Raw genomic sequence first — 144,179 nt, 5'->3', positions numbered from 1 at the left:
GGTTTCCTCAAAAAATTACAAATTAAAACTACCATATGACACAGCTTTTCCTCTTCTGGGTGCTGATCTGATGAATATAAAACACTAATTCAAAAAGATATATGCGCCTCTTATGTTGGTTGCAGCATTATTTATAATAGCAAAGACATGGAAACAACCTAAAAGTCCACCAGCAGAGGAATGGATAAGGATGTGGCCTATTTATACAATGCACTATTACTCAGCCATAAAAAATGAAACTATAGCATTTGCAACAACATGGATGCACCTTGAGGATATTATGGTAAGCAAAATATGTCAGACCGTGAAAGACAAATACCATATGATTTCACTCATATGTGAAATCAAATAAATAAATAAGTTAATTTTTTTTAAAACCCCTAGATATAGAGAGCAGACTCTCTTAGAGAGAGAGTCTTAGAGATATAGAGAGCAGTAGTTACCAGAGGGGAAGGGAGCTGATGGGTGTGGGAAATAAGTGAATGAGATTGAAAGTATGGTGATGGACAGTAACTAGTCTTGTGATGATTATCTCTTTGGAGTGTATACAGATGTTAAATTATAAAGCCGTACACCTGAAACTCACATAATAAAAAAAATTACAAATAGAACTACCATATGACCCACTAGTCCCACACCTGGGCATATATCCAAAGGAAATGAAATCTCAAAAAGAGATTTTTGAGGGGTGTCTCAAAAAGATACCCGCTTTCCCACATTCATTGCAACATTTACAATAGCCAAGATATGGAAACAACCTAACTGTCCACCGATGGATGAATGAAGAAAGAAGATGTGGTACATATGCACACTGGAATATTATTAAGCCTTAAAGAAAAGGAAATCTTGTTATTTGTGACAACATGGTTCAACCTGGAGGTGAGATGAGCCAGAAACAGAAAGTCAAATAGTGTGTGGTAACACTTACACATAGAATCTAAAAAAGTCAGTCTCTGAGAAGTGGACAGTAGAATGGTGGTTACCATGGCTGGAGGGTTGGGGGAAAGGGGGAAATGTTGATCAATGTGTACAAAGTTTAATATATGCAGGATGAGTGAGTTCTGGATATCTAGTGCACAGGAGGTTGAGTCCAGTTAACAGTACGGTACTGTATACATACTTGAGATTTGCTAAGAGAGTGGATATTGTTATTAACACAAAAACAAAAAAGGTAACTATGTGAGGTGATGAATATGTCAATTAGCTTGATTGTGGTAAACATTTCTCACTAACCATATATCAAAACATCGGGTTGTACATTTTAAATATATATAATTTTTGTCATTTATACCCCCAATAAAACTGGGAAAAAATATCAGTAGAGATAGATCCTACTCACCAAAGGACAGATTTTTATACCAACAAATTGAATTATTCAAGCCAGATTGTGGCAGGCAAACTCTCAGATGGCTCTCACAGATCCCCTACTCCTGATATTCATGTGCTGTGTTTTATCCTCCCTTTGAGTGGATGTGGGATCTGTGACTTGCCTCTAACCAATAGAATATTACCAAGATGATTGGATGTTATTTCTTGATTAAGTTATTAGAACTAATTTACATCTTGCTGGAAGACTTTCTATGTTGCCCTCTTGGCTTGTACACTTTGATGAAGCAATATATACCAGTCTAAAGTATTTGCATTTGGATCAGTTTACCAATATTCAGAGGTGTTCCAAGTACCTGAACTTTTATCTTCTTATCAAGGATCCTCCCCAAAATAATTTGTCCAAAATAAGGTGTTTAGAGATAAATAACCTATTTTACCCTCAGAGTGACTTCTCAATCTCCACTGCATTACCATCATCATATGAAAGGTATTTTATTTTGCTTTTTTATTTGATTGGTTTTGTTTTTAAATGCCATGATGCTAGAACCCCATTCAGGTACAACAGAGGGTGGGTTGGGGGTGGCATCCTTTTATTTACATTGTTTCCAAGGACTGCGGGGGTCGAGAGTCACCAGTTTAGAGTCACATTATATAACTGGCACTTTTAGAATTGCAGTTTTTTTTCTGTTTCCAGCATTCAAAGAGTTAGAAATGTTGAGGTTCACTTTCAAAGTACCCAAGCTACCCAATTAAGAAATGTTTTTAATAAAAGAAAAGAACATTTCAGTGTCTGGTTTGAATTTTCTCATTTTACTGGACAGGAAGAAATGAAATGCCAGGCCATCCAGTTCATGCCCAGCCATCTGGCAAGTGGGGACTCATCTCAGAGGGACATAGCGATGCAGCCAACTCATGATCCTTTAATGGGAAGCAGGATTAATTGGAAAAATCCAGATCATCAAAGTTTCATTTTAGTTCTTTTGTGAGCCTTCAGCAAAAGCTGAAGAAAAGCAGCAAAATTATAGTTTTACCCCTTCCCTCTGTACAGCTCTTAGTGTCAAAGACAACAAGCTCTGTAGACACTAAGGGGGTGGCAGCCAGGAATGAAGAGGGAGGAGAGGAACAAGGGGCTTTTTAATTTCCTCCCTGGAGAGATCATGTCTAAATAACCAGAGTGATTTTGCCACATGGTTATTTTCTTGCATGTTGGTCGTATAAGATGACAAGCAGCTGGGACCACTTGAGGAGGCTTCCTATGGTCCTATAGTCCAGAGAGATGAAAACTAGAAAGGGGATAAATATTTATACACACAACAGCTTTGTATAATGGCAGTTCACCTGCTCTAGGACATTAGCCATGGAAGAAATTGCTTCAGAGGCAGGATTTTCCTTGAGGCTAGCCACTGACAGGATGCTGGAACCCATGGAGTAATCCCCATGGCCCCTGTGGTTGGCCAAGGCTGAGGCAAGACATCAGGCCTAGACAGAGCAAGAGGAGGAAGCCTCAATGATAAAGTCATTTTTGCTTCTCTCCCTTCATGTCCCCAGTTGTCAGACTTCTGGGAAGCTCAGTTTCTGATGGAAGGCATCCTTCACCCCTTTATTTTTAGTTCGATGGGCATTCGGTTAGTGTTGCTCAGTTGTGCTCTCCTCTGATAATTCAGAGCAGAATTTGCCACAAGCCCTGCCCTGAAGAAGCCCACAAATTAGTTAGGGAAACAGAAACACAATGAGCCAGAAAGAATCTAGTCAAGACTAGAATGGAAATATGCCCCCAAATGCTATGGGATCACAGAGGAGGGAGTAATTGATTCCAATTAGGGGGATGGGAAAAGCTTCACAAATAGGGTTTAAATGGGTCTCGGTTGTTGTGCAATGTAATGTAACTAACACTACTGAACTGGACTCTTAAAAATGGCTACGACAAGAAATTTTACATTAGGTTTTTTTATTGAATTAAAAAGAATAATCTTTAGTAAAACTTCACAACATAGATTAGCTAATCACCCAAGGCTTCTCAGTAGATACCCGCTTGTGAACTTTAAAGTGTTAAAGAAGTAAACGTGTTGCTATGGGGAAAGAGAATCATGGTAGACTTGGAGCAGATTTGACTTGAATAAGCTTTTCTGAGATGGGACAAAGAGCAAGACAAAAGGCAGGGCAATGGTATAAACAGAGACATTGGGGGCAGATTGAGTTTCATACAGTGTGACTTAGGTTGGGAGGATATAATAAGGGGGGGCAGGAAGAACTGAAACCATGCCCTTTTTACTGAGATAAAGTTTGTATAACAAAAAAATCATAAGGTGTATAATTAAGCAATATATTCACAACATTGCTCAAACATCATTAATTCCAGATCATTTTTGTCATTCCAGAAGAAACCCTGTACCGACTCTCCATTCACCTCAGTGCCTGGCAACCACTAATCTATTTTCTGCTTCCCTTTTTCTTCCCCTCTTTTCTTGCTGGGATTCCCATTATTGCATGTTGGCAAGCTTGGTGCTATCCTACAGGCTCCTTAGTCCCTGCTCATTTTTCTTCATTCGTTTTTATTTCTGTTCATCCAACTGGATAATCTCAACCTACCCTTAAGTTCACTGATTATATATTCTGTTTGTCCAAATCGGCTGTCGAGTCCCTCTAGTGAACTTTTTATTTTAGCTATTGTGTTTTTCCAATTCCAGGATTTCTATTTCATTCCTTTTTATAATTTCTATCTCTAACGGATAGTTCCTATTTTGTAAGATGGTGTTCTCACTGACTCTGTTTTGTTCACTATTTATATACTGTAACCTTGCTGAAGAGGAGATGCTTCAGGGTTTTCCCCTGACCTTCCCTGCCATAATAGCCTTAACCCCATAGTTCAGGGATCCAATATGGACATCTACTAGACACTAGGAATACCTATTCTAATCACATACTCAGAAGCTGGGGTAAATAACCACAGCATGGGTTCACAAACCCATAAGATTTACTGTAAGATGGACTTGGGCTAAGACACCATTTACTATATGACCCTCTTTTTTTTTTTTAATTAATTTTTATTGGTGTTCAATTTACCAACATACAGAAAAACACCCAGTGCTCATCCCGTCAAGTGTCCACCTCAGTGCCCGTCACCCATTCCCCTCCAAACCTCCCGAGACACAAGACTCCAGGGCCAGATGGCTTCCCAGGGGAATTCTATCAAACGTTTAAAGAAGAAATCATACCTATATGACCCTCTTAAACATCCCCTCTGATGGTTGGCCCAGGAATAGCTCAGCACCATTATCTAGTCCCATAAAGGTTTTAGGATTTCCTTTTCTCTGGTGCATGTCTATTCTGGTGAGCATCTGCAGGTCCTTGGTAGACAACTAGGAAGGTGTGTGGCATCCTGTAATGTTACTACAGGGTCTTCAAGGGTTTCTGATCTTCCATTTTATCAAAGGACTATCTCAGGTCTTAGAATTCATTGAAGACCTATGACTAACCCATAAGTAGAGACTCAAGGTGAGCTCCTTTTTGAGATATATATCAAATATAAATATTTTATATATCAAATATAAATATCAAATATAAATGAAAATCATGATCAATCCTTTGGATGGCCTCCTTGGTCATGCTTTCCATTAACTAAACACCCACTCTGTCTCTGCAGGGTAAGCATGGCTGCAGGGTTTCTGTATGCTAGGATCCCATTCTACATTGAAATTAGGGACCCATTTCAAAGACAGCATCCCCCACATTCATCTCTGATCCTCAAGACAGCCACCTCCACTTTCAAGGATAGTAACACTCAATACTTTTATTTTTCATCATTTTTGACTTTGCTGAGATTGTTATGCTATATGTTGGCAAATTGAACTCCAATAAAAAAATTTTTTAAAAGATATAATTGACATACAACATTAATTTGAAGGAGTACAATGTGTTGACGTGATCATTTATATATTGCAAAAATGATTACCACCATAGTGTTACTTAACAGCTCCATCATCTCACATATATACCATTACTTTTTTTGTGGTGAAAGCATGTAAGATTTACTCTGCTAGGATATGATGCCGAGTGAAATAAGTCGAACAGAGAATAGCATATAGCATATGATTTCACTTAGTATAGAATCTAAAAACAGACACAAAAAAGCAGAATCAGACCTATAAATAGAACAAACTGATGGTTGCCAGAGAAAAGGGGGATGGGGAATGAGCTAAATGAGGGAATTGGGGTTGGAGATTCAGGCTTCCAGTTATAGAATGAATAAGTCACAGGGATGAAAGGTACAGTACAGGCAATATAGTAAGTGGTATCATAATAGTGTCATATGGTGACAAATGGTAGCTACACCTAGGGTGAACATAGCATAGCATAGAGTTGTCAAATCAATATGCTGTACACCTGAAACTTATGTAACATTGTGTGTCAACTACACTTCAATTAAAAAAGGAAAATGTGGTAAATGTTATATTGATAAGTCTAGATAAAGGGTATATGGATGCTCATTGTAAAAAAAAAAAACGTACTCTTAGCAACTGTAATGTATATAATACAATAATATTATCTGTAATCACTGTGCCAAATATCAGAATGCCAAGTTAGTCATTTTATAACTGTAAGTTTGTGATCTTTGACAAACATTTCCCCATTTTCACCTTCTTTTTATGTCTGAATAACCATCCATTGTATATATATACACCATATCTTCTTTATTCATTCATTCATTGACAGACACTTAGGTTGTTTCCATATCTTGGCTATTTGTGAATATTGCTACAACAAACATGGGAGTGCAGATATCTCTCTGAATCCTATTTACTTTTTTCCTTTAAATATATACCCAGAAATGGGATTGCTAGATCATATGGTAGTTCTATTTTTAATTTTTTGAGGAACCTTCATACTGTTTTCCATAGTGCCTTGCACCAATTTACCTTTCTGTCAACAAATATACAAAGGTAGCCTTCTCTTCCACCTCTTTGCCAAGCCTTTTTATCTCTTGTTTTGTTTTTGTTTTTGTTTTTTGTTTTTGATGATAGCCATTCTAACAGGTGTAAGGTAATATCTTGTTGCAGTTTTGGTTTGTATTTCCTGATGGTTGCTGATGTTCAGCATCTTTTCATATATCTGTTGGTCATTTGTGCGTCTTCATTGGAGAAATTTCTATTCAGATCCTTTGCCCATTTTTAAATCATATTTTTAAACTATTGAATTGTGTGAGTTACTTACATATTTTGAACATTAGCTCCTCATCAGAGGTATGATTTGCAAATGTTTTCTCCCAACTAGTAGATTGTCCCCTCATTCTATTGATTGTAATATATTTTGAAATCAGACAATGTGATCCTTCTATGCTTTGTGTTCTTGCTCTAGATTGCTTTGGCTGCTTGGGTCTCTGTGAGTCCATATAAATTCTAGTATTGTTTGTTCTATTTCTGTTGGGTAAAAAAGGCTATTGGAATTTTTTTTTAATTAATTTTTATTGGTGTTCAATTTACCAACATATAGCTATTGGAATTTTTATGGGAATTGCATTGAATCTGTAGATCACTTTGGGTAGTGCAGACATTTAAACAATATTCTTCCAGTACAAGAGCATGGAATATCATCCCATTTATTTGTTTGTTCTTCACTTCCTTTTATCAGTGTCATAGTTTTCAACATACAGATCTTTCACCTCTTTGGTTAAACCTATTCCAAGTATTTCACTGTTTTGACACAAATGTAAATGCGATTGTTTTTCTATCTCTTTTTGACAGTTCATTATCAGTGTGTAGAAAGGCAACTTATTTTTAGGAGATATACTTGACATATAGTACTGTATTAGGTTTCGGTTACAACATAAAAATAATTTGATAGGTGTATTTATTGCAAAATGATTACCACAATAAGTTTAGTTAACACCCAACATAGCTAAAATTTTTGCGTGTATAAAGACTTTTAAGAACTACTCTCTTAGCAACTTAAAAAAGAAAAAAAACAATACAGTATTGTTAACCATACAGTACAGGCACCATGCTGTACATTACATCCCCAGGATTTATTTATCTTAGTAACTGGAAGCTTGAGTCTTTTTATGACCTTCACTCATTTAACCAACCTCCCACCTCTGCTAGCCACCAATCTTCTCTGTGTGAGTTTGTTTGTTGTTAGATGCTGCATATAAGTGATATCATATGGTAGTTGTCTTTTTTCTGTCTGACTTATTTCATTTAGCATTATGCCTGCAAGGTACATCTATGTTGTCCCAGATGGCAAGATTTCCTTCTTTTTTTATAGCTGAAAAATATTCCATTGTACATATATACACAGTATATTTCCTTTCTCTTTCTCTCTTTGAATGAACTTTGGTTGTTTCCATGTCTTTGCTATTATCAATAATGCCAAAATGAACATGGAGATGTAGATATCTTTTTGAGATAGTGATTTTGTTTTTGGATAAATAGCCAGTGGTGAAATGGCTGAATTATGTGGTAGTTCTATTTTTAATTTTTTTAATAATTATTTTTTTTAATTTTTATTTATTTATGATAGTCACAGAGAGAGAGAGAGAGGCAGAGACATAGGCAGAGGGAGAAGCAGGCTCCATGTACCGGGAGCCCGATGTGGGATTCGATCCCGGGTCTCCAGGATCGTGCCCTGGGCCAAAGGCAAGCGCTAAACCACTGCGCCACCCAGGGATCCCTATTTTTAATTTTTTGAGGAACCTCCATACTGTTTTCTACAGTGGCTGTATCAATTTACATTCCAACCAACAGTGTATAAGAGTTCCTCTTTCTCCACATCCTTGCAGCACTTATTTCTTGTCTTTTTGTTTCTAGTCATTCTGACATGTATAGAGTGATATCTCATCATGGTTTTGATTTGCGTTTCCCTGATGATTAGTGATGCTGGATATCTTTTCATGTGTCTATTGGCCATCTGTATGTCTTCTTTGGGAAAATGTATATTCAGGTTCTCTGTACATTTTTAATCAGATTGTTTGGGGGGGATTCTTTTAGAGCATTGAGTTGTATAAGTTCTTTATATATTTTAGATATTAACCCTAATTGGATATATCAGTTGCCAATATCTTCTCCCATTCACAAAATTTCATTTTGTTTTAGTTTTTCTTTGCTGTGCAAAAGCTTTTCATTCTGATATCATCCCAATAGTTTATCATTTGCTTTTGTTTCCCTTGCCTGAGGAGACATTGCTAGAAAAACATTGGTACAGCCAAACTTGAATGCTGCCTATGTTTTCTGTTTAGAGTTCTATGATTTCAGATCTTACATTAGGTCTTTAATCCACTTTGAGTTTATTTTTGTGTATGGTGTGAGAAAGTGGTCCAGTTTCATTCTTTTGTATGTAGCTAACCAGTTTTCCCAGCACCATTTATTGAGGAGACTATCTTTTCTCCCATTGTATATTTTCCCCTCCTATGTCATAGACTGACTATTTAAGTGTGGGTTTATTTCTGGGCTCTCTATTCTGTTTCACTGATAAGTGTCTATTTTTGTGCCAGAAGATACTGTTTAGATTACTGCAATTTTGTGGTATATCTTGAAATCTGGAATTGCAATGCCTCAGCTTTGTTCTTTCTCAAAATTGCTTTGGCTATTCAAGGTTGCATGTGCTTATATACAAATTTTAGTTTTATTTATTACAGATTTGTGAAAAATACTGTTGGCATTTTGATAGGGATTGCACTGAGTGTAGATTGCTTTGGGTATTATGGACATTTGCAATATAAATTATTTCAATCCATGAGCATGAAATATCTTTCCATCTGTGTCATTTTCAAGTTCTTTCATCAATGTCTTATAGTGTTTAGAGTACAAGTCTTTCACCTCCTTGGTTAAGTTTATTCCTAGGTATTTTATTCTTTTTGATGCCATCATAAATGGTGGGTTTTTAAAAATTTATTTTGCTGTGTCTTTATTGTTAGCACTGAGAAACTCCACTAATTTCTGGGTATTAATTTTGTATCCTGTGACTTTGCTAAATTCATTTATTATTTCTAATAGTTTTCTTTGTGGAATCTTCGGGATTTTCTGTGTATAATAACATCCCATCTGCAAATAGAGACAGTTTAACTTCTTCTTTACCAATATGGATGCCTCATTTTTTTTTCTTGTCTGAATCTTGCAGCTAGAATTTCCAGTATTATGTTGAATGAAAGTAGTAAGACTGGACATCCTTGTTTTATTCCTGACCTTAGAGGGAAAGTTACCCATTTTCACTATTGAGTGTGCTGTTAGCTATAAGTTTGTCACATGTGACCTATATTATGTTGACGTACGTTCCCTCTAATCCCATTTTCTTGAGAATTTTTATCAAGAATGGATGATGAATTTTGCCAAATGCTTTTTCTGCATCTATTGAAATCTATGATTTTTAAAATTTTGTTGATGTGGTGTATGAAGTTTATTGATTTATCAATATTTGGCCATTCTTTCATCCCAGGAATAAATAAATAAATTACACAGCCATTTAATTTTTCATAGTATTCTCTTGTAATCCTTTAGATTTGTGTGGTGTCAGGTGTTATTTTTCTCATTTCTGATTTTATATATTTGGATCCTTTCTTTTTTTTCTTAATGAGTCTGGATAAGAGTTTGTTGATTTTGTTTACTTTTTCAAAGAACCAGCTCTTGTTTTAATTTTTTTCCTATTATTTCTTTAGTCTCTATGTCATTTATTTCTGCTCTGATATTTATTACTTCCTTTCTTCTACTCACCTTGGGCTTTGTTTGTTCTTCTTTTTCTAGTTCCTTTTGGTATAAAGTTAAATTGTTTGAGGTTTTTCTTGCCTCTTGAGGTAAGCCTGAGTTGCTATATGTTTTCCTTTTAGAACTGCTTTCACTGTGCCCCAAACATTTTGGACCATTGTGTTTTCATTTTAATTTGTGTACCCCTTTATTTATTTTTTGATTGTTTCATTGACCCATTGGTCGTTTTGTATCATGTTGTTTAGTCTCCATATGTTTATGCTTTTTTCAGTTTGTGTGTGTGTGTGTGTGTGACTTATTTCTAGTTTCATACTATTGATATCAGAAAAGATGCATGGTATGATTTCAATCTTCTTAAATAAATTTATTGAGGTTTATTTTATGGCCTGATATGTGATCTATTCTGGAGAATGTGGCATGTGACACTTGAAAATATATGTATTCAGTTGATTTCAGATAGTATGTTCCATACATATCTCTTGTGTCTATTTGGTCCAATGTGTCATTCAAAGACATTGTTTCCTTGTTGATTTTCTGTCTGGATAATTGATCCATTGATGTGATTGGAGGGTTAAAGTCCCCTACTCTTATTGTATTACCATCAACCTCTCTCTTTTTTATATTTTCTTTATGTATTTAGGTGCATGTGTTGGGTGGGTAGATGTTTACAAGTGTAACAGCTTCTTGTTGGACTGATCTCTTTATCATTATGTAATGCTTTTCTTTGTCTCTTGCTACAGTCTGTTTCTGAGTCTGTTTTGTCTAATATAAGTGCCGGTACCTGGCTTTTTTTTTTCCACTTGCATTTGCATGAAGAATCTTTTTCCATCTCTTCACTTTCAGTTCAATCTGTATTTGTCACCTTAGGTCTAAGGTGAGTCCCTTGAATGCAGTATACTGGTCCAGGAAGCTAGGGTCCATCTGCTTCTCTTCTATTTTTAGAAGAGTTTCAGAAAGATTGGTATTCTTCTTAAATTCTTTGAAAAAATAAATCAGCAAAACTGTCTAATCCTGGGGTTTTTTTAAATAACAAACTCAGGTTTATTGCTCTGGGTTAAACCAGTTGAGACAGGACCTAACAAGCATGAGGGGAATGCAGGGAGTTGGTGAACATTTCCTCCCCCAGTGAAGCTCTCAGCATCTTAGAAAGCTGGCTAGCATACTCCAGATAGACCCAGACATTTTGGGAAGGTTTTTGATTACTGATGGAATCTCCTTACTATTACTTGGCCTCTTCAGATTTTCTATTTTATTCATAATTCAGTCCTCGTAGGTGTTATGTTTCTAGCATTTTCACAATTTATTTTACCTTATCCAATTTGTTGAAATATAATGTGCATAGTAGTCTCTTATGACCCTTTATATTTCTGTGGTATCAGTTGTAATGTCCCATCCTTCATTTCAGATTTGTGACTTTTTTTTTGATAACTCAAGCTAAAGGATTGTCTATTTTGTTTATCTTTTAAAAAAAAAACAGTTCTTGGTTTCATTGACCTTTTGTATTGTCACTTTGGACTCTATTTCATTTATTTCTGCTCTGATCTTTATCATCTGCTTCCTTCTACAAACTTTGTGATTAGCTTTGTCCTTTTTTCTAGTCCCTTGAGGCAGAAAGATAGGTTGTTTATTTGAGATATTTCTTGTTTTTCAATGTGGGCATTTGCCATTTGAACTTCCTTTTAGAATAAGTCAATCGGAGAAGGACAAACGTTATATGGTCTCATTCATTTGGGTAATATAAAAAAATAGTGAAAGGGAATAAAGGTGAAAGGAGAAAAAATGAGTGGGAAATATCAGAAAGGGAGACAGAACATGAGAGACTCCTAACTCTGGGAAACGAACTAGGGGTGTAGAAAGGGAGGTGGACGGGGGTGGGGGTGACTGGGTAGCAGGCACTGAGGGGGGCACTTGACAGGATGAGCACTGGGTGTTATTCTGTATGTTGGCAAATTGAACACCAATAAAAAATAAATTTATTTAAAAAAATAAAATAAAAAAATAAAAGTACTTTTGCTACATCTCATAATTTTTGTGGGGTTTTTTTGTTTTTGTTTTATAAAATTATTTTTAATCAAATTAACCCACCACTAAAATACCATTAAACTATTCTGAATTTATATATTTATCTTTATCAGTCCCATTTATCCTTTCAAATGTGTTTCCTGTTACTAATTCGTGCCCCTATGTTTCAGCTTAAAGTCTTTTTAATATTTCTTATAAGGTCAGTCTAGTGTTGCTGAACTCCTTCAGTTTTTGCTTGTATGGAAAACTCTCTCTTGAAATTATGGAGGACAACTTAAACTTAACTAATTTTTATATATAGATTTTATATCTTACAATTTTACTGAATTTTTCTATATCTGTGTGTGTGTGTGTGTGTGTGTGTGTGTGTGTGTGGTCTTCAGGGTTTTTTTATACATAGTATTATGCTCTCCTTCAATTATAAAAGACAACTTTGCTAGGTATTCTTGGCTAGTATTTTTTTTTTCTTTGAGCACTTTGAATATATATCCTCCCAGCCCCTTCTGACCTGTGAAGTTTCTGCTAACAAATCTGCTGCAAGTTTTATGTGGGCTCCCTTGTACATAACAAGTTGTTTTCTCTTGGTGCTTTTAAGATTCTCTCCTTGTCTTTAACTTTTGACAATTTAATGTGTTTTTCTCTGTATTCGTCCTTTTTTTTCAAATCTGCATCTCTAAAAAAAAATCTGCCTAGTGCAAAAAAAAAAAAAAAAAACCAATCTGCATCTCTTGAATCTACACGTCTGTTTCTTTCTCCAGGTTAAGGAAGTGTTCAGTCATTATATCTTTGAATTAATTTTCTGCCCTTTCTTTCTCTCTTTGCCCTCCAGGGCCCTTATAAATATGTATATTGGTCTGTTTGTTGAGGTCCTATAAATCCTTTAAGCTATCTTTAATAATTTGTCTTTTGCTCCTATAATTGGATGAATTCTACTTCCCTGTCTCAAGTTCATTGATTTTTTTTTCTTGTGATTTATCTAGTCTACTGTTCAATGCCTCTATTGAATTTTTCAGTTCAGTAATTGTATTTTTCAGCCTTGTAATCTGTTAGGTGCTTTATTATATTTCCTTTCTCTATGTTGAAATTCTCACTTTGTTTATGAATTGCTCTCCTGATTTCAATGAGCATCTTTGTCTGTTAATTGAACTCTCTATCAGGTAATTAACTTATCTGTTTCATTAAGATCTGTTTCTGGAGATTCATTTTGTTCTTTAGTTGGGAATATAGTCTGTTTCTTCATCTTTCTTGACTCTCTGTGTTTGTGTCTGTGCATTCGATAAAACAGCCACCTAAACCAGTTTTACCAGTGGTCTCATTGTGGGAGATGAAACTCATCTGTCATCCTAGCCCATGTTCCTGATTGTCTCTTTAACCTTTGTGATTGTCCAACCCACTACCTCTGTTCCTACTGGCTCCCAGGAGTTGAGGGTTGCCAATACTTGTTGGGAGTCCCAAAGGGGAAGACTACAGTCAGCACCTACCTACATGCAAGGTGGACTAGATCCTTAGGCAGTACCTGGGAAAGTATGTACTTAGGTGCCATTTAGGAAGAAATGAAAGGTGGCTGTTTTTGCTTCCTCCCTCTGCATTGGGCCCAGGAAGTATAGCTGTGTGTGTAGGCACACCTTCAGATGCTTTTTTAAAAAATGGGAGTGTAATTGACATACAACAATGAATTACTTTTATATGTATGTCATAGCAAGAGATATTTTTATATACTACAAAATCCCCACAATAAGTCTAATTACCATCTGTCACCATAAGTGTATCACAATATTATTGACTATGTTTCCTAGGCTGTATATTACATTCCCATGACTCATTTATTCTATAACTGGACATTTGGATGTATTAATCCACGTCACCTCTTTCTCTCAACTTCCTCCTTTTCCCCCTTTATTTTTTTTTTAAGATTTTATTTATTTAATCATGAGACACACACACACACACACACACACACACACACACACGAGGCAGAGACACAGACAGAGGGAAAAGCAGGCTTCATGCAGGGAGCCTGATGTGGGCCTCAATCCTGAGACTCCTGGATCGTGTCCTGGGCATGAAGGCGCTAAACCGCTGAGCCACCCAAGGATTCCCCTTTTCCCCCTTTCATAACAACAGTTTATTTCCTGTATCCTTGGGTCTGTTTCTGTTTTATTCATTTATTCATTATATTATATTATATTGTTTTATTCATTTATTCAATATATCATTCATTATTCATTTATTCTATTTATCCATTATTATTGTGTGTATTTTTTAGATTATACATATAAGTAAAATCATATGCTATTTGTCTTTTCTGTCTGCCTTATTTCTTAGCATAAAACATTCATCTTCGATTTCTTTCACTAATGTTTTACAGTGTCAGCATACAGATCCTTTCATCTCTGGTTAAATATATTTCTAGATATTTTATTCTTTTCATGCAAATTAATGGCATTGTTTTTTAATTTTTCTCCTACTTCCATATTATATAAAAATAAAAGAGATTTTTGTATATTGATTCTGTAACCTGCTATTTGATTTGTTTATTCCAACATTTTTTGGTGGCATCTTTAGGGTTTTCTATATATAATGTCATCTGCAAATACTGACAGTTTTCACATCTTTCAATCTGATTTGGATGCCTTTCATTTCATTTTCTTGTCTAAATGCTGCAGCTAGGACTTCCAATACTATGTTGGACGAAGGTGGTGAGAATAGTCTTATTATTGATCTTAGAGAAAAGCTCTCCAGTTTTCACCAGTTTGATGTTACCTTTGGGTTTTTCATACATGGCCTTCATTGTGTTGAGGAACATTCCCTCCAGACCCACTTTGTTGTAGTTTTTATCATAAATGGATGTTTATTTTGCCAAATGCTTTTTAAGTATCTATTGAGAGGACCAAATAGTTTTCTTCCCCTTCTTGCTGTCAGTTTGATTATTACACTGATTGCCTTGGAAATATTAAATCATCCTTGCATACCTGGAATGAATCACACTTGACTGTAGTGAATGATCCTTTTAATGTATTGTTGAAATTGGTTTGCTAGTTGAGAATTTTTACATCTATGTTATTCAGAGATACTGATCCTGTAGTTTTCTTTTGTTGTGGTGTTTTTGTCTGGTTCTGCTATTGGGGTAAGCTGGCCTCATAGAAAGAATGAATTTGAAAGCTTTTCTTCTTCTATTTTTTGGAATAGTTTGAAAAGAGTATTTACTCTTGTTTAAATATTTGGTCAAAATCGCCTGTGAATCCAGCTGGTCCTGGACTTTTGTTTGTTGAATTTTTTTTTAATTACTGATTCAGTTTTGTTATTAGTAATTTGTTCAAGTATTTTAGGTCTTCCGGACTAAAGCATTGAGAGGTTGTATGTTTCTAGAAATGTATGCATTTCTTCTAGGTTGTCCAATTTGTTGGCAAATAACTTTTTGTAGTAGTCTCATAATCTTTTGTATTTCTGTGGTGTCAGATTTTAATTCTCCTCTTTCATTTTTTATTTTATTTATTTGGGCTCTGCCTTTTTTTTTTTTCTTGATGACTCTGGCTAAAGGTTTATCTATTCTGTTAATGTTTTCAAAGAACCAACTCTTGGTTTCACTGATTTTTTCTATTCTTAATCTTCATGTCATTTATCTTTGTTCTAATCATTATTATTTTCTTTCTCCTATTAATTTGGGGATTAGTTTGTTCTTTTCTATCTGGCTCCTAAGGTTAGATTGTTTGAGATTCTTCTCATTTCTTGAGGTAATACTGTATCACTAAATTTCCCTCTTAAGACTACTTTTGCTGAGTCCCAAAGACTCTGGATTATTGTGTTTTCATTTGTCTCCATGAATTTTTTAAAGTTTCCTCTTCAATTTCTTCATTGACTCACTGATTAATTGAATGTTGTGTAGACCCCATGTGTTAGTCCGTTTTATTTCTAGTTTCATACTGCTGTGGTTGGAAAAGATGCTTAATATGATTTCAGTCTTCTTAAATTTATAGAGATTTGTTTTGTGGCCTAACACATAATCTGTCCTTGAGAATGGCCTGTGTGTACTTGAAAAAATGTATATTTTGCTGTTTGGGGATGTATGTTCTTTTTAAGATTTTATTTATTTATTCATGAGAGACACAGAAAGAGAGGCAGAGACATAGGCTCCCTGTGGGGAGGCTGATTTAGGACTCCAGGACCACAACCTGAGCCAGAGGCTGATGCTCAACCGTTGAGCCATCCAGGTGCCTGGGGATGTTTGTTCTGTACATATGTTAGGTCCATCTGAACTAAAATGTCATTCAAAGTCATTAATTCCTTATCAATTTTCTGTCTGGATGATTTATCCATTGATAATATAAGTTGGGTGTTAAAGTCTCCTATGAGTATTGTATAACTTTCATTACCTCCCTTTATGTCTGTTAAAATTTGCTTTATGTATTTAGGTGCTCCTATGCTGGGTACAAAAATAGTTAGAATTGTTACACACTCTTGTTGGATTGATTCCTTTATCGTTATTTAATGCTCTATTCTGTCTCTTGCTACACTCTGTTTCACAGTCTATTTTATCTGAAAGAAATATTATTACCTCAGCTTTTTTTGGAATCCATTAGCATGAAATGTCTTGTTCTATCCCTTCACTTTCAATCTGTATGTGTCTTAAGGTCTTAAATGAATCTCTTCCAGGCAGCATATAGATGAGTCTTGGCTTTTGATCTATTCAGTTACCACTTTTTTTTTTTTATTGGAGCATTTAGTGCATTTACACTTAAAGCAATTATTAATGGATATGTATTTACTTCCACTTTGTTGTTTTTCTAGTTATTCTCTGTTCCTTCTTTGGCTCTCTTCCCATGAGGTTTGATAGCTTTCTTCAGTGTTATGATTGGATTCTTTTCCATTTATTTTTTATCTATTACAGGTTTTTGATTTGTGATTACCATTGGATTCACATATAACATCTTATGTGTTTGGCAGTGTATATTAAATTGATGGATGTTTCAAACATATCCTAAAGGAACTAAATTTTTACACTTCTCACCACTTTTATGTATATAATGTCATATTTTACGTTATTTTGTGTATACCTTGACTAATTTTTGTAGATATAATTGATTTCATTATTTTTGTGTTGAATAAAACTAAAAAGATTGGGTATCCTTATCCTAGTACTAATTTTTTAAGATTTTATTTATTTATTCATGAGACAGAGAGAGAGAGAGAGAGAGAGAGAGAGGCAGAGACACAGGTAAGGGAGAAGCAGGCTCCATGCAGGGAGCCTGATGTGGGACTCGATCCTGGTTCTCCAGGATCACGCCCTGGGCTGAAGGCAGAGCTAAACCACTGAGCCCCCCCGGGGCTGCCCCCACTTTGTTGAGCTTTTATCATAAACAGAGATCAAAACTGGTCAAATGCTTTTTCTGCACCTTTTGAAATGATCACAGGATTTATAGCCTTCATTTTGTTAGTATAATAGATCACATTGACCCATCCTTACATCCCTGAAATAAATCCCAGTTGATTGTAATGTTATGAACCTTTTAAGATATTGTTGAATTAAGTTTGCTAACGTTTTGTTGAGGATTTTTGCATGTACATTCATCAGCAATATTATTCTATCACTTTCTTTATGCCTTTGCCAGGTTTTGGTATCAGGTAATGCTGGCCTCAAAGAATGAATGAGTTTGAAGCATTCCTTCCTCTTCCATTTTTTGTTATAGTTTGAGTAGCATAGTTATTAAGTCCTCTTTAAATGTTTGGTGGAATTCACCTGTGAAGCTATCTGGTCTGGAATTTGCTGGGAGGGTCTTGTTTTGTTTTGTTCTTTACCAATTCAGTTTCATTGCTAGTAATTAGTCTGTTCAGATTTTTCTGATTCTTCCCCATTCAGTCTTGGAAGATTTTGTATTTATAGGAATGTATCCATTTCTTCTAGGATTTCCAATATATTTGTGTATAATTGTTCATAGTAGTCTCTTATAAACTTTGTATTTTTGTGACATCAGTTGTAACTTCTGTTTTACTTCTGATTTTATTTTTTTAGGCCCTATTCCTTTTTTACTCAATGAGTCTGCCCAAAGATTTATCAGTTTTACCTTTTCAAAGAACTCACTCTTAGTTTTATTGATCTTTTCTACTTTTCTTAGTTTCTATTTTATTTATCTCCACTCTTCTAATTATTTAATCTCTTCTATTAACTTTGGGTATTGTTTGTTCTTCTTTTTCTAGTTTCTTTAGGTGTGAGGTCAGAAACTTTATTTGGGATTTTTCTTGTTTCTTGAGGCTATATCACTAAAAAGAAGTCTTTTAACTGCCTTTGCCATGCGCCAGAGATTTGGAACATTGTGTTTTCATTTTCATTTGTCTGAAGGCATTTTTTTCATTTCCCTTGTGATATTTTTCATTGACCCATTGGTTGTTCAATAGCATGTTGTTTAGCCTCCACGTGTTTGTGTTTTCCAGGTTTCTTCCTGGAATTGATTTCTACTTTCATGCCATTGAGGTTGGAAAAGATGTTTGATATGATTTCAGTCTTCTTAAATTTGTTGAGACTTGTTTTGTAGCCTAACATAGGAGAATGTCCCAGGGGCACTTGAGCAGAATGTGTATTCTGCTGATTTGGAGGGAATGTTTTCTATGTCTATAAAGCCATCTGGTCTAATGTGTCATTTAAGGTCACTATTTCCTTAATAGTTCCTTAATAACTTTCTGTCTAGATGTATCTATCTGTAAGTGGGGGTTAAAGTTCTCTACTATTGGGACACCTTGGTGGCTCAGTGGTTGAGTGTTTGATCTTTGGCTTAGGACATGATCCCAGGGTCCGGGATCGAGTTTCACATTGGGCTCTTCCTGGGGAGCCTGCCTCTCTCTCTCTGTCTCTTATGAATAAATAAAATCTTTTTTTAAAGTCCCCTACTATTACTGTCAATTTCTCCTCTTCTGTATGATAATATTTGTGTTACGTGTTTACATGCTACTATGTTGGGTGTATAAGTATTATAAATATTATATCTTGTTGGATTGATCCCATTTTCACCATATAATGCCCTCTTTGTCTCTTACAATAGCCTTTGTTTTAAAGTCAATTTTGTCTTTTGTAAGTATTGCTACTCCTGGTTTTCTTTTAGTCTCCATTTGATGAAGTATTTTTTCAATCCTTTGACTTTCTATGTAGGTCTTTAGATCTGAAGTGAGTCTCTTGTAGGCATCATATAGATAACTCTTTTTTTTTTAATCTATTCAGCCACCATTTTGTCTTTTGATTGGAGCATTTAGCCCATTTACATTTAAAGTAACTATTGATAGATATGTATTTGTTGCCATTTAAAAATTTTTTGTCAGGACGCCTGGGTGGCTCAGTGGTTGAGTGTCTGCCTTTGGCTCAGGGTGTGATCCCACTGTCCCAGGATCGAGTCCCACATCAGGCTCCTGCATGGAGCCTGCTTTTCCCTCTGCCTCTGTCTCTGCCTCTCTCTGTGTGTCTATCATGAATAAATAAAATCTTAAAAATTTTTTTTGTCTGTTTTGTAATTCTGTTTCATTCTTCTTTTTCTTTTCTCTTATGCCTTGATGACTTTCTTTAGTGTTATGTTTGCATTATGTTCTTTATTTTTTGTGTATCCCTTATAGGCTATAGGTTGGGGAAATTTTCAGCTGTTATTTCTTTAAATAAATTTTCTGCTTTTCTTTCTCTTCTTCTTCTGGGACTTATATAAGGCTAACATTAGTATGCTTGCTGTTGTCTCAGAGGTCCCATTAACCTCATTCAAAAAAATTTTTTCCCATTTTGCTGTTCAGTTTGGGTTATCAACCTTGTCTTCCAGAAAGCTGATCTGTTTTCCTTATTGTATAGTCTACTCTTTATTCCCTCTAGTATTTTTCCTTTCTTTATTCTTCAGTGCTGATTGGTACTTTTTCTTTCCAAGTTTTTATTTAAATTCCAGTTAGTTAACATACAGTGTAATGTTAGTTTCAGAAATAGAATTTAGTGATTCAACACTTACATACAACACTGGATGCTCATCATAACAAGTGCCTTCCTTAATCTCCATCACTTACTTCACCCATCTCCCTCATCTCTCCCCCGCCCCCCGCCATTTGTTTCTTAAATTCCATATATGAGTGAAATCATATGGTATTTGTCTTTCTCTGATGGACTTATTTTTCTTAGCAAAATACTCTCTAGTTCCACATTATTGCAAATGGCAGGATTCCATTCTTTTTATGGCTGAGTAATATTCCAGTGTATGTATGTATATACATATACATGTGCGTGTGTGTATATATGCATATTCACATACCATATCTTTTTTTATGATAGTCACACAGAGAGAGAGAGAGAGGCAGAGACACAGGCAGAGGGAGAAGCAGGCTCCATGCACCAGGAGCCCGACGTGGGATTCGATCCCCGGTCTCCAGGATCGCGCCCTGGGCCAAAGGCAGGCGCCAAACCGCTGCGCCACCCAGGGATCCCTACCATATCTTTTTTATCCATTTAGCAGGCAGTGGACATTTGGGCTCTTTCCATAACTTGGCTATTGCTGATAATGCTGCTATAAACACTGGGGTGCATGTATTCCTTAAAATTACTATTTTTGTATCCTTTAGGTAAATACCTAGTACTGCAATTTCTGGATTATAGAGTAGTTCTAGTTTTAATTTTTTGAGGAATCTCCATACTGTTTTCCAAAGTGTCTGCACCAGTTTGCATTTCCATGATTGGTAACTTTTTATATTTTCTCTTTGTTGAAGCTTTCATTGTGTTCATCCATTCTTCTCCTAAATACAGTAAGTATCTTTAGGACCATTATTTTGAAGTCTTTATTAAGTAGGTTGCTTATCACTGTTTTATTTAGTTCTTTTCTGGGCTTTTTATTGTTTTATCATTTGGAACATTTTCCTATTTCCTCATTTTGCCCAGCTCTCTATTTCCATTTATTAGGTAGTTTATTATTTTTTTTTATTAGGTAGTTTAGCTATGTATCCCCATGGAAAAAAATAGCTTGGTACAGGAGATGTCCTACAGGACTCAGAAGTGCAATCACCCTTGGCCACTAGATCCAGGCATTGAAGAGGTGTTTCCTGCATGTGCTACCTGTACTCTCCTGGTGGGTGGGAGGTGGCCTCAGGCCTAGCTGGTTGCCATGCCTGATTGAATCTTTGGGGGCACACTTGTGGGTGGGAGGGGGGTGGCTCCCAGTTATAGCTACTTTTGGGACTTTGATGGGCAAAGCTGTCAACCTGTTGACTTTGAGGCCCAGACAAGGTGTAGGGGTATGTAGAACTCTCAGTAGAGCATGCTTCTAGCATTAACAGTCTAGAGGGAGAACTAAAAATGGTGACCACCAGCAACTGGGATCAGCATGGTAGTATTAGATAGCAAAAACTGTTGCTATCAACACCTCAGTCCCTGGTATTAGGTCCAGGCTCCTCTTGGGTCTCTGGCAGGCATTTGAAGATTAATGACTCTCCTTAACCTATGCTCTACACACTCTCTGATCTGGTGTTTTTGCACAGGCTTTTTAAGAGTGGATTTTCCTTTCCTTACAGTTCTGTAGTTTGCCTAGTCCAACCCCCCATTCATTTTCAAAGCCTGTGTTTTAGGGGCTCATCTCTCCTATACAGGACCTAAGGGCTACGGTACCTAAAGTGGAGCATGAATTTTTGCTCCTCAGGGAAAAGTTCTGTACCTTTGAGATTCTTCCCAACCATGTAACTCCAATCCTGGGGTATTTTGTGCTGTTTTTTAAACTTGGTGAAAACATCTCTCCCTTTTGTCTTTCTTTTTTTTAATTTAAATTCAATCTGCCAACATATAGTATAACATCTCTCCCTCTTCTACCTATCTGCATTATCCTTTGTTGTGGAGGTTCTGTTCATCCAGTTTCCAGGTCCCCTTCAGAGGGAGTTTTTCCACATTTAAGTGTGGACCTAATGGGTCAATGGGATGATGTGAGATCAGGATCTCCCTACACCACCATCTTGAACCCCCTCCTCTGGGCAATTTTTAAAGTATCAAAATGGACCCCATTCTGGGAAATACTAGATGTTCATTTTCTCTGCTGATCCTGATGTGACAGCTGGATTAAGTAGGTCTGTGCTCATTAGCAAGTGCCTTTTTGTTACAGTCTTGTAGGACTTGTAAACACAAATCCCACTGACTTTCAGAGCTAGGTGTTTTGAGGGCTAGTCCTGAAGTAGAAGTCTTAAAATTTGGGGCTGTAGATGTCACATCCCAAGCCTTCTCTCAAGGAAAAGCCAGTATTTGGAGATTTCCTTCTGATTGTATAGCGCTGTGTGTGAGTGGGCACCATTTATGGCAAGGGCATGTCTAAGCCTTTTCTACTCATTTTGATATAGGTCCTTTTAGTTGTCTCAGCATGGAAGATTTGCGTGGCTAATTTCAGGGTTTCTTTCAGAGGGAATTATTCCATGTGTCACTGTGTCTGTGGGAACAGGGGGGTTCAGAAGCCTTCTATGTTACCATTTTTTTTTAAGATTTTATTTATTCATGAGAGACAGAGAGAGAGAGAGAGAGAGGCAGAAGCAGGCTCCATGCAGAGAGCCTGACGTGTGACTCGATCCCGGGTCTCCAGGGTCACACCCTTGGGGCTGAAGGCAGCACTAAACCGCTGAGCCACCTGGGCTGCCCTATGTTACCATCTTTAAAGCTGCCTCAATACTTTCTTTTTCTAAACTTTTTTTAAAGAATTTATTTATTTATTCATGAGAGACACAGAGAGAGAGGCAGAGACCTAGGCAGAGGCAGAAGCAGGCTCCATGCAGGGAGCCTGATGTGGGTCTTGATCTCGGAACCCCAGGATCACATCCTGGGCCGAAGGCAGGTGCTAAACCACCGAGCCACCCAGGGATCCCAATACTTTCTAAACTATGTGTGTTTGAGGGGTTTTCCCCCCTTATGATGGGGAGAGTGGAACATGGCTGGATTATGGGAGCAGGAGTCCTCACTGAGGAAAATATTTATGATAAAAAAAAATATTGTGGGGAGCTAGGTTTTAAGAGGTGCAATATGAACTCAAGAACCTATTGACCCTGGATGTGGTCAATAGGGATGTGCCTGCCTTGAAGGTGGAAGAGAGGAGAGGATGACAGAACCACACAGCGTCAGGGATATTCAAGGAAGTTGAGAAAACATTTCTGAGTGCACTGTGTTTTCTTGGTAAATTTGGAGGAACAACTACTAATTGTGAGAAAAAGGGAGGTGGCTCAGTGTTAAGGAACATGAAAAAGAACTGGAGATGTCGTGACTGGAAAGAGGGATAGAATTTAAGATAAAGATTGGTAGGAAAATTATATGGAATCCCACCAATACACTCTCATTTCTCACATGCATTGGGCCTTTGTGGTGAGTATTAGAAACAAAAATTATTCTTGTAATAGCTATTGAAGACAGAGGGTCAGGAACCAAGCTAAGCATTTAAATGAACTATTTTATTCAATCTTCTGGATAGCCTTTGAGGTAGAAGTATTTATTATCCTCCTTGTACAGGAGCCAGTATAAAGAGAGAAATCAAGATGGCGCTGAATCCTTGATTGGCCACCTCTACTACTTGTATACTACTTGTGTCCACTGGGCAATTTATTTAATCTCTTGAAATTCCAGATTCCTCAAGCATGGGGAACAGGGTCACTATTAGAAATAGTAAATGAGAATATGGATAAAAGAGCTTAATACATGCTGGGTACTTGATTCTTTAAAACCATTTTAGAATATGGACTGTTACTGAACTAACAATTTGATTTAAAGTCACTGATTTGAGTTTATGTTCTCTCTCCCCTAAGAGAGATGGAGTGTTGCACCACAGATGTGAGAATACCTGTTAACTTCTGTTATCAGGCAGGTACCAGGAAAAGTGTGACATAGGCTGGCCTCAAAAAATATTCTTGCAACAGTGGTCTGGAGTCCAAGAAGGGCATTCACATTCAACAACACTGTGGAGGCCTAAGGAACTACCCCACAAAAAAAAAAAAAAAAAAAAAAAAAAAAAAAGGAACTACCCCACACTAGCTGTGGCTCTGTGGCTTCTGTAGTTGAAGGCTTCTAGATGCTGTCTGCCTCTCTTTTGTGATTTGGTGTCTGATGAGGCCAATTGACTTTTCCAAAGTAGAACTCTTGGTCTGCATCTCAGAGATAATGCTACAACAGGTTGGTTAAGCATAACAATTTTGGAGTACTTCTTGGGTTCTTTTCACATAAAAAATTCCTACTAGTATAATAAACAAGTTGCAAGGGCTACAGTGAGATGACAGAGCAGCAGACAACAGGGACCTGGGGACTTCTCTTTGGCAATAGATTCAAATGTATTTTTGTAGACATTGATAAATGAAGCTTCTTGGTCCCCCATGAGGAACAGGCCTGGATACCATTGCTTTTCTGCAGGTGTGTGGAGAGGTGGGAACCCTGGGAAAGAGAGGGTCAAACCATATCCTCAGGGGAACATCAAAGGAGCTCTGATCTCAGTCTCCTATAGGCCTCAGGTGTGACTCACAGATGCTTCCCCAAACGGTTTTTAAAGTGCTTTTCCAGGCCAAAGCTGGAATCTCCCTGACCCAAAAGAAATACACATGCCTTACCATTGTGGCTGAAATACTGCTCGTATTTATTAAAAAGGTAGAACATAATGCATCTGTAGGGATCCAGGTTCCACAGTTCTCAAAGCACTAGCCGTAAATCACCTTTAGGTTTGTCATTCCCTTGGGTGGAAGCAAAAGTGCTTTAATGAAATGGCCCCAGAAAGAATAAACTATTGTACCATACTATGAAGGATGCTGCTAATAAAGGAGCAGGATAATGTTGGAAAATGAAGCAAAAGCTGCCATTCTATCTAGTTCAGAGTGCAGACATCTCCCGTTACATCTCCCCCTAGCGGCAGCCCCAAGTGACACAGATCCACCCTCCCAACCAGCTGCCAGAGCAAGAATGTGGTTTTCCTAAAGGCAGTGGAAGGGAAATTCCACAGTATGATAGCCATTTCCAATGGAGAGGACAACACTGTCAGGTGCTGCAGTGCCTGGGGTGGTCTAGGGGGAGACTTCCCGATGAGGAACCTGCAGGTTCCATCTGGAACAGCACAGAAGAGAGACTTGTAGATTTGGAGGTCCATCAGAAGACAATTGTGGGAGGATCAGCTGCCTTCTTAATGACAACTGGGACTGGATCAAATGTACCTAAATTAAGGGCTCAGATGTTCTATATAGTGGATACTCTTTGTACTTATAGTACCGTCTTTAAAGGTTTCTTTCCAAACAGGGTGAAGTGCTCTGAGGTCATGTACAAAATCTGACACACTGACAAGTGGACTCTTGTGCAAACATTATTCCCAGGATTGGAAAGTGTTTGCATTCAGAAGCAAGAGTTTGGAATGCCTGGAACCGTGTCTGGCATTCCCACCATAGGCATCTTTGCCACAAGTATTTTCACTGCATAACTCATTGGCCAGAAGGCAATTTGGCCATTGAGGGGCCAAATAAAATAACAAAATATAAAAGAGGGACCTTAATATTATTTCTTCATTTTGTCCTTTTTAAGAGAAGTATCAATTTTCCAATACTGGGATGCATATTTTAACTGGGTTTTGTATTTCATTATGAAAGCCTTCTACATTGTTGTTCCATCTTTAGCATAATGATGTCTGTCCATAGACATTCAAAAGTTCTATGGGACATGCAAAAGAAAAACTATAATGCATTTCTGAGTTATTACAATTGATAAACTACTACTCTGTATTACAGTATGATATGCAATCTGGCCTTTATACTCTTATTTCACACTTCTAGTTAGTTACTGTATTTTCTATCAAGTCGATATGTGGAGTTATTATCCACTATTTTAAGACCACCCTGTATACTGGTCATAAACTATTAAGAGGCCTAAGATTCATGTAATGTAAAAATGGGAACTTAGTTTGGTTTCATTTCTCTGTTGACAGTTATTTTATCTCTGAAAACAACATTGCCTTTCACCCAATTAAGTGGTGAAAAATGCTTGCATCAAGACTCTGTAGAACTGTGTGAAACAAGATCTTCGGATGCCTGGATGGGAATGAGGCAACATCACTTGATTCCAATAGGTAAGAAGGTGTCTTTGTGGAACAGAAGTTAATAGTGTACTGGGTCAACTCACCTCGAATTCAGAGCAGTTGAGTTAATGAGCAAACCGTAAATTTGCATTTAGCAATGGCAGAGATATTGCACAGGCTCCTTCCAGCTCAGGAACATGGTTTGATAAACCACGACCAGTCCCCAACGCAGTTCCCCTATATATTAAAGTGGCCCACAGATATCCACTTTAACTCTGGGTAACTGGTGCTGGGAATCAGGAATAATTCATCTTATTCAATTATCTGCTGCTGCTCCCCACCCCCAACTCAAAGCGCTACGTGTTATGAGCTATGCTTCAGCTGTGAAGAAATGCTGGTTAGAGTAGGGACACCATGCATGTGTTTATTTACAGACATCCTTGGGTGCTTTGCAAGGCCTCCATCCTCCTTCCGAAAAATGTGACAAATGAGGCACCAGAAGGTTCCAAGACTTGCTGCTCAAAACTAATGGTAGTCCTGGAGCTCAGAGCTGGAGATCACACTGCCTCTCTTCTGAAATAAGGCTCAACCCCTTGATTCTTATACATCTAGAGATTCTAAAATATTCTTTCCACAGTAAGTACACTTTCCTGTGTGCTCCTGAAAGCTGAGGACAGGCCCTCAGCAAGCACATGATATTCCAGGATCCTGCCTCTGGATTTGCAAGCAGGGAAGGGAAGGAGCTGAGCAACTAAGAAAATAGCAAGACGTGCCCCCTTAAAGTAGCTTGACACTACCAAATGCATATTAAAAATATCATCCACAAGATTTTTTGACCTAAGTGCACATTAAAACCTATCATCACTTTACATTCCCTGGCAAGAGGCAACATGTTTTAGCAGAGCCAGGCAAGGCCACTACTCAGTCTCTGCTACCCCCGCAGGTAGGTGGCACCTGGTGGCTCCTGCCCCAGGGCATTAATGTGTGGGATGGCACCTGCTGCAGCTGCTAACTTCTCGCTGAGCTTCTGGTTCACCAGCTCCAGGTGGCGACCATTCTTCCGTGCCTGCCTCAAGGACCTCTTGACCTTCTTCACCCGATCCCGAAGCTGCTTGTTACGCTTCTCCAGGGTGGCTACCTTCTGCTGCAGTTTCTTGACATGGTCCTCCTCCTCAAACAGAGCCTTCTGTACTGACGAACACATGAGCTGGGGAAAGAAATGCCATGGGAGAGGCAGGTGAGTTGCTCTAGGGAGGTTTTGTGAAATTTCCCTGGGTGCTGCCAAGCATCCAACACCACAGACTCTGACTTAGCCAATGGCTCCAACCCCAGGATGAGGACAACCCTCAAGGCCTTTTCTTGGTTTCACCCTGTGAACCTGCCCTAATAGCAAATATAAAGTATCCTCTTTGGGGTACCTTTGATAATTTAATTTTTTAAAGCTGTTGCATGGTTTGTCTTTTTACATGCTTACCAACTTATATACTATTAATTCCCTGAAGGGGTTGGTGACTTTCCACTTTTTGATTCAGCAATTTTTTGCCTGTTAAATTCTAATCTGGGTTTAAAACATTTTCCATAAAAGCCAAAATTTGAGGATCGGCCACAAAGGGCCTTCAGGGTATTTCTACTTAACAGGCTTTGCCTGGATTATGCATCAAATACATAATGGAAATTATTCTGGTCATGGCAGGATGGACTTCAAGTACAGGGCATTTTTTAAAACAATTTTTCTTTCTTACCTAAGCCACCTGGTTCTACTTGTGGCTTCAAAAGCAACCAGGCTTATGTCTACCACCCCCTCAGGACCCAGTGCAGAGGCAGCAGCCTCAAAAGCACCCAATCCTTCTGTGAAAGAAGCCTGTTTATCTTAGAGTTTTGGCCTGAGAAACAGACTTCTAATTTAACACACAACTGAAGACCCACTGATAAGACTCTCCAAAGACTGTGGAGGCCAATGGGAGTCATCTTCATACTCCCCCTATGTCCCAAGTTGCCAGGGTCTCCAAGAAAGAAGCTTGTATACACATCTGGCACCCTGGCTTTTGTGTCTGATGCTCAAAGAACACATCCCTTGAGACTATGGCATGTGCGAGAGTTCATCAGGACAGTAGCAACCAGAGAAACACTTCTTAACTGTATCACCAAAGAGCTTGGCACAGAGGGAGCAGACAGAAATGCTCATCTCCCCAAATGGATAGAGATAAATCTGCCAACTTTAATAGTTGCTACCTGAAGTTCTGGTTTCCAACCAGCATGAATCTAAGTGCTGAGATCCTCCCCCTTGAGACACTGAAAGGTCTTAGCACACCCTCCACTACTGGGAGCTGCAAGAATGGAGTAGGCTGCTCAGACAGTCACAGAAATTGAGAGACAACCAAGAGTTCATAAGCCAGAGGAGAACGAAAGATGTGGCTTTTTTATCTAAGGCTTAGAAACCAATACAGAGAATAGATCAAAATGAAGAAACAGAGGAATATGCTCCAAGGAAAAAAAGAAGATAAAATCCCAGAAAAAGACCTTAATGAAATAGTGAGAAGTGATTTACCTGACAATGAGTTCAAAACAACATGGATAAAGCTGTCCACTGAATTTAAGAGAGTGACATATAAACCAAATGAAAATCTCAACAAAAAGAAAAATAAAAGTACCTAATAAAAGTGACAGAGTTGGAGAATACAATAACTGAATAGAAAAATAGTACAGAGGAGTTAAACAGTGCACTTGAAGACACAGAAAGAAAGGATTCATGAACTCAATGACAGGTCAGTGTAACTTATCCAATCATAACAGCAAAAAGAAAAAAGATTGAAAAATAGTGAAGATAACTTAAGGGACTTGGGGACCCCATAATGTGAATATTGGTCTGCTTGATGTTGTCCCCGAAGAGGAAGAGAGTAATAGGTAGAAAATGTATTTAAAGAATAATGGCTGAAAACTTCCCTAACCTGGAGAAGGAAACAGGCATGTAGATCTAGGATGCCTAGAATAATAAGAGGAACCCAAAGAGATTAATCACAGTATATCTCAGTGCTAAAGTGTCAAAAAAAAAAAAAAAGGAGAGAAGCTTAAAAACGGGGGGGGCTTTTTATGTACAAGGGGACCCCCCCACCATGAAACAGTCAACAGATTTTTCAGCAGAAATTTTCCACACCCATAGAGACCTGCATGATAAACATGGGCATATCTCATTTTGTTGTGCTTCACAAATACTGCATTTTCTAACAATTGAAGATTAGTGGTGATTTGCTAAACAAGTCTATTGGTGCCATTTTTCCAACATTTGTTCACTTTGTGTCACATTTAGGTAACTCCTGAAATATTTCAAACTTATTAATTATTAAGTGTCATGGTGACCTAGGATCTCTGATGTTATTCATACTTGTTCTAGGGTGTCACTAACCACACCCACATAGGAAGGTGAACTTAAACATGTGTATTCTGACTGCCCCACCAATTGGCCATTCCCCCATCTCTTTCCCTCACCCTGTTCCCTGAGACACAGCAAATAGTGAAATTAGGCCAGTTTATAAGCCTACAATGGCTTCTAAGCATTCAGTGATAATTCAGCTTAGTGAGGATGGCATGGCAAAATCTGAAACAGGATGAAAACTAGACACTTTACACAAAATAGTTAGCCAAGCAGTGAATGCAAAGCAAAAATTCTTGAAGGAAATTAAAGGTACTACTCCCATTAACACACAAATGATATGAAAGCAAAAACAGCCTTATGGCTGATGTGGAGAAAGTTTTAGTGGTCTGGAGAGAAGATCAAACCATCCACAGGATTAAGCCAAAACCTCACCCACAATAAGGTTCTAGAGCTCTCCTTCAATTCCATGAAGTCTTAGCGAGGTGAGGAAGCTACAGAAGACAAGTGTGAAGCTAGCAGAGGTTTAAGGAAGACACCATCTCTATAACATCAAAGTGCAAGATGTAGCAGAAGTGAGGATGTAGAAGCTGTAGCAAGTTATTCACAAAATCTACCCAAGATAATGAAGTTAGCTACCCTAAAGAGATTTTCAATGCAGATGAAATAGCCTTCTATTGGAAAAAAGGATGCCATATAGGGCTTTCATAGCTAGAGAAGAGAAGTTAATGGCTGACTTCAAAACTTCAAAGGACTGACTGACTCTTTTGTTAAAGGCTAATGCACCTGGTGACCATAAAGTTGAAACCAATGCTCATTTACCATTATGAAAATCTTAGAGCCCTGAGGTATCATGCTCAGTCTACTCTGTGGTCTATAAATGGAACAAAAAAGCAGGCTGAACACACATCTGTTTACAACATGGTTTACTGAATATCTTAAGCCCACTGTTGAGACTTGCTCAGAAAATAAGATCTCCTTCAAAATATTACTACTCATTGACAATACAACTTGTCACCCAAGAGCTCTGATGGAGATGTACAAGGAGATCAATGTTTTCATGCCTGCTAACACAATAACCATCTGCAGCCCATGGATTAGGGAGTCATCTTATATTTCAAGTCTAATTATCTAAAAAATACACTTTATAAGGCTATAGCTGCCACAGATAGTGAGTCCTCTGATGATCTGGACAAAATAAACTGAAAACTATTCTAGATGCCAATAAGAACATTCATGATTCATGGGGAAATGCCAGAACATCAACATTAACAGGAGTTTGGAAAAAGTTGGTTCCAACCCTCATGGATTACTTTGAGGGGTTCAAAACTTCAGTGGAGGAAGTCATTGCAGAGAAGATGGAAGTAGAAGAACTAGAATTAGAAGTGGAGTCTGGAGATGGGACTGAATTGTTGCAATCTCATGATAAAACTTGAACAGATGAGGAGTTGCTTCTTATGGATGAACAAAGAGAGTGGTTTCTTGAGATGGTATCTACTCCTGATGAAGACACTGTCAAGATTGTTGAAGTGAAAACAAAGGATTTAGAATATTACATAAATTTAGTTGATAAAACAGCAGAGCAGGGTTTGAGAGGAATGGTTCCAATTTTGAAATTGAAAGGTCTACTCTGGGTAAAATACTATCAAACAGCATCACATGCTACAGAGAAATCCTTCATGAGAGGAAGAGTCAATCACTCTAGCAAACTTCACTGTTGTCTTAAGAAATTTCCCCAGTTACCTCAACCTTTTGCAATCACCACCCTGATCAGTCAGCAGCCATCAACGATTACTACTCCCTGAAAGTTCAGATAATGATTAGCAATTTTTAGCAAAGTATTTTTAAATTAAACAATTTTTACATACACTAGGAAACAAAAAAACTCATTTTACTTGTATTGTGATATTCAATTTATTGGGGTCATCTGGAACTGAACCCATAATATCTCTGGAAATAAAAAAAAAAAACTGCCAACCAAGAATGTCTTGCCCCGCAAAAGTGTCCTTCAGAATACTGAAGGACACTGGAAGTTTTCCAGACAAGCAAAAGCAAAAGAAGTTATCACCTCCAGACCCACCTTTCAAGAAACAAAGTTGTTCTTTAAGCTAAAAAGGAAGGGTGACAATATATGAAAGTATAAATCTCATGGGTAAAGGTAAATATATACTAAAATTAAAAATAATGTATGTTATAAAGGCAGTGGATTAATTGCTTATAAAGCCAATATGAATGTCAAAAAACAAAAACAAAATAACCATACACATATATGTTAATGGATAAAAAGATTGTGACATCAAAAACAAAATGGAAGGAGAGAGTTAAAGTGCAGAGCTTTAGAATGCTTTCAAAAATAAGTTCTTATGATCTTTAAAACAGACAGCTGTACATTGCTTTATATAAACTTCATGGTAATTACAAAGCAAAAACCTATAATAGATACACTAGACAAAGGTCTCTAAGCATACCACTACAAAAAATTATCAAATAACAAAGAGAGCAAGAAAAGAAAAAGGAATAGAAGAATTACAAAATAACTGGCCAACAATGAACAAAATGACAATAAGTACATGTCAATTATTAAAGGTTAGTGGTCTAAAAGTTCCAATCAAAAGACAAAGAATGGTTTTAATGGATCAAATGCATGACTCATCTATGTGCCTACCTATTAAGAACTCACTTCAGCTTCAAGAACACACCACAGACTGAGGGTGAAAGGATGAGAAATGATATCCATGCAAATGGAAACTAAAGGAAAGCTGAGGTAACTATGTTGTCAACAGAAAAATAGTCTTTAAGAGACAGGCTAGTAAACACAGATCACGATATAGTGATAAAGGAATCAATTCATCAAAGGGATAACATCTGCAAGTATTTATGTACCCTTCAGAGGAACACCAAAATATACAAAGGAAATATTTACAGACCTAAAGAGAGAAATAGCGCTATAGTAATAGGGGACTTTACTATTGCCTCCATCAAAAATGAATAGATTATGTGGACAGAAAAATAAGGAAACATTGTACTTAAACTACATGTTAAACCAGATGGACCTAACAGATATATACAGACCATTTCAGAAACAGAAGAATACACATTCTTCTGAAATGCATGAAACCATGGAACATTCTCTATGACCAATCCTATATTGAGCATCACATCACACATCTTAATAAATTAGAAGACTGAAATCCATATATCAAGCTGCTTTTCTAACCAAAATACTATTAATTACAAGAAAATTGGAAAATTCACAAATGTGTGGAGATTACTTGCTTGATCCATTGGTTGAGAGCATGTTTAATCAAAACCAGAAAAAAAAATACAGAATGCAGTAAAATCTAAGAAGAAATTTCAAACAACCTAACTTTATACCTCAAGGAACTCAGAAAGGAAGAAAATACAAAGTTAATGAAAGGAAGGAAATAATAAAGATCAGACCAGAAATAAATAAGAGAGAGAACAAAAAGACAACAAAAAAGATTAGCAAAACAAACAGAATAGACCAGGAATCAAAGAGCTGTTACAACTTTTACCACAGATATTGGACAATGAGAAGAAATGGATAAATTCCTAGAAACATACAACCTAGCAAGAGTGAATCATGAAGAAATAGAAAATCTAAACAGATTACTAGTAAAGATATTGAATGAGCCATCTCTAATCAAAAACTTGCCAAAAAAAAGTCCAGAACCAGATGGCTTCAGTGATGAATTCTACCAAACATTTAGAGAAATATTAATACCATTCCTTGTGCAAAACTTCCAAATTGATTTTATAAGGCCAGCAATTACCTTGATACTAAGATCTAACATCTAAGATCTAAGATGACACTACAGAAAATAAATTATAGGTCAATAATCCAATGAACATATGTGAGAAATACTCAAATTATTAGCAAATGAATTTAAATATTAATAAGATCATACACCACAATCAAATAGACTTGTTCCAAGGATGCAAGGGTGGTTTAACATCTTTAAATCCATCAATGTGATATATCATGTTAATAAAATGAAGGATAAAATAAAATAAAATGATGGATAAAAACCATATGATCATCTCAATAAATGTAGAACAAGAAACTGACAAAATTTAACATCCCTTCCTGATAAAAATAGGGAGGGAATATACCTCAACATAATAAAGGCCATATATGAGAAGCTCACAGCTAACATCATACTCTAGTGAAATGCTAAAAGATTTCCCCCTAAGATCAATAACAAGACAAGACTGCTCACTCTCACTACTTTTAAGTGCTAATACAGCAATTAGACAAGAAAAAGAAAAGGCATTCAAATTGCAGTAGAAAAAGTAAAACTGTCTCTTTACAGACGACATGATATTATATAGAGAGAGAACCCTAAAACTCCACAGAAAGCTGTTAGAATAAAAAAGTTCTATAAAATTGCTGGAGATAATATATTAAAATCAGCTGTGTGTCCATTCTCTAATAACAAACTATCAGAAATAGAAATTAAGAAAACCCATTTACAACTGCACTAGAGTGTATATAAAATCTAGGAATAAATTTAACCAAGAAGTTAAAAGATCTGTACAGTGAAAAACTATAAAATTCAATTTAATCCCTATCTAAATGCCAATGAAATTTTTCACAGAAATGGAATAATCATAAAGTTTTTGTGTGACTACAAAAGTCCCTGAATAACCAAAGCAATTTTGAGCCACAAAGAGGAGACAACACACTTGCTAATTTCCAACTATGTCACAAAACTATGGTAATCAAATAATATGATACGGGCATAAAAACAGACATAAAGATCCACAGAACAGAGTCCAGAAACAAACCCATGCATATACAACCAATTAATTTACAATAGGGAGGGAAGAATATACACTGGGGAGAAGACAGTTTCTTCAATAAAGGGTGCTGGGAAAACTGGACCCCAATCTTAATACCATACACAAAAATTAACTCCAAATGAATTAAATACTTTAATGTAAGATCTGAAAATAGAAAATTCTTAAAAGGACAAATATAGAGTAAGCTCCTAGACACAGGTGTTGGCAATGAATTTTTGGATTTAACAACCAAAACAAAAAAGAAAAAAAAAACCCCAAAAGTAAACAGGTAAGACTCCAACAAACTAAGAAGCTCTTCTGCACAGCAAAGGAACTATGAACGAAAAAAAAAAAAAAAAAACCACCCAGGGTAGACTGGGAAGATGGTATGAGATTCCTGAACTCAACTTGTCCCACAGACACACAGAGACACAGAGACAACCACATGTATTGTAACTCTCCCAGAAAACAACTTGAAGACTGGTAGAACAGATCCTCCACAGCTAGCTGTAGAGAGAAGGCCACACTGAGAAGTGTAGGAAAGGATAGAAATGCAGTCAGGAACCAAACCTCTGATACAACCAACCAGAAAAGTGAGAGTCATCACAAGTATGGAAAAAAGAGGACATCAGACTCCACATGGGGCACAACCACCTGCCTCCTAGGGACCCACACAGAGAACACAAGTCCCTATAATGTCTGGCTTTAACACCAGGAGAGCCTAAGGGTGATAGGAAACTGAGCTCCCACCCTTTAACAGCCCGCATTTCAACTAACTCTGCACAAACACAGTTTGAAAAGCACCTATGATAGATGTGAAAGAATTGTTGACTAATTTTAGGATGAGTGCCAGAAGTGCAGCCATCTGCAGATTTCTCCAGGAACAAAAGTGCTGACAGATACCATTTTTCCTACCTTCCCCCATCCTAGACAGCCTGATACTTGGAGAGTGTTAACACTGGCTGTCACATCTACCATGATAGCTGCAAACCCCACCCCAGCAGGCAGCCCAGGATGGGAGTGGTACCTCTCCAAAGTGACTCCTGCCCTGGGGTGGGGGTAGCTAACCCTGTACACACTCTTATACCCACAGCTCCCACAGCCAAGCCTCTCACTGGCTGTGCAGGGAGCAAACCCTACTCATCAGTACACTCACAGCTGTCCTAGTATTAAGTGTAGACACCCAGGTTAAGTGCCAATCCCACCCATCAGCCAGCCTAGCCTCTAAATTGCACAAAAGAGCAAGAATTGTACACAAGTGTGCCCGTGGCATTTACAGTTGGTCATTTCAGCCAGCTGAGCTGAAGGCCAGCTCCACCATCAAGCATACTCACATCAATTATGGTTCAGCCACATACAGGGGACATCCCTGGAGCACTCATGACCAGAGTAAACTGAACCACAGGGCACTAGAGGATCCTATATACAAAAAGCTATCCTTTCAAAACTCAGTCGGCCTACCTAATTCATAGAAACAAGCACAGAGATTTGATGAAATGAAGAAAGGTATAGATCTCAAATGAAAAAAAAAAAGACAATGAAACTGGACCACTCTCTTTCACCATACACAAAGATAAACTCAAAATGGATGAGAGATCTAAATGTGAGACAAGAGTCCATCAAAATCATAGAAGAGAACACAGGCAACACCCTTTCTGAACTCGGCCACAGTAACTTCTTGCAAGATACATCCACAAAGGCAAAAGAAACAAAAGCAAAAATGAACTATTGGGACTTCATCAAGATAAGAAGCTTTTGCACAGCAAAGGATACAGTCAACAAAACTAAAAGACAACCTACAGAATGGGAGAAGATATTTGCAAATGACATATCAGATAAAGGGCTAGTTTCCAAGATCTATAAAGAACTTATTAAACTCAACACCAAAGAAACAAACAATCCAATCATGAAATGGGCAAAAGACATGAAGAGAAATCTCACAGAGGAAGACATGGACATGGCCAACATGCACATGAGAAAATGCTCTGCATCACTTGCCATCAGGGAAATACAAATCAAAACCACAATGAGATACCACCTCACACCAGTGAGAATGGGGAAAATTAACAAGGCAGGAAACCACAAATGCTGGAGAGGATGCGGAGAAAAGGGAACCCTCTTACACTGTTGGTGGGAATGTGAACTGGTGCAGCCACTCTGGAAAACTGTGTGGAGGTTCCTCAAAGAGTTAAAAATAGACCTGCCCTATGACCCAGCAATTGCACTGTTGGGGATTTACCCCAAAGATTCAGATGCAATGAAACGTCGGGACACCTGCACCCCGATGTTTCTATCAGCAATGGCCACAATAGCCAAACTGTGGAAGGAGCCTCGGTGTCCATCGAAAGATGAATGGATAAAGAAGATGTGGTTTATGTATACAATGGAATATTACTCAGCAATTAGAAACGACCAATACCCACCATTTGCTTCAACGTGGATGGAACTGGAGGGTATTATGCTGAGTGAAATAAGTCAATCGGAGAAGGACAAATAGTGTATGTTCTCATTCATTTGGGGAATATAAATAATAGTGAAAGGGAATATAAAGGAAGGGAAAAGAAATGTTGGGAAATATCAGGAAGGGAGACAGAACATAAAGACTCCTAACCCGGGGAAACGAACTAGGGGTGGTGGAAGGGGAGGAGGGCGGGTGTTGGAGGGGAATGGGTGACGGGCACTGAGGTGGACACTTGACGGGATGAGCACTGGGTGTTTTTCTGTATGTTGGTAAATTGAACACCAATAAAAATTAATTTAAAAAAAAGAAAAAAGAAAAAAAAAGACAAAAGTCCCAGTAAAAGAGCTCAATGAAACAGATAAGCAGTATATGGTTGATAAAGAGTTCAAAGTGATGGTCATAAAGATATTCCCTGGACTTGAGGAAAGAGTAGATGAACTCAATGAGAACTTCAATAGAGGCGAAAAGTATAAAACAGACAAAGAATACACTAAATGAAAAGTATACTAGGGGAAAATCAACAGAACAGAGGATGCACAGAAAGGATGAATACTTAACCATTTGCTTCAATGTGAATGGAACTGGAAGATATTATGCTGACTGAAGTAAGTCAAACAGAGAAAGACAATTGTATGGTTTCACTCGTGTGGAATATAAGAAATAGTGAAAGGGACTCTAAGGGAGAGGAGGGAAACTGAGTGGGAAAAATTAGGAAGATAAACTATGAGGGATTCCTAACTCTGGGAAACAAAGGGTTGCAGAAGGGGAGGCAGGTGGGGGAATGTGGTAACTGGCTGATGGGCACTAAGGAGGGCATGTGATGAGATGAGCACTTGGTGTTTTATGTTGGCAAATTGAATTTAAATAAAATATATTTTTTAAAAAGAGGTTGCAGAAGAATGAATCAACTTTCTGGAAGGCACAGTAATTGAAAGTATCAAAGCTGAGCAGACAAAAGTATGTTAAATGAGAAGGGAAGTGGTAGCAGGGTGAGGACCTAAGCTCACCTCATCCCAAGAATACATCTAGAAAACTATCAAGTCATCCTAAACACCCCAGAAATCAACCTGGAGACTAGCAGAACAAACTTCACAGCTACAGGTAGAGAAGACACCATGCCAAAAAAGGTAGAAAGTATAGAGACATAGTTTGGGAGAGAAAGAGATCATTGTCACTATAGTCATGGAGAAGGATGAAAGACAAGAGTGCATAGAGGAAAATTAATCTCTATAACAAGTGGCTTAGAAAGTGAGAGATACCAAATTTCATGACTTCTGGCAACCAGTGGGGCTTAAAGTCTGAAGTTTTAAAGGTCAGTGGGCTTCAATTGGACAGAGCCCAGAGTGCATTGAGGCTGCTCTTAGAAGGCAGGGCAAAGGGCCTGCAACTTACAGCATGGAAATAGTGATCTTTAAAATACATGGGGAATACAGTAGGGAGGTTATTTGGTTATCTCAGAGTACATCCCCAAAAGGCAGTGTTCATGGAGAGACCCCTTCAGGAACAAGGTGCCATTTCTCTCTCTCACCACTCAGCATAATCAAAGGAGCACCTACAAGAATTAGTGCAGAGCAAAAACACTGGCTACCTAATTTGCTTACATCAAGCCCCCCACACACATACACACACACAAACACAGACACACACATACACACAGAGTCCAATGGAAGTGCTCTTCCCAGTCATGATTGCTTTAGTCCATCATAGCAGGCCCTATCCCATAGAAGATCAGCCCAAACCCTTACTGACACCATGTATCCCTACCCAGGAACCAAACACTGCCCATAATTAGCAAAGCCTTACCTCGGCAGATGACTGGCCTGAAAAATAAACAGGCAAGGACTAAACAGCAGAGTGCATGCAGCACACACTGGAGACATTCTGTGAAGTGCCAGGCCTGCTACACAACAGGGTACTACAGGATTTCCTCTTCATAAAGCCATTACCCTCAAGAACAGGAAATGTAGCTGACTTTCCTAACAAAGAAGCAGGCAGAGAGACTTAGACAAAATGAGAAGACAGAGGAATTTGTCCCAAATTAAAGAACAGGAAAAGACCACAGCAAGAGACCTACATGAAAGAGATAGAATAATATACCTGATAGAGAATTTAAAGCCCAAAGATACTCAATGGGCTTGAGAAAAGAATGGAAGGCATCCCTGAGACCCTCAACAGAGAGATAAAGAATAATGTAGCAGAAATAAAGGTTAATAAACAAAATGAAAAACACACTTGATGGAATGAACAGCTGGCTGGAAGAAACAGGAATAAATTAATGACCTAGAAAACAGAGTAATGGAAAGAAAACCAAGCTGAACAAATGAGTGAAAAAAGAATTATACAAAATGAAAATACTCAGAACTCAGGGACTGACTCCATCAAATGTATTAACATTGACGTTACAGGAGTCCCCAAAGAATAAGAGAAAAGGAGTCAGAGGATTTATTTGAAGAAATAATAGCTGAAAACTTCCCCTATCTGGAGAAGGAAGCAGATATCCAGATCTAGGAGGCACAGACAACCACCAACAAAAGCAGATCTACACCAAAATATATTGTAATTAGTATGACAAAATATAGTGATAAAAAATAGTAAAAGCAGCAAAAGAAAAACAGTAACATACATGGGAAACCCCATAAGGCTAGCAGGGGATTTTGCAGCAGAAACTTTCAAAGCAGAAGAGAGTGGCATGGTATATTTAAAGTGCTGAATGTGAAAAATCTGCTGTCAAGAAAACCCAACCCAGCAAGGATATTACACAGAATAGAGGGAGAGATAACATCCTTCCCAGACAAATAAAAACTAAATGAATTTATGACCACTAAGCCAGTCCTGCAAGAAATATTAAAGGGGACTCTTTAGTGAAAACAAAAATCAAAAGTGAGAGTATGAAGATAAGAAACACAAAAGCAGGAAAAAATAAATATTTCTGCAAAAAAAATAAAGGAACTCACAAAATAAAAGGATATAAAATATGAGGATGGGTTCAAACTTAAACAATCATCACCTTAATATAAACTGCTCTATACTGAAGATGTTATATAAAAGCCTAATAGCAACCACAAACCAAAAACCACTAATAAAGGGTGCCTAGGTGGCTCAGTCAGTTGAGCATCCAACTCTTAGTTTTAGCTCAGGTCAAGATCTCAGGGCTGTGAGATCAAGTCCCACAACAGGCTCTATGCTCAGCAGGCAGTCTGCTTGAGATTCTCTCTCTCCCTCTGCCCCAACCCCTGCTTGTCCTCTCTCTCTAAAATAAATAAATCTTTTAAAAAACACTAATAAATATGCAAAGAATAAAGAAAAATCTAACTACATCACTAATGAAAAGGATGAGAGAAAATCTTCAGAAACAACCACAAAAAAAATAAGGTAGCCGTAAATACATATCAATAATTACTTTGAATGTAAAATGACCAAATACTTCAATCAAAAGACATAGGGTGAAAGAATAAATAAAAAATAAAAGACCCATAGAAATGACTAGAAGGGACTCATTTGAGATCTAAAGCCACCCACAGATTAAAAGGGAAGGGATGGAGAAATATTTATCATGCAAATAGATGTCAAAAGAAAGCATGACTAGCAATACTTTTATCAGACAAAATAGACTTTAAAACAAAGACCATGACAAGAAACAAAGAAGGACATTATATAATAATAAAGAGGACCATCCAACAAGAAGAAATAATAATTGTAAATATTTGTGTACCCAAGACACCTGGGTGGCTCAGCAGTTAAGAGCCTGCCTTCGGCTCAGGGCATGACCCTGGGATCAGGAATTGAGTCCTGCATCAGGCTCCTTGCAGGGAGCATGCTTCTCGCTCTGCCTGTGCCTCTGCCTCTTGTTCTCTCTCTTTCTCTCTGTGTCTCTCATGAATAAATAAATAAAACTTTAAAAATTTTTGTATACCCAATGTAAGAGCACTTAAATACATAAAAACAGTTAATAACAAACAAAAGAACTGATAATAAAACAATAAGTAGGGGACTTTTAACACCACACTTAAATCAACAGACAAATAATCTAAACAGTAAATCAACAAGAAAACAATGGCTTTGAATGACACACTGGGCCAAATGCACTTAACAGAATATTCCATCTTAAAACAGAATACACATTCTTTTAAAGTGCACATGGAACATTATCCAGAATAGATCACATACTGACCCACAAAAGAACCCTCAACAAATTCTAGAAGACTGAAGTCATACCATGCATCTCTTCTGACCACAATACTATGAAACTAGAAGTCATTAACATGAAAAAATCTGGAAAGAACACAAATACATGCCACTAACAATGAATGGGTACCAGGAAATAATGGAAGAAATGAAAACAAAATTGTTTAAAACCTTTGGGATGCAGCAAAAGTGGTGCAAAGAGGGAAGTTTATAGCAATACAGGCCTACCTCAAGAAGCAAGAAAAATCTCAAACAACCTAATCTTACACCTAAAATACCTAGGAAAAAAAAAATACCTAGGAAAAGAACAAACCCAAACCTAAAATGAACAGAAGAGAGGAAATAATAAAGATTAGAGCAGAGATAAATGATACAGAGACTATGAAAATAATTGAATAGATCAATGAAACCACGAGCTAATTCTTTGAAGAAAAAAAAAAATCAATTAAATTGATAAATTCCTAGCCAGACTTATCATGAAAAAAATAGAAAGGAAGGACTCAATAAATCACAATTATAGAATAAAAACACCACAGAAATACAGTTATAAGAGGACATTATTTCAAAAATGCCAACAAATTGGACAACCTAGAATAGATAAATTCGTAGAAACATAAACTACCAAAACTGCAACAGGAAGAAATAGACTGAGAAACTCAATCGGTAATCAAAAAATTCCCAAACAAAAGTCTAGGACCAGATGGCTTTATAGGTGAATTCCACCAAACATTTAAAGAAGAGTTAATACTTATTCTTCTCAAATTATTAAAAAAAAAAACAGATAAGGAAGGAAAACTTCAAATTCATTCTATGAGGACAGCATTACTCTAATACCAAAACCAGATAATAACTCCTCTAAAGAAAGAGAACTACAAGGTAGTATCTCTGATGAACATAGATGCAAAAATCCTCAATAAGGAGGGCCTGGGTGGCCCAGTTGGTTAAGCACCCAACTCTTAATTTCAACTCAGGTCATCCTCTCAGGGTTATGATATCAAGCCCTGCATCAGACTCCTTGAGATTCTGTCTCCCTCACCTGTTGCCCTCCCCAAATAAATAAATCTTTTTTTAAAAATCCTCAACAAAATACTACCAAACCAAACACAATACATTAAAAAAAAATCAAGTGGGATTCATTCCTGGGTGGCAAGCATGGCTCCATATTTGCAAATCAATCAACATGATACATAACATCAGAAAGAGAAATCACATCACTTCAACAGATACAGAAAAGCATTTGACAAAGTACAACATCCATTCATGACAAAAACTCTCAACCAAGAAGACTTAGAGGGAACATACCTCAAGACCATAAAGGCCATATATGAAAACCCACAACTAACACCATCCTCAATAGGGAAAAAGAGCTTTTCCCCTAACGTCAGGAACAAGAAAGGGATGTCCACATCACCACTTTTATTCAACATAGTGCTGGAAGTCCTAGCCACAGCAATTGGACAACAAAAAGGAATAAAAGACATCCAAATCACCAAAGAAGGAGTAAAACTTTCACTCTTTGCAGAAGAAAAGATGCTATACATAGAAAACCCAAAAGACTCCACCAAAAAACTGCTATAACTGATACACAAAATTCAGGGAAGTCACAGGATACAAAATCAATGTACAGAAATCTGTTGCATTTCTAAATACCAGTAATGAAGCAGCAGAAAGAGAAGTCAAGGAATCAATGCCATTTTCAAAAGTACCAAAAACAGTAAGATGCCTAGGAATAAAACCTAACCAAAGAGGTAAAAGACCTGTACTCTGACAACTGTAAAACACTCATGAAAGAAATTGAAGATAACACAAAGAAATGGAAAGACATCCCATGCTCATGTGTTAGAGGAACAAATATTGTTACAATGGCTTTACCCAAAGCAATCTACACATTTAATGCAATCCCTGTGGAAATGCCAACATTATTTTTTCACAGACTAAAACAATCTTAACATGTGTATGGAACCACCTAAGACACCCGAAATAGCCAAAGCAATCTTGAAAAAGAAAAGCAAAGCTGGAGTCATCATAATTCCAGACTTCTAGTTCTATTACAAAGCTACAGTAATCAAAACAGTATGTTATAGGTACAAAAACAGACACATAGATCAATGGAACAGAAAACCCAGAAATAAACCCACAATTACACAGTCAATTAATTTTTGACAAAGAAGGAAAGAATATCCAGTGGGAAAAATACCGTCTTTTCAATAAATGGTGTTCGGAAAACTAGACAACAACATGCAAAACAGTGAACTGGACCGGTTTCTTACACCATACTCAAAAATAAATTAAAAATGAATTAAAGATCTAAATATGAGACCTGAAACCATAAAAAGCCTAGGAGAGAACATGGGCAGTTAACTCCTCTGGTATTGGCCATAGCACCATAGCAACTTTTTTCTAGATAGGTCTCCTGAGGCAAGGAAAGCAAAAGCAAAAAAATAAAAAAATAAAAAATAAAAAATAAAAAACTAGGGTGACTATATCAAAACAAGAAGCTTCTGGGGCACCTGGGTGGCTCAGTGGTTGAGCGTCTGCCTTTGGCCCAGGTTGTAATCCCTGGGTCCTGGGATCGAGTCCCACATCAGGCTCCCCACAGGGAGCCTGCTTTTCCCTCTGCCTATGTCTCTGCCTCTCACTCTGTCTCATGAATAAATAAAATATTTTTTAAAAAAGAAGTTTCTGCACAGCAAAGGAAACAACAAAACTAAAAAGCTATGGAATGGAAGAAGATATTTGCAAATGACATATCCAATAAAGGGTTAATATCCAAAATAGATAAAGAACTGCTACAACTCAACACCTCAAAAACAAATAATCCAGTTAAAAAATGGCCAGGGGACTTGAACAGACATTTCTCCAAAGACGACATCCAGATGGCCAACAGACACATGAAAACATGCTCAACATTACTCAACACCTGGGAAATACAAATCAAAAGTACAATGAGATATCACCTCACAGTTGTCAGAATGGCTAAAATCAACACAAGAAACAACAGGTGTTGGCAAGGATGTGGAGATAAAGGAACCTTCTTGCACTGTTGGTAGGAATGCAAACTGGTGTTGCCACTGTGGAAAACAGTCAGAGGTTCCTCAAAATGTTAAAAATAGAACTACCTTATGATCCAGCAATCACACTACTTGTACCCAAAGAATACAAGAACACTAATTCGAGCAAATATATGCACCCCTATGTTTATAGCAGTATTTATAATATCCAAGATACAGAAGCAGCCCAAGTGTCCACTGATTGATGAATGGATAAAGAAGATGTCGTATATATATGAATATTCATATATAGGAATATATATTTTTATATATAGGAATATAAATGGATAAATATGTCATGCATATATGAATATTCATATATGTTAATATAGGTGTGGATATATGAATATTAGAATTGAATATTATTCAGCCATAAAAAGGAATGAACTCTTGCCATTTGCAGCAACATAGAAGGAACTAGGGAGGATTTTGCTAAGCAAAATAACTGGAGAAGGACAAATTTCATATTACTTCACTTGTGGAATTTAATAAAAAGACTCCTAACTATAGAGAACAAGCTGATGGTTACCAGAAGGGAGGTAGGGGAGTGTTAAACAGATAAAGTGAATTAAAGAGTATACTTGTGAGAAGCACGTGGTGGTGTACACAATTGTTGAAGCACTCTCTGTATACCTGAAACTAAAATAACATTGTTTGTTAAATGGAATTAAAAGCTTCAGAGAATATTAAAAATGAGAATAAAGAGATCCCCGTGATATCATCAAGCATAATAACATTCTCATTTTAGGGGTCCCAGGAAGAGAAAAATAAGACAAAGGAATAGAAAACCTACTTGAAGAAATAGTAACTACAAACTTCTATAATCTGGGGAAGGAAACAGAAGTCTAAGTCCAGGAAACACAGACCACCCCTAACAAGATGAATTCAGTGAGGTCCACAGCAAGACACATAATTCCAATGACAAAGATTACATATAAAGAGAGAAACTTGAAAGTGATAGGAGGCTATCATGTGACTTACCAACAGTCATTTTGCAGGCCAGGTGTGTGTGGCACAACATATTCAAAGTGGTGAAAGCAAAATAGCTACAGCAAAGAATACTCTGACTGATAAGTTTATTTAATTGAGGGGAGGGGGAAAACTAAAAGAAAATTATGAAAGGAAAAAATTTCACAAGTAAAAGCAAACACATAGTAAAAATAATAAATTACTTTAAAAGGCAGTATGGAGGTGAACACACAGAACTAGTGAAATTATATCTAAAAAAGTTAGTCAAGGGATACACAAAGTAAAAACATATAAAGCGTGACATAAAATGTGGAGATGGTAGTAAAATTTGAAAGCTTTTGGAATGGGTTCAAAATTAAGTGACCAGCAACTTAATATAGACTGCTATACACATAGGATGTTATATATGAACTGCATGGTAACCACAAACCAGAAACCTGTAATTGACACAAAAATATATATAGAAAAATGAATTCAACCATAACTCTAAAGAAAACTATCCACCCACAAGTCAGGAAAGCAAAAGAGAAAGAAAAAGAATTATAAAACCAGAAAACAGTAACAAAATGGCAACAAGTGTATGCTTATCAATAATTACTTTAAATATAAAGACTAAATGTTCCAATCAAGACATATGTGACCAAATGGTTAAAAGAAAAACAAGACCCATATATATGCTATACCCATCTATACCCATCTATGTGAAACTCACTCCCCACCTAAAGACACATACAGACTTAAAGTGAAGGGATAAAAAAAAGTATTTCATATAAATGGAAGCAATGAAAAAAAAAACAGGTACCAATATTTATATCAGAAAAAATAGACTTTAAGACAAAAATGGAAAAAAAGACAGAAAAGGTCATTACAGGGATCCCTGGGTGGCACAGCGGTTTAGCGCCTGCCTTTAGCCCAGGGCGCAATCCTGGAGACCCGGGATCGAATCCCACGTCGGGCTCCCAGTGCATGGAGCCTGCTTCTCCCTCTGCCTATGTCTCTGCCTCTCTCTCTCTCTCTCTCTGTGACTATCATAAATAAATAAAAGTTAACAAAAAATTTTTAAAAAAAAGAAAAGGTCATTACAGAATGATAAAGGGATCAGTCCAACAAGAAAATATAACCATTGCAAATATCTAAGGACCCAACATAGGAGCACCTACATATATAAAGTAAATATTAACAGACATGAAGGGAGAAATTGACAGTAATGCAATAATAAGACACTTCATCAGTAAGCAATTGGGCTTTGAATGACACTTTAGACCAGATGGACTTACAGATGTATACAGAATGTTCCACCCCCATACAGCAAAAACACACTCTTTCAAGTGCATATGGAAGATTCTCCAGGATAGATCACACATTAGGCCACAAAACAAATCTCATAAAAATTTAAGAGGATTGAAATCATATCAAACATCTTTTCTGACCACAATGGTATAAAACTAGAAATTATATAAGAAAAAAAAAACTGGAAGAAGCATGAACACATGGAGGCTAAAACAACATTACTAAATGATTGGGTCAATAAAAGAATTCAAGATTAAATCAAGAAATTCCTGGAGACAAAATGAAAACCAATGGCCCAAAACCTTTGAGATGCAGCAAAAGCAGTTTTAAGGAATATTATAATGATACAGGTCTACCTCAAGAAACAAGAGAAATCTATAAAAATCTAACATTACACCTAAAGGAACTAGGGGAAAAAAGAACAGAGCCAAAGTTAGAAGGGAGAAAATAACAAAGATTAAAGTATAAATAAATGGAGGAGACTTTGAAAAGCCCAATAGAAAAGACCAGTGAGACTAAGATGTGGTTCTGTGCAGAGATAAACTTGATATACCTTTAGCCAGACTAATTAAGAAAAAAAAAAAGAATGGACTCAAAATCATCTTTTAGATGAAAGAGGAATTAAAATTGATATCATAGAAATACAAAGGTTCTAAGATATTAGAATAAAAATTATATGCCAACCAACTGGACAACCTAGAATAAATGGATAAATTCATAGAAACAAAAATCTTCCAAGGCTGAATCAGGAAAAAAAATAGAAAATCTGAACAGACTAATTACTAGTAACAAAATTCAATAAGTTGTCAAAAAACTCCCATCAAATTCCAGGCCAGATGGTTTCACATGTCAATTCTACCAACATTTATTTGTCTTTTTTTTAAGATTTATTTATTTATTTTTATTTATGATAGAGAGAGAGAGAGAAAGAGGCAGAGACACAGGAGGAGGGAGAAGCAGGCTCCATGCCGGGAGCCCGACGTGGGACTCGATCCCGGGACTCCAGGATCGCGCCCCGGGCCAAAGGCAGGAGCCAAACCACAGAGCCACCCAGAGACCCCCCCTCTACCAACATTTAAGGAGAGGTAGTTAATACCTCTCCTTCTCAAACTGTTTCAAAAAGAAAAAACAGAAAACCTTCCAAATACATTCCACGAGGCCAACATTATCCTGATATCAAAACATGACAAAGACACTCCAAAAATAATAATAATTAGACCAATATCCCTGATGAATGTAGATGCAAAAATCCTCAACAAAATATTAACAAACCACATTCAACAATATTTTTAAAAGATCATTCAAGATCATCAGGTGAGATTTATGTGCAGGCATGTAAGAATGGTTCAATAAATCCAAATCAACCAATTTGATAGATCACAGTAGCAAAGTGTAGGATAAAAACCACATGATCGTTTCAATACATGCAGAAAAAGCATTTGACAAAATTCAGTATCTCCTCATCACCAAAACTCTGAAGAAAATAGGTATAGAAGAAACATACCTCAACACAATAAAGGCTATATGTGACAAACACACAATCAACATCAAACTGAATGCTGAAAGGTTTTCCTTTTCCTTTTTTTTCATGGATTATTTATTATTTTTTATTTATTTTTTTTAAATAAATTTATTTTTTATTGGTGTTCAATTTACCAACATACAGAATAACACCCAGTGCTCATCCTGTCAAGTGCCCCCCTCAGTGCCCATCACCCATTCACCCCCACCCCCCATCCTCCTCCCCTTCCACCACCCCTAGTTCGTTTCCCAGAGTTGAGTCTTTATGTTCTGTCTCCCTTTCTGATATTTCCCACACATTTCTTCTCCCTTCCCTTACATTCCCTTTCACTATTATTTATATTCCCCAAATGAATGAGACCATATAATGTTTGTCCTTCTCTGATTGACTTACTTCACTCAGCATAATACCCTCCAGTTCCATCCATGTTGAAGCAAATGGTGGGTATTTGTCATTTCTAATGGCTGAGGAATATTCCATTGTATACATAAACCACATCTTCTTTATCCATTCATCTTTTGATGGACACCGAGGCTCCTTCCACAGTTTGGCTATTGTGGCCATTGCTGATATAAACATCGGGGTGGGGATCCCTGGGTGGCGCAGTGGTTTGGCGCCTGCCTTTGGCCCAGGGCGCGATCCTGGAGACTCGGGATCGAATCCCACGTCAGGCTCCCGGTGCATGGAGCCTGCTTTTCCCTCTGCCTATGTCTCTGCCTCTCTCTCTCTCTCTCACTGTGTGCCTATCATAAATAAATAAAATTAAATTAAAAAAAAAACATCGGGGTGCAGGTGTCCTGGCATTTCATTGCACCTGTATCTTTGGGGTAAATCCCCAACAGTGCAATTGCTGGGTCATAGTTACCCAGGGCAATTTACACGTTTAATGCAATCCCTATCAAAATACCATGGACTTTCTTCAGAGAGTTAGAACAAATTATTTTAAGATTTGTGTGGAATCAGAAAAGAACCCGAATAGCCAGGGAAATTTTAAAAAAGAAAACCATAGCTGGGGGCATCACAATGCCAGATTTCAGGTTGCACTACAAAGCTGTGGTCATCAAGACAGTGTGGTACTGGCACAAAAACAGACACATAGATCAATGGAACAGAACAGAGAACCCAGAAGTGGACCTTCAACTTTATGGTCAACTAATATTCGATAAAGGAGGAAAGACTATCCACTGGAAGAAAGACAGTCTCTTCAATAAATGGTGTTGGGAAAATTGGACATCCACATGCAGAAGAATGAAACTAGACCACTCTCTATCACCATACACAAAGGTAAACTCAAAATGGATGAAAGATCTAAATGTGAGACAAGATTCCATCAAAATCCTAGAAGAGAACACAGGCAACACCCTTTCTGAACTCGGCCACAGTAACTTCTTGCAAGGTACATCCATGAAGGCAAAAGAAACAAAAGCAAAAATGAACTATTGGGACTTCATCAAGATAAGAAGCTTTTGCACAGCAAAGGATACAGTCAACAAAACTAAAAGACAACCTACAGAATGGGAGAAGATATTTGCAAATGATGTATCAGATAAAGGGCTAGTTTCCAAGATCTATAAAAAAACGTATTAAACTCAACACCAAAGAAACAAATAATCCAATCATGAAATGGGCAAAAGACATGGACAGAAATCTCACAGACGAAGACATAGACGTGGCCAACATGCACATGAGAAAATGCTCTGCATCACTTGCCATCAGGGAAATACAAATCAAAACCACAATGAAATCCCACCTCACACCAGTGAGAATGGGGAAAATTAACAAGGCAGGAAACCACAAATGCTGGAGAGGATGCGGAGAAAAGGGAACCCTCTTACACTGTTGGTGGGAATGTGAACTGGTGCAGCCACTCTGGAAAACTGTGTGGAGGTTCCTCAAAAAGTTGAAAGCTTTTCCTTAAGATCATGAACAAGACCAGGATGTCCACTCTGAACATAGTACGGAACTTTGATTCAACATAGTACTGGAAATCCTAACCATAGAAGTCAGACAAGAAAAACGAAAAGTATCCAAATTGGTAAGGAAGAAGTGTTTATCCCTATTTTCAGATGATATGATACTATACATAGAAAACCTTAAAATTCCACCAAAAATGATTAGATCTTATAAAAATCTATAAAGTTGCAGAATACAAAATCAATACACAAAATTTGCTGTTTCTGGTACAGTAATAATGAAATAGAAAGGGAAATAAAACTATCTCATTTACAACTGCACCAAAGAAAATAAAATACCTAGAAATAAATTTAGACAATTACATGAAGGGCCCTTTATTCTGAAAACTAGGACACTGATAAAAGAAATCAAAAGTGACACAAATAAATAGAGATACCATACTCATGGATTGGAAGATTATTATTAAAATGCCCATACCACCCGAAGCAATCTACAGGTTCAATGCAATCCCTATCAAAATACAAATAGTGTCGTTGCAGTTAGGTGGCTCAGTCAGTTGGGCATCTGACTGCTGATTTCTGCTCAGGTCATGATCTCAGGGCTGATCTCAGCAGAGAGTTTACTTGAGACTCTCTTCCTCTCCCTTTGCCCCTCCCACTGGCTGGCTGGCTTTCCCTCTGTCTCTCTCCCTCCCTCTCAAATAAACCTTTAAAAAGATACAAATAGTGTTTTTCACAAAAGTAGAACAAAAAAATCCTAAAATTTGTAGGGAACTCCAGAGAAGACCCCCAACTAGGCAAAGTAATCTTAAGAACAAACCTGGAGGTTTCACAATACCAGATTTTCAGATATACTACAAAGCCATAGTAATCAAAACAGTATGGTACTGGCACAAAAAATAGACAAGTAGATCAATAGAACAGAATTGAGAGCCCAGAAATAAACCCACACATATAATGGTCAATTAATTTATGACAAAAGAAACAAGAATATACAATTGGGTAAAAAGCAGTCTGTTTATTAAATAGTGCTAGAAAAACTGGATAGTTATGTGCATAAGAAAAACTCTAAATGAATTAAAGACCTAAATGTGAGACCTGAAACCTTAAAACTTTTTTTAAAATGCATAGGCAGTAATCTCTTGGACCTTGGCAATATTTTCCTGGACCTGTCTCCTCAGGCAAGAGAAATAAAAGCAGAAAAACAATTGTGATCACAACAAACTAAAAAGCTTTTACACAGTGAAGGAAAGCATGAACAAGATAAAAAGGTGATCTACCAAATAGATGAAAATATTTGCAAATGATATTATCTGGTAAGGGATTAATATCCAAAATATATAAAGAACTTATTACAACTCAATACCAAAAAAAATAAATCCAACTTAAAAATGGGCAGAGGATTTGAATAAATATAGAGGACTGGTGGTTGCCAAAGGGGAGGTGGTGGGGGTATGGGCAAAATGGGTGGAGGATTAAGAGTTACAAACTTCCAGGGAACCTGGTTTGCTCAGAGGTTGTGTGTCTGCCTTCAGGTCAGGTTGTGATCCTCTGGTCCTGGGATTGAGTCCCACATCAGGCTCCCCAAAGGGAGCCTGCTTCTCCCTCTGCCTATGTCTCTGCCTCTCCATGTGTCTTTCATGAATAAATAAATAAAATCTTTAGGAAAAAAAAGAAAAATATTATATGTAAACCATACTTCAATTAAAACTTTTATAAATTAAAAAAAGCAAATCCAAACCTATGAAATAGGAAGAAATATTTGCAATTTATCCAATAAGGGGTTAATAACCAAAATATATAAAGAACTTCAACTCAATAGCAAAAAGATAAACAATTTGATTTAAAAATGGACAGAGGACCTGAACATTTTTCCAAAGAAGATACATAATGTCCAACAGGTACATGAAAAGGTGCTCATCATCACTATTCATCAGGAAAATGCAGATCAAAACCACAATGAGATATCCCCTCACACCTGTTAGAATAGTTATCAAAAAGACAAGAGATAGCAAATGTTGAGGAGGATGTGGAGAGAAGAGAACCCTTGTGCACTAATAGTGGGAATATAAATCAGTACAACCACCATGGAAAACAGTATAAAGATTACTCAAAAAATTAAAAATAGAACCACCATATGACCCAGCAATTCCCCTTCTGTGTATAGATAGAAAAGAAATAAAAAAAGAATCTTGAAGAGGTATCTTCACTCACATGTTTACTGCACCATTAGTCAAAATAGTCAAGATATAAAAACTACCTAAGTGTCCTTACAAGGATGAATAGATAAAGAAGATGTGACATATACAATGGATTATTATTCCTGCTGTGAGAAAGTAAATCCAGAAATTTATGACAATATGGATTGACCTTGAAAACATTATTCTGAGTGAAATAAGTCAAAGAAAGACATGTACTGTATGATTTGACTTACATGTAGAATATTAAAAAGCTAAACTGAGAGCAGAATAGAATAGTGGTTACCAGGGGCTGGGAGGTTGGGGGAAATGGGGAGGTGTTGTCAAAAGTTATAAGCTTCCAGTTTTAGATGACAAGTTATAGAAATCTAATGTAAAGACGGTAATTTTAGTTAATGATACTGTTTTAGATACTTGAAAGTTGCTAAGAGGGTAGATCTTAAATGACCTCACCACAAAAGAGAAGGGGTAGTTAGGTGACAGGATGGAAGGGCTATCTAACGCTCAGGTGGTAATCGCTTTGCAACATATAAAGGTGTCAAATCAACACACTGCACACCTTAAACTTACATAATGTCAGATGCCAATTATAGCTCAGTAAAACTGGGGGGCGGGGAGAGAAAATTGAAAGCAATCTAAAAATACCAATCAAAAGAGGTTGGTTCAATAAATTATAGTAATCCACACAATGGAAACCTCTGCCATCTAAAAGAAAAAGGCAGCAACATATGATTGAACTACAGTGATATCAAAGTTATGTTCTTAATATAAAACTAAAGCACAGAACAGTGTGCATGATGTAATACAAGAGTATAAAAATATGGTATCCACCTCTACCTATACCGAAGTATGCATACGCTGTGTCTGGAAGATGTAAGAAACTGGTAAGGATGGCTGTGGCCAGGGAGCAAGAGGACAGGGGTGAGTAGGAGATTTTCACTGTGTATTCCTTCATACTTTCAGAATTTTGCACTCTATGTTAATATTCCTTTTATTGTGGAAAAAAAAACCCTCACCTCCAAATTGCTCTATCTACTCCACATGTCACCATTAAGACTTTCACTGCCAAAGTAAGGCTTGAGCTGCAATGTACCTCTGCTTAGAAATCTCCATCGAGCCCCACTATATACACTGCAGTATAGTGCAATGGTGAAACAGCCAGCCTCTGAGGCCACACTGCTTTGGTTTCAAGTCCTGCTTCTTCCACTGATGAGTGGGGTGACCTTGAGCAAGCTTCTTAACTCAAGATGGTAGGATCTGTGCTACACCGGCCAGACTCTGCTGGCCTACAGTCCCCCCACGCAATCTCTCCAGAAACTGCCCCTGCCTTCAGAGAGCCACCACACCTGAGGTCACACCTCCTTCCTGGGCACTCACATCAATGACTGGTTGACACAAGGGAATCAAAGCCAGGACCCTCATTCCAACTTGGAATATGTCTGAAGGGAACTCCACCTCAGAGCACTCCACGGGGTAGGACAGGAACCTTTGCTGAGACTACATTGCAGTCCAGCTTCTGTGGCCAAATTCTGCTCTTCCCTCTCCTTCCCATCCCTTCCCCAGAAGCAATCTAAAAAAATCTTCTCTAAAAAAACCCAAAAACCCAAAACAGAACAAAACAAAACAAAACCTTCCTATATACTACTCTCAGCTCAGAGTCTGCCTGCCAGGGAACCTGACCTGCCATACTTACATACTTTCCCCACGTGTACAGTGTGATAGTCGTGGTACCCAGCTCATAGGGTTGTTTCAAGGATTTAATGAGTTCACCTGTAAGGTGCTTAGACCCCATACTGCATGCTATGGTTTGAAGGTTTTGTATCCCCTCCAAAATTCCTATATTGAAAATCTAGTATCCAATGCGACACTACTGCAAGGTGGGGCCTTGCGGGCTGGTTAGGTCTTGGCAGTAGAACCCTCATGAACGGGAATGATGTCCTTATAAAAAGTGGCCTGAAAGCTCCCTTTACCCCTCTGCCATGTGAGCATATGACTAGAAATCTGTGACCTGGAAGAGGCTCTTCACCTGACCGCACTGGCACCTTGACCACAGACTTCCAGCCTCCAGAATAGAGAGACATAGATTTCTGTTATTTATAAGGCACCCAGTCTATGGAATTTTATTATGGCATTCCCAATAAACTAAGACCCCCTGGTATGGAGGAAATGTTCACTAGATGTTAGCCATTAATTTGAGATAAGGTTCAGTCTCTTAAAACCTTTAACCTCTGTGATTGGGCTCAGCCAACATCTCCAGTCTTACTTCTCATTCTTCTATTCACGTTCTTTGTGCCCAAAACAACCTAGCTCCTGGTTGTCTTTTGGTTTGGTTTGGTTTTTGTTTTTTTCCCCTCATCTCCAGGCCACTGCAATGCTTTCCCATCCTCCTGGAGAGTTGGTCTCACCCAACTGCATCTGGCAATCCTATAACCGTTCCATAGTCCATCTCCTTGCTACTTTCCACAGGTCCTCTGAGTGTATATAACGTCTGCATAGCACTCTCTGGGTATTCACACAGCACTAGCAATAATGTCACCACCCTGGTCACATGACAAACTCAAGGCTACCTTCACCTTTGCCTTTGTAGCTCCTTTCACTGGCCTTTTTAGGCATATCCCGAAATATCTGAATCTAGTTAAGCGTTCCAAAAGTACCTGTCATTTAATAAAAGGCTTTGGTCCCCTGGAGCTGCCATTGTTAGTGAAGGGGAGACCAACCCATTCAATGGTGCCCTCTTCTGGCCAAAATGAGCCCCCTAAAGAGAAAAGAAGTTGGGCACAGGTGACATCAGAGAACTCCTTATTTATGTTGTATAGGACCAGACATTACCACACTTACTGAGGGCTTCCTATGGCCACATACTAGGCTAAGCACTTTATATCACTCTCTCATTAAATAATGCCCTTTCTAGAAGGTACAGCAGATTCTTCAACCAAGAACAGGATCAAGGAGTCCAAGCAATTTCTATTAAAACAGGAGTACTGGGTTTTAACATGTTTGTTCAAATTTTAGAAGGACAGAATGCAATATTGTGTTGGAACATAACAAACAGAAGGTTAAGTTCTATTTTATGACATTCTTCAAAAGCCGCATTATTAAAACAATAAATAAAAGCAGACCTAGTCGAACACAACAAGATCCATCCTCTTGGCGGAACTTTAGTGATCACTGCTAAGACATCAACATTCTCCAAGGCCAAGTGTTCTCTACTCTAGGGAATTAGAGCAAGAGGAAGACCACTTTGAAAATAGGCTGAAGAAACCAGATGGAACAAAGGGGTCACCTGGAAGTGTGTGACAGGGGGAGCTAAGATGGGATGGACAGGATGACTGGAGTTCCTTAGTGAATAGGTCATTCTTGATCCCCGTAGCCTCTCCTTGATCTGGATAGGGTTTGAGTTCATGCAGAAAGACACAGAAGGGCTCTTGGTAATTTGTCCAATGTCACCAATCCAGGCTGTGACCCAGGATCCCTTCCCAGGCAGAAGGTCTCTCTCTCTCTCTCTATGTGTGTGTGTGTGTGTGTGTGTGTGTGTGTGTGTGTGTGTGTGTGGAAAGTGAGCTAATGCCTGCAAGTAGAGAGACTCTCCACCCTAACAATAGAGGCTAACCCTATAAAACAAGGAAGCCGCCTGAATCTTGCCCATAGCCTCTTGAAGAAGCAACAATTTCTACACAAGAGCTATGCTTTCAAATACATGTGTTTAAGAAATTGTCCTTTCTCTGGGATGCCTTCCAAATGAAATTAATTTCTTTATAAATCTGCTTTTAAAAAATATATAAAAATATGTCATTTGCCCACTTTGCATTGTAGTAGTTTTTGGTACATTCAGGAGGGAAAGAACAAGTCAAGCTGAATTGGGTACATTTCCTTTGAAGAAGAACCAAAGAGAAACAAATGATCCTATTAGGTGACCCCAAAACAATAGCTTCCTAATCACTAGTGCTGATTGGCTGAGGAGGAGAAAGCCCTTGCCCAGCAGATGTCTGAGCACCCCCAGCATTAGCCTATGGCAGGGATGTCTTTCTCTGGAAAACTTTACATGACCATTCGAGTGCCTGCTTCAGGGTTGATGAGCAGATCATCATAAGGGAGCCTATGCTCTCATTCTCAGCAAGACCAAAGGTAGACTAAGACACCTCTTCTTCATCTTTTCAAAATAACATCTTTTGAATTATAAAAGTAAACAGTTGTTTATTCTAGAGAAACTTTTTAAAACTATGTGACCAAAAAAAAAAAAAAAAAGGCAAAATCATCTGTCATTCTACTATACAAAGATAGCCACTGTTGACATTTCAGTGTATTTCTTCCTAGGATTGTTTCTGTGGGTGTAGACAAATATTTAAACATAGTGGGGATCATGCCACCTTAGACTTAGATCAAGCCACTGGAATCATGCCGTCAGTTCTAATTGTTTCCCTTTGGCATTTTGTCATAACTAGTTTCTGGGACATTCATTTTTGTGCACTCCCATTGAGCATTTCAGTGGGAGCTGGGGAAGGGTGAGTCAGGTGGTTGTGCCTAGCTACCATGAACTGCAAGACTGCTCACTAGTTGCTAACCCTCCTCTATCCTTAGGACCCGAGGCTGACAGGGCCCAAAATGTGAGGTTGAGTGATCTTAGCACGGTCTTTTGGGTTGTCACCTGTCTCCAATGACAGGACAAACCCGGAGAGTTTCTCACTGGTAGAGTGCCTCTACCTAAAACCTTTCTAGGTATTCTCTGCTTTCCCTCTACTATGGGAAAGTTTCACAAAAACATGAAAGATTAAGGAACTGTATCCATGTTACCATCCAGACTGACCACACAGAATCACCATAGAGAATCCATAAACCATCAGATCACTTCTAAATGATTTCTAAATTTATTTCTAAACAGTTTCAGCTTCTGTATATGCACTCATTCCAGCAAGAAGCATTTATTATTCATGCTTGGCACCATACGGTGTAAACTTGTACTGAATTATTCTGTAATATACCAATAAACTCTGTATCTAGCTAAACAAAAAGACAGTGCATTAAAAATTACTATTTCATGGCAAGCAGACATACCAAATACTCAGAGAAGATCGTTGCCTTCCACAGCTGCTTTCAATTTAAATAACCACCTATAAAGACAAGACAAAGTGTACTTTCTGAAATGTTAAAAATGAAGAAAGTCAAGTCCAAAAGAAACAACACAAACCAACAGCTTGCCTTTTTAACACTTTGTTCCTCTTCTTGGGATTCAAAAAAGAATGAAAGAGAGAGAGAGAGAGAGAGAGAGAGAGAGAGAAAATGAAAATCTCGACCAGGGATCAGCCAACTACAGCCAGTGGACCAAATCAGGCCCCCTGCCTACTTTTGCGAATAAAGTTTTATTGGAACACAGCCATGCTCGTTTGTTTACATATTGTCTGCGGCTACTTCTGGGCCACAGCAGCAGGGCTGAGTAGTTGTGACACAGACTGTATGGTCCAAAAGGCCTAAAATATTTATTATTTTCCTTTGCAGGAAAAGTTCCCAAGCCTTAACCTCCAGAGAGGCCCCAGGCAAATGGAGATGCAAAGACAACAGCTGACAACTGCATGGGTTTGGAGGGGAAACTGGGCAACCGAAGAATGAAGAGCAAAGGGACAGGAAAAACATCAGGTATCCAAGTTCCCCAAGATCCTCACTGCTCACACCTCACCCTTCTCACACTACTTTCCCAACACTGATTTGCGATGACTACCCCGGGCTCGCAACAATCCCTTTTCACTCCATCTACTGGACTGCTGCCAATCTCAAACCTCCAGACGGAAATTAACAAAACAGCTCTTGGCAAAACGAGGAGCCAACTGTTCCCAAAATGCTTCCCCAGCGACCCTGGAAAGATACGCTCTCTAGAACCCACAAATGTGCACTGCTCAGGAACATTAATGATCGGTATGGAGATTAGGGGATCAGATTGTCATGCCATTTGTCTCTCAGTTTTAGAAGTTTCCATTGTGCTGTGTTTTCTGACCCAGTCAAGGGCAGGGGATTCCTTCATTCTCTGGGTGATTCAGGAACCCTCGGGGGGTTTTGGTAAGCCTCAGCAGATTCTCCAAGGTCTCTCTGTTCTGGTCTTTGTTCCATTATTGCTTTAAACCCCTGAGATGTGTGAGGAAGTGGGCAGCAGTGGCAAATCCATGTAGAATGGTTTCCTGAATGATTCAGCACCAACAGGCTGGATGATGCCCAGAGCTACCGAAAAATACTCCCAAGCCACGGAAACGACAACAAGGCAGTTCTTCTGAGGACTCTCTGGAGAAACAACCTGAGATTCCTATGACTGTATTTGACTTGGCGTCCGGTTCTTTGCTCCACCCAGAGTCCAAAGAGGAGCCTCCCTGTGCCAGGAGCCCAACAGATGGGAAAGCAAATGCCCCAGACAGGCTGCAGTTGGAAGGTGAGGGAATGAGGACAGGCAAGTGGGGTCTGGGGAGGGAGCTGGAGGAGGACTGCTCTGCCACTGGGCAGCCAGGCTGAGGGTCCCTCTCCACCTGCCTCTCTTCTCCTCTCCCCTCCCTCCCACCACTCTGCCCAGGCAAGTGGGCGGTGGCTAGTATTTTTGAGTAGGAACATGGGATATGAGTGCCTCCACCACAGACTTACTACAAAGGTAAAATCAGGTAATGTGTTACACATTTGACATAGTATAAAGTGAACAATAAATGGAGTTCTTCTATTATTATTATTCACCTACACATGAGCTTTCCTAACCAAAGGACTTGCTTCCTAGCCACGCTGGGCTCTCTCCCATAGCTATGCCTTTGCACATGTAGTTTCCCCTGCATGGAAAGATCTCCACCAACCCACTCCTCACACTTTTATCCTACCGATAGAATTCTGCTTCTCCAAGTCTCAGTTTAAAAGTCATCTCCTCCGTGAAGCCTTCCCTGATTCCTCCAGGCAGAGCTCTGTCACCATTTCCTGATTCCATGGTCAAGTGTATCACATTGTGCCCCCTCGGAAAGTCCAGTTTCCTCCTAATTCCATAAACCCCTCAATGACAGTGGTTCTAAGCTTTTTGTCTTTGTAGCCAGCACTCTCGTACACAGCAAGCACTTCATAAAAGAAGGGATGCAGATTGAAATAGAAACAAATTCAGTGACTTATAAATGAGTAACAGAAGCAAAAACTAGCTTTTGAAAGTGGGTGCTGAGTTCACCATGATTTCTCTGAAGTCCTGAGTGAAGAAGAAAGTTGGTTTTGACTATCGATTCTGGGACAACCAGGAACTGGCTTTCAGGACTGCTGAAATTAATGCATTTCCCTTTTCTGATATTCTCCATATACACCCAGCTGGCCAGGTTGTTTCCTATATCCCCATACCAAATCCCACAAAAGTTGCAGAACCAGAAGGAGGAAAGGCAGTGACTTTTAAGGAGGGATGTTGAGCTAGAGGACACCCAGGTTAATGCAGGAGATGGGATCCTATTTCAGAAGCTGGCTCCAGGGAGCAGCAATGGCTGGGTGGGGAGAGGAGGGGCAGAGGGTCTTAGAAAGCCAAGGCTTTAATCCTCAACTGACCACAATTAAAACCAGGAACATCCGTGCTGTCTTGGGTCACTGGCTGCCATCATGAAGGGGTAAGGTCATTTGTTAAGTTCAGTTACAGAGAAGTAAAGTTCTATCTTGAGATAAATTCACTACGAAGCGTTGCCCCAAGTGAGGCTTACAAAGAGCTTCTCATCTCAGGAGATGCTTGCATGGGGACAAAAAAGGATTTTTTTTTCTAAATAAAGTTCAAAAATGCTACATATGAGATCTCTCTCTTTGATGTAATACTCATTAACATATCAGCCTTGCACACTGGTCCTACATTAAATAAACCTCTTATAACTCTGTTTTACCCCAAATCTCAGCTGACGATGGCATAGCCCACCAACAGGCAGCAAGAACAGACCACAAGGGTGTGGATACTTTGATCCTCTTGGCCAGGGAGGTGCCCAGAGCCGCCAGCCGGTCCATTGCAGCTCGCAGTATTTTCTCCAGAGAACTTTTGTTCAATGTCAACTACAAAAATCCTTTCATATGGTTGAAAATGGTCTGAGCTAAGGAGTTCAGTAACTTCTAAAGTTTAATTTTGAAGACATTTTTATTACCACTTATACATAAAATGAATAGATTTCCTCATTAAATCCCCACTGTTATTTCTCAATAAATATTACTCAATTGTATGCAAGTGGACCTCAACGATGGAAAAACTGAACGTGTCCCGTTATATGACATTTCAATCTAAGTTCTAAGCTTCTTGGGGGTGAATCTGCATCCCTCCAGAGAGTTTTGCAAATATCATTTTCCATTGTCTAGGATATAAAGAAGAATGCCAGACCACGGAATACTGATTCTAACTGCCAATGCTTTTTGAGAACTACCAAGGGGAAAAAAAGAAAAAAGTGAAATCACAGATCCCCAGGTAAGGGAGCTGCTAAGCAGTTCTCAGCAAATGCTACGCACTTTCCAAGGTGCAGTGGAGAAAAGACTCCCAGGCAAAATAGGTCCACTATGGACTCGCTGATGCCGGAGTTCCCTTGGGAGAGACAGGGTGCTGTTTGTGGTCACTAGAATCTCAGGTTTTTGCAAATATCTGGCTACCCACCTTCTGATGTGTATGCTCAGCCTCTGTGGCACCTGCAGACTCATGGAGAGGAAAGGAAAGGGCCTGAAAATGCAACCTCTCCCCCAAACCCAGCAGATAACAGATGTGCTGCCACTGGGGGGTAGGGGGCCAAGTTCATTTCTGGTATGCACTGGGTATGCTGACCCTCACCTCACTAAGGTACATTGGCCCACTTAATCTCCATGCCTCTGGTCCCTGCTGTTGCCCAAGGGAACAGTAGGTCATTAACCAAGTCAAAGCTTCCACCTTACCCTGTGGGCCTCCGAACTTGATCCAGGGTGATCTAAAGACAGTCCCCCTCTGATCTCAGTACATGCTTTGGAGGATCTAGAGAGTAAGAGGGCTGGGCCATGGCCCCAGCAGTCTACTGAGGAGGGGAACCCGGAGCCAGCCTGCTAGCAGCACCAATGGCCTGACTCCTCTCTGATCTGATGCTCCTTTCACTGAGGTCTTTCAAGGTCTTGAGTTCTGAGTACTTGGGGTCCAGTCTCTAAGCTCTTTCCCTGACAAGGGCAGCTAAGGACCAGACTCTACTTTTCCTCCCAATGGCTAGTATGTTTTCCTGGCATCCTCACTGGCTGAAACCCCAAAGAGCTCCTGCCACCAGCCCTTCTGGGGAATAGGATGGAGATTTACGAGCTGTGAGTATGCTCCTGTTTACTTCTCAGCGACCGATGACTTGTCCACATGGCCACATCCAGGGCCTGACTCAGCATAAAGTCTGCTTATCAAAGCCGGAAACAGGTTTTTCTGCTATTGAATCAAGACAGGTGGCCCTTGGAGCTGTCTCTTCTTTGAGTAGAAAGAGCTGGGAGTGGGATTTGGTGGGATCTTGCTTCAAATCTGGCTTTGCCATGCTGCCTATGTAGATGGTTTCCTTCTTTTTTTATATATATAAATTTATTTTTTATTGGTGTTCAATTTGCCAACATGTAGAATAACACCCAGAGCTCATCCCGTCAAGTGCCCCCCTCAGTGCCTGTCACCCAGTCACCCCCACCTCCCACCCACCTCCCCTCCCACCACCCCTAGTTCATTTCCCAGAGTTAGGAGTCTTTCATGTTCTGTCTCCCTTTCTGATATTTCCCACTCATTTTTTATCCTTTCCCCTTTATTCCCTTTCACTATTTTTTATATTGTCAAGTAGAGACACTGATAATCTTGGTGAGAATATACATAAAGGTAGTTAGTAAGCCTTAAAGCCACTAACTGTCAACTATCATCCCTACATATTGCCAGGCTCAATCAGCTCATGTCCCAGAATCAATTCACAGTTAATATTAGGTAAAAATATTATTGGAAAACCTTTAAAGAATAGATGCCAAATGGATACTGAAGCACAGATGGGTTTCTGCCAACTTCCAAGGGCTGTCCTTTCTGGTGTGATATCTGGCACAAGCCCTTGTAAGCTTGAAAGTTTCAATAACATGGTCCAGGCTAAATTTACATGTGAAAGGCATGACATTACAAAATTCTATCCAGTGCATGGTTACAGCCAGACTCTGTGACAAATGAAAACTGGATATTAGCTACGAGGAGAATTTTAAATATGCCTGCATTATGATTCCATTATATAAACAATGCAAGCTATTCCTGGCCACCTCTTCAACCATTTGCTGTTCCATGTTTCTGGAATGCTGTTCCATGACCCTGCATGATGAGCTCCTGTGCAGCATTCTGGTTCCTGTGTCACCTTCTCAAATGTCTATTCTTACCACCCCGTGTGTCTGTGGCCTCCCCGAATGCCTACCTCAGCACCCTGCCCGGGCCCCAAGCAGCACTATCAAGTCTGTGGTTAATTGTGTCTTTCTTACAAGACACTGTAAAAAAAAAAAAAAAGGACCTGGTCTCTCATTTTTACTACTATAGCACTAGTGCCTAATACAGTGCCTGGCACACAGTAAGTGTCCAAAAGAGTAACTGTTGACTCAAATAATGAGATCTAAAACTAGTATATGCTAATTTGCTTAAAAATTGGAAACTACTGGAAAACAGAAAAAAATAAAAAGTCATCCTCAAAGACAATTTTCTTTTACATTGGTATGATTTTTTAGACATAGTTATAAACTTGGTATATTTTAAATTTTGAGTTTTGTTTTGTAAATTTATATTTAATTTAAAAATTACAATCTAAGAAGATCACTATTCCACTAACCTTTATCACTTGTTATAAGTTTTTATCTGAGAGACAGAGTGCAAGTACCCTCATGTGCAAGCCAGGGGAGGGGCAGAGGGAGAGAGAGAGAATCTTAGCTGGTTCCACACCCAGTGTGGAGCCCAATGCGGAGCTGATCTCATGACCCTGAGATCATGACCTGAGCCAAAATCAAGAGTCAGATGCTTAACCAACTGAGCCACTCAGGCACCTCTCCATTAACTTTTTAAATAAAGTTATTCTTTAACTTACTCATCCATACTCCTTTTCTTGGGCATACGCATTGCCTAATGCTGTACTATTTTAAATAAGGTTAAAGAAAATAACACCACATTTTTCTTTATCGGGATTATTTCTTTTAGGTTGATGTTTGGAAATGAAATTATTAGATTATTAGACTTAAAGTAAATAAACATTTCTAAGAATTTTGCTTTATATTGCCAAATTGTTTTCTAAAAGCACTGTGCTCCAAAGATAAACTCAAAATGGATGAAAGATTTAAGTGTAAGACAAGATTCCATCAAAATCCTAGAGGAGAACACAGGCAACACCCTTTTTGAACTTGGCCACAGTATCTTCTTGCAAGATACATCCATGAAGGCAAGAGAAACAAAAGCAAAAATGAACTACTGGGACTTCATCAAGATAAGAAGCTTTTGCACAGCAAAAGAAACAGTCAACAAAACTAAAAGACAACCTACAGAATGGGAGAAGATATTTGCAAATGACGTATCAGATAAAGGGCTAGTATCCAAGATCTATAAAAAACTTATTAAACTCAACAGCAAAGAAACAATCCAATCCTGAAACGGGCAAAAGACATGAAGAGAAATCTCACAGAGGAAGACACAGACATGGCCAACAAGCTCATGAGAAAATGCTCTGCATCACTTGCCATCAGGGACACACAAATCAAAACCACAATGAGATACCACGTCACACCAGTGAGAATGGGGAAAATTAACAAGGCAGGAAACTACAAATGTTAGAGAGGATGTGGAGAAAGGGGATCCCTCTTGCACTGTTGGTGAGAACGTGAACCGGTGCAGCCACCCGGGAAAATTGTGTGGAGGTTCCTCAAAGAGTTAAAAATAGACCTGCCCTACGACCCAGCAATTGCACTGTTGGGGATTTACCCCAAAGATACAGATGCAATGAAACGCCAGGACACTGCACCCCGATGTTTCTAGCAGCAATGTCCACAATAGCCAAACTGTGGAAGGAGCCTCGGTGTCCATCGAAAGATGAATGGATAAAGAAGATGTGGTCTATGTATACAATGGAATATTACTCAGCAATTAGAAACGACAAATACCCACCATTTGCTTCAATGTGGATGGAACTGGAGGGTATGATGCTTAGTGAAATAAGTCAATCGGAGAAAGACAAACATTATATGGTCTCATTCATTTGGGGAATATAAAAAATAGTGAAAGGGAATAAAGGGGAAAGGAGAAAAAAATGAGTGGGAAATATCAGAAAGGGAGACAGAACATGAGAGACTCCTAACTCTGGGAAATGAACAAGGGGTAGTGGAAAGAGAGGTGGGCGGCGGGGGGGGGGGGGGGGGGGGGGGGCGGTGACTGGGTAATGGGCACTGAGGGGGGCACTTGACGGGATGAGCTCTGGGTGTTATTCTATATGTTGGCAAATTGAACACCAATAAAAACTTATAAAAAATAAAAAATAAATAAAAGCACTGTGCTCATTTAAGTTTTAATTTTTATATGTATTTCCTGAAATTACTTAGAACTTATGTGGGTATATGTGATGTGACTATATAAATTTAGGAGCCAAATTTTTTAAATCCAGGATGCTAGAATAACTTTAAAATATCTGTGCAGCTCTATACATATTTTGAGTAGATCAAACACTGGACTAATATTTAATTATCACATAACTTCAAAAATCAGTTCCAAGTTTAGCCATTCTGATTGGTATGAGGTGGTATGTTGCTGGAGGGGAGGTGGGTGAGGGATGGGGTAACTGGGTGATGGGCATTAGGAAGGTACTTGATGTAATGACACTGGCTGATTTAATGCAATGGATGAATCACTAAACTCTACCTCTGAAACTAATAATACATGTTGATTAAATAAATTTAAATTTAAAAATTTTTAAATAATAAAAATTAGTTTCAGGCATATTCTTTTCCTGATCAATCTCCCTATTTTTCTTTAAATACACTCTTGATTCTATATCTTGTTCCTATTGAGGGAATAAAGCAGGAAATTTTATGTTTCATACTGGATTTAACCTATAAAAGTTGCATTATTCCCTCTTCTCATTCCCTAGTTAGAAAAATATGCACAGATGTTCCTAATGACACAAACAAGGATGGTCACTGCAGAACTCTTTATAAGATTGGAAAATTGGGAACAACTTTCATGCTCATCAATTTATAAAGGAACAGCTAAATAAACTATAACTCATCCACCCTATGAAATACTACAGGAAATTAAAATACGAATGGGGACAGAGCTCCAACATATATTACCAGGTTATCAAAAAACCATCAGGTCTTAGAATCATTCATGTTGTAGGATACCATTTATGGGAGGGGAGAGCCCACAAAATTATTTCTAAGGTCCAAATATCTGTATATAAAGCCCTGTTCAGAAATCTAGAAGGATCTTTACCATTAGCATGGTTGCCTTTGTGAGAAGCTTGGGTCTGAGTGTGTAAAAGAATCTGTGCTTTTATTTGTAACACATCTTTTATACAGATAATGTATTCAAACTGTTTCACATGGGCAATTAGAAATTATTAATGAGGGGCACCTGGGTGGCTTGGTCAGTTAAGCATCTGCCTTTGGCTCAGGTCATGACCCTGGGATCCAGGGATTGAGCCCTGTAGCAGGCTCCCTGCCCAGTGGAGAGCCTGCTTCTCCCTCTCCTCCCTGCTCATGTTCTCTCTCTCTCTCTCTCTCTCTCTCTCTCTCTCTCTCAAATAAATAAAACATTTTTTTAAAGTATTAAATATTTACAGGTCATATTCTTTGAAGGGATTATCAGCACTTAGGTTGCATTTCTCTCACATACGCCCTGGTGCCATAGCACCACATAGTTCCTTCTGTGGGTGCCCAGCACAGCCCCAGCAAGCACCCAAGGCATTAACACTCCACAGTAGAGGTGAACCCTCAGCTATGAAGAAGTCCTCACCCTGCAGGAGTCACAAAGACTCTACCATTTGAGGTAAGAAAACCATGCTCAGCAAAGAGGAGGGCTTGCCCAGGGACTGGCAGTGACTCAGAGCCTCGCACAAGTGCAGTCTAGGCTTTCCAACTGTCATGAGGGCGCTAACTGTCCCCGTCCATCAATGACTGATCAGATAAAGAAGATGTGGTCTATGTATACAATGGAATATTCCTCAGCCATTAGAAACGACAAATACCCACCATTTGCTTCCACGTGGATGGAACTGGAGGGTATTATGCTGAGTGAAGTAAGTCAATCGGAGAAGGACAAACATTGCATGTTCTCATTCATTTGGGGAATATAAATAATAGTGAAAGGGAATATAAGGGAAGGGAGAAGAAATGTGTGGGAAATATCAGAAAGGGAGACAGAACATAAAGACTCCTAACTCTGGGAAATGAACTAGGGGTGGTGGTAGGGGAGGAGGGCGGGGGGTGGGGGTGAATGGGTGACGGGCACTGAGGGGGGCACTTGACGGGATGAGCACTGGGTGCTATTCTGTATGTTGGTAAATTGAACACCAATAAAAAATAATTTTATTATTAAAAAAATGACTGATCAGAGCTGGTTAATAGCTCTTGGAGGGGGTTCCTGGGGAGGAGATGGTTACTTACCCAAGGCACTAAGATCCCAGACTTGGGACTTCATCTTCACTATATTCTGGTATTAGAGAATAACAGTAACTGCCATTTATTGAGCATTTACTATGTGCCAGGCACTGTACTGGGTGTCTTGGATATATTCTCTTACTAAATTCTGACATTCAGCCCATATAGTAGGTTGCACTATTTCCCCCATTTTAGAGATTACAAAAATACTCAGAGAGCTGAAGAAACCTGCATAGGGCCCCACGGTATGTGATGGAGCTTGAACTTGAAATCAAACCATCTGTCTTAAAAGGCATGCTCTGGAGCTCTCTGATAAACTACTAAGGCTTTCAAAAAAGATTTATTTGCAAGCCTGGAAGCTCAAGTGGCGTTTCTAGGGAGCTTAGCTTTCCCGTCTCGGCTTTCCCTGACCCTCGACAGCACGCCCAAAAGGGCACACTCTTCTTGCACAACCACCACCTCCCGGCTGCTCCCATGAAGACAAACTCCATATGATACTTGCCTGGGATGCGGTAGTTCTAATTGCCAAAAAATAAAACTTGAAACCACCCTTCCAGAGGGCTGCCTTCCCCTCCACGTCCATAATCCTGCTTGTGAACAGTCTGGATATTCAATTTAAAACGAATTAGGACGGCAGCTTGAGTGAGGAAGGAGGTCAGCCCCAGATTTCAAGAACTCAGTTAATGAACGTGGAATTCCACTCTGGTCCCTGAGAAAGGTGACCTTCTGACTCATGAACCTTGTACATCCTCTGTGGCCAGAGCCACTGCCGCACTGTGACACCATCCCTAGGCCATGGGAGGGCAGCCCAGTGTAGGCAGGGCCCCCCATTCACCCCAACACGGCTACTCACTGGGCTGGAAGCCCCGAAGCCCCACCTGCTGACAGACTTCACAGTCCAGCAGAAAAGTCAGGCTTTATTATTTTTTTTAATGATTGTTTTACCACAATAGAAAAAAAGAGAACGTAAAATGCACCATTTTCACCCTTTTTAACGTATGCAGGGTCAGTGGCATCCAGAACATTCATGTGGTTGTGCAGCCACCACCACCGTCCACTCCCAGGTCTTACCTTTGGACTCCCAAAGTATCTCCACCCTGCCCTAACTTCTCTCATTGGGTCCACTTCTCCAAATGGTCCTTGGATTTTCACAGAGGCGCCGTGTTTGTGACCAGTCCACGCTGCTCAGGCTCCTGCATGGCCTCCACTCTGCTGACTTCCTGGGCCTCTTTGCAGGCCTGGGGAGACCTCCCTGCCCAGGGGGCTCAGGCCAGGAGGAGGCCCGGCCCTGCAACCATCCTCCCTCCCTCTTCCTCCTGGCTTTCCTACAGCAGGAGCCCCAGTTACCATCTGGTACCTGCTCGAGCAGCTGCGTGGCCCTGGGCAGTTGACCAAACCTTGTGGAGTCTCTTGACTTCTCCATAAAAGGAGACCACCACCTATCTAGCCTGTGGGGGCGGGGGGGTTGTCAAGGTCAGGCACCTGGGCAGCCGTGTCCCACACTGATATCCTGCCCCATCTGTCTGATGGCCTCGACCTGCTACTCCCATTCCAGTCCATCACCTTCCTCCCCATTCTCGTCTTCCCTCAATCGACCTCCTCACTCGTCCTATAGTGGGAGGCAACCAGCCAACCGAGTTCAAGTTGTCCCAGGAGGTGCAGAAAGTTAAGAGTCTCTCAGTTATTTGAACCCTAATGACCTTGCTTTACCAACCTCTTCCCTTTGGAAGAACCTGGTTGAAGATGCCCACTTTAGATGTCCCATCTCACAGTGCAGATTGTGCAAAAAGAGACAACTCCCCAAAAGCCAACTTACAGCCAAGCAAGGGAGCCTTCGAGGCTCTGGAAAATACACTCATGTTCTGATGCTTGCCAAATCACTGATATTCAGACTTAGGACATCCTTTCTGTGCCTCCTCTCTTTGAGAGACAAGAGAGGCAAATCCCTTGACAGGTTTGAAGGATGAGTCATTTATTTTTAAAAGTCAGTCGGGGGAAGGAGACGATCTGGAGTCTTTGAAAGCCTCAGAACACAGGAAAGAAAACGTGTAGACAAAACCAGATTGGAAAGGCCTTCTATTAGACGTCCCATGGGCCCACTGTCTGTAACTTTAATCTTCTGGAAGGGAAAGTCATCTCTGGGTGATGTTCCCCTGCTTGGGGAACACATGCTGGTCACTGGCATTATGTCATTTCTCTGCTCAGAAACCTTCAAAAGCAAGGAGAGCTGCCAGGAGATGATCCTCACTTAGCTTCCTGATTTAAAATTCCTCTTTCACAAGCCCTAAGTTACAGCCGCACTGAACTGTTCTCACTGTTCCCTAAACATGCCCCAAAGATCGCTTCTGAATCTATTCTCGATGATTTCTCTACCCAGCAAGTCTCTCCACCACCATTATCTTAGCCAGAACCTTCCCCTTGGCCTGTCTCTGATGCCACCTCCACAGTCTTTCCTGGATCCCTCCACTGCATGTAATCTACCCACTTGGAAGTCCATGGCACTTGGAGCCTCTCTGTTTGCATCTATCTTGCAGAGGCAACAATTAAGACCAATTATGTTATATTTTGTTATCAAATAGATAGGTCTACCTTTGAGATACACATCATAGTCACGTACACCTCATCCTCCCCTCTACACTCAATGATCAGCTCTTTAAAAACAACATATGGGTCTGTTCCGGTCTCCATCACTCACCACCTCACTCCATGCTTGGAATTTGTTGGGTGCTCAATAAATATTAGTCTGTTAAGCTTTGCAAGCCATAGTCCTACTCTAAGCATACAGCCTGTAGACACAACCTCCCCTGCCATGCATATCTTTGCCAACGTTGATAAGAATGCCTGACCTCAGCAATGCACACGTCCCTGTGGAATGGCTGCACTTTGCAGAGAAACCAAGAGGGATTAGAATCTCCTTCCTTTGGTGAACTGATGAAACACTAGTTCTGATGTGAGATTGATTTGTGAGCTCAATGTTGTGCCTTGGAAGAGATTGGTTTCAGATGGTTAGAATTGCCGTGGCCTCAATTTCTGCTGTAAGTAACTGGCATCATTAATGTAGGCTATACAACCTCCTTGATGAAGCTCAGAGTTTTTAGATCCCTTCTCAATCTCCCAGGAAGCTGCAAAGAAGTCAAAGAGCTGGACATTCCCTATTTCCAATTTATCTTTAAATCACTTTGCCCTACAGTGTGGCTTAAGAAACAAAATGTGTTACACCAGGAGCCTGCAAAGACTTTTAAGCAGAAACAAGCTTGTTATATTCTTCTGTTAGGTCTTAGGAAATCCTATGCCTGTGGGTCGAAGTAGAAATCCTAGAATGCCTCCCGAAGTAGAAATTCATTGCCAAACCAGAATTTATAACTCAGTTGCCATGGCAGCCAATCTGTCACGTTTCACTCAGCCTAAGAATATCTAAAACCTGATAACTCTGAGAACAGGCTAAGTGGAAGAGCCAGGTGTGATCACTGTAAGGGCCCCAGGTTAACATTCATTTCTCTGCTCCTCATCCACTGCTTTTCTATGGATCTCAAAAAAATCTCTGGCTTCTTCCTCAGAATGTCATCGTTGGGACACAGGCTTTCAATCTGGAGTATCCAGGCTTTAACTCCTACTCTTCCGCCACATTCTCTGTGTATGCATATGTGTGAGACTCTCCAAAATACGTGGGAAGCATGGGTCTCAAGAGCATGGGGGACCCTGGATAATAATGGAAGAAGATAAAGTGAGAATGCCTATGGATTTTCAAGGAAGACTTGCAGTTCTGGAAAGTGAGAACTACATATGACAGTGGTAACACTGTCACATGTGTATAGGAGGGGGTTAGCCTGAAGTTCTAGAAGCTTCTGTGAACAACCCAGTAGGTCTCCATCAGTAAGCAGGTTGGTATGGAAGGGGATCCCAGAAAGGGCACAGAAGCAAAGCAGAGATGCTCAAGGTGCCAGGAAATACAACCAGTGGGAGGGCTGTTCATGTCCCCAAACTGGCATGCACTCTGACTCCGTGGGTTATATTCAACAGGTAATTGATCCTAGACAAAAAGATCAAGATTTCCTTTCCCCCCTTCAAAATCCTTTGTGGCCTACATTTAATCAAGAATACTTTCAACATCCAGACCCACTAAATCACATGTTTCAAAGTCCCATAGGCAACCTCTTATCCATTGGTGGCAAATACTGAGCATCTCCTCCCACAAGTGTTCAGCCCCCTGTGGCAAGACAATCCAGCCATAGCTGGTATCCAACCCACTATTTGTGTCTAGCTCAACAACCTAACCCAAAGGTAGATATACCCATATGCTTTATAACAAAATGTAACAGACCCTGTTTTACCTCTTGCTTCTGGAGTCACACAGAATAAAGCCATTTCCTTTTTACAAGGTAGCAGGCCAAAGGTTTGAATACACATTCTACCTTCCTCTCCATCCTCTCTATCCTACAGTAAACATCCCTGGGCACCTGGACCATTTCTCACAGTACAGTTTTCCAGACCCATCATGGTCTGACTCTGCATCTCAAGAAATTCTCCAAACCATCCTGATATGGTGCCCATAGCTGAACACTGACTGTACTGAAGGATAGTCTGACCCAGGCTGTCAAAGCTCAAACCTTATGTATGAAGCAATAAGGAACAGAAGGGAAAAGCTGGGAACACCCAGAAGGCCCAAGACTAAATATGCTACTTAAAAGGGCAGAGACGATCAAATTGGACACAAAAGTAAAACCCAACAATGTATGCTGTTTACAAGAAATAAGCTGTAAATTCAGAGACACAACTAGGTTCAAAGTAAAACAATGGAAAATGTATACATGCATATCATGGAAATACTCTGGATAAGAAAGCTGGTGTGGGGCACCTGGGTGGCTCAGTCAGTTAGGCTTCTGACACTTGATGTCAGCTCAGGTCACCATCACATGGGTTGTGAATCAAGCCCGGAGTTGGGCTCCACACTGGGCATGGAGCCTGCTTCAGATTCTCCCTCCCTCTCCCCCTCCCCCTGCTCACAGGCTCTCTCTTCTCTCTCAAAAGAAAGAAAGAAAAAGAAAGAAAAGAAAAGAAAAGAAAAGAAAAGAAAAGGAAAGAAAAGAAAAGAAAATAGAAAAGAAAATAGAAAAGAATAGAATAGAAAATAGAAAAGAAAAGAAAATAGAAAAGAAAAAGAAAGAAAGAAAGAAAGAAAGAAAGAAAGAAAGAAAGAAAGAAAGAAAGAAAGAGAAACCAAAGAAAGCAAGCACGATAGCTAGCATCATCTTTGACGTGGCTAGCTAGTGTGGCTACACTGTTATCAGGAAAGCAGACTCCAGCACAAGGAATTATTACTTAAGATAATAGGGGGTATTTTATCAAGGGTCAACTCAATGTGAAGACCCTACAATCATAGATGTTTATACTCCTAAACACAAAAAAAAGTATGTCAAGTCAAGAAACACTGATTTAGCACTAAGAGCATTAGAAAGATTAATAAAACATAGTCACTTCCCTAGAGGAACTTCCACTTGCTAAAAAACAAACCAAAACAAGTATTTAAAGATTTTCAGAGTAGATATTAGCAGCAAAAAAAAAAAAAGACACCCTAATAGCCCAGTCTTTTTCCTATCAGCTGATGTGATATTTGCCAGCCCCTGTTTTCCATCTCCACCCAGAAAAAGAATATTTTTTAGAAAATCTTTCTATTATGGAAATTTCCAGAAACACATAAAAGTAGAGAGGTTGTACTGGTATAGTGAACCTCCATGTACCTATCACCATCCATATTCAACACCTCCCAGAATTTACTTCTGTTTCATCTGCTCAATGGTCCTTTCCTATTTTTTGAAAAAGTATTTTAAAGGAAATCCCAGATATCACATTATCTAACCTGCAGATACTTTTGTAGGCTTCTCTAGCTGATGATAAAGGCATATTTAAAAAAAAAAAAGCAAAACCTTTAGGGTACCTGGGTAGCTCAATCAGTTGAGCCTCCTACTCTTGGTCTCAGCTCATGTCTTAATCTCAGGATTGAGAGTCTGGGGCCCTGTGTTGGGCTCTATGCTGGGCGTGGAGCCTATTAAAAAAAATACAAAAAAACCATCCCTCATAATTTATCAGAATTAATAATAATTCCTTACTATTAGCTAATACCCAGTACAAATGCCTCACAGATGTTTTTTTCCTTTTCATTTATTCAAATGTGATCCAAGTAAAGCCACTATATTTCATTTGGTTGTTCGAGTTCCTGAGTCTTTTTATGCTGTAATAATCCTTTTTCCTTTCTTTTTAATGCCATTGATTTAAGAGAAACTGGGTCATTTATGCCAAAAAGTAGCAAAAAGAGCTCTTTGATTTAAAGATCTCATCTAGAGATGATTACTACCACCACCTAAATAAAGAGCAATAATATGAAAGCTTAAGAGTGAATTCTTTAATATATGCTCTTTGTTTTGAAACACTCTATAGAAATTGCTTCTTCTTGCTGAAGGAATTCACTGAAACTATTTAACTCAATTTGAACCACATTAGAATCCCGTAGACCCCACTAGAATCATCAGGGGCAGAGACATTTTTTTCAATTCAATTTCAGGTGAAATTCCATCTGCATTTCCAAAGCACGAATGAGATGTGTTAGGTTCTATCCATCTCAGACTACAAGCAAATCCCAGAAAATTAACTAAAATGGAGAAAGGTCTTCAGAGAGCCCGGTAAATCTGAAGGAGGTGAACAATGCCAAGTCGTAACTAAGTTTCTTCTAACCTCAAGGCCTGCTGGGGCATATGGGAGCCATCAAGGAATGCAGGTGTGTACACCCAGGGCTTCAGCGTGTTCAAACACAGCCAAGCAAATGGCATTCTCAACGCTTTTCAAATACAGCTTAATATAAATGTACTCAGAGCTTGGAAGAGGTGCCTATGAAAACCACGGCCCAAGGCATACGTGGTGTTAGCCAGCCGGGACCACAGGAACTATTTCTGACACTTGCCCACAACAAACCCAAAATCTTGGGAAGAAAAAGTTCAAAAGGCTCAAAAGAGAAAATACAGGAGAGAAAACAACAAAAGGAAAGAAAGACAAAGCATGAAATGACTGGCTTTTCTTAGCTGTTTCCTGCAAAGGCTCTGCTTTTTTCAGGAATTGTAATTTTGATATGCTCAGTCAGTTGCATCAGTGAACCGAAGGGAAGAAATAGCAGGGTATCATACATCCTCCTGCCCCTTGGCAGGGCTGCATACTGCCATCAAAATGGTCCCTTAAATAAGGGAGGTTGTATAACCTCAGTCAGCTCCTCCTGGAACTCCCTTTAGGGGAGTATAATTTATAACAATAGTCAAGTCTTAATTTTGATCCATATCACCTGGTCAGCCAGTCCGTCCACACTGCCTCCCTGCAGGAGGAGATTCTGCACACGGGTATCTGGGTAATCTGTTCTCTGACTCCCATTCCATTCCCAGAGCAACTGTGAAGGTCAGCCCTCTCTGGAGAGCTGGTTTTGATGTGGCAAGGAGCTCTTGTTCCACTGAGGACATGCCTGGTCCCCCAACATCCAAGAGAGAGGACAGGAAGGGCTCTATCACTGGAGCACCAGTGTTAAAGGAGCCTCTCTGGCACATGCCCAGAGGGAGCAACAACCTGGTGCTTGATGGGCACCAGGTTGACCTCACCTGGAGGGGAGTACAATGGGTAATTTTATGAGTCAACTTGGCTGGGCTGAAGGGCGCCCAGAGAGTTGGTAAAACATTTGCGGGTGTGACCTTCAGGGAGTTTCTGGAAAAGATTAGCATTTGAATTGGTACACTGAGTAAAGATCACCCTCCTCAATGTGGGTGGGCATCATCCAATCCTTTGAGGAATGGATTAGAACAAAAGGGCAGAGGAAGGGCAAATTCTTGCTTTCTGCTTGAGCAGAGATGTCCATCTTCTCCTGCCCCCCCTGACACCAGCACTCCCAGCCCCCGGGCCTTCAGGCTCAAACTGGGGCTAACTCCACTGGCCCCCTGGTTCTTAGGTCTTTGGATTTGGACTAGAACTACACCACCAGCTATCCTGGGCCCTCAGCTTCCAGAAAGCAGATCATATGAGCCAACCTCTTCTAAGAAATCTTTCCATCTTCCTCTTGGTTCAGTTTCTCTGGAGAACCCTAATTACCACATTGAAGATCCAGCCAATTGGGACCATCAAGCTAAAAGTGTTCTACAGTGGAAATGCTGTGTAAACAGGACCCCTGCCCAACTCTGAGTTTTATTTTTGCACCATGGCATTTTTTTTTTAATTTTTATTTACTTATGATAGTCACAGAGAGAGAGAGAGAGGCAGAGACACAGGCAGAGGGAGAAGCAGGCTCCATGCACCGGAAGCCTGATGTGGGATTCGATCCCGGCTCTCCAGGATCGCGCCCTGGGCCAAAGGCAAGCGCCAAACCGCTGCGCCACCCAGGGATCCCCGCACCATGGCATTTTAGACAAACTATTCAACCTGCCTCTGCCTTTTCTTAAGGTCACAAACTTTGATGTGCCAGGGCCATGAGGGACTCTGATGAGACCCCTTCACAAAAGCAGAGCTTGGGAGCACTGCGTGAGACAGCTGCTCTGCTTCAGTGGCTCTACAGTTTCCCTGTGATGACAACCACATATACAGATGTTGATTATGGAGCCCCCTCTGTCCTTTTTTGCCAAAGATGCTCTCTACCACTATCAGCCACATGCCACTGACCCCCACAATGATGTCCTCATCCTTCATGGCACCCCAGTACTGGTTCAGCCCTTCTCCACTGGTGTGTAAGACCAATATGCCTCCCAATAATGATCCCATATAGACAATCCAACACCATGATCTTGAGTTTGAGGTTTGTTTGTTTGTTTGAAAAATTTTATTTGAGAGAGGGGAGAGCAAGCAAGCATGCAAGTAGGGGAGAGGGACAAGCAGACTCTCCCCTGAGTGGGGAGCCCAACATGAGCTCCCAGGACCCTGAGGTCATGACCTGAGCTGAAGGTAGACGCTTAACTGAGCCACGCAGGCACCCCTAAGCACTACCTCTTAAGGCTGTTTATTTATATTTAAAATGGGAGTAATGATGCCAGTCTTAGAATTTGGGGGAGAATCCATAGAAATGTATATGCGAGGTCTCTGAAAACTATAGAATGCTATACAAAAGCAGGCTAAGAAATCAAAGTGGAAGAGGTAAGGTTATCACCTGCAGAGCACAATAGGAGAAAAGCTATAATGGGAAAGAATGGTTTGTTTTTTACCTGGCCCCTGAAACGTCTTTTTGCAATGAGTACATGGGAAGGTAAAGAGTGGTAGAAAGTGGTTTGCAAACATAAAATGAGAAACAATTAACAGTTACATTTTCAAATAAAAATCACTGTTTGCACATGTATACGTAACCATGAGAGATGCTAACTTGGGGGCAAGTTACAATGATGATTTCCTTAGTGTTCCATAACTGAATAGTTAGAACAGAATTCCAGATATCCTCAAGCTCCTTCCTGCTCTAGGCAGAACCTCAGCCAAATCATTCTCATCAAATAGGTCTCTAAACCTTTTTTAAAAGCTGTCCAGGAAAGGAGACTGTAAAGTTCGTCTCCAAAATAGTTCAACATTTCTCAGTTTCTCTTCTATTCAGTGACAATAGGTCACCTACTTGCAACATTCCCTCAGAAAACATATGTCACAAAAGCAATTTGCAAACATTTGACAGAGTGAAAAGTATAATCATCTATTATTTGGAGGGAAAAGTGTTACTTAATTTCTGGTGGCAAACACTGGAAACAGTGGAAAATGTTCTCTCCTCATGATCTAAATGACAGTCACCCTTGATTTGTGAATGTTCCCCTGTGTTATTAGTAAGAGGGTAACATGACGTAAAGGGGATGGGATGTCATTCTGACATGTGCAAAACCGTCTTCTTGTGCAAACGACAACTGCCACCGCAGATACAGGCTGCAACCATTTGGTTAACAGCTGAAACCCTGTCCTAGAGCAATGGCTCTCAATCAGGGATGATTTTAGCCCCTAAGAGACTTTCGGCAGCATTTGGAGACAGTTTTATTTGTCATGACTTGGGGAAATAATGCTACTGCCATTAGTATCAGGGATACTGCCAAATATCCCCAATACACAGGACATCCCTACCGTAAAGAATTATCTATCCCCAGATGTCACTAGTGCCAAGGTTGAGAACCCTCATCCTAAGAGGAGATTTGGAGCCTATATAGAGCAAAGGAGGTGCTTGTAAGGATGGGGCTTTGGTGAGAACTCCAAAGGCCTGTGTTTGTCCCAGGCTCTGGTCCCACTCTGACTCTACACAGTGAGGAGCACAAATCACTCTAAAGCACTCATAATTATACTGCATTCACAAAACTTTATGAATTAGGACAATTATAAATGTCACAATTATCAACTGTATTTATTTCTAATTAGCTATTTACAATGTATGGCAGATATAGTGGAGTGAGAAAAGCCAGAAATCCTCACATGTCTGCATTTCAGGAATATGGTCCTACTTGTGCACTTCCCCTATGCCAGGTTCTTAATCTGGGGTCCCACCACCCAAAGGGCCTGTGAGTAGAATTCAGAGGCTGGGGATTTCAGTGGGAAAATATTACCTATTTTTTCACTAATCTCTAACCGAAATAAAGCATTTTGCTCTATTATGCATGTGGTCAATATAGGCCACAGCAGTATTAGCAGTACCTGGTATTTTATGAGCAATAAAAATCATAAGAATCTTGAGGTGCCCTGTGGCTCAGTGGGTTAAGCTTCTGACTCATGATTTTAGCTCAGGTTACGATCTCAGGGTCATGAGATTGAGCTCCACATCGAGCTCCATGCCTGCTTAAGATTTTCTCTCTTCTTCTTCCCCATCCCCTCCCCCTGCTCACACTCATGCACTCTATCAACAACAATAGCAACACAGGAATCTTTACCTTAATTTTTTGTTCAGTTGGAGTTCAATGTGCCAACATATAGCATATCACCCAGTGCTCATCCTGTCAAGTGACCCCCTCAATGTCTGACACCCAGTCACCCCAAACCCCCACCCACCTCCCTTTCCACTACCCCTTGTTCGTTTCCCAGAGTTAGGAGGCTCTCATGTTCTAAGGTTATATATTATTTATGTCTATCATCATTACTTGGAATTTATAATTGTTATTAGACCTGCTGCTAGTTCTGGTCTTCTAGTGTATAAATAAGAGAGCATGAGCATTTCTACTTTGCAAGTTTGTTTCTCACAATCTGATAACCTATGTACATTTAATTGGTTGCCTTCGTAATCCTGGGCACCTTCTTTGATGCATTTAAAGCAGTCTGAAAAAGGGTCCATTAGCTGACTGTCAAGAGCTAGATTGTTGAAGAGCTCAATGGCAAAGGAAAGTTTAAAAACCCTGTTGGCTAGGGATATAGTATGACTCAGAATAAGCCCATTCACAGCTTATTGCTGAGGCTAAGGGAGAGCTGATGGTCTCGTGCAAAGTGTGTCCAAGACATTTCACCAAAGAAGACATACACATGGCCAAAAAGCACATGAAAAAAATACTCCACCTCACTTGGCATCAGAGAACTACAAATCAAAACTGCAATGAGATACACTTTACACCAATGAGAATGGCTAAAATTAGCAAGACAGGAAACAACAAATGCTGGCTAGGATGTGGAGAAAGGGGAACCCTCTTGCACTATTGGTGGGAACACAAGCTGGTGTAGCCACTCTGGAAAACAGTGTGGAGGGTCCTCAAGAAGTTAAAAACAGAGCTACCCTATGACCCAGCAATAGCATTACTGGGTATTTACCCCAAAGATAAAGATGTAGTGAAATACCGGGACACCCACATCCCAGTGTTCACTGCAGCAATGTCCACAACAGCCAAACTGCAGAAGGGGCCTCGATGTCCTTCAACAGATGAATGGATAAAGAAGAGGTGGTCTATATTCACCATGGAATATTACTCAGCCATCAGAAAGGACGAATACCCATCATTTACATCAGCATAGATGAAACTGGAGGGCATTATGCTGAGTGAAATAAGTCAATTGGAGAAAGTTATACGGTTTCACTCACATGTGGAATATAAGAAAGAGTGAAAGGGATCGTTAGGGAAAGGAGAGAATTTTTCCCTGACTGGGGAAAAATTAGAGAGGAAGACAAACCGTGAGACTCCTAACTCTGGGGAAACAAAAGGTTGCAGAAGGGGAGGTGGGTGGGGGGACGGGGTAACTGGGTGACAGGCATTAGGGAGGTCACGGGATGAGATGAACACTGGGTGTTATATGTTAGCAAATGGAATTTAAATTAAAAATAATAATTTTTTAAAAAGGAGTGTGTTCATTGTTCTGGCTCAGATGGGAGGCCTTCCTGGTCCCCCTGGATGAAAGCTGGAATGGGGGTCTCGGTCTGCATGGAGGCCCAGGAAACCTTATACACACCCTGATATGGAACCTCAAAGGCAAAACAGTCCACCATGTCTCAGTCATTACCCAGAAAGTGAGCCCCTTCAATATGTCACCCTTTGCACTACTTCCATTCCAAATTTCTATGTTCTTATGCCCTTGACCCAGGCTCCCCAAACTCTCTTCCCTCCCCCATCCCTGGAACCTAGTAGTATAGAAAATAAATTCCCAAACATCTTCAACTCATGCAGAGTACACTCCTTCCATCTGGTTGCTTAGCTGAAGCTTGGCTCCTTCCCAAGAACACAGCTTCCCAATCCCTCAGACTCAGGGTTGGGAGGAGGCTTAGCTTCTTCCTCCCCCAACAACTGTATTTCCAAACTGTCCCTCCTCCACTCACATGTAACAACCCTTGAGCTTTTGGACTCAGTCCATCTGATTTTATCATCATCTCCACCTCTTCATTTTGTCATCTACTGGCCTTCTAATCACCAGCTACATTTGTGAGTGCTTTTAGTCTCGAGCCCCTAACTCTGTCAGTATTCCAGGAGACATTAGTAATCCCATGAAGAAGACACCCAGCCATCTTGCCTCCAATGACCTTCGCCCACACTCGTCTTTAGCCACTTTCTCCTACTGCACTATCAATCACCTGGAACCTTCCACCTGTAACATTATGCATCCCATTCTGACCACAAGCTCTTAGAGGTAGTATAGCGCAGTGTAGAAAGATTGAAAATTGATGCCAAACTCCTTGGGTTCAAATCCCAGCTCTACTGCATGCACTAACTGGGACACACTGGATGAATTATTTGATCTTCCTACACTTATAAAATGTAAATAATAATAGTTCTACCTCATAGGGTTACTGAGAGATTCAAATGAGTTAATGTGTACAAAGCATCCATAGTAGTTCCTGGCACAAAAACAGAACTACTGAAACACTGGCTTGTTTTCATACTTCCAGATTTCTCATGCCCTCACTTCCTTGGTTATTCTTCAAACCTCCTGAGGCTTTTAATCTCCCAACCCTCCATTTCTTCAATACTATCCTTTTGGGGGCAGCTGGGTGGCTCAGGGGTTGAGAATCTGCCTTCGGCTCAGGGTGTGATCCTGGTGTCCTGGTATCGAGTCCCACATCAGGCTCCCTATAGGGAGCCTGCTTCTCCCTCTGCCTATGCCTCTGCCTCTGTGTCCCCCATGAAAAAATAAATAAAATCTTTGTTTAAAAAAATACTATCCTTTTACTCCCATCTTTACCTCCTTCCCTAGCTAGTCACAGTCTCCCATGGTTGCTTAAGAAATTTGTTTAATGGATGAATGAATCAATGATCCATAACTTCAACTACATTCTTATCCATACCTTCAACTCTCTCTTTGTCCTTTCTACTAAACACCCTTGACAATACACCTGCCTTAGATCTAACAACAACAAAAAAATATTTTTTCTTCCTACCCTTGTTTACTGCACCCACCACAACATTAACTCTGCCTTTGTGTGTATCTAGCCAATTCTCTTTCCTAGTCCTCATAATGATGATTTCTAACCTTTAACACACTTCTCAAACCCCTCTTCACCATTGCCTCTTTCTTCATTCTTGGCAGATAACTTTGCTTATCTGTATCTGTATGTGTAAGGCTTACACATATACAAATACATAGAGAAATAAACACCCCTCAGCTTTCTTCCCCATTCTTCAAATGTATCTGCACCCTCTAATCTTCCTGATTCTAGTAGAAAAGATGTCCCCTTTTTGAGGTAGGTCAGTTTCTACTGCAGTCCTCAACCTCTGTCCAACCCACTGGACCTGTAGCATTTTTTTTTATGGTTTTTTACTTTAATTCCAGTATAGTTAACCTGGAGTGTTACAGTGGTTTCATATGTACAATATAGTGATTTAACAGTTCTATTCAGTACTCAGGGCTCATCATGGTAAGTGTAAATTTAATCCCCTTAACCTATTTCAAACATCTCTCCTCTGGTAACCATCAATTTGTACTCTATAGTTAAGAGTCTATTTCTTGGTCTCTTTTTCCTGTTTGTTCTTTTGTTTAAGTTCCACATATGAGTGAAATCCTGTGGTTTTTGTCTTTCTCTGACTCATTTATTTCACTTAGCATTATACTCTAGTTCCATTCATGTCATTGTAAACAGCAAGATTTCATTCTTTTTTAAGGTTGAGTAATATTCCATTATATTTATATACCATCTCTTCTTTATCCATTCATCTATCAATGAACATGGGCTACTTCCATAATTTGGTTATTATAAATAATGATGCAATAAATGTAGAGGTACATGTATGCCTTTGGATTAGCATTTTTGTATTTTGGGGGGTAAATATTCAGTAGTAAAATTACCAAGTCATTGGGTAATTTCATTTTTAACTTTTTCAGGAACCTCCATACAGTTTTCCAGAGGGGATGTGCCAGTTTGCATTCCTACCAACAGTGCAAGAGGGTTCCCCTTTCTCCACATCCTTGCCAATACCCGTTCCTTGTGTAGTTGATTTTAGCCATTCTGACAGGTGTGAGGTGACATCTCGTAGTTTTGATTTGCATTTCCCTGATGCTGAGGGATGTTGAGCATCTTTTCATTTGTCTCTTGGTCATTTATGTCTTCTTTGGAGAAATAGCTGTCCATGTCTTCTGCCCATTTTTAATAGAATGATTTGTTTTTGAGGTGTGGAGTTTTATAAGTACTTTCTCTATGTTCTATACTAACCTTTATTGGATAGGTCATTTGTAAATATCTTCCATTCAGTGGGTTGTCTTTTAGTTTTGTCAATTGTTCCCTTTGCTGTGCAGAAGCTTTTTATTTTGATGTAGTCCCAATAGTTTTGTTTTGTTGGTTTTTTTTTTTTCTTTTCTTTCCCTTGAGACCTATAGCTTTTAAGCTGCATGAGAAGGAAGCTTTCTATTTCATAATGAAGATTACTAGTAGGTAATAAATAGCAAGAGTGGATCAATTCTGTCCAGATATCAGCTGGCTTCAAAGAATAAATGAGACACTCTGTGAAAGTCCATCTCTCATATAGAGACTATCCAAAAAAGTACTGCATGACTTAACAGATTCTGACCAAATCATGACAATTAAAAGAGTGACAAAATCAAGCCTGGTCAATCACATTACCACTGACCAAAAATTAACCTTTCTTACAGAGAATGATTTAATAAAAATATTAACTAATTGGCTAATCCTAAGAATTTCCAGAACATTAAAATTGTTCAGTGCCAGCACAGTTCACCAAAGGAGGAGGCCTTTAAAAGTAGGATAGACCTGGCCAGGGTGGATTAAACACCCATCCTAGGACCCTCACCATTTCTACTTTTTCTTTTGCATGAATAGACCAGACCTAAATGTCTGAAAACATGCAGATTTTTCTGAAAAGCACAGGCCCCTGCTGGCAGATGTTTTACACAGAAAAGAAAACAGCTGAAAATACACCAGACTATTTCAGTTACAGAAGCAACAACGCAAAAAGAAAACGAAGGCATCTGGAAAAAGAGTCATTGAAATCATTTTTTCCCTAAGCCACAGCCCTGTTCAGTGTTTCTACTGGGAGTGAGACTGTACCACTGGGACATGTGACATGGACAGAGTTATGGCCTTTCAGGTATATGGCTGCCACATAGGAGACTGCAATGACAGGGTCTGGAGGGCCTTCTTACCACATGACCCTTGAAGGGCTTCAAGTCTGCAGAATTCATCTGAGGGTCATTCCATAGCCCAAGGTGGGAAAGCAGAGCAAAAATCGCCTAGGGTCTGCAGTCAAGCACATCCAAGTCTGAATCCTACCCACCACTGACTAGTTGCCTAACTACCACTCACTTAACCTCTCAGATCCTTATCTGAACATATAAGCACATTTCCTTCCTAACATTGGTGGTAAGGATTAAGCTAATAATGTAAATCAAGTGTATACAGAAGGTAGAAAATGAACATTTCTCCTCTGTCTCCTGCCCCTAAATCTAGACAATGCAGAGCAGAGCAAGGAAGCCTCTAGCCTGACCCCTGATGTTACTAGTTCTGTAGAAAGAACTGATCAACAATAGGGAGTGGCCTGTGGAAAGTCTGGAAGTCACTGCAGCCTCTCCTCATGAATAAGGGAAGATAGAAGCCAAAAGAAGGAATCAAATCACAAAAAAACAAACAAAAAGCAACTAGGGGCCAGCCCTTTTATTATGGTGTTCTCTCCTGTTTCTAGACCCAGATAGAAAACATATAGAATAACTAGAAATATCTTCTATTTCCGTCAAAAAATGCCCCTTCCCCCAACTCTGAGTTTCCAGGGGAAATCACAGCTCTGACTCCTGCCCGGATTGTGGTGTGTCTGATATAGGCTTGGAGCAACTGCCGCCTTCCTACTCTGACACTACTTCAGAAAGAGGCATCAGGTGGCAAAGGGGCTCATGACTAGGGGTTTAGCTTGTCAAGGGCCTTGCATATCAAACATCTGCTACGTAGGGATCAGATTTGAGATTCTAGTAAGCCAAAGGATAGGACTGAGGGATGCTTCCTCCAGTTTATGCCAGAAATGGCCAAAGATTCCACACGGGAGCAGTTATTTTCTGCTTAGTTCTCTACAACAAACATTTCTTGAGCACCTACCCTATACCTGGGAGCTAGGTGCCCAAAATACATTAAGGAATCACAGTTGAGTTTACTTTCCCCCTCCATGGTGGGCACACCATCACCTCAGGTACGAGCTACTGTATCACCTACAGTGTCCACATTCTCAAAGAGATTACAATTTCCCTGTGGCAAGAACCTGGCTCTTCTAATTATTCTATTAATAATTCTTATTCTAATTATTCTGTGTGTATGTGTGTGTGTACAACAGAAGGAGGCAAATGGAAGGTGTTCAGTACTTGACAGAATAGAATATGTTACAACGAATGAATGAAAGTGCCTCTTGCATGAAGACATGAGTGGCTTATAGATTTCCTTTAGGATGATAACTAATAACAGTGGAGATCTGTGGAGACCTTACCAAGGGCCAGGTGCCATGCTAAGCTCAGCTTCCTGACAATCCCGGGGGATGCTTTCTATGATTAGCATCATCCCTAGTTTATAGATGAGGAAGCTGGGTCTACAGGACAGACCCGAGATGTCCCAGCCAGTCAGCAGCAGAGCCAGGCTTTCAACCCCTTTAGTCTGACTCTAGAGTCTATCTCTTAGCCACAGTCTCTCAGGCAACAGGGAGACCATGGCCTCACAGGCATGGATGTCAGGGCTAAGAATCTGATGTGGCTGAAGGAAGGCAGGCAGTGCAAATGCATCACACAGGAAGACATCTCCCCTTGCCTTGGACCCCTCTTCTTTTGTCCTCTTGCTCTCTACTTGCAGGGCTTTTCCTATGGTAGCAGATTGGTCTCTTCAACTTTAATGTGAAGGCCACTGTCAGATAGGATTGGCCCTTCTTAGATCCAGGGTCTTATGCCTTTAGTCACTAAAAGCACTAGAAAAAGATCTGAATCAACTAAAGACCAACCAGTCTGGTCACAATTCAAGTCTGCTCATAAGCCAGTTCACTATCTTGTGACATTATGAGGATCCTGGGGCAGCAGCCGGGCTGTACGTGGATTGCATCATCACAGAAAATTTTAGGGTTCCTGGGAGGGAAGACTCCTGGCTAGCTAAATGGCAAAAGAGCCAGAAACCACTGCCAGTGGCTCCTCAATACTGGTTCTTCCTTTTCCTATCAGAGAGCTCCTAAAGGAACTATATAATTGGGCACCCAGCTGCCCAGTATAAAGACCACATATCTTGACTTGCCTTGAGCCAAATGTGCTCACGTAAGTTCTGGTGTGAGAGGTCAGTAGGAGGAGTATATGCAGCTTCTGTGATGTGCTTCATTTAAAGGGAAAAAGCATGTCTATACCCTTTTCTCCTTCCCTCTGGCTGGAATGCAGACATGATGGCTGGAGCTGGAGTGGACCTTGGACCGTGAGGTGAACTTCATCCTGGAGAGACTACGCACGGTGCAGCAACTAGATGGAAGGCCTTGACCCCACAGAGTTCCATTCCAGCACGGATTCCCTAATGACTGTCACATGAGACAGGAACAAACTTCTACTTCAGCCTCCTGGGTTTTCTGGTCCTTGAGCTGAGCCTACTCCTGCAGAACACAGGCCAATTAACCCAACATAACATGACTGGCTTGCTCACTGGAGAAGTTACAGCAGGCTCTCACTCTAAATCAATAGAAGTAATAGCCTGGCCTGTCTCTTTGAGGTCATAGTAAATTCTTGGACAAAAGATTCTTCCCTTAATACCACAGTGTCTGGATTTTCTGACCAGATAAGAGTCACCACGGACTGCTCAGAAAATAGATCACAATGGGTGCAGACTGTCGAGAAAGGAGATGTTCATATCAGGTTGAGGTTATGTACGTTTGGTGATTGTGTAGACCCCAGAGACCTATGCATCAAAATGGTGGCAAGAATGGACTGCGGAAGTGCACTGCACCTATCTGAGTATGCTTCAGGTGCACACACCTGACTTCCCTCCTAGCACACCAACGCTTCCTGTGTCCCCCGGCTGTCCCCTCCCCAGGGCCTGCACCCTTTGACTTCTCCTTCCTGTATCTGCTATTTTCTTTACAACACAAATCCAGCCCCGTCACTTCCTGGAAACAGGTCCTTTTCCCATCCATCCTTCCAGAAGCTCTCATGGAGCTTCAGTGGTTACGCACTGAGTAACCCAAGGGCTCTCACTTATAAGCTCAATAAATACTTAGCAAAATAAACTAAATATGATCAATAGGGCTTGAAAGTGTGTATTTGTGCAAGAGAGAATCAACCCAAGGAGTTACCAGGCTGGTCTGCCTGGTGATCGGTCTGCCCAAGGGATTTTTTCAACTAAACATAAAGGACATTGCAGAAATGCTAAGCAAGAACCCAAGGAAAGGAATTCATCCATCAACTATTCAGTGTCTAGCAACTGCCACTGAGATTAGTTCAGAAGCAAACAGCAGAATGTGGTGAAGCATTCTCTATTAAAACAACATGAAATGCTTTGACAGGTCAGGGTTGGTGAACCCCAGGAAAAAAATGTGTATTTGTCATCCCCCCCATCCTGGATTTTCTGGCTAAATGTCCTGCACACCATTGGAACAGAGAAGACAAACATTTCTAAATTTCCTACCTCCTCGCCCATATCAGAAACCCTTAAAAGAGCCCATGTGCTTCAACCAGAGCCGAGTACACAAGCTCAGACCTGCAGTCTTCTCAGGGGAAAGGTGAACTGTCAGGATCATTTATTCAGCACTAACAGTGGGGGCCTCTGTAAGGAAGGGAGTGTGGAGAGGCCACTATGCTCCCACATCTGACTCTGTTTAATGCCCAAAGTAATTACCACAGGGCAGCCTGAGTTACCCCCTCCAGGGGCAGAGCATGCAGTGGGGCATGGAGGACCGAGTTTCTCTGGTAACACAAAGACTAAATGATCTATAGCTCAGTTTGTATATAGCTGCTTGGGTTATAAAAGGCCAAGTAGAAGCTGAAACAATTAATCAACAACTACTTCGTGAGAACTGAGAGAAATAAAGTTTAAAACCCCATGTCAGCCAGCAAGGAATGTTCAACTTCATGCAGGGTTTCTTAGCTTGGAGGCAGTGACCCAGTCGCGGTGGGTTGTGAAATCAATTTAGCAAGTCCCTGCCAGCATTTTTAAATAAAGCAGGATAACAGGAAGTATCAGGGCATCACTTTCATGATTTTGTGAAACTTCTTTTTGGTTCTAAAATGTTGTTCTTTGGGCCACAGCCAAAAATGTTGGGAAGCCACTGACAGAACAAATGATGGATAAATACACATTCTCCTGGGAACTCCTCTTTTTATGTCTCATGTGCATTCACCTTCCCTGGCATTCAGCCCCCACCTGCAGAGCGACAGATATTGTTCTTCCAGTGTTTGCACCAAAACAGCCATGATAACACCCTTTTGACCAAAATGTGCAAAACAGAAAAGGACTCCTTGTGGCCACACAGAAAGGAGGCTGTTTTGGCTGGGCCAAAACAGATAAAATCAAACAACAGGTTTCTGTGGTTCTCCCCAAACCTTCTATGTAGCCAAACATAGGGCCGCAAATAGCTAGTGGGCACCAGTTAGAACATAAGCTCCACAAGGGAAAAGTTTGTTTGGCTCCCTGCTCTGTCCTCGGTTCCTGCAACACTTCCTGGCACAAAGTAGGCCTTACTTGAATGAATAATTTAACAAAGATATTAGGACAATCCCCAAACCCCAAAAACACTTACTGATGTAAACATTTACCTAAACCTACAAAGACATGTTTCGCTGAGGTGTAACAAATACGCTTAGCTGGATTTAAGAAAACTAGTTTGAAACAGAACAAGGATTAGGTCTCCAGTTTGAAATGTTTGGTTGGCATCCTCCAGACTCAACTCTAAACTGACTCATGACACCTCTTCCTACCTCCCAAGTTCCCTCCTACCTTTCTAGCAACACCTTCTTCCCTCCTGCTCCATCTTAAAACTTATTAACAAAAATGAACGAATTTGAATTCTCCAAACACATGGGGTTGTTTTAGGATTTGGTGCCATTGCACATTCGGTGTCCTTTGCCTGAAATACTGGCCTCCTTTGAGAGTCCAGACAAATAGAACCACCCTCCCTGAAGTCCCAGGCCAGGTATGACCTCTTCAAAGCCTTACCTGACCAGTGCCCTTAACTGGAGTGCTACCTCTGCACTGTGTGCATGTCTGTTGTGTTTCAAATATCCTGTTGCACTTTATGTGGTATGGCTTTATTCCCTCATGGGATTTTGAGCTCCCTGCAGGTTACAGTGGAGTTTATTCAGCAAGCATTTACAAGAGGTATGAATGAACGATGATCCAATCTGTCCTCTTGGACTCCTTAGTGCCCAGTCTTACTTAGCCTGCCTCAGCATATCCCCAGAAGTTATAGATATGGGGAAAAGCTGAGGAAATTAATAAAACGATTCAAATATACACATGCAGATAAAATACTGATATGCCCTGAAGCAAAAGGAAATAGGAAGTAAATGATTAATCATGTTTTCATAAGACTACCATGGAGATGTTATTCATCTGCTACTCAGGCACTAACTATTTATATGTAGGCAGGGAAAATTCTCCCCCGAGTCTCCCTCTTCATTTGCTGAGGGACAATGAGCCAAGTGGAAGGCTCACTTAGGTTTTAACCCTCTGTAATTGTAATTTAAGAGGAGCCCCTGGGAGCTCATGGGCGCTCAGCCCAAGGGAATGCTCAGACAGCTTGACCCCAAGTTTGTAGGAAGAATAACAGAAGTCACTGAAAGGCCCTAGTGCAGGGATAGGCAAACTTTTTGGTAAAAGGCCAGTTAATATTTTCAGCCTTTTAGGGCCTCTAGGCCTGTGACAATTACTTATCTAGGCCACTGTAACATAGACACAGCCATATTACAATATGTAAACAGTCAACCAAAGCTGGGAGCCAATAAAATTTGATTTAAACACACTGAATTTGGGGCCCCTGGGTGGCTTAGTGGTTGAGTGTTTGCCTTTGGCTCAGGTCATGATCCCGGGGTCTTGGGATCAAGTTCCATATCGGGTTCCCCACAGGGAATCTGCTTCTCCCTCTGCCTATGTCTGTGCCTCTCTGTGTCTCTCATGAATAAATAAAATCTTTAAAAAATAAAGATAAACACACTGAATTTTGAATTTCATGCAATTCTGTGTTACAAATTTTTTTTTACATTAAAAATTGTCAAAACCATACCTAGCTACATCCAGGCAGTGGGCTGGATGTAACCCGCTGACCAGGTATGGCCTGTGGACTAAAGTTTGCCAACCTCTGGTCTAGTATGGAAAAGTCATGCTATATAATAATATCTAAAAATCCTCAGTCAGAAAACAAATACTAATTTACCCAGAATGCCCATTCTATTCTAATTCTGACCTGTTCTAAATTATTACTTCCAGAACTTGGATATTTTAAAACCAAACATGATGTTCATGAAAGACATCATGCAACTCAAGTGTTTTTTTTTTTTTACTTTGAATGGTATTGTGTTTCTTTCAATGATATAGATTCTTGAATAGGATATATAATATATATTTGCTCAATTATAATCTAACACTCCAAAATGACTGTTATCCATGAAAACTTAAGAGACCTATACAGTCACGATGCGTTTGTCACCTGTGAGACTGCCAATGATAGCCCTGCCAACATCCATTACCATCTGCCTCTCCATTTTTAGCCTATGGACTAGCCCACCTAGACATCACCAGTTGTCATTCACAGCCCAGTACTTCACGCGATCACCACACACCACCCACAACAGCAGACTGTTTTTCCATTTTTTGAGATGAATTATCACTTATTTTTAAAATGTTTAGAATCATTCTATTATTGTTCAGATGTGTCTGGCCTTTAGACTTTTTGATATACCAAACAGAACTATGAGTCACCAAAATTGTTTACTTCCATTTCTATAAAGAGTCACTATAAGATCCTTTTACATACTAAGTTCTTCTAATTCAAAACCTAATTAACTTTTCAAGGACATATTTTGTTAGGCAACCTATAGTCTTTTGCTGAAGAGAATTCCTACTACCTGTTCTCCAATGAGGATTCCACTTTTCATGCCTTGTTACTACAAGTCAGGGTGCTGGGAGCGAAGAGGGGGAGGTAAGTTCAAAGTGAGGCCTGTGGATCATTTGGTTTGTAACCAAGTCCCAGATTCAGTAACTTCATCCTTGTCTTAGTGACTTGTGGCCACTATGTAGCTGTTCTTTCAAACCACCATCCCCGTGGTCGAAAAGAAGAAAACATTCTTACCCCATCATTCTATCCCTTTCAAGATATATTGGGCTGTCCCTGAGGAAGCAAAACAAATTAGGCTCTTCAGACCAATTTTCATCCCTCTAGAATTTCTGTGGAGCAGGAATATGGTTAAGATGAACAACAACAGGCCCTCTGCCCATCACAGCCGGGGGGTCGGCATAGAAATCCACAGGAATACCATCACTCATCCTCTTCTTCCTGCAAACGGAACCTTGATTTTGTCCACCAGCTCAGAGAAAAGGCCCTTCCCAGCTCTAGGAGAGGAATCCTGAGGAGTCTGTTAGACTCTACACTAATAACAGAAATCACCTTTCTTTTGCCACAATATAAGCCTAGAGCTTCTTATGGCTTGGTCTATTATGTGCTGATAATTTAATTCTGTCCAAGGAAATGACAAAGACCTCTCCTTGACCAAGGTTTTGGCCTTGGAGACCCCCACCCCAAAACCAGGCCTCCACCTTGTGGTGAAAGAACAGTGACTTTGGGCATGAAGGACTCTCTCTACTCTGCCACACTAGGAAACTCAAGCAAACTCTAAAATGGCTTCTAGCTACCTACGGTCATGTCGCTGGCTTGGCCTGGTCCCCCCTTGAGTTCATGTCTAAAAAATCTCAAGGCTGTCAGAAGAATTTACCATTTGTTCCAGCCAACAACCTAAAAGGCCTCTGACCTTACTTTTCATAATATGTTTATTTAAAAACTTACAGTTATGAATCCTTCTCCTATTCCTTTGAGATATTGATGTATCTCCTACAAGCCTAGAGTAGCTTTCTCAAGAACCTGTAAGCCACTCCTTTGAAATGCTATCATTAGAAAGGGTAGGACCCCTGTCCCCCTGTCTCTGTGGGAAGGTAGGAGCTTAACTTCGATAGGCCACCTGGGTTTGCTAATGGGTGCTTATCACACTGACCAACCTACCTGCTTTTTGTGATTTTCTACTTGCCTGTCTCTACTCAAGCCCCCTCATTTTCCCTTTAAAGCACCCAGGCACCTCTACACAGATCAGACACGCACTTGCATCTCTTTCCCCTATCATTGCAAAGGTACTGAATGAAATCTGCCTTTACCACTTTTAACTAATGTTGAGGTTTGCTTTTCTTTAACAGAAATATAAAGGTAAGTCTGCTAAAGGACTGCTAGAATTTTTCCCCTCTGATCTAAACAGAAATGAGACCCAAAAAAGCAAACAAACCAAATAAACCAATAACCCAAGACTATGAAGGAGTTTGGGGAGAAACATCCATTTAAAATAAAGCAGCTATGCAAGGAGGCAATTTCTAGAGCTGCCACCTTGCACCATAAGGGGGACAGCCTTAAGGGCTAAGCCAGATTGTAGATGACAACCTAAGGATCGGATGACCCTAACTGCCAACACTGGACTTATGTTGCCTGGGGCTTCTTGTTATAGTAGACTGATAAATACTCCACTCATTTAAGCTGCTGTGGGTACAGTCTTGAAGTCAAAAGCATACTGATTCAACCCGTAAGGTAAAAAGCTGCCCAGAGGACATGACAGAAAGGCAGTAGTGCCTGAAGAGTAGTACTGAATGAGACTCAATTATAAGTGACAGACACTCAATCCAAAACTTGAGCAGGGAAAAAGGAATATATGGCCAATATCACTGACAAGTCCAGTCCTCGTTTTAAGTTCTGGTAGAGCTGGACTCAAGGGAGCTGGATTCAAGATATGATGATGCCTTCAGAAGTCCCCTCTTCTCTGCTCTGCTTCCCCCCAGCATCAACCTCACCCTCAGTGGGTTCAGCCCATATCTCGATGAAGATGGCCACCAGCAGTATCCGGCATGCCTGCCTCCTGCCTGGCAACTGCAGTGGGAACAGAGACCCTCTGTCCCTATAGTTCCAGCAAATCTTATTGACATGGCTTAAATATCTGCTTATTCCTTCACCACTGGCCATGGCCAGGGAATATGGGTTCTACATGGCCAGACCTAGATTGTAGAGGTGGTCAACCCAGTGGAAAGGACAGTCAAGGAAAGTCAGGGTGCCATTACCCAAAACAAGGCAGGCAGATGCAGCAGCTGTGCACAAGTAGGCAATGAAAAATTCAATCTTAGAGTCTAACTGATGGACTACAACTGCCCTAATTCACCATCAACTGGAGTAGGCCGCCACTCCCATCTTGTCCACCCTCATTATTTGACAAGCTACAAAAAATAGGAGTATGCTTTATTATTCCTCAGCAAATACTAATTACCCAAGTCTTCTATATATACACATAGGGGTGAGGGTCCAAGGATCAGCCCATGGGAAATCATCTTTATGGAGGGATCTCTTCCACCCAAACAATAGAATGTTGGAGCTGAAAGGCACCTCAAAAAAAAAAAAAAAAACGCTTGGTTTACAATAGACAAGCAAACATACAAACACCAGAGGCCCAGAGAAACTAAGTGCTGTGGCCTGAATCTCAAGGCCAGTCAGGGCAAAAGCCAGGGCTGGGGCCACTTCCAGCCCAGTACTTACCACTGTGTCACATGGCACCCAGAACACGTACATGTGAGACTCAAGGAAAATTAGAATTTTCTTTGCTTTCTTTAAAGTTTTCTCAGCGTAACTGTACTGTCCTTGGGGGATGGGGAGGGAAGAAATAATAAAAAGAACAGATATAAGACTTCTGAATAACTGTGGTGTTTTTATCCTTTAGCACTAAAGACCTTTGGCATTGTTGTATTGTTTCTTCATGTTTCTGTTGTGTTTGGGAAGAGATGGGGAGAAAAGCCAGGATGGAGGAAGGCTGGGCAAGATAGACATGTGGTTTGGCTCCTCGTGATCTGAGTCCTGGTGCCTCAGAGGGTGGAAATTCCCCATTGCTTGGTTCAAGGCTTATCTGTTTATTGACTCAGGGAAGGCAGCTGCCAGGCACGGGAGATTTATAATACGTCATTCCAACCCTGACCTATATGGAACAAATGGAAGCCCACAATACTCAATGTGTGTCCAATGCTTCCAAATGAGGCTTAAGAGCTGTCCCACCACAACTACAAGCTATAAAGAATCAAAATAGAAGATGGGGAAACGGAACACAATAGTAGTGGGGAGTGGAGAGAAAAAAATGTGAGAAATAGCTAGGAGACCCCAGAAGGAATCAAGACTACACAACCTTGTCCTAGAAGGCAAGGATCTAGAAAAGTCCACATTGATCCCAAGTAACTCTGCTGGCCAAACTCAAACTGCCATATCATAAGGTTAGGATTTCTGCTCTGACCCCCAAAATGAGCCCTACCAACCAAACCAAGCAGGGTAGTAAATGGAAAAGCACTCTATAGGATCAAAAGTGCTCTGTACAAACACAAGGGAGTTTTCGCTGACAATTAGACTTTCTCACCCTTTACAGTTTGGGTTGGTATTCTTAGAATATGGTATCTCAGTGCAGAAAAGTAGATAGGGGGAACAGAAGAGCAGAAGGGGGGAGCCTAGAAATACACTGTCCACTTAGCAATATGGGTGTCCTTTAAGGTGTTGGCAGAGCACACCACCATCCAGAAATAGCTCTATGTGGTACTGTGAATGAGCATGGGCTTGGAATCCCACAGACCCAAGCCTCAGACAAGATTCTGTCCTCGCTAGCTCAGTGGCTTCAGCAAATGGCTTAACCATACCACGCCTCCATTTCTACATCTATGACATAAGAGTAATAACAGTCTACACACCTCAGGACTGTTGTAAAACCCTAGCATCACCAGAGCCCTACAAGTAACTGCTACCCACAAAACGTGCTCTTCCCAACATGTCAGGAAATAATAGAGCAGGTGGGTTAACTCTTTCTTAAGACCAGTATTTCCTTTAAAGCCAAATAGTAGGAATAAAGCCAAATAGCATGTAAAGTAGAGAAAGGGGGAAAGCTTCCATTGGTCTTAAATTGTCCTAACTACGGGATATGTAGCAAAACTATTAATAGAAGTGGTCACTGTAAGCTTTCACAAAGATGTTGGCACACATAACTTCAAGTGTTTTTCCTGTTGCTTCTTCCCAAAGGCTCTGGGATTGTGGTATACATGTATCTCAGCTCTCCAACCATGTCTGCTCTTAAGCCTACAGTAACTCAGTACAGCTGGTGAAGTCCATTAGCTTGATTTCCAACAGAGGGCTTGCTTTGCATCAGGAAGTTAATGGAATTTACGTCCACAGCACAGTAGATGCACAAAGGCTCTCCCACCCCCAAGTATTCAGCCGAAGTCAGCACAGTTCCCTTCCCCTTTCCCGGGGAGGTTTGCTCTAACTACCCTCTCTTACAAAGCTTCCAAGTAGCTAGCTGCAGTCTCAACTTCAAAGAGAATATTCCAGAAATGTAGAGAAACATCCCTGATCCCTTTTTGAGGAGTATAAATGGGAGGAAATGTAAGCCTCTGATAAAGGATGATTATTTGGACTCGTAGATGCTAAGTGCCAAACCAGATAGACTGGCAAACATCAGATTTCCTGCCGTTGATTATAAATAATGGGACATGACTTTCTTTGACAAGATTCAAAGTAAAATTTGATAAAAGCCCAAAAAGCATGAAAACAGAAACTGCCATTTTCACACCAGAGTAAGAGCTCCAAAATTTCTCCCTGCCTTCTTTGGCTTCCCTGAAGTTGAAGGATCTGATATGCCAAGTTCCACTGTCAGACAGACACCTTTCCTTTAAAGTCACTTGCTTTAAGAAAAAAACACATAACAAGCAGGAAACACCCAAAATCTCTTCAAGACTGTGAGAATAAAATTCAATGCATTAGTGTGAAATGGGTTTTTACATTTAGAACTGCTGCTTCCTGTCTTCTAAAGAAATGAAGAGTCGTTTTACAGTTGTCACCTGTCACATTTAAGATGCCATATCAAGTAGCCAGAACAAAACCCTAAGTCCCAAATGGCATCAAATGCCATCAGATAGAACAGGGACCCTCTTTAAGTCACATAGCATGAAAATGAACTCTAAAATTCAAGATACAGAGGAGATTTCTCAAGTAATGTATCAAGTACGGACCAAGAAGATTATTTTTAGTTATAGCTAAAAAGCTTCAAGAGCCAACTTTTTTCTTCTCCTTTTTCTTGGCTAGGACAGTTATAATTTTTACATGGTTTCTTACAAGTGTGTGTATGTCTCATAAAAAGACATTTAAATTTACATTCATAGACACACAACACACAATTTTCTACCTCCATTCTTCCCCCCATGACAAGCAATACAGTCTTAAGTTTTTGTTTTGTTAAGAAACCTCTGGCTGTTTTAAAAGACTTCTGCTGTTAAATACCACTTTTAACCAGTGAAAGAAAATAGCTGTGGGAAAGAGACTAGTAGGACTGGAACTCATTAACACTTTGGGCAATAGCATTTTTCCTTTATTTAGAAGGCAGGGCTAGCTCCTCCCAATGGAAAGAGGATGACCAAATATGGGCCAGCTGCTCACTTAGTCTCTCTCCTCTTTGCCTCTAAGTATCAATGAGATTTCCTCCCCCATTTACCTTTACCATCCACCTCTTTGGTTTCTAATAAACCACCACCACTCATAATGCCATTTCTATGGCTGAGGCACTCAGAGTTATCCGACACATAAGTTCATTACAACAAACAGATATATGGCACTTCCCATGCCCCAGGCAGTGTTTGAGGAGTTTTTACATGTTCACTCATTAAGCCATAGGTTACATCACATATTCTTCATAATAATCCTATGGTTTTATTATGTTGGTTGGTTCAATCCTTTTCCCCAACCTAACTAGCCCTAATTTTGTTACAGTTCCACCCTTTTTCTCATGGCCATTACTTTTGGAGAGGCTGTCCCAGGAGGTGAGTCTTTGATGTTCTAAGCTAATTAAGGAGACCACCACCACCACCAACCCCAGGTACAGGTATGCGACACACTTATTTCTGGCCAATGACCCGAGAGAAAGCCTGCTGGTTGAGGGGAAGGGGGATTGATCATGAGAATAATTTGTTTTTAGTAAAGGCCACATGGGATGAGAGAAGGTCTCCCTCTTTTGGATCTTGTCAGGCCTGGAGCTGATGCTTAGAACTGCTGCAGCCTTCTTGCAATGATGAGGGATGCTAACCTGAGGACAAAGGCACCAGAGACAGAAGACCAAGCCAGGAGAGTCACCCGGGGGTACCCAGAGCCCAATTATGTTCTGTCTGGAGCTGCCATAGCTTTTATTCTTGCCTCATGTGATAATACATTTGCTCATTGTTTTACATTAGTTGAGTCCAGATTTCTTCTACCTGCAGCCAAAGGCAAACTTAATGATGTAGTTAACTCTACAGATGAAGAAAGACAAGCTAAGAGCACAAGAGACTTACAGAAAATTACACTGCTAGTAAATGTGCTAAGAACACATGGACTAAAGGGTATATATAAAATTATTCTGGAGGGTAAAAAAGGACTTTCAAATACTAACATTTTACAAATTGGATGTAGGCATGTATGCATATTTTCACAATCACACACACTCACATACACACTAATCTTAAAATTATGGTTAGCAAGTTCACCACCTAGGGCTCCATATATATTTCATTCCTACTCCTAAAGATTGTTAGATTTTGATTGTGTGTGTGTGTGTGTGTGTGTGTGTGTGTGTGTGTGACAGAGAGAGGGGAGAAAGGGAGAGAGAGAGAATAGATATGAGTCACTAAAGGTCTCATAAGGCACATGGAAAGGCAAAAACATTGTTATTAGTTATTAAACCCTAATGCTTTTGACTCTAACAGTTCATCTTAACAAGTAATTAGCCATGACAGGCAAAGTATATACACAGGCAGTAATCTTCAGTTAATTGTTAATGCTGCTTTTCTCCTACAATCATGAGTCATTAACTTCTGGATGCTTATCTTTAAAGAAAAGACTTCATTACTATATACAAACTATAAAATAACATGTAGAAAATGGAGATCCCACTCAAGCAGCAAATGGAATTGAGAATACTACTCACTTCGGATCACCAATCACCAAGTTCTAGGAAAATGAATAACAAGGTCATTTTCACAACTACACATCATTAAGAGTCTCCAGCATTTAAAAAAAAAAGTGAATCGTCATCTGAGCATCTTACTTATATGTCCTCTTTACAAGCCTTTGCCCAGATATTCCTAAAGTCATGTCTCAATATACCTGTCATGGTCTGTAGACAAGAAGCATCTGGAAGTGATATATAAATAGGCTGTATTGAATTCAGAGCCCATAGCACCTATTCTTGGGCAAGGAGTTCCTTCTAAATGGTACTATTTATGGGAGGAAACTCCTCTCCACTGATGTCTAGTTTCTCTGTAGAGGGTCCTTCATTAGAAGTAGTTCCTGGTCTCCATTGGGACCCTCACACTGCCCTAGGCAGAGTGAATTCTCACTGGTGTATTCAGGAACAGGAGGTGAGCACGTGTCACTCCATCATATCCTCACCCCTTATCCTCTTTAGAGCTAGCTGACTGCAGGAAGCTGCTAGTCCAGCCTTCTCATCAAAGCTGAAACTGTTAAATCATCAGGGCCCACAGACATGGGCTATGGTTTTCCATGGCTGCCTGAGCCCCCACCTGGGAGGGCCAGTCCATAGAATCCTGAGTTTGGGCATCAGCCTACTCACCTACAGATAGGAACCACATTTTCCAATGGCATCTTAATCATTTTTTATAAAATTAAAAAAGTTTAAAAATCTTCCACACATTTAAGTCAGAACACGGCTAAGGAAGCCAAGGATGACTAATTGAGCTCACTCAAACCCCATTTTCCAAAAATGGAGAGGCTTCCCTACACCATACTTTGTGTAGTACTTGATGGCAGTCAAAGCAATCTCTGGTATTTTATCTCTTTGGGTCATCTCAACAAACCTGGCAAGAACGCAAGTTTTATTATCCCAGTTGGACTCCAGTGTGGAAACAGATCCAGAAATTCTAAGGGACCTGTCCAGGGTACACAGTTCTACACAACGTGTAGATCAACTTCCTGGCTTCTGTTTTTTTTCTGGAATATCTTCCCCCCTAGCTTCCTCTAGCACCGTAAGAGTCTAATGAGCTGAGTGACTTACCCAAGATGGGGCAGGATGTAGACACAGGCCTCTTTTCACCTCTCCCCTCAAGACAACAGTTCTGCTTTTTTGAAGGCTACTTCAATACATAACACAATGCATTGACTTTGGTGTCATTTAATAAATAGCCTAATTTACCAGAAGCCCCAAGTTTTGCAAGCTTTGGAGGCTTCTACCAGGCGCAGAAAATAATTAAATTAATTCTTTTGTCATTGTAAGTGACCTATTTTTCATTCTTAATCAGTATGTCTCTACACAAATTAGAGACTCTTACAAAGTTCTTTAAAAGTCACTCCACAAATGGACTACTAAACTAAGCAATTATAAAGCACTTTGCAAGGCCAGGCACATCATTAAATCCTGACTTCTCAACTTCTCAGTGTACATAATTTAAATTGGAAATCTATCTACTTCCAGGTATAGATAGTGTCAAGACTAATCTAATACAGAAATTGACCAAGTTGGCATATCTTGAAGGGAAGGAAAGTCCTTGACTGCCATTACATGGCATCAGACCCTAAGTTATCTATTGTCTCCTTCCCCATCATCCCTGGGTGAGGCCTCATAGATTCTATTTACACCATGGAGTAAAACTACCTTGCTAAAGTTAAGTGGGAAAGGGGTCGTTGTGATCAACTGCACCAATGCTGGGGCAGAAAACACAGTGGCTAGTATCCTTTCTAAAATGAATTTTTCTTGTCATAATAGATCCTGTACAGTGAACACATCTTAATCTTTGAGGACCCTCAGAGCACAACTTCGTTATCGTAGACACCTGTAGACAAAGCTTTGGGAAAGTGGGAAATTGCTCCCTGGGGTCCTAAATGGCTTCCTTCTTGCCAAATCCAGTGTCATATTTTGTCTTCACCCCTCATCCCTGCTGCCTGCAGGACAGGACCCTCAATGTCAAACCATCATCTCAAACCATCCACAACCCAGACCAAGCTCATATTTCTATACCAAGGCCTCCAAGGCAGCCCCTCTCCCCAACTTCACTTGTGATATTTTGTTTTTGTCATTATATTCACAGCCACACAGGCTTAAACTCCAAGAAAGCACAGCCTGCTCAGGATTCATTCGCACCTTGCCCCCAATTTCCAACACTATAACTTTGATGCTCCCAAGTCTCTGCCATAGGTCCAGGCCACTTATTTGAGCTTCTGCCTTGTGCTCTAGCCTGGCATTCTGGATGCCCTGCTGGACTTCACTCCCTACCCTGAGCCACACCCCATGCTGGAGACCCGTCTTAGTTCTTGCCAAGTCCCCTCCCACCAGGATAGTAGAGAAACCCCTCCTATAGCCACTTAGAGACCCCAAGTTCCTTTAAAATGAGGAATCCCAGAAACTGACTCAGTCTGGGGGTAAACAGCACAGCAGGAGGAAGCAGGGTGGTACAGAAGAACCCCAACTTGGGGTCTGGACTGACCTGGGTTTGAATCCTACTGCTCCAAATCACTTACAAATGTGATTGGGCAGACTGCTTCTCCAAGTCTGGTTCTTCATCTGTGAAATGGGGACATCAACAACCTTGTTTTCAGAATTGTGAGGAATAAAGCAAAATCATAACACTGGTACCAACTACTATGGAGCCCTTACTATGTGCTCTGCTAGAGACCCACAGAAGACAAAGCAAAGCCCACAGATTGTTTTATTTTTTAAAGACCCGAGGTCTTTTGTGCTGATCAAATTTTTGGGGCACAGTGGGGGTAGGAGATTAGCTGAGACTTGCCCATAGGGGTGTAAGAAGCAGGGTACCACAGCATAGCACAAGCCCCTAACCCAGCATGGGTCCTAATACGGGGCCCACTGCAGCAGCCTAACCCACAGGGTGAGTTACAAGGCTGAACAGAGGAGGCTCAACAGAGTCCAACAACAGTAGGAGGCCTAAGCAATGGGAAAGGGCAGGACAGCAAGCAACACAACTCAGCCTCATCCCTAAGTCCTGAAGGGGATCTTCTGGGAAAGGCCACTGGTCCTTGCCTGTCTGGACTGGCACTATCAGTTCAGGGAAAGGAAGGGGGAGCCAACCATACTCTTCCAATATGGAAGTCTCCTTCAAAAGGTCAGAGACTATGATTATCTAGTGGGCTCCCAGCGCCACCTGAAGGCTGTTGCTCTCATGTCAATGAGGAGGCATCCTCTCACTCATGGCACATGCTTCCCAACTTGTACTAGACTTTGTTCTCCCAAATTAACCTGACCCAGGTCTCGTATGCCCAAGGCCTCTTGTAAATGACACCCTAGCTCTTCTCCAAGCAGGATGATGTAGAAAAAAGAAGAAGAAAACACCAAGCAAAACATTAGAAAACCTGGATTCTTTTTCCTACCTATTACCAACCTCTATGACCTTGAGTAGGTCACTTACCTCCAGGTTCTCACCTATAAAGTCATCTGTGGTTGTGAAGGCCAAAAGAGACGTGAAAACATCAAGCACTAGGCAGACATCCAGAAAAGTCCAAGATTGTCAAAGGACACAGCCAATAACCCTTCTAATGGTAGAGGAGAAGGAGCAATGGCCAGAGCATCCCAAATCTGAAATAACCTCAATCACTACAATGAATTTTTTTGGACAGGAAAGGCCTATTGGGTAGAGTGAAAAAAGTAATAATCGCATCCATGCAGAAATCAGGGCCAGGTTCTCAAACTTCCTGTCTGGAGTTTCCATTTGTTAAACAGGCTGTTTTCTGAACCTGGCCAAGCCAGTCTGTGTGTTCCATGAAAAGCGTCATCGACAGAACACAAGAACAGGACAGTTCAGTGCAGGCCAGAGGTTTCCACTGCCACTGAAATGACTGTCCTGCTGGCAGGGACTGGCCACATTCCTTTCTCCTGTTTTCCTGTGAAATTGTTTTTACAGCTATCTCTACCAGCAGAGAGGATAGAGTAGACGGATAGTAAATGGACAGATTTAAATGATAGATCATATGGAATATGGAAAAGATACATGTGGCCATTGTATCCACTGAAACTTGGCCTTGTAATATCCTTGAAAAGACAGAGGGGTGTGAAGGGCAGGGAAGGAGGAAAGGAATGGTGACACCGCCAGAACAGCAGACGCTGGCAAGTAGAGGGCATGGTGCAAAGACTGAGTGAGCTCTGGGGCTGAGACCTGAACTATAGTTAGGAAGCTCCAAGTGGAGCTGCACCCCCAAGCCAACAGGATACCCCTAGCTTTTGAGAAGAAAGGAAGAAAGGCTAGAGGGTCAATAAGAAGACTAGTTTTCAACAGCAATAGGATCTCCCCCTAAAATCCCCCCCAAAAAAGAAACTGGCACATTGTGTTCTTCCCACAGCCCAGAGAAGCTCCATGTGTACCCAAACCAATGGTCTGCTCATTTCCCCTTTGCCCTTCAAGGTCTGCTAATGATACACTCTTGCCAGCTCCTGCGATGGTAGCAACCAACCCCATGGAGAACAAGATATGATTTCTCCCAGGCACACAGGAAGAAAACTGGGCTACCTCAATGCATCAAAACAGGATGGATGGGAAATGGGAGGGAAGGATAATACAGCTTCCACAAGACAGCTGGTCCCAACAATCCATACCCTTTCTTGGAAACTTCTTGAAACCCAAACTGAAAGTAGAGTACAGAAGAAGATGGAGGTATGGGGGAGAATACAGAAGATAATCACAGTAATAAAAATAGAACCATTATTTACTGAGCCTTTACTATAAGCACATTAAGTATGTAACCATGAGTTAATATATTTAACCCTGCTAACAACCGCTTACGAAGTAGGGTGTGTGATCCCATCTTTTACATGAGTAGACTGATCCCAGAGTTAGTACTGTCATTCATATTCATGGTTCACATTCACAGGTCTTTTAAAAATGCCTCTGAGACCTCCAAGACATGATTTAACTGTTACTTTGAGTAACTAAATGGAAAAGGGCAGCATGTCTGGGAAATGCCATTCTGTGTAGCAAAAGAGGAGCATGGCATGCTATTGTTGAAAGCTTCTCTAAGACTGTAGGAGAGAGAAGTAGATGCAGATCTGAGTGGCCCTGGGGCACCCTCTGGTACTGATGCTCTAGAAGAGGCACCTACCCTTCTGAGCAGCTGGGCCCTTGCTGCCCACTATATGGATAGGTTCCCATCATCTTAGGTCACTGCCCAGCTGTGGGGCTTTCTGTGGGCTTTTGGGGTCTCAGAGATCTTGGATTCTTCAATGTATCTTAGAAGAGTAGAAGGCACAGCCATGTTCTTTAATCCCATCCAGGGATAATGGTTGATGACCAGATTTGGATCTTCTTCGGATTTCATTAGAGTTACAGCATAGTCTCCTCAGTAACAGACTAACAGTCCTCCCCTAGTTTAATAGTTGATAGAAGGTGTTTGAAAAATGGTAATTGTATCAGAGACTTGTAGTTCTTAGTGTTTTATGTACACTGTCTCATGAAATCATAACCCAGTCAAGGTAGGTATTGTTATGCCTACCTTGTATGTTTGTGACAGATGAAGAATCTGAGGTTCCCATGGTTAAAAATTTTTTCAAATTTCAAGAAGCTAGCAAAGCCAGGAATCAAGGGCAGCCAGGGTGGCTCAATGGTTTAGCACCACCTTCGGCCCAGGGCCTGATCCTGGAGACCCGGATTCAAGTCCCATGTCAGGCTCCCTGCATGAAGCCTATTTCTTGCTCTTCCTGTGTCTCTGCCCACCCCCCCCCACAAATAAATGAATAAATTTTTTTTTAAAGCCATGAATCAAGTCCATGCTACATGATTATCATTAAGTGGGCTTCTGGTCAGTCCCACCCTTAGGTTTAAATTATCTGGTGCTGTGGAAGGAGCCACAATGTCCTTCGACAGATGAATGGATAAAGATGTGGGGGGTGTGTGTGTGTGTGTGTGTACACACAAAATGGAATATTACTCAACCATCAGAAAGGATGAATACCTACTATTTATATCGACATGGGTTGAACTGGAGGGTATTATGCTGAGTGAAATAAGTCAATCAGAGAAAGGCAATTATCACATAGTTTCACTCATATGTGGAATATAAGAAATAGTGAGAGGGACTATAAGGGAAAGGAGGGAAACTGAGTGGGGAAAAATTAGAGAGGAAGACAAACCATTAGTGACTCATAACCCTGGGAAACAAAGGGCTGCAGAGGGCAAGGAGGGTTAGGGGATGGGGTGACTGGGTGCTGGGCACTAAGGAAGGCACTTGATGGGATGATCCCTGGGTGTTATACTATATGTTGGCAAAATTAATTTTAAAAATAAAATAAGATAATAAATTAATTATCTGGTGTTGGGACACCTGGGTGGTGCAGTCAGCTAAGTGTCAGTTTTTATTTCACCTCAGGTCAAGATCCCAGGATTGTGAGATCGAGTCCACTTTGGGCTCTATCCTCAGCAGAGAATCTGCTTGAGATTCTCTCGCTCCCTCTCCTCCTACCCCTCCCCTCACTCCCATGTTCTCTCTCTAAAACAAATTTTAAAATTTTAAATTGTCTAGCACTGTGGGCTTTAACCGCTTGTTCACACCTTCTTCCCAAGCCTCTGACTCAGCAGACAGAAGGGGCCACCCATCACCCCACATAAATGTCCTCCACCCAGGGTCTTTTTGTCATTGGCCCATCTTAGAGGGCTTGGTGAAGAAGGCCTCACTGACCCCACTCACCCAACCACCCCTTACACACACGTGCAATCCCAGCCCTCTGCAAGTCCTTCAATAGAAACAAACCAAGGTTTGTTTTGGGCTCAAGACCTGAACAGACAAGAACCTTCCGATGTGCTGTTCAGCTCCCACTCTCTCTGCTGGGTGGGCATTAGTTCAGTCTTATAAAGGAACAGGAACATGATGGGGTTCCAGAAGCCTTTGAAGAAAAAGGCTTAAAGAAAAAGCAGATCCATCAAGCCAATCCACCCCCGGTTTTCAATTAGAGGAAGGATGGGTATATCAATAATGAACTATCCCACTTGTGGTCTCAAGACTCAGAAGTCTTCCTTTGTGTAGACGGCCATACTTGCAGCAAGAAGCTCTGAAGGCAGGTGCCCACTGCCAGGCCTCAGGTGAGTAAGTCCTGCTAATAGTAGTTCTGTTGCCAGCACCCTCTGCCATTCAAAGGGTGTGAGCCTAGCAGTTAACATTAAAAAATTGACACATGGTACATTTAACCAGCAGCTTTTACAGAACTACCTCAAGGCATTTCACTCTTATCACCCTTTAACCATGTTACTGAGGGTGACAGAGTTAACCCAATCCCAACTGGCATGTGCAAAATTTAACTTCCCCAGGTTTCAATGAGGTGGGATAAAAATTCAGGACAGGTGCAGTCATGGCACCTTGGTCCCTAAGACATACCCTTCCATAATGTCTCCTACTGCCTTAAAGACAAATGAAAATCCCTGCAGGGTTAAGGTTGCTATTATCTGCATCTAAGCCCCCATGTTTCCCCATATGGGGTCCAGGCAGTGGAGCAATCCCATCCCAACCAAGTCACAGCTCTCTCTACTCAAAGCCATGTGCCTTGGCTTGGTGAGAAGAAACCTGCTCCTGTCTCTGGAAACCCAGGCCTCTGCCCTATTTCCCTCAGATAGAATGGTAGAAAGATGGACAAGAGCAGCAGCATAAGTGAAGGAAGGGAGGCCTGTGGTCAGCAGAAGATTATGGAAAAGCTTGAATGAAAGCAAGTGACAATTTAGGAGCTGGTAGGCGAGCATCTACTCATTCACTCACTGAGCATTTGCTAAGCAACTGATGTGTGTTAAGCTCTAGGAGACAAAAAGACATGGTCCCCACCCCTCGACTATCTCGCATAATGGAGAAGTGAAGGATGAGGAGTGGCAGAGATGGGGAGCAGAAGTGACTACGAATTCTAAGACAGAATTGTACCACATGAAGTTGAATTATCAAGGCAAGAAACCACAGCCATAAAGAAACAGGTTATGGAAGTTTTCTTCTTCATCTGATCCATGAACCTACTATTATTCATAATCTTATGATACATACATAATCTTATGTAAAAAGACACATAGATCTTGAAATATGCCCTGATAAGCAAAATAATTTCTTGTTAAAAATCCAGTAAGACTAAAGAGGAGATATGAATGAATTGACAGAGCATAGGAGAATCTTAGGACAATGAAACTACTCCATTTGATACTAAAATGGTAGATACAGGTCATCATACATTTGTCCAAATGCATGGAATGTACAACCCCAAAACTGAACCCTAATGTAAACTATGGACTTCAGGTCTGATGATGATGAGTCAATATAGGTTCATCTGCAATATATATGCAATTCTGAGAGGGATTTGATAATGGAGGAGACTATGCATATTTGGGGGCAAAAGTTATATGGAAAATATCTGTGCCTTCTATTTGATTCTGCAGTGAATCTGAAATTCTCTAAAGAAAGCCTTTTTAAAAATCCAGTAAGACCACTGGATCATAATATTGACAGGTAGCTTAGTCTATTCAACCTACTTTTAAAATTACTAGACAGAATAGATCTATCAAATTGCTCTGAATGTAAACGGACTAAACACTCCAATCAAAAGACATAGGGCAATAGAATGGATAAACAAAACAAGACCTATTCATAAGCTGCCTAGAGTAGATTCATTTTATACCTAAAGACACCCACAGATTGAAAATGAGGGGCTAGAGAAACATCATGCAAATGAATGTCAAAAGTTGGAATAGCAACTTAGACAAAATAGACATGAAAACAATGACTGTAACAAGAGACAAAGAAGGAGACTATACAATAAAGAAGACAATCCAAAAAGAAGATATAACAACTGTAAATATTTATGCACCCAACAGAAGAGTATCCAAAAACATACAAAAGTTAAGAACAAAAAGAACTGATAAAAAACAATACAATAATTGCAGGGGACTTTAACACCCCACTTACATCAGTGGGCAGATCATCTAAACAGAAAGTCAACAAGGCAACAATGGCTTTGAATGACACACTGGAACAGATGGATTTAACAGATATATTCAGAACATTCCATTCTAAAACAGAATACACATTCCTTTCAAGTGCACAGAATATTCTCCATACTAGATCACATATTAGCCCACAAAACCAGCCTGAACAAATTCAAGAAGATCGAAGTCATGCCATGCATCTTTTCTGACCACAATGCTATGAAACTACAAGTCAACCACAAGAAACCATCTGGAAAGACCACAAATAACATGGAGGTTAAATAACATGCTACTAAACAATGGAAATGAAATTAATAAACAAAATGGTACCTGGAAACAAATGAAAATGAAAACACAACAGTCCAAAACCTTTGGGATGCAGCAAAAGCAGTGCAAAGAGGGAAGTTTATAGCCACCTCAACAAGCAAGAACAATCACAAATAAACAATCTAACCCTATGCCTAAAGGATCTAGAAAAATAAAACAAAACCTAAAACCAGCAAAGGAAGAAAATAATAAAGATTAGAGCAGAAACAAATGATATAGAAACTTAACAGAACAAATCAATGAAACCAAGAACTGGTTCTTCAAAAAAAAAATAAAACTGATAAAACCTCTAGTCAGACTTACCAAGAAAATAAAGATAAAGGACTCAAAGTCCCAGATCAGAGGAAAAATAACCAACACCAAAGAAACATAGTTATAAGAGAGAATATTATGAAAAACAATATGCCAACAAATTGAATGACCTAAAGGAAATGGGTAAATTCCTAGAAACAAACTAACAAAACTGAAACAGGAATAAAAAATTTTAACAGGCTGATAACTAGTAAAGAAATCAAATCAGTAATCAAACTTTTAACAAATAGAAGTCCAGAACCACATGACTTCACAGGCAAATTCTAGAAAACATTTAAAGAAGAGTTAACACCTATTCTTCTCAATATGTTCCTCCCCTGACCCCCCCAGAAAAAAAAAAAAAAGAAAAGGAAGGCAAACTTCCAGATTTCTTCTGAAGCCAGTATCATCCTGATACCGATACCAGATAAAGACATTACTCAAAAAAAGAGAACTACAGGCCAATATCCCTGATGAACCTAGATGCAAAAATTCTCAACATAATATTGACAAACTGAATTTAATAATACATTAAAAAATCATTCACCACAATTAAGTGGGATTTATTCCTGAGTTGCAAGTATCCTTCAATATTCACAAATCGGGGCCGCCTGGATGGCTTGGTAGGGTAAGTGTTTGCCTTCAGTTCAGGTCATGATCCCAGGATCCTGGAATAGAGTCCCACAGCAGGCTCCCTCTCCTTCTGCCTGCCACTCTCCCTGCTTGTGCTCTCTGTCAACTAAACAAATTCTTTAAAAATTTTTCACAAATCAATGTGATGGATCACAATAAAGAATCAGAATCATATAATCATTTTAACAAATGCAGAAAAACATTTTACAAAGTATGAGATACATTCATGATAAAAACCCTCAACAAAGTAGGTTTATTTTTAAAAGATTTTATTTGAGAGAGAGAGAGAATGAGCAAGAGAGAAAGAGAAGGAGCACAAGCAGGGGCAGAAGGAGAAGCAGACTCTCCACTGAGCAGGGCCCCAAAGTGGGGCTCAATCCCAGGACCTGACTGAGGTCATGATCTGAGCCAAAGGCAGGTGCTTAACCAATTGAGCCATCCAGGCATCCCAATAAAGTAGGTTTTTCAGGGTACATACCTCAATACAATAAAGACCATATATGAAAAAACCACAGCTAACACCATCCCTAATGAGGAAAAACTGAGAGCTTTCTCCTTGACATCAGGACCAAGACAGGGATGTCCACTCTCCCCGCTTTTTTTCTTAAAGATTTTATTTATTTATTAGACACACACATATACCGAGAGGCAGAGACACAGGCAGAGGGAGAAGCAGGCTCCATGCAGGGAGCCCGACGTGGGACTCCATCCTGGGTCTCCAGGATCGCACCCTGGGCGGAAGGCGGCGCTAAACCGCTGAGCCACCCGGGCTGCCCACCCCACTTTTTTTCCAACATAATTACTGGAAGTCCTAGCCACAGCAATTAGACCACAAAAAGAAATTAAAAAGTCATCCAAATCAATAGGGAAGAAATAAAACTTTCACTATTTGTAAATGAAATGATACTATATATAGAAAACTGCTAGAACTGAAACAAATTTAGTAAAGTCATAGGATACAAAATCAGTATACATAAATCTGTTATACTTTTAAACAATGCAGCAGCAGAAAATTAAGAAAACCATCCCATTTACAACTGCACCAAAAATAAGATGCCTAGAAATAAATCTAACCAAAAAAGTGAAAGACATATACTCTAAAAACTACAAAACACTGATGGAAGAAATTGAGGATGACACAAAGAAATGGAAAGACATTCCATGCTCATGGATTGTAAGACTAATGTTAAAATGTCTGTACTACTCAAAGTAATCTACACGTTTACTGCAATCGCTATCAAAATACCAATTGCATTTTCCACAGAAACTAAAACAATCCTCAAATATGTATGGAAGCACAAAAGATACCAAATAGCCAAAGAGTCTTGAAAAAAGAAAAGGCAAAGCTGAAGATGTCACAATTCCACTCTTCAAGGTGTATTACAAAGCTGTAGTAATCAAAACAGTATAGTACTGGCACAAAAACAGACACATAGATTAATGGAATAGAACCTTCAACTATGTAGTCAATTAATCTTTTAAAAAGAAGGAAAAAGGGATCCCTGGGTGGTGCAGCAGTTTGGCGCCTGCCTTTGGCCCAGGGCGCGATCCTGGAGACCCGGGATCGAATCCCACGTCGGGCTCCCGGTGCATGGAGCCTGCTTCTCCCTCTGCCTGTGTCTCTGCCTCTCTATCTCTCTCTCTGTGTGACTATCATAAATAAATAAAAATTTAAAAAAAAAAAGAAGGAAAAAATATCCAATGGGAAAAAGTCTTCAACAAATGGTGCCAGGAAAACTGGACAGCAACATGAAGAAGAATGGAACTGACCACTATATTTTACCATACTCAAAAATAAATTCAAAATGGATGAAAGATCTAAATGGCAGACCTGAAACCATAAAAATCCCAGAAGAGAACATTAGCAGTAACCTCCTTTACATCAGTGATACCAACTTCTTTCTTATCTGGTCTCTTGAGACAAGGGAAACAAAAGCAAGAATAAACTATCTGGACATCAAAATAAAAAGCTTCTGTACAGCAAAGGAAACAGTCCACAAAACTTAAAGACAACTTATAGAATGGGAGAAGATATTTGCAAATGATACAACTGATAAAGGATTACTATCCAAAATAGAGAGAAAAACTTTAAAAACTCAGCACTCAAAAAAAAATCTAAATTAAAAATGGGCAGAAGAAGAACAGACATTTTTCCAAAGAAGACATACAGATGGCCAACAGATACATGAAAAGCTGTTCATCATCACTAATCACCAGGGAAATGCAAATAAAAACCGCGATGAGATATCACCTCACACTTGTCAGAATAACTAAAATCAACACAAGGAACAACAAACACTGGCGAGGATGTGGAGAAGGGAATCCTCTCCCACTGTTGGTGGGAATACAAATTGGAGCAGCCACTCTAGAAAATACTACAGAGGTTCCTCAAAAAGTTAAAAATAGAACTATCCATGGTCCCACAATTGCATTACTGGTTATTTACACCAAAGAACACAGAAACACTAATTCAAAAGGATACATGCACCCCCGTGTTTATAGCAGCAGTATTTGCAATAGCCCAGATAGGGAAGCAGCCCCAGCGTCCATAGATTGATGAATGGATAAAGAGGCGGTATATACATACAATAGAGTATTAGTCATAAAAAAGAATGAAGTCTTGCCATTTCCAACAACATGGAAGGACCTAGAGTATAATGCTCAGGGAAATAATCCAGAAAAAAAAAACAAATACCATATGATTTCACTCATACATGGAATTTAACAAACAAACTGAATGAGCAAATAAAAAAAAAAAAAGAGACCAGTCTTAATTATAGAGAACTGATGGTCACCAGAGGGAAGGGGAGTGAGGGATGGGTTAAATAGGTGATAGGGATTAAGGAGTGCACTTGCAATGTGCTCCAGGTGATGTATGGAATTATTCAATCACTATATTGTACACCTGCAACAAACATAACACGGTGTCAACTAACAGGAATTAAAAAGTTTTAAAAAATTACTCAACAGGGTGGCTATTATAAACATTAAAAATTTACTTCTCACAGTTGTAGAGACTAAGAATTCCAAGTTAAAGATACCAGCAGACCTGCTCTCTACATAGGACCACTGACTGGTTCAGAGATGGACCTCTTCTCAGGGCAGAAGGGACAAGGGAATTGTTGAGGACTCTCTTAAAAGGGCACTAATTCCACCACATAGGTTCCACCACTGCAATTAAATCATCTCCCAGTCATCACACTGGGGATGAGAATTTCCCCATATGCACTTAAGGAAACACATTCGGTCTATGACAACAGGAATTCTGGGCATCCAGCCAGCCTACTCACCTCAAGTACTCTCTTTGCAAAGAACCCTCTCCATGGCAGGCATCAAATACATGCTGTCCTGGGAGAATCCTACATACCAAAACAGGAGACATTTCATAGCATGCCAGGTTTGGGAGTCTCCTTGCCCACCCTTTGGGATCTAAGATTTAAAGAAAAGAAATGTCCCCTTGGAAGCCTCAAATCTCTTGATCTACAAGCTCTACACATCCTAAGATGGCGATCAAATGGGCCAAAATGCAAGCCATTTGGGGATTTACCAAATTATAGAGCTCCCATCCACCAGCTAGACACTTCTACTCTGGGTCAAGCATGTTGCATAAATACCTCATTTAAATCTCAAAATAATCCTGTGAAAAGAAGTCATGATCCCAGTTTTGCAGATAAAGCAGCTGAGACTCAGAAGCTGAATGACCTGTCCAGCGACGAAGAATTAGTGTGGAGCAATACTAGGATTCAACCACTGGGTCTACCCTAGTCCAATACTCAAGATATGTATCCATCACTTTAGTGTGTACAAAAAAGCCTATGAAGCACCTTCTGCATTATTGCTTGGCATCTCAACGTGCCTGGTAATATTAATACTGAAAAGGAGAGCAAACCCTCTCCCCATATAGTAGCAGATTACAATGCTGACAAAAGCATCTAAAGCTAATTTCCTCAGATCTCTCCAGAAAGCTTATAACTCTAACCGCAAAAGAACCCTATTTGCAATATGAATTGGCTAGAGGGGAAAGAAAGGACCTTCACTAGATTTCAATTAATCAGTGTTTCTTAGAATACAAAATCCAAGCCCTCACAGGGCCTTTCCAACAAGGCTTTATAAGCACTCTGCAAACACTAGGAAAGACTCCTAGTGACTCCTTCAATCATATCAATACTTCATTAGTAGATCCATATTAAGTTCCTACTGTCCACAAAAAAAGAATCAGATTAAAAAGACAGGATTCCTGTTCATTAGTAGCTTATAACCTAATTATACACAGATACTTAGAAAAGACGTACCTAGCATAAATGTGACTTAATCTTCCTTAGGAACAACGGGACAGAAGAACAGAGTCAGGCCTGGGCTGTGCATCACTGCATCAGCCATGTGGCTTGAGAGACCCACTGTAGCATTAACAAAAGCGACCTTCCCCCTCTTGCTTGAAAGGCCTGCTCCACTCACCTTAATCCAAAAAAAAAAAAAAAAAAAAAGCATCAAAAGCTTTCAAATGTACAGGTTTAGAGAAAGCAAATAAATAAATGTCACTCTTACCATTTATCACTTTAACTTGACTTACTCTAGGCGATCAGCTTCAACTGTCTAGCGAAGCCTTGGGGTTACAGGACATGGACCTGCCAAGTATCAGTAGGATCTAGACAATGAATGGTACACAAAGAACGAGACCAAGCAGGAAGCTGTGGGCATCGGGCCGGCAGCCAACCTGGGTCTGCAGGGAGAACCCAGGGAGGAAAACCAGACAGAGAGACAGCACAGAGACGAGCCTTGTCTCCATGCACAACTACAACCATCGCCCAGAAAACTGAGAAGTTGACCCTGCTCTCCAGGCAGAGAGCAAGCACATGGAAAAGGCCCCTCCTCTCAGAGAAAATAAACAGACATAAATCAGAAGGCACCTATAGAGTCACCATCTGATACTGTGCAAAAGTGTCCTTCCTTTACTTTTTGTGTCCACGTGTGTGGCTGTGTGCGTGTGCACCGGTTCACCTCCTCCTTTGCTATGACCGGTTTGCTTCACTACAAAAGCTGTGACAAATGCTTGCATGCTTTTGGAGCCCTATGCTAGTTTCTAGTTTGTTAACAGTTAGATCATTCAAATTACAATTATTGGATTTAAAGTTAAAACTGCATCACTAGGCCACATGCTAAGAGTTGTAGCTGTGGGTGTGTCTTTGTTTTCCTAGGAAATTCTTTGGTGATGCTTCATTAAGAGATTAGATTAGGTGGCTTCTCAGCTCCTTCTAGCTGCGGATATTCTTCATCCTGTATCTGCACAGGAAAAAAATGGAATGACCCTGAGTGTATTCCAGGGACACTGACCCTCAGAACATGCTGGCAGCGTCCGGGTTTGCTTAAGTCCTGGAGTGGAGGCAGGCAGCGAGGGGTTGGGGGGATGGGGAGGGGAGAAAGCATGGCTCTGCCAGGTGTCACAGCTGATTGAACTAAAAGAAGGGAACCAGCCACGGGAACTGAAGCTTGATAGTGTCCCAGAGGGTCTGTCCAGTGACAGCCGGAGCAGTATGGGGGAGACAGGAGAGACCTCCTATGGCCCAAGATTCACAGGCGGTGTTTGTTCTAATGCTGAGATCAACTCCCAGAAATGTCCCCTCCTGTCTGTAAAACCACAGGGTGTGCTAAGAAAGGAGAGATGAAGCTGCTGATGGATTGCTAGGCAGGATGATGCGGAAGCAAAGGGCCTTCAGGGAGGAGGGGGTGTGGGGATTAAGGCAAAGAGATCTTCCACTTTTGCAAGAAAAGCTTCCATGAGCTAACATGTCCACAGGGAAAGCTCAGATGGTGGCAGATTTTCTGCTTCCAAGACAGAAGAGGGGAAAAACGATCACCATTTCTTACTGAAAACCACATCCCGATGGCCAGAGATCTTACAAAAAACTCTTGTGCCTCTGCAGAGCCCCTGCACAGACGGTCAGCACATTCAGCCTCCTTGTCCACATGGGGGACAAGGAAACATTAAGAAAAAAAATTAATGAGCAGAAGGATACTTTGGGAACAGAAGTCAGAACTTTGGGAACAGAAGTCAGAACTTCTATTTTCCGGGCTGCAAGACTAGGAATACTTTATTGCCTTCACTTCCTGTCCTGGAGCACGTTTCCATAAAAACTCTCCAGGATGAGGTTGCCTCCCTTGGCCAGGTGGAGGCTGGCTAGGGGAGTCTCCTCTTAAAGAGCCCAGCAGACCCTCCATGAAGAACCAGACTCCCACACAATTCCCTCTCTTTCCATCTCAGTATACAGAGACTGAGTACTCTGCAAAGGCTTTGGGATTAAAGTGTGAACTTCATTATGCAAGAAATTAAAAATTAAGGAAGAAAGGAAGCCACTCAGTGAAGCTTCTTAACAAACCAGGATGAGAACTTTGTCCTGCTGGCTTCTGACTTTCTGGAATAGATACTGTAAGTGACGGCATCTGTGAGGTAATCCATAGGACTAGAGTACTAAATATTTACAAAGCTCTGAATTTAATTACTCCTCCATTCCCATGCCATGATGACCCACTGTTACCCATTTGCTGACAGAGAAACAGAGTCCTGTTGAGATCGTGTGACTATCAAGGAGTTAAACATGAGAACTGACTTAGCATGGATCGAAATTCACAGCTATAGTTACATGCTACACATGGATAAGGCTTGAGGACATCATATTAAGTAAAATAAGCCAACTATGAAGGAAAAATATGGAATGACTCCACTCATATGAGATATCTAAAGTAGTCAAACTCCTAGAAGCAAAAAGTAGAACAGCAGTTGCCAAGAGCTGGGAGGTGGGGGGAATGGGGAGCTGCTATTCGAGAAGTCTAGAGTTTCAGTCATGCAAAACGAAAAAGTTTCAGAGATCTGCTAGAAAGCAATGTGCATATAGTTAACACTGTCCTGTACACAAAAATTTATTAACAGGGTAGATTTCAAATTCTATATTTTGTACTACTATAAAAAATCTATAGTTATGGGTGGCTTAGCAGGTGTCTCTGATCCACTTTAAGTGTTACTGCAAGAAGTTTGAGGATGTTTAATTTACAAAGGGAAAAGTCTACAGCCATTGGTCCAGTAGGAAGAAATGACAAACACTGACAAAGACCGAAATAGACATTTTACCCAAGAGGCCATACAGATGGTAAACATGCGGACAAAAAGATGCTCAACTCATTAGTCATTAGGGAAATACAAGCTAAGACCACAGTGAAAAGACAGCCCACAGACAGAGAAAATGTTTGCAAATCCTATGTCTGGTAAGGGGCTAAATAGTGGAAGTGGCTTGATATTAATTTTTTTATTATTATCATGTAGGAATCTGACCTTAAACTTTTGATTGCCAAGGCATCCATTTCAAAGACCTCTGTCTTGAATAAATCCATTGCCAGCTGGAGGATACAGCTAGTAGCTGAACAACTAGATAAAAACCCAGGCTGTCCACCCACCGTGAAGTTCCCCTTTTATGAAACCCTGGGTAACCTAAATAAATGACCACATGAGTGGCCCCACTTTCCCCTTCCTGTGCCCCAATTCCTGCTCTTATGTTTTCAATTCCCCAGTGAAGCACAAACCTTTAAAACCCTAGCCACTTTGCGCTTGGACCCTACTAAAGGGAGAGCCCCAGGTCTGTGTTCCCCTTGCTCTCCCTCACTCTCTGTGACCTTGCTGTGTAGCCCTCAGTGTGTTTGGGTCCTCAAGAACCTGTAATAAGTCCTGGGGCTCCCTCCTTCTCCATAAAGTTGCCTATGGCTGCTGCTGATGTGCATCTTGCAATCAGTAAGAGCCACGGGGTTCACAACATGGCCTCCAATAGGTAACATGTCTATGGGGGCTTCACCACAAGGAGTATAGGCCTGGGCAAGCACCTCAGACATTCCTAGCTAACAGCATTGTTATCAATAGGCTGCAATCTGATGCAATAGTCTAGTATATGGAACATATAAGGTTGTAACTATTACAACCTGATGACAAAAAGACAACCCAATTAAAAACCTAGCAAAAGACTTGAATAGACATTTCTCTAAAGATGTGACAAATGGCAAGTAAGCATACGAGAAGATGCACAACATTAGTTACTAGGGAAACACAAATCAAAACCATGAGATACCACTTCATTCCCAATAGCATCAGTAAGATAAATACTAATAAGTGTCGGTGAAGACGTAAAGAAATTAGATCTTTCCACTGGTTTTGCAGATGCTTTGGGCAAGTTTAGTGGTTCCTCAAAAGGCTAACCACAGAGCTACCACAGAACCCAGGAACTCCAGTCCTAGGTATAAACCCAAGAGAAGTGAAAACATACATCCCCACGAAAACTTGTACATGGATGTTCACAGCAGCATCATTCATAATAGGCAAATATAGAAACAATTCAAATGTCCATCCACTGATGAATGAACAAAATGTGGTATAGCCACACAGTGGAATATTATTCAGTCTTATAAAGGAAGGAAGTACTGATTCATATTTCAGCTTGGATTGATGCTGAAAACATTACTCTAAGTTAAAGTAACAAGACACAAAAGGTCATGTACCATTAGACTCCATTTCTATGATGTGTTGAAAATAGAACCATAGACACTGAAGATTAGTGGTTGCTAGAGTCTAGGAAGAGGGTAGAATTAGGGTGACTGGTAGTGGGTACAGGTTTTTTTTTTGGAGGATTGAAAAGGTAAACATTACTCTAAGTTAAAGTAACAAGACACAAAAGGTCATGTACCATTAGACTCCATTTCTATGATGTGTTGAAAATAGAACCATAGACACTGAAGATTAGTGGTTGCTAGAGTCTAGGAAGAGGGTAGAATTAGGGTGACTGGTAGTGGGTACAGGTTTTTTTTTTGGAGGATTGAAAAGGTTTTAGAAATGAAGGATGGTGGTGGTCATACACTTGTGTGAATATACTAAAAAAAAAACTGAGTTGTACTCTTTGAAAAGGTAAGTTTTATGGCCTGTGAATTCTAGATTGATAAAGTTGAAACCACAGTAAAATAGGTTTGTAGTACTATCAAAAGGCTGAAACCAAAAACAGTGGGAATACCAGCAAAAATGCTGGCAACAATGCAGAAAAGGAGATCATTCACCCATTATTGGTGGGAGTATAAATGATTCAGCCACTTTGAAAAATAGTACGCATGTTTCTTTTAAAATGACAAATGGACTTCCATATATGATCCGGCAATGATCCTGGGTATTTATTGCAGAAAAATGAAAACATAGGTCCACATCAAAGCCTTGCCTGAATGTTCGGAATAGCTTTATCTATTATAGCTGACAACCAGAAACTACTTAAATGTCCTTTAGTGAGCCAATGGTTTAACAATGATGGTATGTCCATAACATAGAATATTACTCAGCAATAAAAAGAAATAAAACTTGGATTAAGCTCAGAGAAAGGATGCTGAGTCAAGAAAATCTCAAAAAGTTACGTACTGTGTGGCCTCTAGAACACCTGAAACCACAGAATTATCGATGGAGAGAACAGATTAGTAGCTGCCAATGTTCAGGAATGGTCAAGAGAGAAGGTAGAGCTACAAAGGGGTAGCACAAGGGAGCCTTGGGATGATGGGACAGTCCTGTACCTTAATTGTGGTGGTAAGGACAGAAAGCTATGCATGTGACAAAACTTCATAGATTTTGTATGTGCACATGCATAACTGAATCAGCTCTGTGGACTTTACCAGTCAATAACTGGTTTTGCCACATTATAGTTATCCAAGATGTTTACACTGGAGAAGAATGGGTGAGGGGTACTGATCCCCCTCTCCCTTTCTCAGCAACTGCCTGTAAAACTATTCTAAAATAAGTTTTTTTTTGGGGGGGGCACCTGGATAGCTCAGTTGGTTAAGCATCTGCCTTCAATTCAATTCATGATTTCAGGATCGTGAGATCAAGCCCTGTGTCAGGCTCCCTGCTCAATGTGGAGTCTGCTTGAGGTTCCCTCTCCCTCTGCCTCTGCCCCTCCCCCTGCTTGTGTTCATTTTCTCTCTCTAAAAGAAATGAGTCTTTAAAAAATAAGTTTTGTTTTTTTAAAGTAACTATACAGTGATGGCCTTAGTCAATGTTTAAGAGTAATGGCTGTTTCAGTAACTCATTTGATGGCAAAACAAATGATCACCTGCATGGTACAGCCACAAGCCATCATCTCTATATCACCTCTCTAAGGTGAATTCCTCTCTAGAGGCATCCTCCTCTTCTTACTGTCAGCTGCCCATACTCAAAAACAAGTGAAAAACTTCCAGTGTGGACCCATTCACTTCTGTATCCTCATTTGTCCTCTTTTGCCCATTATGCAGCTCTACTGGGCTCTAACATGTGCTCGGTCAGAACCCGAGGCCTTCATTCACACTTTTCTTCCCCACCTATCCAAACCTTTCCCATCACATAAGGTCCAGCAGCAGCAGCAGTATCCAGCCTTCCACATGGGTTAAGGTCTCTAACTGGATACTGGAGTTTGGACTCCAAGTTTTCTTCTATATTCTCCATAATACACAACACAGTGCAAAGAATGCAGGAGGTACTCAAAAATGGAGAAGCAGGCTCCCTAAGGGGACCCTGATGTGGGATTGGATCCCAGGATCCCGGGATCATGACCTGAGCCAAAGGTAGATGCTCAACCATTGAGCCACCCATGTGTCCCTACTCTTGGGTTCTAACCCAACTCCATACCAAAATCTTAAAAAAAAAAAAAAAAAAAAAAGAACCCAAGACTTATTCTAAAGCCCTATCAAGAGGCAAACTGCCACCTTAAGACATTAATTTACAGTGTTCTATTAGTCAAGTGTACAATACAATGATTCAATAATTCTATATATTTCTCGGTGCTCATCATATTAAGTATACTTTTAATCCTCCATTTCCCCCATCTCCCTACACCCACCTCCCTTCCGGCAACCACCAGCTTGTTCTCTGTATTTAAGAGTCTGGGGGTTTTTTTGGTCTTGTTTCTTTATTTTGTTCCTTAAATTCCACCTATAAGTGAAGTCATATGGTATTGGTCTTAAAGCTTTATTTTTAAGGAGGCAAATTACAAGTTAATAGACGCAAATCTTAAAGCAAGTATAACATTTTGCTGCACAAAATAGGATATTTAGCCAACAGCTTGGGGCTGGCCAAGGCCCTGTAGGAACAGGACATAGAGTAAAGGTCTTAAAAAGTAGGGATATAGGAGTGGGTTGATCAAGGACAGATTGGAAGAACACAGGAAAAGCTCCACTTCCAAAGTATATCCTGAATCCAGTCATTTCTCTCTAGTGCCACTGCTGTCCCCCTCATCAAGCTTTTATCACTCAGATTAGACTGCCCCATCCAATGGCTCCCCAGAGCATCAAGGGCTAAACTTCTTACTTTTGCTTAGACAAGTCTGAGTAGTCTGGTTCCTGCTCACCTCTCCAAATTCACCTTGTTCTACTCTTCCCCCACCAACAATGCTCCCTTAACATTTTCTCATCCTCACGCATCCAGGCAGGTTCAGCCATCACTAAGGGCATTGCCTTTTCTTCTACCTGAAATGCTTTAATTCCTCATCTTTGCAATGGCTGGCCCTGTGGGATTCAGATGTCAGTCTGATCTCCTAAACCTAAAGAACCTACCTGTTCCCCTCTATTATACCATCCTTTTAATTCTTTACCAAACACCTATGGTTATCGGATATTTTTCTTATTGACCCAAGGATCTATGGATTTATCGACTGTCCCTCCCTCACTACACTGCAGTGTAAGCCTCAAAAGGCAGGGGGCTCATTTTCTCTTGTTCTCTTTCGAATTCTCAGTATCTCACACATAGTATGTGTTTAATAAATATGCATCAAATAAAAGGTATGGATGAAGAGAAAAAGACAATTACCCTATGTACTTCAGTTTTGGCTCTTTCTGGCCAAAGGAATGGTCTAGTAATGACAATCTGAGAGTAAGTTAATAGTTTTCACCTAAAAGGTAAGTAAGTGAATAGTATGAGGAGGCTACATACCTCAAAATACTTCAAAAACCATCTAGGACAAGTCATCTTACAACACCCAGATCAAGTCCCCTCTCTTCCCTGAGCTCTTCCTAGACCAAGACCTTACTAATCCCTTCTTTCTCTGACTTTTTAAAGTTTTTATTGTCTTGATCAATCATGTAAATTAGGAGATTATTAAATATCACAGTAGTAAGAGGGCCTACCGTGTGAGGAAACCGTGCTGGATCCTGGGAATACAGTAAGTAGCTTACACGGAATTTATACTCTAGATGGGGGACATAGCTATTAAACCAATATTTGCACTAATGATTAATTCTATTTGCGATAAGTGCCACAAAGAAAATTAAGTTTGTTCTAATAGCATAATTGGAGGACAAAAGCAGACCAGCTGGATAGAGGAAGGAAAGCAGGTATAAAGTGAGTCAGAGAAGTAACAGTTACTCTATAAGCAGATATGGGAGGCAAGAGACCACTGGGCAGGAAGAAGGATGAAGATCATAAATAGCATGGATCTGAAGTCAGGAGATCACGATCTCACTTCTAGCTCTGTCACCATCTCCCTACATTCCATTTGACTGGTCCAGGCTCATCTGATTCAGTGTTGTTGTTATTAAGAACAGAAATAATGCTTCGTGTTTACAGAACCTTCTGAAGAGTAAAATCCTTTCATTTTCTACAGATGAAACAATTCCAAAGAACAAAATATTAAGCATGTATTTATTATGTGCTAGGCACAAATATCCATAAAGATGAATGGATCTGCCTAAGACTCACATTAGTTAGTGGGTAGTGTCTCAATTAGAATCCTTCTCTCCTGAATCCCAGCTCTGGATTCTTTCCAAAGGCATCCAAGGCCTTCCACAATGTGGCCTAACCCTAACTATGCATTTTTCCACTATTCTCAATGCTATGTGCCCAACTGTTGAAATCATCCCCAGATCAATGCTTACTCCAGGCCATCTAAAATTCTGGTCCCTAATGTGAGGTCACACAGTTTCACAATTCAGACTGTGAAATGTTCCCTACCCTTGAGTGCTCAAGTACCACTTCCTCTTCTACTATTCTCCCATCACCAAGTTGCTCTACAGCAGTGGTTCTCAAAGTGTGAGGATTCTTGAGGGATCCCAAGAGCCTTCCAGGCCATCCAAGAGATCAAACCACTTTCAGAATAATACTTAGAGGTCTTTGTCACTGTATTGACCTTTGCACTGCTGGCATAGAAGGAAAAGCAAAACTAATGGCCCCTGGTGCAAATCAAGTCACTAGCATAGAATTATACTACTAGTTACTATATTCCTCAGTGCTCTGTGTTGGCAGAAAAAAAAGGCATGCTTAACTTCCTATTTTTGATAAAGCAGTAAAAAAAAAAATCATTAAAAGTTGACCCTTGGATACACATTTTAAATACTGTAAAGAAATCAGAAGTACACATAAAGCACTACTGCAGTTTATCAGAGTACAGCAGTGATCTCAAGGAAAAGGACTCAGGTGATTGAGTTCTGGGCTGATCTAGTGGCTTTCTTCCTGAAACACTATTTTTGCTTAAAAAATTACAACTGTACTTATAATATTTGAGCATTTAATAGACATTTTCTTCAAAAGAGATAAAGTAAGGCTGTAACTTCAAAGAAAAACACAGTATTTGTTGCCAGTGATAAAGTTCAAGATTTCAAGCAAAAATTGGAATTCTAAGAAACTTACCTCAGTGTGCTTAACATTTTCCCAATGCTAAAAGACTTTCTTGATGAGATGGATGATTATATTTATGGATTTTTTTTAATATTGTATGACTAAAAGTCTCAACATTTATAAGATCTGTGAAATTCTGTGAACTAATTTTCCATATTGTCAATTCATCATGTTACAAAATCATGCATGGGTTAAAAAAAAAATTCCTTTAAAGTACAAGACAGACTAAAGATGGATTTTCCTGTAGAAATCCAAGAAGTTCATTGATAAGGTTTCAGGTCCTGCACTGTAACTTTTTTTTTTAATAAATTTATTTTTTATTGGTGTTCAATTTACCAACATACAGAATAACACCCAGTGCTCATCCCGTCAAGTGCCCCCCTCAATGCCTGTCACCCATTCACCCCCATCCCCCGCCCTCCTCCCCTTCCACCAGCCCTAGTTCATTTCCCAGAGTTAGGAGTCTTTATGTTCTGTCTCCCTTTCTGATATTTCCCACACATTTCTTCTCCCTTCCCTTATATTCCCTTTCACTGTTATTTATATTCCCCAAATGAATGAGAACATACAATGTTTGTCCTTCTCCGATGACTTACTTCACTCAGCATAATACCCTCCAGTTCCATCCACGTTGAAGCAAATGGTGGGTATTTGTCATTCCTAATGGCTGAGGAATATTCCATTGTATACATAAACCACATCTTCTTTATCCATTCATCTTTCGATGGACACCGAGGCTCCTTCCACAGTTTGGCTATTGTGGACATTGCTGATAGAAACATCAGGGTGCAGGTGTCCTGGCGTTTCATTGCATCTGTATCTTTGGGGTAAATCCCCAACAGTGCAATTGCTGGGTCATAGGGCAGGTCTATTTTTAACTCTTTGAGGAACCTCCACACAGTTTTCCAGAGTGGCTGAACCAGTTCACATTCCCACCAACAGTGTAAGAGGGTTCCCTTTTCTCCGCATCCTCTCCAACATTTGTGGTTTCCTGCCTTGTTAATTTTCCCCATTCTCACTGGTATGAGGTGGTATCTCATTGTGGTTTTGATTTGTATTTCCCTGATGGCAAGTGATGCAGAGCATTTTCTCATGTGCATGTTGGCCATGTCTATGTCTTCGTCTGTGAGATTTCTCTTCATGTCTTTTGCCCATTTCATGATTGGATTGTTTGTTTCTTTGGTGTTGAGTTTAATAAGTTCTTTATAGATCTTGGAAACTAGCCCTTTATCTGATACGTCATTTGCAAATATCTTCTCCCATCCTGTAGGTTGTCTTTTAAGAGACTCACTTTTTAAGTTCTGATGTATTTTCTTGATTTTAGGATTTTCCTGATTAACTGCAGACTCAAACCTCACTTTAAGAACTACAGATCCTCTTTCCCATTTCTATTTGCTTTTAATCATGATCAATGCTTTTGATCTCATTTTTTGAGATAAAAATAAATTAAATGCTATTCTTTCCCTCCCTGCAATATGTTCTACTCAAGCTTGACTAGGTGTTCTTAATGGGCCAAATCAAATAAAGATCAACTTCCAGTGCTATTCAAGATAAAACAAGCTGAATACAGCCTATGGCTTTTATTGGTACAATTAAAATCTCTGCACAGAATACAAAAGGCAACCACCTTAGGACTCTGAAAACTAAGAAATTAGAGACAATAGAACCTGAACCAACAGAAGCTGAATCATTATATTATATAGCACCAACTCTAGGACAAATCCCTCTTACCCAGAACATCCAGGAAACAGGTCCCAGTGTATTAGAGAGTATAGAGTAATTCTCTGGATTTTTTTTTCCTCTTTTTCACCACCGTGTCCTAAGGCTAACCTAGCCTCAGGTCTGCACAGTCATCATGATATAGGAAGGTAGAAATAGGTAACCTGAGTAGACTCCCCTATTAAAGAAATTTAATGAGTTTGAAACCTTCCAATAAAAGAAAACTCCAGGACTAGATTCACTTAAAAAGTCTACCAAACTGTTATGGACCTAATTGTGTCCCTCCAAAATTCATAATTAGAAGCACTGACCCCTACTACCTCAGAATGTGACTGTATTTGGAGACAAAGCCTTTAAAGGAGTCATTAAATTAAAACAAGGCCATGAGGGTGTGCCCCAACCCCACTTGACTAGTATCTTTATAAGTAGAGATCAAGATGCCTAAAGAGACACTAGCGATGCTCACACACAAAGGGATAACATGTGCACACACAAAGGGATATCATGCCCCTTGCAGAGGGCAGTCATCTGCAAGTCAAGAAGGGAGCCCTCAGAGAACCCCATCCCTGTTGGCACCTTGATCTTGACTTCTTGCCTCCAGAACTATGAGAGAAAAAAATTGATGTTTAAACCACCAACCACAACTGTATAGTATTTTGTTATGGTATCCCTAGTAAATTAATGCACAAATATTTAACAATAACAAATATCAATGCTATACAATCTCATCCAAAAAATCTTATCTAATATCTTATTCAAGAAGAGGGAACAAAACTTATCTTGTGAAGTTAATACTACCCTGATATCCTTTTTTATTATAACTACAAATATTCCTCAGAAATATATTTTAAAATCCTCAACAAATTATTAACAAAATTAGTCCATCATTATATAAATAGTAGGGCTTATCCTGAGACTATAAGTATGGTTCAGCATTTGACTCTCAATGTAGTTCACTTTATTAACAAACTAGAGAAAAATCTCATGATCATCTCAAATGCAGAAAGAGCAGGAAACAAAATTCAACTTCAACTCACAGTTAAAATTCTTAGCTAACTAGAAATAGAAGTGAACATCCTTAGCCTGATAAAAGTTACCTACAAAAAAAAAAAATACTATAGCTAATGTACTTAAAGTAGGCAGTCCACTCTCACCACTATTATGCAGCTCATATGGTAAGTCCTAGCCAAATGCAGTAATAACAAAAGGTACATAGACCTGAAAAGAAGAAGTAAAACATTCTTCACTGACAAAATGATCATTTACATAGAAAATGCAATCTACAAAAAGCTTTTAGAATAAGTGAGGTTACCAAAACTGTGGGTTACAAGGTTAATATGAAAAATGTATCAATCGTATTTCCATATAGCAAGAGACTATTAAAAATAAAAACATTAAGAAGAGTACCATTGATCATAACACTAAAAAAATGAGGTATAAATCAAACAAAATAGGTATAGGATCTGAATGCTACAATCTTAAATATGAAAAGTACAAAACAAGAATCCTAGAGCTAAAGAATACAATAAATGAACTTAAAATTTCAATAAAACAGCTCAATAGCATAACACAAGTGTCAGAAAGGATTGTAAACCTGAATGCAGGCAATGGAAATCATCTAGTCAAAGAAACGAAAAGAAAAAGATGAAAAAGAGCAAAGATAACTTAAGAGACCATCAAGAAAACCAATCGATATGTATTATGGGAGCCTCAAAATGATGAGAGACAGAGAGAGAGAGAGAGAGAGAGAAAGAGAGAGAGTGAAAGGGGCAGAAAGCCCCTCAAAGCTTACTCAAAAGAAATAATGGCTGAGAGTTTCCCAAACTTGGAGAAAGAAATACACACCCAGATCCAGGACACCCAAAGATTATCAAGAAGATAAACCTCAAGAGACCCATACCAAGACACATTATCATCATACTATCAGAAGTTAAAAGTAGAATTTTGAAAGCAGCAAAAGAAAGGTGACTAGTTACACCCTCCCCAAAAAGACTGTCAGAGGATTTTTCAGCAGATAACTTGCAGGCCAGAAAAAGGTGGGATGATATATCCAAAGCACTGGGGGGGGAAGTACCAGCTAAGAATAATAACCTTCAAAAATGAGATGGAGATAAAGATTTCTTGAGACAAACAAAAGCTTAGAGAGTTTACCATATGCCTCATACAAAAAGCTAAGGAGAATTCTTCAAGTTGAAATAAAAGACACTTAACAAACCTAAGAGAATAAGAAAGTATGAAACTCATTAGTTATGGTAAATATATAGACAAAAATAGAATTCTGCAGTAATATGGAACTCCTACTTCTATAAAAGCTAAAAAAAAACAGAAGTATTAGAAACACCTAAATTATGTTAATGAATATACTTATCAAAGGTAACTGTGACATTAAGAACACAGAATGTGGGGGATCCCTGGGTGGCTCAGCAGTTTAGAACCTGCCTTCAGCCCAGGGTGTGATCCTGGAGTCCCGGGATTGAGTCCCACATCGGCCTCCCTGCATGGAGCCTGCTTCTTCCTCTGCCTGTGTCTCTGCCTCTCTCTCTCTTTCTCTCTCTGTATCTATCTCTCTGTATTTCTCTCTGTTTCTCATGAATAAATAAATAAAATCTTAAAAAAAAAAACACAGAATGTGGGATTAGGATCAAGATGATTGAATAGGAGGGTTCTGAGCTCATCTCATTCGACAACACACCAAATCTGCAATTACATAGAGACAAGTCTGAGAATAACCTAAAGCCTAGCAGAGAAGGTCCTCCACAGCCAAAGATATAAAGGCCATATTCATCATTTGCTTCAACGTGGATGGAACTGGAGGGTATAATGCTGAGTGAAGTAAGTCAATCGGAGAAGGACAAACATATGGTCTCATTCATTCGGGAAATATAAAACATAGTGAAAGGGATTATAGGGGAAAGGAGGGGAAATAAGCGGGAAAAATTAGAGAGGGTGACAAAACATGAGAGACTCCTAACTCTGGGAAACGAACAAGGGGCAGTAGAAGGGAAGTGGGTGGGGGGATGGAGTGACTGGGTGACAGGCACTGAGGGGGGCACTTGATGGGATGAGCACTGGGTGTTAGGCTGTATGTTGTTGGCAAATCGATCTCCGATAAAAAAAAAAAAAATAAAAAAATAAAAAAGACAAAAGAGGCCATACTGAAAAGGATGGGAAGTGGGGAGACACAGTCTAGTTAGGATCCATACCCCTAGCAGGGCAACCCATAAGCAGAAGGGACATCATAGGGATTGAAGTCCTCCATGAGAAGTGAGGGGTTCAAACCCCACATAGGGCACTCTGAGACTTACACCAAGATGAGCCACCATAATGTTTGGCTTAAAAAAAAAAAAAAAAAAAACACACAACAGTGGAGTTTAATTCCAAGAGAGAAGGGCTATAGAAAACAAAAATTCTGAGACGCCTGGGTGGCTCAGCAGTTGAGCATCTGCCTTCAGCCCAGGGTGTGACCCTGGAGTCCCGGGATCGAGTCCCACATCAGGGTCCCTGTGTGGAGCCTGCTTCTCCCTCTGCCTGTGTCTCTGCCTCTCTCTCTCTCTTTCTCTGTGTCATAAATAAATAAATAAATAAATAAATAAATAAATAAATAAATAAATAAAAAACTCCACTCTTAAAGGGCCCACATACAAACTCACTTGCTCTGAGACCCAGCACAGAGTAAACAGTTTGAAAAGCACCTGGACCATACATGAAGGACATTTGTTGAATTTTAGGGCATGTGTCAGAGGGACAGAGATCTGTAGAAAATTTTACCCAGGAATTTAGTTGCTGGCAGGTACCATTTTTCTTGCCCTCCTCCTGTCTAGCTAGCCTGACATGGATGGGAACCAGTTCTGACACTGCCCACTCATCTTGCTAACACGGTTTACCATATGCCCACATTTGCACTGCAGATGTGCCTTGCCCATTCGACCCACCCCGGCAGGGACCCATTCAGTGTGGTTCCGGCCACACCACATCTGGCAGGTGGCCTTGGCAGAATGACCCACCCCACTGAAAGCAGCTCCTACTCAGCACACATCCTCAGGCAAAACTAGTACCCCCCCATCAGCTCCTGCTATGCCAGCATGCCCCCCTAACCAGTTCCTACCCGGCCACACCCAGCAGGTGGCCTCATCTGGGACTAGCACCCTTACAAAGTGGCTCCTGTACCCCCCTACACCTGGCTAATGGCCTTGGAAACCATGCCCCACCAAAGCAGCTCCTGCCCAGGGGTAGGGAATGAAGCCCTGTGCAATAGTACACACAGCAACTGCAGGCAGGACGCTCAGCCAGCTGCCACTCACCAAGGGGTACATCAAGTCCACCCACCAGTGTGCCCACCTGTCTCAACCCAGCTACAAGAGGAGGGTGCATGTACCCACTCAGGGGGCACCTCTGGAACACCTGGTTCTGGTGAGCAGTAGGACTGCACTTCTGGGCTCCAAGGGACTTCAAGATCAGGAAAGATCTACCTAATCTGCCTGGTACACAGGAACAAAGACAGAGAGCCAGTTAAAATGAGGAGAGGGGACAACGTTCCAAATGAAAGAACAAGACAAAAATCTCAGAAAAAGAACTAAATGAAATGGAGATAAACAATGCCCTCGGATAGGGATGCTCATAAAGATGCTCAGCAAACTTGGGAGAAGAATTGAAAGAATTGAGCACAGTGAGAACTTCAACAAAGAGAAAATATTTTAAAACAACTGGGGCACCTGGGTGGCACAGTCAGTTAAGCATCTTCCTTCAGCTCAGGTCATGATCCCAGGGCCCTGGAATCAAGCCCTGCATCGGATTCCCTGCTCCATAGGGAGTCTGCTTCTCCTTCTGCCTGTCGCTCTCCCTGCTTGTTCTCATGTTCGTGTTCTCTCGCACGTGCGTGTGCTCTCTCTCTCTCTCTCTTCCTTCCTCCCTCAAAAATATATACATACGTACATACAAATCAGCTGAAGAATAACTGAAATGAAAAATCCACTAGAAGGATTAAACAGCATATTCAAGGACACAGAAGAACCAAGAGGTAATCTGGAAGATAGGGTAGTGGAAACCCTCCAAGATGAACAGCAAAAAGAAAAAAAAAATTTAAATATGAGGATAGTTTAAGGGACCTCTGGGACAACAACAGGCAGATTAACATTCCCATTATATGGTTCCCAGAAAGAAAAGAGAAAGGGGCAGAAAACTTATTTGAAGGAATAATAGCTGAAAGCTTCCCAGGTCCAAGAATTAGAGAGTCCCAAACAAGAGGAACCTGAAGATGTTCACACTAAGACACATAATAATTATAATGTCAAGAGTGAAAGATAAAAAGAGAACCTTAAAGGCAGCAACTAGTTATGTACAAGAGAACACTCTTAACACCAAGAATAGATTTTTTTTTCAGCAGAAACTTTATACTTTGCTGTACTCCTTTCTGGCCTATAATCTACATAATAAAATGGAAAAAAACCTATAGCCAAGAATACTCTACCTGGCAAGGTATATCATTCAGAATTGAAGGAGACAAAGAGTTTCCCAGACAGGCTGAAGTTAAAGGAGTTCATCACCACTAAAGTGGTAAAATGGCCTTACAAGAAATGTTAAGGTCATGAAGCAGAAAAGAAAAGGCCATAAATAAGCTTAAGAAAACTGTGAAAGGAAAAATCTCATTGATAAAAGTCAAGAGTATATTGACTAAAAAGCTATTATGAAGGTTAAAAGACAAATAGCAAAATCAAGTAGGTCTACAATAATTGTTTAAGGGATAGACAAAATAAAAACATGTAATATATGGCATAAATTACACAAAATGTTGGAGGGATGTTAATGTAGGCTCTTAGAATATGTTAGACCTTAAGCAACCAACAATTTAAAATAGACTGTTATGCATAGGATGTTATATATAAACCTCATGGTGATCATAACCAAAAACCTTTAATAGATACACAAACAATGAAGAGAAAGAAATCCAAGCATAACAGTAAAGTCAAAGTACAAGGGAAGAAAGCAACAGAAGAGCTACAAAAACACTATATACAAAAATAAACTCAAAATGAGTTACAGACCTAAATGTGAAACCTGAAACCATAAAATTCCTAGAAGAAAATATAGGCAATAACTTCTCTGACACTGGCCACAGAAACATTTTTCTAGATACATCTCCTCTGGCAAGGGGAACAAAAGCAACATTAAACCACTGGGACAATATCAACATAAAAACCTCTTGCACAGCAAAGGAAACAACAAAACAAAATGGCAACCTACTGAGTGAAAGTAGATATTTGTAAATGATACATCCGATAAGTGGGGAGTATCCAAAATATATAAAAGAACTTATACAGCACCAAAAAAACAATCCAATTTTAAAATGGGCAAAGGATCTGAATAGACTTTTTTCCAAAGAAGACATCCAAATGGCCAACAGACACATGAAAAGATGTTCAACATCACTCACCATCAGCATAATGCAAATTAAAACCACAATGAGCTATCACTTTACACCTGTCAGAATGGCTAAAGTAAAAATGACAAGAAATGACAAGTACTGGCAAGGTTATGGAGAGAAAGGAACCCTGGTGCACTGTTAGCAGCTCTGCAAATTGATGCAGCCACTGTGAAAAACACTATGAAGGGTTCTCCAAAAATTTAAAATAGAATTACCATAGAATCCAGTAATTCTACTACCCAAAAAACACACAAACACTAATTCAAAAAGATATGTGCTTCTACGTTGACTACAGTATTTATAATAGTCAAGATATGGAAGCGACCCAAGGGTCCATCTACAGATGAATGGTTAAAGATGATGTGGGGTACATGTACACAATGGAATATTACTCAACCATAAAAAGGAGATCTTGCCATTTACAACAACATGATTTAGAGGGTATAATGCTAAGTGAAATAAATCAGAGAAAAACAAATACCATACAATTTTACTTATATGTGGATTTAAGAAACAAAAACAAAAGTCTGCTCTTTAAAGATCTCAGAGAAATGCAAGAGAGCAAGAGCAGGGAGAGGGGCAGATGGAACAAGAGACCCAGACCCCTCCCCCCTCTGCAGAGCAGATAGCCTGATGTGAGGCTTGATCCCAGGACCACGACCAGAGCCGAAGGCAGATGCTTAACCGACCGAGCCACCCAGGCACTCCAAAACAGTCTTAAATACATAGAACAAATCGGTTGTTGCCAAAGAAGAGGAGAGTGAGGGGCTAGGTGAGATAGATCACGAGAACTTATGGTACACATATCCTGATGAGCACGGAGAAGTGTACTGTTACTGAACAAATGTAAAATGGTAAGTTAGTTATACTTCAATAAAATTCTGCCAGAAAAATATAATAAATCAACAAAATAGTAGGAAGTGCATAGCTACTAAGGATTCCTTTAAATGTAAATGGTCTAAATGCTCCAATCAAAAGACATTGGGTGAGAGAATAAAAAAAAAAAAAAATGAGACCCGCTATATGCTGCCTATAAGAGGCTCGCTTCAGACCTAAAGACACATACATACTGCAAGTGAAGGGATGGAAAAAGTTTTTAAGATTATTTATTTATTCATGAGAGACACACAGAGAGAAGCAGAGACACAGGCGAAGGGAGAAGCAGGCTCCCAGCAGTGAGCTCGATGGGCAACTCGGTCTCAGGACCCCAGGATCACGACCTGAGCCAAAGGCAGATGCTCAACCACTGAGCCACCTAGGTGCCCCAGAAAAAGATATTCTATCCAAATGGAAATTTTAAAAAAAAGGGGGGGCTAGGGTAGCAACACTTACTAGACAAAACAGACTTGAAACAAAGACCATCACAAGGGACAAAGAAGGGCATTGCATAATGATAAAGAAATCAATCCAACGAAAGGACATAATTATAAATACCTATCCACCTAACATAGGAACATACGAATAGATCAAGCAAATATTAACAGACATAAAAGAAATTGACAGTAATATACTGAGACCTTAACACCCCACTTATAGCATTGATACATCATCCAGACAGAAAATCAATAAAGAAAAAGTAGCTTTAAATGACATGTTAGACCAGATGGACTCAACAGACACATATGCAACATTTCATCCAACAGCAGAATACACATTCTCTTCAAATTCACATGGAACATGCCCCAAGATAGATCACAAGTTAGGCTATGAAAGATGTCTCAATAAGGGGCATCTGGGTGGCTCAGTGACTGAGCATCTGCCTTTGGCTCAGGTCATGATCCCGGGATCGAGTCCTACATCAGGCTCCCCAGAGGGAGCCTGCTTCTTCCTCTGCCTGTGTGTGTCTCTGCCTGTCTCTCATGAATAAATAAATAAATAAATAAATAAATAAATAAATAAATAAATAAATAAAATCTTTAAAAGGAAAAAAGGTCTCAATAAATTTAAGAGGACTAAATTCCTATCAAGCACCTTTTCTGACCACAAAGGTATGAAACTAGAAATTACAAGAAAAAAACTGGTAAAACAAACATAAAAAGGCTAAACAATATGCTACTTACCCAGGGAAGAAATAAAAAAAAGAAATCAAAACGCATCTGGAGATGAATGAAAATGGAAAATTGTTCAAAAATCTCTGAGACACCATAAAGGTAGTTTTAAGGGGGAGATTTATAGTGATACAGGCCTTTGTCAAAAGAAAACAAAACAAAATAAAAACAATCTAAACTTACACCTAAAGCAACTAGAAAAAGAAAAACAAAGCCCAACGTTAGTAGATGGAAGGAAATAAAGATCAGAGAGGCAATAAATGATATATAGATTAAAATTACAATAGAAAAGATTAATCTAGGAACTGGCTTTTTGAAAAGATTAAAAAAATAAGATCAGGTTTTTTTGAACTGATAAATCTTTAACCAAATCATCAAGAAAAAAAAGAGCAGATTCACACTCAAAAGAGAAGTTACAACTAACACTTCAGAAATACAAGTGATAAAAGACTACCAACAATTGCATACCAACCAATTGGAAAACCTAAGAGAAACAGGTAAATCCCTAAAAACATAGTAACATAATACTGAGTCAGGAAGAAATGTAAAATCTGAACAGACTATTAGTAAAGAAATTGAATTAGTAATCAAAAGTTCCCAAAACTCCAGAACTAGACACTTAACACCAGTGAATTTTACCAGACTTTTATTTATTTTTTTTAAAGACTATCCATTCATTCATGAGAGACACACAGGGGGAGAGAGAGAGAGAGAGAGAGAGAGAGAGGCAGAGACACAGGCAGAGGGAGAAGCAGGCTCCATGCAGGGAGCCCCATGCCCAACTGGATCCTGGGACTCGAGGACCACGCCCCGGGCCAAAGGCAGGCGCTAAACCGCTGAGCCCCCCAGAGATCTCCTTTACTACACATTTAAAATGGAATTAATAGCTATCCTTCTCACACTATTCAAACAAATTAATGTTCCCAAATACATTCTACAAGGCCAGAATTGCTGTTATCAAAACCAAAAATACTACGAAAAATTATAGGCCAATATTCCTGATGAACATAGATGCAAAAATCCTCAACAAAATAAATTCAAAGATTTATTAGAAGGATCATTCAATACAATCAAGTGGGAATTATTCCAGGGATGACCCAACAACCACAAAAATCAATATGATAATGCACCTCAACAAAATGAAGGATAAAAACCAGATTATTGCCATAGATGCAGAGAAAGCACTTAAGAAAATTTCAACATCCATTTTCGATAAAGAATCTCAACAAAGTGAGTTCCGAAGGAACATACCTCAACATAATAAAGACCATGTATGAAAAACCACAGGTAACATCACACCCAACAATGTAAAGCTGAAAACTTATCCTCTATAATAATCAGGAACAAGACAAGGTTATAGTCACTGCCATCACTTTTATTCAACATAGTACTGGAAGTCCTAGCCAGAGAAATTAAACATGAAGAAAAGGCATCCGAATTGGAATGGAAGAAAAACAATGGTTTCTATGTGCAAATGATAGGACATTAAATATAGGAAACCCTAATATATAAAATCAATATACAGACATCTGTTGGATTTCTATACACTAATAATGAATTATTGGAAATAGAAATTAACAATCCCATTTACAATTGCACAAAAATAATAAAATGCCTAAGAATAAACTTAACCAAAAACATGAAACATATATACCATGAAAATTATAAGGCACTGATGAAATAAGTTGAAGACACAAACGGAAAGACATACCATGCTCATGGATTGGAAGAATTAGTATTGTTAAAATGTCCATACTACTCAAAACAATTTATATATTCAATGTAATCCCTATCAAAATACCAATAGCATTTTTTCACAGAAATAGAACAATCCTAAAGTTTATATGGAACCACAAAAGACCATGAATAGCCAAAGCCATCTTGATAAAGAACAACAAAGCTAAAGGTATCATCCTCCCACATCACAAGCTACACTACAAATCTACAGTAATCAACACATTATGGTACAGGCACAAGGACACAGAGATCAAAGGAACAGAATAGAAAGCCCAGAAATAAACCACATATATAGGGTTAATTAATCTACAAAGGAGGAGACAAGAATATACCATAGGGAAAAGACAGTCTCTTCAATAAATAATGTTGGAAAAAGTGAACAGCTACAAGAAAAGAATAAAATTGGGCCACTTTCTTACACTACATACAAAAACTCCAAATGTATTAAAAACTGTAAACGTAAGACCTGAAAGTATAAAACTCCTAACAGAAAACATAAGCAGTAAACTTGTGGACATTAGTCTGAGTAGATTTTTGCATAAGTCTCCTCAGGCAAAAGCAACAAAAGCAGAAATTAAAATGAAGCAACAAAAGCAGAAATTAAAACCGCTTCAAACTAAAGCCTTTTGCACAGTGAAGGAAACCATCAACAAACTGAAGAGGCAACCTACTGAATGACAGAAGATATTTGCAAAGGATATATCCAATAAGAGGTTAATATCCGAAACATATGAAGAACCCCCATAACACCAAAAAAAATAATCTGATTTAAAAATAGAGGATGGCAAAGGAAACAATCAACAAAACTAAAAGGCACCTATGGAATGGGAGAAGATATTCACAAAGGACATATTAGATAAGGGGCTAGTATCCAAAATCTATAAAGAACTTACCAAACTTAACACCTCCAAAAAAACAAACAATCCAGTCAAGAAATGGGCAGAAGGCATGAACAGACATTTCTCCAAATAAGACAAACCATCCAACAGACATATGAAAAAATGCTCAACATCACTCAGCATCAAGGAAATCCAAATCAGAACTACAAGGAGATACCACCTCACACCAGTCAGAATGTCTAAAATTAACCACTCAGGAAACATGTTGGCGAGGATGCGGAGGAAAGGGAACCCACCCTACACTGTTGGTGGGAATGCAAACTGGTGAAACCACTCTGGAAAACAGTACAGAGGTTCCTCAAAAAGTTAAAAATAGAACTACCCTACAACCCAGCAACTTGCATTCTTAGGTATTTATCCCAAGAAGATAAAATTAGGGATTTGAAGGGGCACATGCACCCCAATGTTTATAGCAGCATTATCAACAATAGCCAAAATATGAACCCAGATGTCCATTGACAGACAAATGGATAAAGATGTAGGTTCTGTGTGTGTGGAATGGAATAGAATTTTATTTAGATAAGAATGAAATAATGCTATTTTGCAATGACATGGATGGAACTAGAAGGTATTATGCTAAGCAAAATGGTCAGAGAAACACAAATACCATATGATTTCACTCATATGTGGAATTTAAGAGACAAAACAGATGAACACAGAGGAAGAGCAGGAAAATTAAAATAAGACAAATTATAAGAGACTTTTAACCATAGACAACAAACTGAGGGCTGCTAGAAGGGATGTGGGGAGGGGATGGGGTAACTGGGTGATGGACATGAAGGAGGGCACTTGATGTAATGAGCTCTGGGTGTTCTATGCAACTTATGAATCACTAAATTCTACCCCTGAAGCTGGTAATATGCTATATGTTAACTCAACTGAAATTTAATTTTTTAAAAAATGGGCACGGCAGCCCGGGTGGCTCAGCGGTTTAGTGCAGCCTTCGGCCCAGTGCCTGATTCTGGAGACCCAGGATCAAGTCCCTACATCGGGCTCCCTGCATGGAGCCTGCTTCTCCCTCTGCCTGTGTCTCTGCCTCTGTGTGTGTGTGTGTGTGTGTGTCTCATGAATAAATAAAAATCTTTTAAAAAAATAAAAATAAAAAATAAATTTAAAAAAATGGGCAGAGGACCTGACTAGCCACTTTTCCAGGGACATACTGAGGGCCAACACACATGAAAAGATGCTCAACATCACTAATCATCAGGGAAATGCAAACCAAAAGCACCAAGAGGGATTACCTTGCACCTGTTAGGATAGCTATTACCCAAAAACTAGAAGATACCACGTGTTGCAAGGATGTGGAGAAGAGGTAGGTCCCTCATATACTGCTGATGGGAATGTAAATGGATACAGCCACTATGGGAAACAGTATGGGGTTCCTTAAAAAATTGAAAATAGAACTGCCAGATGATCCAGCAATCCCACTTCTGGGTATAAACCCAAACTGGATAAAATCAGTACCTTGAAGACTTACCTACACTCCCCTGTTCAGTGCAGCATTTTTCACTATAGCCAAGACAGGAAACAACCTCCATGCCCAATGGCAAATGAAAGGATAAAGAAGATGAATTGATAAAGAAGATGTGGTTTATGTATACAATGGAATATTCCTCAGCCATTAGGAATGACAAATACCCACCATTTGCTTCAACATAGATGGAACTGGAGGGTATTATGCTGAGTGAAAGAAGTCCTTCGGAGAAGGACAAACATTATATGGTCTCATTCATTTGGGGAATATAAATAGTGAAAGGGAATATAAGGGAAGGGAGAAGAAATGTGTGGGAAATATCAGAAAGGGAGACAGAACATGAAAGACTCCTAACTCTGGGAAACGAACTAGGGGTGGTGGAAGGGGAGGTGGACAGGGGGTGGGGGTGACTGGGTGACGGGCACTGAGGTGGGCACTTGACAGGATGAGCACTGGGTGTTATTCTATATGTTGGCAAATGCAACACCAATAAAAAAATAAATTTATAAAAAAAGAATCTGGGGGAAAAAAGAAACTGTGGTATGTATACACACAAAGATTATTTGGCCTTTAAAAAGGAGACCCCACCATTTTCAACAATGGACGAAGGATGGACCTTGAGAGCATTATGCTAAGTCAGACAGAGTAAGACAATTACTGTCTGATTTCATTTACATGTGGAATCTAAGAACAAACCAAGCACACACATATACAATGAGTTACCACCGCACACCTATCAGCATGTCTGTTTTTTCTGACCATACCAAGTACTGATGATGCAGAACTGGAGCTTTCATACATTACTAATACAAATCCAAAACATTACTGCCGCTCTCAAAAAGAATTTTGCAGTTTCTTACAAAATTAGACATACACTTACCTTATGACCCAGCAAACCCATCCCAGGTATTTACCCAAGACACACTGAAATTTATGTGCATACCAAAACCTGTACGTGGGTCTTTTAGGTCTAGTAGCCTAAGATTGTGAACAACTTAAATCTCTCTCAACTGACAACTGGATAAATAAAACTGTGGTACATCCCTACAGTGGAATACTCAGCAACTAAAAATAAAGTGAACTACGAATGAACACAAAACAATTATCAAATGTATCATGCTAAGTAAAAGCAGCCAATCGAAAGGGAAAAAAAAGCAACATACTGTATGAGTCCGTTCATAAGGCACTCTGGCAAATGCACAACCAGTGTTGGAGATCATATCAGTAGACCCCATGAGTTCAGGTTAGGAAAGGGTCTGACCAAAAAAGGGCAGAAGGGAGGTTCTTTGCAGTGATGGTATTTTTCGGGCACTGGGTTATAGTTTTGATAAACACACATGGTTGTATAATCACAACTCTTAACAGCATATGCAAGAGAGTCAATTTTACTGCATATGGATTTTTGATATTAATGTAGAAAATGAGACAGAAGGCTTCTGCTTACTTAGGCATCCTGTCTTTCTGGATGAGAGACAGGATGTCTAAGTAACAAATGTGTAAAACCCATAAAAGGGTACACCAAACCTACAACAGTAAATAAAATAGTTATCCCTGCCCTTGGGTAGTTTGGACAACCTGAGTAGGCAGGGTCTGAATAGCAGGAAAACAGAGACCAAGTGGTGTGAACAGGATGGCTGCCATCTTTAAATACAACAAAACCCCTTCCCTCAACTATTCTACCCCCTTCACCAGCAGCCTTAGATGTATGAAACCATCCACAGGCAAACTTCAACTCCTTGATGAGTTGTCTACCCTCACTCATGCCCCACCACCCTACTCCCTCATGTTATGGAAAATGTGCTCATTTAGGTCACCTAAGAGAGCTTACTCCTCAGTAATCATTTTACTTGACTTCGCAACAGCTTTTGGCTCTGATGATCACGCATCCTTCTAGAAACACTCTGTATCCTTGACCCTCTGGGCTTTCCCTCTACATCTCTGAATGCTCCTTCTCAACCATTGTTAGCATTCCACAAGGCTCAGTCCTACTCTAGGGCCTATATTCTGCTCTCCCTATGTGCAGAAAATCCCTGAAAATCTCATTCACATCCAGTCTCAACAGACACTGAATTATTGTTAAGTCCCAAAGGTCGATTTTCCACTTAGAGCTCTTCTAAAAAGCTCCAAACTTACAGATTCAACCCCTATTAAAGAGCTCACTTGGCTCAAAATGACTCAGATGGCTCAAGAACCCCTCAACTCTGTACATTCAGCATCCAACACCTGAATTCCCCTACCAAACCTTTCCTATTCACATCTCTCAGCGTCGGTCCTGGCATGCAGCTCACACACCAGAAACACAGAAGTTAGCTTTGACCCTCCTCTACCTCTTTGTGACCAAACCATCAGGAACACCTAATCTTATTCCCTAAATCTCTCTCAAATTTATTCACTTTACTCCATCCCTACTGCCTCTACATAGTCCAGCAACTACCTGGGAGCTTTATAACCACTTCCTGTTCTCACCACATCACTTGGATTCCCTCCAACCCAGTAGGTTTTTCAAAATGTAAACTTGATCCTGTTCCCCTTCCTTTCACAACATAAAAGGTTTCCCATCACAGTTAGGATGGGAACCCTCCTAGGTCTGGCCCCAACTCAAGCTCTTGTCCCATCCTCCTCAGTCACTCCCTTTGCTCCAGCCAAGGAGCTTTCTTTCATTCCCTCAAAGGCATCATGCATTGTGCTGCCACAGGAACTTTCCACAGATTCTTTGGACTGCTCTCATATCTCCCTGATCCCAGCATTAACTAGGATGCCTCTTCATCCATCAAATCTTAGCTTCAGTATCAATTCAACAGAGAAGGCTTTCTTTACCCTTAAGTCTAGGTCAGAATCCCTGATTTTTTTTTTGGGGGGGGAGCATATGTTTTCATTTAAAATTATGAGATCATTGATGGGGTCTTTTGATTCTGTCAATCACCAACACTAGGACTATGAGCTTCAGGAGAACAGGGGCTTTGTATTTTGCTCAATATTGAGAAACTAACATCTAAAACAGTAGCTGCTTTATAGTAGGTATACAGTATTTGCTAAAGATTGGACTCTGTAGTCCCACAAACTGATGTCGAATGTCATACATGTCCACACACTTTGTAACAGCAACATACTGGAAACAAAGCTAACCACCTACTAACAGAGGACTTGATTAAATATATTGTGATACATGCACTCAATGGAATGTTATGCAGCCATTTAAGGCAACTTCATCTACACTGATATAGAAAGATCTTCAAGATCTACTTGTGAATAAAGGCAACTTATAGCCAAGTATGCGTAGTGGGCTGTCACTTGGGTCAAAGGAGACCATAAATAACACAAGTTTGAATTATTTGTTGGATGAAAATACTCATTGAACAGTAACTCTTTGTTTAAAGGGTAGGTGGGAACCAGGTGGGTAGGCATCAGACGTGGAAGAGAAACTCTATTGACTACCATTCTACACTTCTAGATGTGGGACCCACATGAGCCACTTACCATGTGCAAATTAGTTCATCAACCCATAAAAATAGTCCTGTCCCATGAGATACCTACACCCTCCCCCCCTCAGAACACTCCTAGCAGTCTGTCACACTGCCCTAAAAACATGGGAGACACATGGCCTGGGGCCACCTCCTCTACTGATCTGGTCCTACAGTCATCCCAGCTTGAGTATGGCAGTGCCGTCTGGGACAGTGACAGTTTTCAAAATCTCCCCACAACTCTGACATCTGTCCCAGATGGGCAGATCTCTTTTACATTTTCATACCCCAAATTATCTTAACCCTTACATTCCACACTGCTTTGGCCACCCTGTGCCTCCAGGTCTTCACAACCAGAGTTAACAATCGTGGAAGGGTTAGCTAGGACAACCATTTCCTGAAGGACTTTCTCTTCTCCCTTAGAAGATTCCCTAGAGCCTTATGCTATCAATAACAGAAATGATATAATAATCATAACAGTTCTCATGTACTGAGTACTTACTCTGTCACGCACTATGTTAGAGGCTTTACATATTTTTTTTACCTTTTTTTTCTTACATAGGTAAATCATACTGCATCAACCTTATGATGTAGTTTGTTCCCATTTTACAGGGGGAGAAACTGAGGATAGGTGCCCACCTTCATTCAATCTGTTCTCTCACTTTATGAGGAACCCCATACCAGCTAGTAAAGTCTCAGGAATTTAATTAGTTTATGAGAAGTTTGTTTGTTTAAATGCTAGGGGAATGGGAATGGTCTGGGCTTCTGGAAGAGTACTCTTGACTCCTTTAGTCACAAAATTCAGACAAGACATAGTTATTCTATTATTTCGCTGTGACACGGGAACAGTCAATTCTTACCCTATTATCTTCCTGGATCTCCCAGTCACTGGAAAAAGTTGCCAGCTGCTGCCCTTGAGAACAGTTCGAAAACTGGAAAAGGCTGGAAAACATCCTTCTGTTCTCTTGAGTGTCTGGAAAGATGGCATCTTGGAAATTGACTCCGTGAGGCAAGAGATTATAGTTTTCATCCATCCTAATGGGAACAAAGAGGAAAAAAAGCAGAACTGTAGGCTGTACAGCCATAGGGTATACCAGCTTTAATCAAGAGTTGTAAAGACGGACCATCTTGCCATTACACAACTAGGTCTCACAGGACTCTCGTTAGAGAGTTTCTAAGTGTTTCTCTGCCTCACACTACAGGAGTCTATCCTTAAGGTTTTCCAAAAGGGGAGTTTGGGTGAAGGGTTGCGGGGGAGGGACGTTGTGCAGATGTGTTTGTCTACTTGTATATCTCCCAAGTGGCCTACTTTTTCAGTGTTCCTTGTTTCTCAAAGGAAATGAAAGCCAATTATAATGACCGAGGTTTGAATCCCGCCATTGCTACTTGTCACGTATCTGATTGGAGAGGAGTTTCCTGGATTATCTAAGCTTCACTATTCCAGTCGCTACTCCACCACCATGATGGTGGTGCAAGGACCGCATTAGATAAAGTATCTGGCATAGAGCAAGTGCAGTATAGACATTAACATTTTCATAGAGCTAAGAATAAATAGCCTGTTGGAAAGATAAAGAAATCACGTACAGAGAAGAGAGGGAGAAGTTACCCTCCAGCACAAATAGGGACTCATCAGTGAGCCTCCACTGCCACTTTTCCCTGTGACACTGCCCAGAATCTGTCCTGATCTCACCAGGTCCCAGAATAACAGGGGAGGAATGATTTGTATGCCGTTGTTAACACACTTCAGGGCAACACAGCCCTGTGAAATGCAAATCTGTCAGACTACCAGTGGACTCTGTATTTCTGCCCTAAACTTTCTGTAAATATGTCAGAGGGAAAGATGAAAGGGCTGGCTGACCACCACAGAGCCACTGGACAAAGCTCTTTCATGATAAAAATCAGGAAAATATAATGTCTGCTCAAGTTCTCCAGCTTTTTTCTTCAGAAAATAAAGTTTCAGCGACTAGTAGCTTTATAGCTGGGTTCTCAGTATCCTTCCTCAAGAAAAACAGGAGAAATCTGAGTTTCTTTGTATCACAGATACCACCTCACTCCTTGCTGACTTTATTTAGAAACTATACTTCCCCAGCAATTTAAAAAAAAAGGGGGGGGGACACAACATAATCTCAGCAAACCGTCCAAGCCAACACAAAGCACGCCATGTATTCTAAACTTAGAGGTTCTGGCTCCAATATGGAAAACATGTGTTGCCATGAGCTTATGAACGTCCCCGGGTGGATCTTATGGTTTTCTTGTTCAGGCTCGTGTGAAATCTCAAGAGCTAAAAGTGAATCTGCAGACTGAGGGCATGGTCATTCCAAAGGTCCTCGTCGCTGCTTCCCGGACTGGGGAGACTGGAGCCACTGCCAGTCTGGACTGTGGGTTCACTCACTCACTAGCTAGATATGTAGGTAACATTCCAGGTCAACATTTCTCGCAGCTGCTCTAGGGCACTCTAATTCAACCGGCGGCAGCCAATGCATTTGGGGTTCCACCTGCTGTTCTCTATCTCAAACTTCAAACCCATTGACTGAACTCACACGCATGAATTCCATCTTGACTGCAGGCCAACTTTCATGGAACTTGACAAGATTCCAGGGGTCTCCAGTCGGAGGGGGCCTCCTGCCTGCTTCACCTAGACTCTTCAAAGGACTGGTAGCCAGGTCCTCCTCCCCAGCAGGCCTCCCACCTAAATCTCTGCTATTTTGAAAAGCCAGGCACTGAGATCTGCTGGTGGTGGACAAGGGGTGAAACAAAAGGACAGCTGGGCTGCACGCCTCACCATCCCTAACTTGGCATTCAAGCAGGTGCAGCAAAGAGGAACTGGGCCTTCCTTAGCTCACCTGCACAGGTGTGCTGCGGCTTCACTGTGTTTTCATCTCAACCAACCTGGTTTCCCGCGTAGCGAGAGAGGGAGGCAACTGAGGTTCTTCCCAACACAATTTGTTCAAAAATTCACAGGGAGGGCAGAGCTGGAATTCCAACAACAGTCTGACTTGAAAGTTGGTGCCCCCGCCCTCACCATCCCAAGCTACTCCCAGGGAATCCAATTATTTATTTTTTTATTTTTTTTATTGGAGTTCAATTTGCCAACATAGAGCATAACACCCAGTGCTCATCCCGCCAAGTGCCCCCTTCATTGCCCATCACCCAGTCACCCCAGCACCCCCGCCCACTTCCCCTTCCACTACCCCTTGTTTATTTCCCAGAGTTAGGGGTCTCTCTAAAAGAATAAAAAGAGGAGCCAAGTGGATTGTTGGAAACCACCTTGGGCTTTTGCCTGCAACAGTCTTTGATGCATTCAGCCCAGAAATCCTGGTTTCTGTCTTTTCAGCGGCCTTGGCCGAATACACCCAGGACCTTTGTCCAGACGTCGCAAGGAGCAGGAGAGAATAAAGAGTTAAAAGGAAAGGAGCCCAAGGCGTATTCCAGGATTCCCTGGAGTTCCCGGGCTGGTGCCCCTAGAGGGGGGGGGGGGGGGGGACCGCAAAGAGGCGCGGGCCGAGGTGAGGTGCGGCGCTCACCTGAGGAAGAAGAAGTAGGCGTAGTCCTGGACCACGGTGTGGGAGTGACACGAGAAGTAGCCCAGGCCCGTGAGGTTGAGCCTGGAGCCGGCGGGCACCTCGAGCATGCTGCCCCACGCCTGGTCGCACAGCATCTCGATCTCGGCCGAGTAGAAGAGCCCCGCGTCGCCGGCCTCGTACTGCCACGGCAGGTAGTTGTACGGGCCGTGCACCTCGTGGTGCAGCGCCAGCACCCTGGCGTACACGATGATCTCGGCCAGCTCGGCGCGGCAGCCCTCGCTCAGGGGCCTCCACTCGGACGGCAGCTGGCAGCCGCGGGCGGCGTCCGGCCGGCCGGCCAGGCAGAGCGCGGCGAGCAGCAGCGGGCGCAGCATGCCGGCGGGCGGGGCGGGGGCGCGGGAGCGGGAGCGGGGGCGGGCGGGGGCGCGGGCGCGGGAGCGGGGCGCGCTAGCCCGGGCGCATGGCGGGGACCCCCGGGCCGCGGCGCGGGGAGAGCGGCGGCCGCCGGGAGCCGCCGGGAGCCGCCGGGAGCCGCCGGCGTCGGGGAGCCCGCGGAGCCCACAGCGCCGCCCCGCCGGCCGGCCCAGGGCAGCCCGCAGCGCAGGGCTCGGGCGCCGCTCTCCCAGCCGCGGGGCCCGCCGCGCCCGGCCCTGCGCGCCGCCTTAAGTAGGGGTCTCGGGGCGGGCCGCCGCCTCCTGCCCTGCCCCCCGCGGCGGGGCGTGGGCGGCGGAGGGCGGGGGCGGGGGCGGGGGGGCCGCGGCGCGCGGCGTCGGTGCCCCCAGGCCCCGCGCGGTGCAGGGGGAGCGGGGGCTGCGCGACCGGGTCACCGGCTGCCGCGGCGCGCTGGGCCCGCTCCGGACGCGTGGCCCCCTCGCAGTCCTCGCTGCTTGGCCGCAGGACCCTGCAGGCGCGTTTGCGTGGTCCCGGGAGTTCTTTTATTTATTATTTATTTTTTAAGATTTTACTTATTCATAAGAGACACAGAGAGAGAGGCAGAGGGAGAAGCAGGCTCCACGCAGGGAGCCCGACGTGGGACTCGATCCCGGGCCTCCAGGATCACGCCCCGCCCGGGCTGCAGGCGGCGCTAAGCCGCCGAGCCTCCCGGGCTGCCCTCGGTAGTGCTTTTACAGTCGAGAGATCCGCGGAAATCAAATCTGCCTTTTGCTTTGCAAAAGTTAATTTGGAAGTGCAGCGTGCGCTAATCAACTTTTTTAGGTTCCACCCCCCTCTCTCTCTCTCTTGCTCTCTTTCATGTTGCTTATTATCTCATGATAATCTTAGGAAGGCCTTAATGAGAGATTTGAAAAGCCATTCTTGTCCCGATTTCCCTAAAGCTGAGTGATTTATAGAATCCCTGCTTCCAGATTCTGAACCCCCGACACCTGAGGAATAAATTAAGAAGTGAATTCCAACCAGCTTTTCACAAGTCAGTGCCTGAGTCTGAAGAGACCCAGGCTCAACCAACAGTCTCTTTCTCTCTACACTCAGCAGCAGCTCCTTTTATCTCCTAATTGCCCTAAGTGTTCCTAATGTAGTAAGAAGAAGGAAAAAAGGAGGATGTTTATTTGTAAACATGTTTATAGTATTTTTCTATGTGGATTACATCGTGCATATATAATCGTGCGTGTAATATGCACTTCATGGTACATGTCATACATATTGTATGTAATATATATTTATAATAAATGTATGAGCAGAACTGCCTTTAAAATGGAAGACTCGGGATCCCTGGGTGGCACAGCGGTTTGGCGCCTGCCTTTGGCCCAGGGCGTGATCCTGGAGACCCGGGATCGAATCCCACGTCGGGCTCCCGGTGCATGGAGCCTGCTTCTCCCTCTGCCTGTGTCTCTGCCTCTCTCTCTCTCTCTGTGACTATAATAAATAAATAAATAAATAAATAAATAAATAAATAAATAAATAAATAAATAAATAAATAAATAAATAAATAAATAAATAAATAATGACTCTGTTCCACAAGCATCTCGTTTACCAAGGTTTCTGCAAGTCTGAGTCTTGGAACCAGCTAACTTCTTCCATTCACTGAAGAGAAAGTTCTTAGGGAATTCCGGAAGGAAAGGTAAAGAGAAAAGAGGATAAAGAAGTGGGAGAGGAAGTTTTGAGGCTGGGCCTCACCTCTCTATGGTCCCCAAATCTTCTTCCTGTGATCCCTAAATCTTCAAGTCAGGCGATTTAATTCACCAATGCTTGTTGTGACCGCAGTCTTTGAAAGGTAACTCTGTGGTCCAGACCTGGCCCTGTCAGGCCAGTGACTCTGGAGAAAGAGACCATGAGGAAGCACAGCTTCAGGCAACAGGCGGACATCCATGGGAGGGCGTTGGGCATCCCCAGAAGCGGAATGATCAGGACTCCAGCCAGCCCTGCCCAGCTGGTGAGGGAATGGCGAGCTGCCGCTGACATGCAATCACATTAGCCCAGAATCTGATCAGTGACTCAATCGACCAAGTTCTTGTTCCTACAAAGTCATCTGTGATGAGCCTATAAGCAGACAGAAATAAGA

General features: G+C 40.5%; 1 protein-coding gene across 1 annotated transcript; it reads right to left on the bottom strand.

Annotated features, from left to right (window-relative positions):
• Positions 1-24,607: 24,607 nt before the first annotated feature.
• CCDC3 (coiled-coil domain containing 3) lies at positions 24,608-142,104 on the bottom strand. The gene is made up of 3 exons (XM_026016499.2): positions 141,662-142,104; positions 138,998-139,172; positions 24,608-27,257 (listed from the first exon to the last, which is right to left on the bottom strand). Exons 1-3 carry the CDS (start codon positions 142,033-142,035, stop codon positions 26,982-26,984), a joined length of 825 nt encoding a protein of 274 aa, XP_025872284.1. The 5' UTR covers positions 142,036-142,104; the 3' UTR covers positions 24,608-26,981.
• Between the last annotated feature and the right edge of the window lie 2,075 nt (positions 142,105-144,179).

Source organism: Vulpes vulpes, chromosome 2 (assembly GCF_048418805.1).
Source record: "Vulpes vulpes isolate BD-2025 chromosome 2, VulVul3, whole genome shotgun sequence".
NCBI classification, from domain to species: Eukaryota; Metazoa; Chordata; class Mammalia; order Carnivora; family Canidae; genus Vulpes; species Vulpes vulpes.
This window is presented reverse-complemented; position numbering and strand designations above follow the sequence as displayed.

Excerpts from the sequence above, each read along its gene's own strand:
- CCDC3 (XM_026016499.2), bottom strand. The coding sequence starts at position 142,035 with ATGCTGCGCCCGCTGCTGCTCGCCGCGCTCTGCCTGGCCGGCCGGCCG. Across the intron at positions 139,173-141,661 it reads GCCTACTTCTTCTTCCTCAG|GATGGATGAAAACTATAATC; the intron begins GTGAGCGCCGCA and ends TGTTCCCATTAG. Across the intron at positions 27,258-138,997 it reads AGATCCAGGAAGATAATAGG|CTCATGTGTTCGTCAGTACA; the intron begins GTAAGAATTGAC and ends TTCTTTCCCCAG.